At 46.4% G+C, this 144179-nt stretch overlaps 1 protein-coding gene across 2 annotated transcripts; it reads left to right on the plus strand.

Moving 5' to 3' along the window:
* The first annotated feature begins 16184 nt into the window (after positions 1 to 16184).
* On the plus strand, positions 16185 to 59552 carry LOC141265026 (mycolipanoate synthase-like). Of its 2 annotated transcripts, XM_073677565.1 has the most exons (7): positions 16185 to 16320; positions 17704 to 17776; positions 38674 to 38827; positions 39921 to 40081; positions 41869 to 42072; positions 51011 to 51192; positions 52843 to 59552. In XM_073677565.1, the coding sequence occupies exons 2-7, from the start codon at positions 17719 to 17721 to the stop codon at positions 58294 to 58296; spliced, it is 6213 nt and encodes a 2070-aa protein (XP_073533666.1). In that variant the 5' UTR covers positions 16185 to 16320; positions 17704 to 17718; the 3' UTR covers positions 58297 to 59552. The 2 variants fall into 2 exon arrangements, with proteins under 2 accessions (XP_073533666.1, XP_073533667.1); XM_073677566.1 differs by lacking the exons at positions 16185 to 16320; positions 17704 to 17776 and having other exon boundaries at positions 38695 to 38827; positions 39871 to 40081.
* Positions 59553 to 144179: the final 84627 nt, after the last annotated feature.

The following is a 144179-nucleotide window of genomic DNA, read 5'->3' on the forward strand; positions in this document are numbered from 1 at the left end:
GACACATTTGGCTATGGACTTTATAACTGACCTTCCCCTCTCTGAGGGTTTTACTGTCATCTGGGTGGTCGTGGACCGTTTTAGCAAGATGTGTCACTTGGTTCCCTTCGTCAAACTGCCCTGCGCTAAAACTCTCGCTAAGGCCTTTGTCAAGGAAATTGTCAGACTTCATGGCGTTCCTACTGACATTGTTTCTGATAGGGGACCTCAGTTCGTGGCTCGTTTTTGGCGTGCCTTTTGTGACAGGTTGGGAGTTCATTTGTCGTTCTCGTCCGGATATCATCCTGAATCTAATGGCCAGACAGAAAGGAAAAACCAGGATGTTGAGCAGTTCTTGCGTTGTTTTGTGGCAGACAATCAAGAGGGGTGGTCTGAGTTTCTGCCACTTGCTGAATTTGCTCTGAACAATCATACATCTTCTTCTGCTGGTTGTTCGCCTTTTTTTTGTTGTTCTGGGAGACATCCGTCGTTTGGGTCGTTCTCCAAGTTGCGATCTGCCGTGCCTGAGGAGGAGAATTTTTCCAGTGATTTGGAGAGAGTTTGGACGGATGTGCGTGGTAATCTTCAGGAGGCCAACAGAAAATCTAAAGACTACTTTGATAGGAAACGACAGGAGGTTTTGTTCGCTGTTGGTGACATGGTTTGGTTGTCCTCTAGGAATCTGCGGTTGAGGATTCCTTCTAAGAAATTGGGTCCCAAGTTTGTAGGGCCCTTTAAGGTGCTTCAGGTTGTCAACCAATCTGCTGTTAGGTTGGAGGTTCCTACCTCCTGGAGAATTAATCCGGTATTTCATGTCTCTCTGTTGAAAAAAGCTGTTGTATCGGATTGTGACGCCTTTGCCTCTGTTCCCCCGGTGGTGGAGGACGGGGAATATGAAATTTCTCGCATCCTTAACTCTAGACGGTATAGAGGTAGTTTGCAGTATCTTGTGGCCTGGAAAGGTTTCGGACCCGAGGATAACTCTTGGGTGAGGTCGGATGATGTTTCCGCGTCCAGACTTATCAGAGCGTTTCACAGGAGATTTCCTGATAAGCCTGGTCCTAGGGGATCCGGAGGATCCTCTTAAAAGGGGGGCTACTGTTAGAACCTTGCTCTTAGGTTTTTTCCTTTGCTGGTCACATGACCTTGTTGGCCTATTTGATCCTGCTCCGCCCTTCTGGCTTTGCTGGACTTCATTGTATATCTACTTTCTAGCTAGCCTGTGCTCTGTATCTAACTCTGTTAGTTTGCTTGGTCTACCGACCTCTATGTTCTATATATTTTGTTTGTTCGTCTGTCTGCTACTATTTCTGTTAGGAGGTGTCCCATTTTCCTCCCAGTCCTTAGTACTTGTAGGGATTCCTTCCCCACATCTATAGGTCTCCGTACAGACTAGCTTAGGACTTTAGCAGGTCTGATCGCAGGATCAGGTCCCCTGTTACATCGTAGGGATTAAGCTGAGTTCTATCGTAGGGACAGATCTCCTCTCTTTCCTTAGCTCTGGTAGCAGGACATAACAGCAGGAGAAATGAAGTGTGATGAGCATGGACACCTGTATGTAATGTAATGTATGTGTATGTATGTAATGTACTGTAATGTATGTGTCTGTGTGTCGTGTGTGTACTGTCTGTGTCTATGTGTCGTGTGTGTGTGAGTGTCCCCCTTGCAGTGTATGTACAGACAGCTTCTGGCTGCAGTACATACACTGCTAAGAAAAAACCTATGGATACTCACCTATCCGATGGATGGGAGAGGAGTCCGGTCCCGCGGTTTCCAGCATCTGCCGTGTAGCGATCAGCTGACTGTCAGCTGACCGGCCGGTTACAAGCCGGTTAGCTAACAGCTGATCGCTTCACCGGCAGATGCTGGAAGCGCGGGACCGGACCGGACGCCTCTCCCATCCATCGGATAGGTGAGTATCCATAGTTTGTCCTGCGCCTCCGTAAAAAAGCACTGGAATTACGCAGTGTGTGAACACCGCTGCGTAATTCCAGCGCTTATATTGGGCACAATAGTGAGAAAGCGCAGGATGCAGCTGCGTAAAGAATTGACATGTCAATTCTTTACGCAGCTGCGCTTTCGCGCTGCGTAGAATCACACAGTGTCTGAACTAGTGTTGAGCCACCCCTGTAGTGTTCGAGTTCGGTTCGGTTCGTCGAACACCCGTGTGTTCGCCGAACTGTTCGTCGAACACCGTTAAAACCAATGGCAAGCAAACAAAAACACATAGAAACACATAGAAAACACCTTCAAAGGTGTCCAAAAGCTGACAAACTGCTCAGAAGACACAACTAACACATGGAAAAGTGACAAGTACATATAGTCATGAGAAAAGAAAAGAGGTGGAGGAGTAAAAGGAGGGGGAGACACAGATATAGGCATGTCATGCCCTTCTAAAATCCAAAAAGTGAGAAGCCGACACGTTCAGTCCGCTCCTGCCCGTGCCACCTCCGTGTCGCCGGGTTTGTGCCAGAGCCGCGGTGAACCCTGACGGCCAGCCCCCCTCTCCCAATACTGGTGCCTGTCCGCTGGTGGGTCGAGCGAGCCCCCCTGTGGTGGAGGCAGCTCTAAGCTTTTTAATTTAAATTGCCTCTCTAATTTGAATGAATACACTTTAAATCCATTTACAAGGATCTATTGGAGGGCAAGTCTCATGCCAGCAGCCGCGTAATTCCAGCTCCAGTAGCGTCCACTAAAGCTGCTGCAGTTAAAAAGCTTTTATAAGGATCGAGCTCGGCTGTCCACCGCAAGGCATCCTACTGCCAGTCCCAGCCCCTGTGCCATGGGGTGCCTCCTGATGCTCTTCACTGAGTATCCCGTGGTCCCGAAGCACTTCCTTTGAAAAAATTAAGTGTCCAAACTACAGGTGGTGTAGCTTGCTTAACAGCCGGGATAATCCGCTGACTAGAAGACACTGCTACTAGGCACAAAGTATTTCCTGGGCTAGATGCAGTTAAAAATTTGTAATTAGATACTCTCGTTGGATGCTGAGAAAGCATTCCATAGAGTCTCCTGGCACGCCATATATGATTCTCTTAAAAAGCTTGGGGTAGGGGTCTAGGGGACCCTTTTATAGCCAAAATCACGGCCCTGTATCGCAATACATCACCTAGGCTGAAGATAAATGGAACTGTAGCACCCTGAGGGCTCGGTTGCTACAGAGGTATTGCACCTCACCCAGAGGTGTGATATCTCACTCTCAGGTAAAGATGGAGTGTGGATCAGGACCCGACACCTGCATGCATTACACCACATTGCCGTGGGGCAGGGCGACCAATATGCCTCTGAGATTGGCACGACAGTCCCTGTCCCTGGCTGGAGTGGGGGGAGGGAACACTGAGGAAGGGGAACCCTGTAGTGCAGGAGCAGGGAGGAAGCAGTTCCTGGGTGCATTGAGAAGTAAGTATAAAAGGTGGGCACCATCTTAGTTCAGTGCAAAGAAGTATGAGCAGAAGTGGCAGGGAGCAGGGGCTCTGCATGAGCTCTGCTCCGGAGGCGGGCCTAGTAACAGAGGCCCAGGCCTGGAAGAGGGAGAAGGAAGGAAGAGGAGCGGAGAAGGCTCCAGGAACGAGGAACTAAGGGATCCCAGGGGTGCGGACGGGCGAGTCGCCACCGCACGCCCGAATCCACCTGCGTGGAGGGGTCAGGCCAAAGGGGGAGACCGGTCCCCGAAACTAGTGGAGGCAGGAAACGACCCTCAGCTAGAAACCGGAGGCTGTGACATTTTATGTGGCGCAGCCCCTCGCTACACCCGCTAGGAGGGCAGCACATAGGGTCAGGGAAACTGGAGCCAAGTTTACCAAGAGGAGGCCCGAGGCAGCCGGACAGAAGGGTTGGCAAGAAAGGCCAGACAAAGGACACACAAAGGGGGTCCTGTGAAGCGCTCCAAAGTTATCTGGGAGTTGTCTGAGCCCCTCACCTGGTGAGCACAGTACGACGTGGGCAGCCATTACCTGCAGACGTGGTCTGGATAATAAGAACTGTGAGTAAAGGCCCTGGACTGCATCACTGACTCCTTGTCGTTACTGCTGCTGCCCTGCACCATCACCCCCATCCTCCGCATACACTGCCCTGAGGCTATACTTATGCTACGCTCTGCTGCACCCACAACACCAGCCTCAGCGGTCTGCCCTGCAGCGGCGGTTCACTCTGACCGCAATCCACGGGTGGCGTAGTCGGACATTTAAACATCAAAACCACATAAATAGTTCCGCCACTGGTTTGACCACCCTGAGCCACGGAACCGGGTCGCCGCCACGAAGACTACAACCACCAGCATCCACCAAAAAGGGTCCGGCTCCGGGTGTCCCAAGGCCCAGGGGGTGCATCAGAACATTTTCATCACCTTTCACAATCGCCAATGGGACAAGGCAGGGATGTCCTCTGTCCCCTCTCTTATACATCCTAGTGACGGAGCACCTGCTCTCATCAATTCGCCATAACCAAAATATTAGGTGGATTGAGGCGGGAGGCACAGAGTACAAGTGCTCTCTATTTGCTGATGATGTCCTAGTATATATCACTCAATCACATATATCACTGCTGTTATGGCTGAAATAGATCACTTTGTTACATGGTCAAATTTTAAAATCAATGCAGCGAAGTCTGAGGCCCTCGATGTCTCCCTCCCCAAATCCATATAGGATTCCATCCAGTCCAACTTTCCCTTTGCCTGGCCCTCACAGGGTATCAAATACTTAGGAATTCCTATTCATAGAGACCTCTCCCATCTATGTTATCTTAATTTTGGGCCCTTTATTGAACAACTCCATACAGACCACGGTTGGCAAGTTAGAACTGTAAGATTCACTACGTGAACCACTGGTGTTTTGTGGAAAAGCACATGTACACTGTGTTCCAAATTATTATGCAAAAAGTGTTTAGGAGTGATAAGGGAAGAATTTGTTTGTTTGTCAGTTAAACTCATTGATGGTGATGTGTGTCAGGGCTCTTTATATCACTGTAAGCAATTGCAGACACCTGTGCTAATTAGTTTGGCAGGTGTGTCCAATGAAAGGCAAGACTACTTAAGAAGGCTGTCTCACATTATTAAGCAGCCTACATTTTCTGCCAAAATGGGAAAGAAAAAGGATGTGTCGGCTGCTGAGAAGCAACAAATTGTGGAGTGTTTAGGTCAAGGCATGACTACAAACAACATTGTGCGATGATCAGGATGAAGTGTCTTGGCAATCAAGAAGTATGTAGCTGATTCACAGTACACACGTGTGCGTGCTGATAAGGGCAAATTGAGGACTCTTTCCTACAGGCAATTACGTCAGGTTAAAAGAGCAGCGGCAAAAAAGCCTTGTCATAGCAGCAGACAAGTTTTTGAAGCTGCTGGTGCTTCCAACGTCCCCCGAACAACAAGATGCAGGGTCCTTCAGAGGTTTGCAGCTGTGCATACGCCATCCTGTCGACCTCCTCTATCCACTTCACACAAGCAGAAACGGCTCCAGTGGGCTAAACATTACATGAAGACTGATTTCAAAACTGTTTTGTTCACGGATGATTGCCGTGCAACGCTCGATGGTCCAGATGGATGGAGTGGAGGATGGCTGGTTGATGGACACCCCACGCAAACACGGCTACAGCGCCAACAAGGAGGAGGTGGAGTAATGTTTTGGGCTGGAATCATGGGGAGAGAGATTGTCGGCCCCTTTAGGATCCCTGAAGGTGCTAAAGATGAACTCCATAATGTATGTGGATTTTCTCAAACAGCACTTCCTGTCATGGTTCAAGAAGAAGAACCGTGTATTTCACAGCAAGATCATTTTTTTGCATGATAATGCACCATCTCATGCTGCACATAAAACATCTGCATCTCTGGCTGATATGGGCATAAAAGGGGACAAACTTATGGTGTGACCCCCATGCTCCCCTGACCTCTACCCCATTCAGAACCTCTGGAGCATCATCAAAAGGAGTGTCTATGATGGCGGGAGGCAGTTCACATCTAAACAGCTCTGGGAGGGTATTCTGTCCTCATGCAAAACAATTGAAGCAGAAACCATCCAAAACCTGACAAATTCAATGGACGAGAGAGTTCAGAAGCTCCTTTCGAACAAGGGGTCCTATGTGAAAATGTAACATCACCTAGAATAAAGTTTTGAGTTGAAAACTGTTTGATTTCAGTTTCTAATAACCTGCTAATGCTTATAATTTCAAAAATGACAATTTTTATGGTCTTTATTAAAATGAAAAGGTTGATCGAAAAGTTTGGGGGATCTAAGAGTGTGGCAACCCAGTAGTCATGATTACTTCGAATTCTGACAATATGAGGGTCATGTTGCAGGTAGTGCAGCAAGAAGGCACTTATGTGTCTTGCGCATCTCGGAGCCCCAAAATTATTTTCCGGGCTAGATGCAGCTAAAAATTATTATTAATTTTAAATCTGGTGGAGCTTAGTATAGATGGCCTAATAGGATCAGTGCTGCACACTGCTACAAAGCCCAAATTATTTTCCAGCCAAGATACAGATAAACATGATTAGTAATTTGAAAGCTTAAAACGGTTGGTAGGGTGATTTTAACCAATCATCAAGCTTTTACTCTCCCCAGGATGACACAGGGGTAGAAAAGTCGTTTCGGATCCATGATTTGTTCATCTTTATGAACGTGAGTCTGTCTACATTATCAGTGGAGAGCCGCGTGCGCTTATCTGTCAGCACACCACCAGCAGCACTGAACACACGTTCAGACAGAATGCTGGCTGCGGGGCATGAAAAGATCTCCAAGGCGTAAGTGGCTAGCTCCGGCCATTTATCCAGATTGGAAGCCCAAAAAGAGCAAGGGTCCAGTGACACAGTCATGGCTTCAATGTTTACTTGGAGATACTCCTGTACCATCGTCTCTAGGCGTTGACTATGTGTCAGACTTCTTGTCTCCTGTGGCCTTGCAAAGGATGGGCTAAAAAAGTGGTGAAATGATTCCGCAAAATTGATGTTACCAGCAGATACTGTGGTTCTGTTACGGTTTGAGTGCTGAACACTTGACGGTCCCACGATTGGCAAATTGGAACTGTGAGATTCACTACGTGCACCACTGGTGTTTTGTGGAAAAGCACATGCAGAATCTTACAACAGTCTCTGCTGATACTCCTGCATGCGTGCATCCCTTTCTATGGCAGGAATAATTTCGGCAAATTTACTTTTGTACCGGGGATCTAACAGTGTGGCAACCCAGTAGTCAGGATTATTTCTAATTCTCACAATTCGAGGGTCATGTTGCAGGTAGTGCAGCAAGAAGGCACTCATGTGTGTTGCGCATCCAGGAGCACCAAGTCCCTGTTGTGTTGGTGGCGAGGTAACAATCATGCTTCCTTCCTCTGTCCTCTCCCCCCAACCTCACACAACAGAAATGTGATCAAGGTCTCCCTCATCTGATGAGTTTTCCATCAGTTCGTCCTCCACTTCTTCCTGGGCTCCTGCACCTTCCTCACTAGTTTGGCTGCTAACATGCGCCCTGGTAAAACGATCTCCCCCACCCTCACATGCCTGCCGCCTTGGTGCTGCCGACCGTCTGGACCTTGCAGATGTTAGCCCTTCCGCATACAACTCCTCCTCCTCTACTTCCTCCACCTCCTCTTGTGCCACCACGTGACTCCGAATTCTGTTTAACATGTGCTCCAGCATGTAAATCACCGGAATAGTCATGCTGATAATGGCATCGTCAGCACTAAACATCTTCGTCGCCATTTCAAAACTGTGCAGAAGGGTGCATAGGTCCCTGATCTGAGACCACTCCTCCAGCGTGATTTGCCCCACCTCTGGATCTCGTTGGCCCAGGCTATACGTCAGAACGTATTGCACCAGGGCTTGTCGGTGCTGCCACAGTCGCTGCAACATGTGCAGAGTTGAATTCCACCGGGTAGGCACATCGCATTTTAGCCGGTGAAGTGGCAGGCCCAACGACTTCTGTAGAGATGTAAGTCGCTGAGCTGCGGGATGCGAATGGCGGAAGTGAGCACACAGCGACCGTGCCCTCTGCAGAAGGCCATCTAGTCTGGGATAGTGGGCTAAAAATTGCTGGACAACCAGGTTCAACACGTGAGCCATACAAGGCACGTGTGTGACATTGCCCCGGCGAAGGGCCGCACCCAGGTTTGCAGCATTGTCGCACACGGCCTTCCCTGGTTTCAGGTCCAGTGGAGACAACCATTCATGAAATTGGTTCTCCAGAGCTGACCACAACTCCTCAGCTGTGTGACTCACATTTCCCAGACATTTCAATGTAAAAACCGCCTGATGACGTTGAGCCCTACTGCCAGCATAGTAAGGAGGTGTGCAGGATCCCTTCTGCGCAGTTAGAAAGCTTGTGGCATGACTAGACAGGCTTTGGGTGCAGGTGGAAGACCGAGAGGAGGTTGAGGAGGCAGAAGCAGTGGAGGAACTTTGACATAAAGAGGATTGACGCACAACTCGTGGGGACGGCAAGACTTGGACAGCAGCCCCTTGTCCTGCTGTCACCATAGTTACCCAGTGCCCAGTCAGCGACATGTAACGCCCCTGTCCATGCCTACTCATCCAAGTGTCTGTGGTGAAATGCACCCTGTCACACACAGAGTTTCTCAAAGAAGCGGTGATGTTGTGTGCGACATGCTGGTGGAGCGCAGGCACACCTTTCTTTGAGAAGTAGTGCCGACTGGGCATCTGGTACTGGGGCACTGCGACGGACATAAGGTCTCGAAAATCCTCTGTGACCACCAGGTGGAAAGGCAGCATTTCTGTAGCCAAGAGCTTGCAGATGGTGAAATTCAACCTCTTAGCTTTCTCATGGCTAGGAGGAAATGGTCTTTTACTTGTCCACATCTGAGGGACCGAGGGCTGGCTCTTGTGCTTAGACGGGGTTGATAAGGGTGTCCCCGGCAAACTGCCGGTCTGTGAGGAAGATGCAGGCGGACATGTTAGGTTGCCTTGATCCAAAGGTGGTGCTATCGATGTCGGACAGCGCTCAACACCAGCTGGTGTTACCACCTCCAAAGAAAATGATGACCTGCCAATCACGCTGGCTGTTGCGGGTAAAGAGGTGGCAGGTCTGCGCCCCAAAACAGGTGTGACTGCTGTCCCCCCAGTCACAGAGGATGAAGAGGCCGCGGATGCACAAGATATGGCAGACGGTGGTTGGCCCGGCCGGCTAGGCCGCATTGTAGCACACTGAGCTTCCCACTGCAACTTATGCTTCATGTCCATGTGCCGGTTCATGCATGAAGTACTCAAACTATGTATTTTTTGGCCTCTACTTAGCTTTTGCTGACAAATGTTACAGATAACACGAGTTGGGTCATCTTTATCGATCTGAAAAAATGCCCAGGCTATGCAAGGCTTAGCACCCATGCGACCTGAAGAGCCACCACGACTTGTGGTGAGAGGCAGAGTTGTGTTTGAGGATGCAGTTGTTGACGTGCTTCCAGTACTACGTCTCTGTCCAGGAAGGCGCAACCTGACCTCGTCGTCACTAGCATTTTCCTCCACCTCCTCTGCTGACCTCATCTCTTGGCTGACTGTGGGTTGACAGTAAGTGGGATCTCCAACCTCATCATCATCACCCTGTGCGTTATCACACCCGTCGTCCTCAGAGCCAACCTGTTCCTGCCCTGACAAAAAACTAAAGTTGTCGCTGCAATCATGAGTCTCATCATCGTCTTCCTCGTTGTCTCCACCAACAGGAGTTACAGTTTGGGAATGAGGGTCTACATTATGGTCAGAACCTTCTGCGTCTGGTCCTGGATCCGATTCATAAAGATTCTGGGCATCAGTGCAGATCATTTCCTCGTCTGGATTCACAGAAGCGCTGGAGTCGACCTCTGATTCCCAGGCTATAGTATGAGTAAACAGCTCTGCAGACTCAACCATCTGTTCTACCTCATACTCAGACGGGCAGCTGGAGATTTTGGAGCTGTGAGGAAGCAAGTGCGATTGGGGTGACACCTTTGAGGACTGGAGTATTTGTGATGTTGAAGTTGATGTGGAGGAGAGCCCACTTAAAGAAGCACTTGATATCCGTTGAAGCACCTGCTGTTTTTGTGCCTCATCTGGAATTTGTAGCGATTGGCGTGGCCGTAAGAAAGGGATCTTATCACATTGTCCGCTAAAAGAAGTAGACATTTTAGTTTGGCTGGAAGATGGTCTTTCTACTGCAGATGTTACTGTTGCTTTAACACCTACCCCACAGACACAGCCTTTTTTCCCCTTCCCAACACACCTATTCCCCTTTCCACCAGCAGCAGGCCTTTTTCCACTCATTTTGGTGGTTAACTAATTCACAACTCTGGAGTTGTTTGCACAAAAAAACAATGGATGGGAACCGAGCAGAGCTGAGTGGCCAAACTGTGGTATTAGGCCAAAACTATTGGCTGGGTTAGATGCAGAAAAAAATTATATTCAATTTGCAACCTGATGGAGGTCAGTATAGATGGACTAATAGAGAAAGTCCCACACACTGCTAGAAGGCCAAATATTTTTTCAGAGCTAGATGCAGAAAAAAATTATATTCAGTTTGCAACCTGATGGAGGTCAGTATAGATGGACTAATAGACCAAGTCCCACACACTGCTAGAAGGCCAAATATTTTTTCAGAGCTAGATGCAGAAAAAAATTATATTCAATTTGCAACCTGATGGAGGTCAGTATAGATGGACTAATAGAATGATGCTATGCCCAAAAGATTTTACTTCACTAGGTGCAGTAAAAAAATTGGTATTCTATACACAGGTGGTATATCTTGCAACACAGATAGGCTACTCCACTGACTAACACACTCTGCTATAGGCCAATAAGGATTAGCTTTGCTAGATTCAGCCAAATGCTGTGAAAAAAACTTGCACAGCACTGGCACAGACCTGCCTGGCAAAAACTGATTGGAACTGATGTAACCTAGTCCTGAAAAGGACTGCAATTACAATTAGTCTTTACTCCCACAATCTATCTATTTAAGAGCACAGACCTGCCTGATAAAAGTCGTAGGAAATGCTGTAACCTAGTCCTTAAAAGGACTGCAATCACAACTATTCCCTACTCCCAAGCTATCTGTAGATTTGTGCGAAAATTGGCTTGAAATTAACAAGGTATAGCGCACACAGCAACAGCGGTGCCGTCTAACACGCAGCTGCAGCAGGGGGAAAATGGCTGGGTCTTATAGGGCAAGGACATGTGACATACACTGCCAATGACACATGCCCTTGCTTGTGTGAAAAAAAGCACTTCGCTCCGTGTGTGCGCTGCTGAGAGGCTGACAGATTGCACCTCCCCACTGTAAATGCAGGAAAGAGAAAAAAAATGGAGATCTTCATTATTCCTGCAGAGATCCATCCCCTGCCCCTCCCCCCGCCCCGCTGTACACTCAAACTGCGTATTAACATTAATTTTCATCATTACTGAGAAAAAATCCAGTTATGATTTTGGTGCACGAACAGTTATCGAACATAACCTCGAACAGCCGAATTTTTCTCAAATCGTTCGTGTTCGCCGAACGGCTCGAACACCGCCCAAAACAGCTTTGAGATTGACGAACAATTCGAGTCGAACAACGCTCATCTCTAGTCTGAACGGCTAAGTGAATTTCCCATTCACTTTGCTGGCAGACAGAAGGCACATTCGTATTTTGAAAAAGTGCGCGCAAAAAAGCACGCGAAAATACGCAATGTGTGAATGCAGCCAAAGTGTGCATGTTGATTGTCAAGAAATCACCAGCCCAGGAGGTCACGCAGATCCACCTGTAGTGATTTTTTTTTGTCATGAACAGCTCTCTGCAGCAACCTATTGTTCTGACAATTACGTGATTGATCGACGATTAATGGAGGAGGCCGCATGCTGTTTCCGTTAATAAGCCCGTTATTGGGAAACTAGCAGTGAACGTATGGTATATACACCTCCAACGCATGGATATATGTATATACTCCTGGTATGGTCACTGCGAACTCCACGATAACCCAAGACTACTCCCAAGTCATTTATAAAGGCTGACTGGATGCCTGATTTCTGGAAGTGTATGGCTTCGAAGTGCAGTTTGCAGAACTAAAGGACTTGAACTATTACATTTTATATTTAAAAACAATACAACATATACAATTGCATAAAATAAAAAGGAATAATGAAAGAAACTTACAAAGCCGATCACAGAGATGATTCAGCTTGTGAAGGAGAGCACTTCGATTGGTGATGTTCAGTGAACGGGGTTCATGCATACACTCATGTGCATCTCTCTAAAGGAACACAGATCATAATGTGGCTTGACCTTTTATCAGCATCTAAATTATACTCACACACTCCCTCCTTTATGACCTCATATGGCCTGTATTATGTGATGTTCTCAGCCCTTCAGGATTTTATGAAATTCCCAACTTATGAGATCTCTTCCCTCCTGACGACCGCAGAAGTTTGAGATCGCTGCCATACTTTTTTATCAGAATTTTACCTTTCTGTAGAGACCAAACATGACATAACTGTTGTTAGCGATCTGGTTACTATGGATTTGGGGCTTATAGGCAAGTGTCACAATTCTGAAAAAATATGTATATTCTTCCCCTATTAGACCTGAAGCTGAAAATGTATGTCCCATCACTATCGGATCTATACACACCCTTATATGTCCCATCACTATCAGATCTATATGCACCCTGATATTCCTAACTTTTCATTGGTGCCGGCTTGACTGGCTGCATATGTAATATTTCTCTTAATGGGACAAAAGTGTCATTTCAAGTGAGGATGTATTTCTTGTGGACAAAAGCAGCTTCTCCCACTTCTTTATCTATGTGTAAACACATGTCCCTAGTGTTATTCGACCCTCTGAAAAGACACTGGAGTCAGTGTTCTTCTCAGTCTACCTCTTCCGTCGTCAGAACTCTTAATATTGTACATAGCGAAATTTCTGATTTATCATTGATACCTTTCCATTTTGCTTATAGTCCCCTAAACCACAGCATCTTGGCGAATTAGGAGGATATTTCACCAGAAAAACGTCTTCCAGTTGTTTTTTTTAGAAGAGATGAAAAGTCAGCCTTTGATCACAGAAGACATGATGTCAGAGAAGATGGAGAACTCCATTCTAATCCCAAGCTGTGTTACAGTCTCTGCAAGTCATGGTGGTAGGGACATTGTTAGTGGTAAAAATAGAGTCCAGCTCACTCGCATGCACTGTTTCAAGATCTGGAGCAGAGGAAGCATCTGTGCCTTGGATGTGAATGATTGCAAATAAAGAAAAATCCAGATCCACGAATATCCAAAAGACTCTTCTTTATTTGTGTGAATGGAAAACCCTCCAGTCGGTGAATTTAAAATGCCATGGTAGTAGATAAAACAATTGTATGGTAACATGAGTCAGGGTTTCACAACCTGAAACTATTTGTTTTATGTACTACCATATCATTTTAAATTCACCAACTGGAGTGTTTTCCAATCACACCAATAAAGAAGAGTTTTTTGGACATTGTCAGTGGGAGTAGCAATCTGAGCTAGGGCAAATATTGGGGTGAGGGCAAGGAGTGCTGGACATTTCATACAAGGATCAATCAAGGATGATAATATAAATGATTATTATTCTGTGTTGGACAAAACTTGGGCACCAGACAGGTGTGAGATGGAGGTGAGGTGAACAGAAGAGGGTGTTGCTGGCATTAGCGATACTTAGCACAGGCGCTGTGCATCATGTGCATTGAAAAGATCCTCTGAGGCCAAATCTGCTATTTCTACAATTTTTTCTGGAGCAGGAGATACCACATGTGCTGTTAGTGACTTTACAGTGACTGAAAGGTCTGGTCGCTTTAGTGGTGAGTCATACGATCGGGCTTCTCTTGTGTGGAAGTTCCTATGCTTGTTATAAAGAGAACATTTTTCAGTCTTAGCTGAGAAACAATACCTTTTTCACGTTCAAAAGAGTGCAACTGTTTAATCTCCTGAAAAAAAGGAAGTAACTTTTGGACTATTTGATAAAAAGTTTTTGTAATTGCCTAATCAATTTGTGATTGATAAATCTCTTGAAGATCCCCAAAAAGGGACATTTTTCACTCCTAGTTGAGAAGTCATTACTTCCTCATGTTCAAAACAGTACACCTGTTTTATCTCCTTAATTAAAGGTATAATTTTTGAATGACTTGTGAAAGCTATTGCTTCCTTATTTAGCAAAGTTCTTAGCTCTTAATACTCCCTAAACAGGGATAATTTTTGCACCCACCTGTGTGAAAATGCCACAGCTTCTTCTGTTTGCACCTCCTGTCTAAAAACAACAGTTAGGCTGCGTTCACACATTGCGTATTTTCGCGTGCTTTTTTGCGCACGCTTTTTCAAAATACGCAATGTGCCTTGTGTCTGCCAGCAAAGTGAATGGGAAATTCACTTTGCCATTCAGACACTGTGTGATTTTACGCAGCGCGAAAGCGCAGCTGCGTAAAGAATTGACATGTCAATTCTTTACGCAGCTGCGTAAAGAATTGACATGTCAATTCTTTACGCAGCTGCGTCCCGCGCTTTCTCCTATTGTGCCCATTATATGCGATGGAATTACGCAGCGGTGTTCACACACTGCGTAATTCCAGCACTTTTTTATGGAGGCGCAGGAGAAACTATGGATACTCACCTATCCGATGGATGGGAGAGGCGTTCGGTCTGGTCCCGCGCTTCCAGCATCTGCCGTGAAGCGATCAGCTGAATGTCACGTGACCGGCTTCTAAATCAGCTGACCGGAAGCCGGTAAGCTACCGTTACCTGATTGCTTCACCGGCAGATGCTGGAAGCGGCGGGACTGGACCGGACGGCTCTCCCATCCATCGGATAGGTGAGTATCCATAGTTTCTCTTGCTACTCTATAAAAAAGCGCTGGAATTACGCAGTGTGTGAACACCGCTGCGTAATTTCATCGCTTATAATGGGCACAATAGTGAGAAAGCGCAGGACGCTTGTCAATTCTTTACGCAGCTGCGCTTTCGAGCTGCGTAAAATCACACAGTGTCTGAACGGCAAAGTGAATTTCCCATTCACTTTGCTGGCAGACACAAGGCACATTGCGTATTTTGATAAAGCACGCGCAAAAAAGCACGCGAAAATACACAATGTGTGAACGCAGCCTTAGGCAGGCAACTGATCCTAGAAAGAGATAGTTTTTAAACTGTTTATACAACCTATGAGTAACCTAAAAAGTCTGAAATTCAAGTTTTTGGTTAAATAGGCTGCTGTTTACCAATGGTTCCCATCCTCTATCTGACTCTGGTCTTCTTCACTTTTTAGTCTTGAGATTTCTTTAGTCTTTGGCTCCTCTGGCAGTGGTTATGCCTCTTGTGATGTCCCTACATGCGTCACTTGAGGTCTAGTCAGCACCGGAGATGAAAAAAAGTTAAGATGGAAGAGAAGACAGTAGCCAGGAGTTGTGGAACCAGTACAGGATAGAGACAAAATGGGTATTAAGATTTTTTGTATTCTTTTTTCAACATTTTTATGACCCTAAAAAAATCATACAAAAAAGCATGACAATATTTGTTTTGTTTAAACCAGTAAAGCCAGAATATTTGGTGAAATAACTAAATAAATTTAATGTGACCTTAATTGATTTGCTCACCACTAGTGCTTGGAAAATCTATAATGGGTGTTGTTTTTTGGGATATGATTTTTAGCATATGTTTGAGTTTGTCCACACTTTTCTCTGCATAAGCTCCTGCTGCCAATCCAGCCAGATTTGATATCAGAAATATAAAACTACTCTTCCCATCAAAATGTTGGATACCACACCTAAATGCAGTAGGTTGGCATCAGTCGTATGATGGAATGGACACTGTATTGTGGCTTCTGTCAGAAACAGAAGCAATGACCAGATGTGAACACAGCCTTAGAATGTCGCCATATCCTAAAGAGCGACAAATCTGAATAACTTTTCACTTTATACAATATATAATTTTAGGATGAACTGCAAAAATGGAAGCTCTTAGGTACTTGTCCAAATGAAAGACTGTAAAAAGGTAAGCTGCTATTTGTGATAATTCTATTTGAAAATATGAAAATGCTGTGTATACCAACTTAAAAAGAAGGATTAGTGTAAATGTTATGAAATTCAAGACTGTGGTGATGGAACGAAATTAAAGTCCAGGAATCAGTTTTTAATCCAATAAGGAAGTTAGAATCACTAAATGAAATATTTGCATACTCGTAGACAAGTCAGCTACAAAGTTGTGCTCATCCATACCTGACACGTTACATTTATAGTTTAAGTCATATAAAGCTATCTCTTAACACTTTGAAATGCTTATCTCAGCCAGTTATTGAGTTGGCTCAATTATTAAAGGATGGGCCAGTGGACTGCAAGTACAAAATGAGAGAATCCCACTAGATTCTTACCACTCACTCCATATCCCAGGCATGTAAGTATTGAGGGCACTGATTTTGCAACTGAAGTCTCGTTAATTTCTATCTCGACCGTGCCATTGTTTACTTTATTTTCTATGGTGATTAGAAAACTTGATTTGGAAATTTCTATGAACATAATAAAAGTGTACCACCTTAACTCTTTTTGTTTAGTTTCAGCAAAGACAATATTTACTGGAAAGTAACATTGTCTATTTTGCTTTTTAGAGTTTTTTACAATTTTACTAAAAGTAAATTGCATTAAAATTTAAATGTGTTATTTTTCTGCTAAAACAAAGACATTTTCTTATGTTGTGTAAATATATATATATTAATCATTGCATAACGAAAGTAGTTATCTTTCTTATGCACTTTGTTTACTAACCCCGTCGGGACCAGACATTTTGTTTTTATTTTCTTTTTTCATTTTTGCACCTTTTCTTTTTCCTCCCGTATCTTTTAGTTTCATTTTTCCATTGATATAGCCATATGAGGGCTGTTTATTTTTGTGTTACCAGTTCTAGTTTTGAATGCCAACATTCATTTTACCATATAATGTACTGAAAATAATGAAAAAATAATCCTAGTGGGTTGAAATTGTTAAAAAACTGAAATTCAGTTATGGTTGTTTGGGTTTTATTTTTCCAGAGTTCACTGAGCAATAAAAATGACCAGGCAACATGATTCTCCAGTAATTAATTGACTACTGCCAAAAGCCCCGATTCCTCCAGAAATACAATATAAGTAAAGTACCAAACAAATTACTGGAGAAAGCATGATTTCAAGAACTAATAAACAGTTAAGTGGGGATTTCTTGGTGTCCCCCGGACACCAAGCCTGTGGAAAACAGAGGGGATAAAAACACTTTTCTCTGCAATCAGACCTCTACTATGGGCCATACAAGTATGTATAGATTTACTTCTCTATCACCTGTATGCCCATAGTAGAGGCCTGATGACTCCCAGGGGTGACAGATTTCCTTTAAGTTTTAATATGGTATTTAATTTCCACTTATTTACTAGGTTATACCTTATACCGTTTTTTTTTTTTTACTTGTCTCACGCTCTCAGATTAAATAGCAAAACCAAGCTGACAGATTCCCACTTAGATATGGTATAAATACACATTAGTATTTGAGCGCTCTTATGTCCAACAATAACTATGAGCCTTTGATGCAAGGACAATATAAATTGCAGAAAATATTTTGCAGTTATACCTGTTGACAGCAGGGTCTAGAATACTGCAAAATGATAGAATAGCAGCAAAGATTATTTTTTCTAATAATTTCTGGAAATAAATAGGAATGAATAAACTGCCTTAGTTTTTATCAACCAAAATACAAAAAAATTGCTTTCCATCATACGGCCAGTAAGTTCATCTGTTGACCTATAATTTTTCAGAACCAGAGGATCAGAATGGAGGAGGCAGAAGATCACATAGCAGTTGTTGGCATAGGATGCAATTTCCCTGGTGGTGAGTGTTATGAACTGTAGTTCACTAGGGGTATTCCCAAAACATAATTTATAGCTTTGTGGGTGTCATATACAAATTGAAATATAAATAATTAATATGGTTACTCTAAATACAATGGATATTGCTCAGTTTGTGAAATATAAGTCAACTCCAAATATGGGCCTTTAAACACAAAGACCACTGTTTTCACTGTCTGATTCCAGGATCCGGAAAATCCACAAAAGGAAGAAAAACTAATCATGTATATTGTTCCGAAAAAACTACAAAAGCACTCTGGAACAATCTTGGGAGACACTGTGATAACACTATGATGTATAAATAATCCACAGTCACCAAAACTGCATGAACCACAATTCCTGATAGTCTTCATTCATATGTGGCGCCCGTGTATGTAGCGCCACAAAATGCCTGCATGTGTAATATAATTTATATGTATTGCTAGTTATGGTGAGGGTAAGTTCTCTGCTGGTTTCATTACATACACATATTGTTACCCGATCCCTTACTGGAGGATTGTGCACTTGTGCCAAACCAGGAAGTTGTGCATGATCCCTCAGAGAGGGGAGGAGGTGCTTCAGTAGTTGTAGCTGAAGTGTGAGAAAGAAGGAGAATCATGAAGTAGTTCCTTGTGCAATGGAGAGAAGTGTACTCTCTGCAAAGGCAAGCTACACAAGGCAGGGTCCAGTCCCTAGAGCACCGAGACTTAAAGAGTCTGTGCTAAACTATGAATCCGCTTGGTCTTCATATAACGAGCGGTGAAATGTTTTCCCGGGAGCTCAGCAACTGCATGGAGTCAAAGACACTGCTGCAAGGGAAAGTGAGTGTTCTGACAGGATTCATGTTACCTGCTCGCTGGAAGGGATCACAGATAGTGTTGAGCCACCCCCGTAGTGTTCGGGTTCGGTTCGGTTCGTCGAACACCGGGATGTTCGAAGAACTGTTCGTCGAACTGTTCGTCGAACGCCTTAGAACACCGTCGAACACCGTTAAAACCAATGGCAGGCAAACAAAAACACATAGAAACACATAGAAAACACCTGCAAAGGTGTCCAAAAGCTGACAAACTGCTCAGAAGACACTCTCTTTAAAAAAGCCGGCCGGCAAATTCAGCAGCGGCATACACCGGTACCCGACAATTTAGACAAGAAGGAATAGAGCATCACACATAGATTAGATAGATAGAAACATGTCAGTCACACATATAAGAAGCACAGTGACAGTGTTGGTTACTGCACTTGTCATTTAGTGTAAAGGATTTATTAAAAAAAATATTAGTGTTTTCATGCACCGTCTCTTTAAAAAAGCCGGCCGGCAATTCAGCATCTGTACCCGACAATTTAGAACAGAAAGAATAGAGCTTCACACATAGATTAGATAGATAGAAACATGTCAGTCACATATATAATAAGTACAGTGATAGTGTTGCTTACTGTACTTGTCATTTAGTGTAAAGGATTTATTTAAAAAAATAATAGTGTTTTCATGCACTGTCTCTTTAAAAAAGCCGGCCGGCAATTCAGCAGCGGTACCCGACAATTTATAACAGACAGAATAGAGCTTCACACATAGATTAGATAGATAGAAACATGTCAGTCACATATATATGAAGTACAGTGATAGTGTTGGTTACTGTACTTGTCATTTAGTATTAAAATAAAGGATTTATTATTAAAAAAATTGGCGTGGGGTTCCCCTTAATTTTAGGCTCTAGCGGAGGTTAAGCAGACGGCTGGGGCAGATGTTTGAAGCCTGGGAAGGGGGTAATACCCACGGAGCTTCCCAGGCTACTAATATCAGCCCTCAGCTGAATACATAGCCTTTACTAGCTATTAAAATGGGGGACCCCCCAAAAAAAATGACGTGGGGTCCCCCCTAATTTAATAGCTAGCAAAGGCTAGGCAGACAGCTGGGGGCTGATATTAATAGCCCAGGAAGGGAGCCATGAATATTGGCCCCCTCCCAGGCTAGAAACACCAGCCGTCAGCCGCCCCAGAAATGGCGCATTCATAGGATGCGCCAATTCTGGCACTTAGCCTCGCTCTTCCACGCTGCCCTGGTGCGGTGGCAGGGGGTAATAGGGTTGGGGTTGATGTCAGCTTATAATGCCAGCTGACATCAAGCCCAGGTTAGTAATGGAGAGGCGTCTATAAGACACCCCCATTACTAACCCCATAGTCAAAGTTAAAAAAAACACAAACACCCAGAATAAAGTCCTTTAATTGAAATAAAGACACAATCCTTTATTGTTCTAAATTAAACCATACTTACCATCACGCCCATTCCAGCTGAAGCCAACGATCTCCTGCAATAAAAGAAAAATAATAAAGCAACCTCATCCTTACCTTTCCATGGTTCCCACGACAGCTTCAGCTCTGCTACATCGAGATGACAGGCTGGACCGCAGCAGAACGCTGCCATCCAGCCTCTCATCCCGCAGACACTGAGAAGCGCAGGCTTGCTTGCGCTGCTCAGCGTCTCTCTGTGACGACATCCAGATGAGCCGAGTTCATGTCCAATGAACTCGGCTCACCTCATGCACGTCACTGACAGCGTGGGAAAATTCTCACGCTGAAGCGGTGAGTGCAGGAGAATTCTCCCACGCTGTCAGTGACGTGCATGAGGTGAGCTCATGTCCAATGAACTCAGCTCACCTCCTGCACGTCACTGACAGCGTGGGAGAATTCTCCTGCACTCAGCGCTTCAGCGTGAGAATTCTCCCACGCTGAAGCGCTGAGTGCAGGAGAATTTTCCCACGCTGTCAGTGACGTGCATAAGGTGAGCTCATGTCCAATGAACTCAGCTCACCTCCTGCACGTCACTGACAGCGTGGGAGAATTCTCCTGCACTCAGCGCTTCAGTGTGAGAATTCTCCCACGCTGAAGCGCTGAGTGCAGGAGAATTTTCCCACGCTGTCAGTGACGTGCAGGAGGTGAGCTGAGTTCATTGGACATGAGCTCACCTCATGCACATCACTGACAGCGTGGGAGAATTCTCCTGCACTCAGCACTTCAGCGTGAGAATTTTCCCACGCTGTCAGTGACGTGCATGAGGTGAGCCGAGTTCATTGGACATGACCTCAGCTCATCTGGATGCCGTCACAGCGAGACAGTGAGGAGCGCAAGCATGCCTGCGCTTCTCAGTGTCTGCGGGATGACAGACTGGATGGCAGCGTTCTGCTGCGGTCCAGCCAGTCATCTCGATGTAGCAGAGCTGAAGCTGTCGTGGGAACCATGGAAAGGTAGGGATGAGGTTGGTTTATTATTTTTCTTTTATTGCAGGAGATCGTTGGCTTCAGCTGGAATGGGTGTGATGGTAAGTATGGTTTAATTTAGAACAATAAAGAATTGTGTCTTTATTTCAATTAAAGGACTTTATTCTGGGTGTTGTGTTTTTTTTAAATACTTTACTAGAAATTCATGGCGGTCATGTCTAATACTGGCGTGACCCCATGAATTTTGGGCTTGGGGCCAGCTGATAATACCAAGCTGGCCCTAACCCCTTTATTACCCAGTGAGCCACCGCACCAGGGCCCTGGATGAGTTGGGTACAGCGCCAGAAGATGGCGCTTCTATGAACGCGCCATTTTCCGGGGTGGCTGCGGACTGCAATTTGTAGCGGGGGGGGCCCAGAAAGCTTGGGCCTCCCTGCGCTGCAGATTCCAGCCCCCAGCTGCCTAGTTGTACCTGGCTGGACACAAAAATAGGGCGAAGCCCCACGTACTTTTTTTTTTATTATTTCATGAAATTCATGAAATAATTAAGAAAAAAAGGCCTTCCCTATATTGTTGTGTCCGGCCAGGTACAAATAGGCAGCTGGTGGTTGGGGGCAGCCCGTTCCCGCCTGCTGTACCTGGCTGGACACAAATATAGTGCGAAGCCCCACTTCAATTTTTTTTAATTATTTCATGAAATTCATGAAATAATTAAGAAAAAAAGGGCTTCCCTATATTGTTGTGTCCGGCCAGGTACAAATAGGCAGCTGGTGGATGGGGGCAGCCCGTTCCTGCCTGCTGTACCTGGCTGGACACTAATATAGTGCGAAGCCCCACTTCAATTTTTTTAAATTATTTCAGGAAATTCATGAAATAATTTAAAAAAAATTGACGTGGGGCTTCGCACTATATTTGTGTCCAGCCAGGTACAGCAGGCAGGAACGGGCTGCCCCCAACCACCAGCTGCCTATTTGTACCTGGCCGGACACAACAATATAGGGAAGCCCTTTTTTTCTTAATTATTTCATGAAATAATTTAAAGAAAATTGACGTGGGGCTTCGCCCTGTTTTTGTGTCCAGCCAGGTACAACTAGGCAGCTGGGGGCTGGAATCCGCAGCGCAGGGAGGCCCAAGCTTTCTGGGCCACCCCTGCTGCAAATTGCAGTCCGCAGCCACCCCGGAAAATGGCGCGTTCATAGAAGCGCCATCTTCTGGCGCTGTACCCAACTCATCCAGGGCCCTGATGCGGTGGCTCACTGGGTAATAAAGGGGTTAGGGCCAGCTTGGCATTATCAGCTGGCCCTAAGCCCGAAATTCATGGGGTCACGCCAATATTAGACATGACCACCATGAATTTCTAGTAAAGTATTTAAAAAAAACACAACACCCAGAAAAAAGTCCTTTAATTGAAATAAACACACAATTCTTTATTGTTCTAAATTAAACCATACTTACCATCACGCCCATTCCAGCTGAAGCCAACGATCTCCTGAAATAAAAGAAAAATAATAAAGCAACATCATCCTTACCTTTCCATGGTTCCCATGACAGCTTCAGCTCTGCTACATCGAGATGACAGGCTGGACCGCAGCAGAACGCTGCCATCCAGCCTGTCATCCCGCAGACACTGAGAAGCGCAGGCTTGCTTGCGCTCCACAGTGTCTCTCTGTGAGGGCATCCAGATGAGCCGAGTTATTGTCCAATGAACTCGGCTCACCTCATGCACGTCACTGACAGCGTGGGAAAATTCTCCTGCACTCAGCGCTTCAGCGTGGGAGAATTCTCACACTGAAGCGCTGAGTGCAGGAGAATTCTCCCACGCTGTCAGTGACGTGCAGGAGGTGAGCTGAGTTCATTGGACATGAGCTCACCTTATGCACGTCACTGACAGCGTGGGAAAATTCTCCTGCACTCAGCGCTTCAGCGTGGGAGAATTCTCACGCTGAAGCGCTGAGTGCAGGAGAATTCTCCCACGCTGTCAGTGACGTGCAGGAGGTGAGCTTAGTTCATTGGACATGAGCTCACCTTATGCACGTCACTGACAGCGTGGGAGAATTCTCCTGCACTCACCGCTTCAGCGTGAGAATTTTCCCACGCTGTCAGTGACGTGCATGAGGTGAGCCGAGTTCATTGGACATGAACTCGGCTCATCTGGATGTCGTCACAGAGAGACGCTGAGCAGCGCAAGCAAGCCTGCGCTTCTCAGTGTCTGCGGGATGAGAGGCTGGATGGCAGCGTTCTGCTGCGGTCCAGCCTGTCATCTCGATGTAGCAGAGCTGAAGCTGTCGTGGGAACCATGGAAAGGTAAGGATGAGGTTGCTTTATTATTTTTCTTTTATTGCAGGAGATCGTTGGCTTCAGCTGGAATGGGCGTGATGGTAAGTATGGTTTAATTTAGAACAATAAAGGATTGTGTCTTTATTTCAATTAAAGGACTTTATTCTGGGTGTTTGTGTTTTTTTTAACTTTGACTATGGGGTTAGTAATGGGGGTGTCTTATAGACGCCTCTCCATTACTAACCTGGGCTTGATGTCAGCTGGCATTATAAGCTGACATCAACCCCAACCCTATTACCCCCTGCCACCGCACCAGGGCAGCGTGGAAGAGCGAGGCTAAGTGCCAGAATTGGCGCATCCTATGAATGCGCCATTTCTGGGGCGGCTGACGGCTGGTGTTTCTAGCCTGGGAGGGGGCCAATATTCATGGCTCCCTTCCTGGGCTATTAATATCAGCCCCCAGCTGTCTGCCTAGCCTTTGCTAGCTATTAAATTAGGGGGGACCCCACGTCATTTTTTTTGGGGGGTCCCCCATTTTAATAGCTAGTAAAGGCTATGTATTCAGCTGGGGGCTGATATTAGTAGCCTGGGAAGCTCCGTGGGTATTACCCCCTTCCCAGGCTTCAAACATCTGCCCCAGCCGTCTGCTTAACCTCCGCTAGAGCCTAAAATTAAGGGGAACCCCACGCCAATTTTTTTAATAATAAATCCTTTATTTTAATACTAAATGACAAGTACAGTAACCAACACTATCACTGTACTTTATATATATGTGACTGACATGTTTCTATCTATCTAATCTATGTGTGAAGCTCTATTCTGTCTGTTATAAATTGTCGGGTACCGCTGCTGAATTGCCGGCCGGCTTTTTTAAAGAGACGGTGCATGAAAACACTATTATTTTTTTTGATAAATCCTTTACGCTAAATGACAAGTACAGTAAGCAGCACTGTCACTGTACTTCATATATATGTGACTGACATGTTTCTATCTATCTAATCTATGTGTGATTCTCTATTCTTTCTATTCTAAATTGTCGGGTACAGATGCTGAATTGCCAGCCGGCTTTTTTAAAGAGACGGTGCATGAAAACACTATTATTTTTTTTGATAAATCCTTTACGCTAAATGACAAGTACAGTAAGCAGCACTTTCACTGTACTTCGTATATATGTGGCTGACATGTTTATATCTATCTAATCTATGTGTGAAGCTCTATTCTTTCGGTTCTAAATTGTCGGGTACAGGTGTATGCCGCTGCTGAATTGCCGGCTTTTCATGTTTCACTGTTGGCACTGTTCCCATCGATTTGGGCAATCACTGTAATGCCACAACCACCATGGCTGTGGCATTACAGTGAGTGGCAGACAATCCCTGCATGATTGGTGCTCTAAATAGCGCCAGACATGCAGGACACGCTTTTGGTGCACGAACAGTTATCGAACATAACCTCGAACAGCCGAATTTTTTGCAAATCGTTCGGGTTCGTCGAACAACTCGAACACCGCCCAAAACAGCTCGAATTTGAGATTGGCGAACAGTTCTAGTCGAACACCGCTCATCTCTAATCACAGATCCAGTACCTGTTTACCTTGAACCCCTGGGGATCCAATGAATCGTCTACCAGAGGTATAATTAACAGCAGGAAGGCTACACAACCTCACAGCAGAGAATCTGAATAGTGTTGAGCGAGCACTAAAATGCTCGGGTGCTAGAAGCTCGGGCAAAGCTCGCCGTGATACTCGGGTGCTCGACCCGAGCAACGAGCCCAATGTTAGTCTATGGGAGACCCGAGCATTTTTGCAGCGGCACCCCCGGCAGTCTTTTAAAAGCCTAACAAGTGCCCAAAACAATAGTGACAGTGCTCAAATGACATGGGGACAGCATGGGGATCGCCCCAGGAAGCATTTCTGACCCCCAGGTCACTGTTGTCAACAACGTGGTCAGAGGTATTAAGCCACTTATTGGCTCATAATAAAACGTTCAAAAACGAAAGTGAAACTTTTTCCTGTGAAATTTGTTAAGGAATTTTTTTTCCAGGGTAAAGACTTGTGTATAAGGTAAAATAAATATGCGTTTTTGCACTTTTGTATTGCTTTCAACTGTGACAAATGCATTCACCGGGAAATGTCATTTTAACCTTTTACAACCTTATCTGGCCATGTGCTGTGTGACACATGCATACAGTGCTGAAAAGACATGGGGACAGCATGGGGAAGACCCCTGGAAGCATCTCTGACTCCCAGGTCACTGCCTAAAAGTGTGCCCATCAGAAGTGATCCTTGCCGCATCAGAAGATGCAGACTTGCAACTATCCCCGTGCAAGTCCTTGTCCCAGGGCAGTGTTCAATTGTACCTCCCCTATTCCTTGCAATGCAAGCGCAAATATGCAGCCAACCACCCACCCACCCGCAGGCTGCAATACCATACTGCTAGCTTGCACTTGAAATGGGGCCTTTTAGTTTTGAGGAGGCCGAAGCTGGCCACTACCTCATGGCTGCTTCGGCAGCGAGGTATCCATACTCAGTCCGCAGCCGCCCGGTGGCCGGGTGTCCATGCTCGATCCCCAGCCACCAGGGGGCAGCCGGGTGTCCATACTCGGTCCCTAGCCGCCTGGGGGCAGCCGGGTGTCCATAAACGGTCCCCAGCCGCCCCGATTTCTCCGCGGAACATCCCCACAGACTTTTCTTAGCCCAGCCTACTTTAGGGCAGCATTGGACGAGCCCACCAGAGAACCATACTCCTCCGGTGGGCCCTGGCTTCTCCAACAGGGCAGTTGAGAGTGCCAAGGTGAGAAGCATGATGATGATGATAGAAGTTAGCATCTGCTTTGTTTTGTTGGAATGCAAGCGTAAGTGTGCAACCTGACACCCACCCACCCCCAGGCTGCAATACCATACTGCTAGCTTGCTTGCACTTTAAATTGGGCCTTTTAGGGATATGGAGGCAGATGCCGGCCACCATGTCATGGCTGTGCTGGCAGCCCTTTTATTCATACTCAGTCCCCAGCCGTCCGGCGGCCGGGTGTCCACGCTCGGTCCCCAGCCGCCAGGGGGCGGCCGGGTGTCCACACTCGGTCCCCAGCCACCCCACGGCCGGGGGTCCACACACGGTCCCCAGCCGCCTGGGAGCAGCCGGGTGTCCATAAATGGGCCCCAGCCGCCCCGATTTCTCCTGTTACCGACCCACACACTTTTCTTAGACTGGCCTGCTTTAGGGCAGCATTGCACGAGCCCACCAGAGAACCAGACTCCTCCGGTGGGCCCTGGCTTCTCCATCAGGGGAGTTGAGAGTGCCAAGGTGAGGAGCATGATGATGATAGAAGTTAGCATCTCTTTTGTTTTCTTGGAATGCAAGCACATGTATGTAGTAGCGGCTAGGCCTTAGGTGGTCAGTGTTTTGGCGCATATCCTATCTCCTACGAGGATTGCTGGATGTTTTCCTGCTACTATCCCAGTTCTATGACTCCTGTTAAAACAAAGCTTCAGGTGATAAATGATGGATGAGGTGGTGGCAAAGGAGAAAGAGCAGGAGGAACAGGGACCATTCACATCAATATCAGGCCAGTCAACCACACATGTCTTGTAGGATATGTTTCTGTAACAAAAGGAGCGGTTCTGCTACACAGTTATAAGGCATACAGAGAGTGCAATGCCTTCCAAACATTTCGAGGCACTCCAATGCCCCTTGGAAGTGACATGGAGGTCAGAGGGCCTTAACTAAACCGTTTTTTCCATTTATAGCAACTGGGTCTTCTGTACACTGTTGGCCTAAGCAGTGAATGGAAGGCTTTCCAAAAATTATGAGGAACTGCAATGCCCCTTGAAACAGACGTGGATTACAGCGTACTAAAAACCTTCTACCCATTATTGGAGAGTGGGTCTCCATTAGTTTTCGCCTTTGCATTGAAAAGCAATAGCTGACTAAAATTAGGAGGAAATGCAATGCCCGTTGGAAGAGTCGTGGAGGTTAGAGGTAATTAAAAACAACATTTCAATGCCTCTCGGAAGAGACGTGGAGGTCACAGTAGCTTAACAAGATGGTTTTAATGCCCCTTGAAAAAGTGGTGGAGGTCACAGTAGCTTAAAAAGATGCTTTTAATGCCCCTTGGAAGAGACATGGAGGTCGCAGTAGCATAACAAGACACTTTTAATGCCCCTTGGAAAAGTGGTGGAGGTCATAGTAGCTTAACAAGACGGTTTTAATGCCCCTCAGAAGAGACGTGGAGGTCAGAGTGGTATAGCAAGACGGTTTTAATGCCCCTTGGAAGAGACGTGGAGGTCAGAGTGGTATAGCAAGACGGTTTTAATGCCCCTTGGAAGAGACGTGGAGGTCAGAGTGGTATAACAACACGCTTTTAATGCCCCTTTGAAGAGACGTGGAGGTCCCAGTAGCTTAACAAGACGCTTTTAATGCCCCTCAGAAGAGACGTGGAGGTCGCAGAAGCTTAGCAAGACGGTTTTATTGCCCCTTACAAGAGCCATACAGTACAATATATTACAAACATTATTCCCATTATTGGGAAGTTGGTCCCCCATAGTCTTTGCTTATGCCTTCCAAGCAAAAGGTGCCAAAAATTAGGACGTAGGAACTTGCAATACCCTTACAAGAGCCATGCAGTACAGCATATTACAAACATTATTCCCATTATTGGGAAGTGGGTCTCCCATGGTCTTTGCTTATGCCTTCAAAGCAAAAGCTGCCAAAAATTAGGACGGACGAACTTGCAATGCCCCTTACAAGAGCCATACAGTACAGCATCTTAAAAATATTATTCCCATTATTGGGAGTGGGTCTCCCACAGTCTTTGCTTATGCCTTCCAAGCAAAAGCTGCCAAAAATTAGGACGTAGGAACTTGCAATACCCTTACAAGAGCCATGCAGTACAGCATATTACAAACAGTATTCCCATTATTGGGGAGTGGGTCTCCCATAGTATTTGCTTATGCCTTCCAAGCAAAAGCTGCCAAAAATTAGGAGGAAATGCAATGCCCGTTCGAAGAGTCTTGGAGGTCCCAGTAGCTTAACAAGACCGTTTTAATGCCCCTCAGAAGAGACGTGGAGGTCAGAGTGGTATAACAAGATGCTTTTAATGCCCCTCAGAAGAGACGTGGAGGTCAGAGTGGTATAACAAGATGGTTTTAATGCCCCTCAGAAGAGACGTGGAGGTCGCAGTAGCTTAACAAGATGCTTTTAATGCCCCTCAGAAGAGACGTGGAGGTCAGAGTGGTATAACAAGATGCTTTTAATGCCCCTCAGAAGAGACGTGGAGGTCCCAGTAGCTTAACAAGACGCTTTTAATGCCCCTTACAAGAGCCATACAGTACAGCATATTACAAACATTATTCCCATTATTGGGGAGTGGGTCTCCCATAGTATTTGCTTATGCCTTCCAAGCAAAAGCTGCCAAAAATTAGGACGGAGGAACTTGCAATGCCCCTTTCAAGAGCCATGCAGTACAGCATATTACAAACATTATTCCCATAACTGGGGAGTGGGTCTCCCATGGTATTTGCTTATGCCTTCCAAGCAAAAGCTGCCAAAAATTAGGATGGAGAAACTTGCAATGCCCCTTACAAGAGCCATACAGTACAGCATCTTAAAAATATTATTCTCATTATTTGGGAGTGGGTCTCCCACAGTCTTTGCATATGCCTTCCAAGCAAAAGCTGACAAAAATAAGGACAGAGGAACTTTCAATAATGGCAACACGGACCACGGTCACCCTGGTTGTATAGTGGTGATGGAGGCTGAGGATAAGGAGAAGAACATAAAACAGCCGAAATGAGGAAGCGTATACCCATGTGTGGATGTGAAGCGGTGCATGTGAATACACCTCCCAAAAAAACACAGTGGATGTGAGTTTGTTACTCTGCTGTCATTTGGTGGTGATGAGAAGTCTGGCCCAATCCAGCCCTTGTTCATTTTGATACGGGTCAGCTTGTCAGCATTGTCTGTTGACAGGCGAGTGCGCTCATCAGTTATAATTCCCCTAGGGGCACTAAAAACACGCTCCGATAACACGCTAGCGGCAGGGCAGGCCAGGACCTCCAAGGCGTACAGAGCGAGTTCATTCCAAGTGTCCAGCTTGGATACCCAATAATTAATAGGCACAGAGGAATCAAGGAGGACGCTGGTATGGTCGGCAAAGTACTCCCTCACCATCTTTTGAAACTTTCCACTCCTTGTGAAAGTACCCCACGCCTCAGGGCCTGTAAGCTGGGCTGGTCTCAGAAAACTGTCTCAGAACGTTGACAGTATTCCCCTGCCTCTGCTGGATTGGAGTTGCCTCTCTCTCGCTTGTACGCCTTGGTTGGTCAATGAACTGTGACCTCTGCCGCTAGCGTGTTCAGATGGGAATTTTTTTAACAGTTCTGCAGCAAGGGCCTTCTGGTACTGCCACATTTTTTAGACCTCTCCACTTCAGGAATAAGAGAGTGAAAGTTCTCCTTGTAGAGGGGGTCTAAAAGTGTCACCAACCAGTAATGACTGTCACCCAATATTTTGACAACGCGAGGGTCACGGTTAAGGCAGCGTAACATAAAGTCAGCCATGCGTGCCAGACTGGTAACGGGCAAGACTTCTGTGTCCTCACCAAGATGACGACTGACCATGCTCTCCTCCTCCTCCTCCTCCCCCCTGTCCTCAGGCCACCCACGCTGAACCGACGGTATGACAGTTGTACAGGTACTACCGTCCAGAGCGCATGACACAAGCTCCTCTTCTCCCTCCTCCTCCTCCTCCTCCTCTCCCTCATTGTCCCCCAATGCACGTTGGGATGAGATGAGGCTGGGCTGTGTGTGATCGACCGCTACGGCTTCTTGATCCATCTCATCATACTCTGGCTGCAATGCCTCCTCTTTAATTCTCTGCAGAGCGCGTTGCAAAAGACAGACAAGTGGAATTCTGACTCTAATGATGGCATCATCGTCACTCACCATCTGGGTGGACTCCTCAAGGTTTGTCGAGATGGTACAGATGTCAGGCATCCAGATCCACTCCTGAGGTCTTATGTGTGGAGTCTGACCTGAATATCGACGGCCTTGTTTCAGCTGCTACTCCACAACTGCTCTCTTCTGCTCACAAATCCTTTGCAACATGTGGAGGGTAGAGTTCCAACGTGTGGGGACATCTCACACCAGTCGGTGTGACGGAAGCTGCAAACGCTGCTGCGACACAGCAAGGGCGGCGGATGCTATAGCCGACTTGCGAAAATGAGCTGACAGGCGGCGTACTTTGACGAGCAGATCTGGCAACTCGGGGTACGATTTAAGAATCCGCTGAACCACGAGGTTAAGGACATGAGCCAGGCATGGTACGTGTGTGATCTCGTCTCGCCTCAGAGCCGCCACCAGGTTACGGCCATTGTCACAGACGACCATGCCTGGATGTAGGTTCAGCAGTCTCAGCCACAGTTCTGCCTGCTCTTTCACAGCTGTCCACAACTCACAAGCAGTGTGAGGTTTCTCACCTAAGCTTATGAGTTTCAGCACAGCCTGTTGCCGCTTGGCTGAGGCAGTACTGCAGTGCTTCCAGCTTGTAACTGATGTGTTGATATCTGAGATGGAGGCTGAACATGAGGAGGAGGAGGATGATGCGCAGGAGCTGTACACTGTGGGGGCAACTCTGACAGACATAGGGCCCGCAGTCCTCGGTGTGGGGAGGATGTGTTCCGTCCCAAGGTCCGACTGGGTCCCGGCTTCCACTATGTTTACCCAGTGTGCCGTCAGGGAGATGTACCGTCCCTGGCCACAAGCACTTGTCCACGTGTCCGTTGTCAGGTGGACTCTCCCAGTAACTGCGTTGTTAAGGGCACGGCAGATGTTTTGGGACAGGTGCTTGTGTAGTGCGGGAATGGTACACCGGGCAAAATAGTGTCGGCTGGGGACCGAGTACCGAGGGACGGCCACCGCCATAAGGTTGCGGAAGGATTCCGTCTCCACCAGCCTAAAAGGCAGCATTTCCAATGCAAGCAGTCGTGAAATGTGCGAATTTAGGACTGTGGCCTGTGGGGCGTTAGCTGCGAATTTTCGCTTTCATTCAAAGGTCTGGGATATGGACAATTGAATGCTGCGGTGGGACGTGGACGTGGACGTTGATGCTGTTTCTTGAGAAACTGCCATAACAAGTGAAGACTGAGAGGAGGGGGCATCTTTGCATGCAGTATGGACAGGGGATTGCCTTGCACACACAACAGGGGGTTCTATTGCATGCACAACAGCAGAAGAAGCAGTGGTGACACCCGCTGACACTGGTCGTGGACCCTGGGGTTCGCCCCACAAAGTCGGGTGCTTTGCTGCCATGTGCCTGATCATGCTGGTGGTGGTCAGGCTGGTAGTTTTGTCACCCCTGCTGATGCTGGCATGGCAGATGGTACAAATGGCCTTTTTGGGGTTATCAGCAGAGTCTTTAAAAAAATTCCAGACTCTGGAAGACCTACCGCTTGTACTGGCAACGTCCCTCGTGTTGGTGTTATGGGGAATGGTTGCCCGCCTTCTCTCTGCGGCCACCACACTGCTTCTTCCTGCCTGTTGGGGTACTCTGCCTCCCTCCCCCTGTGTGCTGCTGGCCTCACTCTGCATGTCCTCCTGCCACGTTGGGTCAGTTACTAGATCATCCACCACCTCCTCCTCCTTCACTTGCGCACCACGATCCTCTTCCTCACTTCCTGGCAATTGTGCCTCGTCATCATCCACCTCTTGTGACAAATTACCAGCGTCGACTTCCTGTGGCCGTGGCTGTTCAAATATTTGTGCATCGCTACATGGGATCTCCTCTTCCACCACTTCAAGCGGAGCAGGCGAGAGGCACAAATCTGGAAATGGACCAGTGAACAGCTCTTCAGAGTGTCCAAGTGTGGGATCAGTTGCTGTCTAACGACACTCGGCATGGTGGGAGGAAGGAGTATCAGGGTGAGGAGGAGTATGCGGTCGAGACTCACGGCTACTAAGAGTCGACCGTGTGGAAGACATACCGGAGGTGGTGGTGCCCAGGTAACTGGTAGTATTATCTGCTATCCAATTAATAACCTGTTCTCACTGATCAGTTTGCAATACTGGTGTTGTTCTGTGCTTCCCTACTAATTCGGTCAAGAAGTAGGAGCGAGAAGATGTGGCTGTTGGTTGTGGCACATTTTCACCTTGGCCACGGCCCCGTCTTCTGCACACACCATCACCAGAATGTCCAATTCCACGTCCCTTGCCATGCGCCTTGCCCATTGTAAAGGAAGTAAAATAGCTTACACTCGCACTATCAATGGAAAAAGGGTAATAAAAAGTAGTTAGAACCGTGGAAGAGGAAAACCACAGTTCTATTTCTCTGGCCTACACACAACTCTTTTAAACAATCTGAACAATCAGGGAGAAAATATTACTGATTTTCTTTACGGAAAAAATACCAAAAGCTGAATAATAGAGATTTTTTACTGTGGAACAGCAAAACCACAGTTATAATTTACTGGTGTATGTATACCAGACTTTTTAAAATATATATATATTTGCGGCTGAACAGTGAGCAACACACTCAAACTGTTTTTTTTAGATACAAATGGCCCAAAAGTGGATAATACAGAGGTTTGAACCGTGGAACTGCAAAACCACACTTGTATTTCTCGGGCCTACACCAGACTATTTTCAACAGATATATTTGTGTCTGAACAATCAGGAGACACTATTATTTATTTTTTATGGCAAAAAATGCCAAAAGCAGGATAATAGAGATGTTTTACAGTGGAACAGCAAAACCACAGTTAAAATTTACTGCTGTATACCAGACTATTTTCAACAGATATATTTGTGTCTGAACAATCATGAGACACTATTATTTATTTTTTACGGCAAAAAATTCCAAAAGCAGGATAATAGAGATTTTTTACCGTGGAACAGCAAAACCACAGTTATAATTTACTGCTGTATATCAGACTATTTTCAACAGATATATTTGTGTCTGAACAATCAGGAGACACTATTTATTTTTTACAGCAAAAAATGCCAAAAGCAGGATAATAGAGATTTTTTACCGTGGAACAGCAAAACCACAGTTATAATTTACTGATGTATACCAGACTATTTTCAACAGATATATTTGTGTCTGAACAATCAGGAGACACTATTTATTTTTTACAGCAAAAAATGCCAAAAGCAGGATAATAGAGATTTTTTACCATGGAACAGCAAAACCACAGTTATAATTTACTGGTGTATACCAGACTTTTTAAAATATATATATATATATTTGCGGCTGAACAGTGAGCGACACACTCAAACTGGTTTTTTTTAGATACAAAAGGCACAAAACTGGATAATACAGAGATTTCACCCATGGAACTGCAAAACCACACTTCTGTTTCTGTGGCCTATACCAGACTCTTTTCAACAGATATATTTGTGTCACCCTGGCCTGGATGCCACAACTGTAATTAAAGCTGTGTCTGAGAGCAAGGGGGAGGTTCTCTAGTCAGGGGAACATTAGCATGCAATGCCTTCTGTCTCAGGCCAGTAGGGGGAGCTGGCTGCCCCTATAAAAGCTGGTACTGGGGGCAGGGTTAGAGCAGAACCAGATGACCTGTCTCAGGACTGAGACATGTCTCAGCAGAGCAGAGACAGAAAGTTGCATTGTAACCTAAGAGGAAGTGTGGCAGGAGGAGAGCCACAAGCCAGAGACAAGAGGCGAAGAGAGCCTGTCTTGGCAGAGAAAAGACTTAATTTTACCAGACTTTGGTGTCTGAGGCTGGAAGGATTCCACATCCCCCAGCAGAGAACCAGTCCGCAAGGGACTGTATATTCCTTGGCCTAAGAAGCCTGGAGGCCCTGCCACAACCGAAGGGACCAGTAAAGCCATACAAGGCTGGGAGCAGAAAGGAACCCACGTCGCAGGCCATACAGGCGAGAATACACTGAAAGCTCGGAAACGTGGGCTGTTACCCTATAACGAGGAGATAGCCGGAAGGAGCGCAGAAAGCACGGTAGGCCTACACCCTCACCCTGACCAGGGCCAATTTCCCCGTTGCTCTCAGACATCCAGGTCCCCTCCTAGCCGGGACTGTTTGTGGGTCAGTTTACCTGTTCTAGTAAAGACCCTGGACTGCAACCTGTTGTCTGTGTGCTCCTTGCTCCTCCAGCACTACCAGCACTGGGACTCTCACTACCATCACTCCCAACATCCATTATACTGCCCTGGGGCCGCACTCTTCCCGTGGGGAGTCACACTACCCTAGCTGCACACCTCATCAGCCCCAGCGGTCTGCATGCAGCGGCGGTTCCTAATAACCGCAATCCACGGGTGCCGTAGTCGGACATAAACATCAGCACATAACGGACTACCACTGGCCTGACCACCCTGAGCCACGGAACCGGGTTGCCACTACTACCCCCATCATTCCCCTACTGCCCGGATCCGAGTGCCCCACGGCCCAGGGGGCGAGTCAGCTTTGTGTCTGAAAAATCAGAGAGACACTTTTTTGGGGGGGGGGGGGCACCAATAGGTTAATGAGACGGGTATTTGTACAGTGTGAAGGTGGAAAAAAAAAGAGGATTTAGATGAAAAAAAAAGGATTTTTCCTGGCCCCCGAGACCTGGAGCTAAGTCCAGCAATTTCAGAAACAGGAGCACACAGCGTTTGCTGGTATAACCCCACTGCGTCTCCTATACAGCCTGCCTGTCTGCCTGATATCTGGGATGGATATTAGTCCTGAGAAGGACTGTTTGTTTGATCTGGCAGCCTTTACAGACCCTACACTAACTATTTTACAGGATAAATCCCTCCCTAGTTCAGCAGCGCTGTCCCTACACTGTCTAATCCCAATCACTGTAATGCCCACAAACAACATGGCTGCGGCATTACAGTGACTGGCTGGCAATTCCTGCATGTTCATTGACTCTGTAAAGAGTGCCAAACATGCAGGGCGGAGACCCGAGCTACCGCCTGGGTAACCCGGAAATGCTCGGTGCTCGCCGAACATCCCAAGTAGCGTGATGCCCGGGCGAGTACCGAGCAGTGTCGAGCATGCTCGCTCAACACTAAATCTGAACCCTCCCCATGCAGGTCTGACCAAAACTCTGTATGTGAATTGTACAGAAACTTCTGGGACTGTTTGCAGAATTCAACTAAAAGGTACAAACTGGTTATCACCCTGTCTAAAGCTAATTATTTTCCGGCTGTGCCATTACTGCTCCAACTCCCCTGGGAGCCAGCCCTGGTTGGGAAAGGTTAATCATCTGGCACTGCTCATCACCACCTAACTCCCAGGGTCCCTCATCAGTGCCCGGCCATACCCGGCTGAACATCCCACCGGGCGTCACAAACCTTTTTTATTATTTTATTATTAATGCCCACAATTGATAAAGACTGGCACGCGCCCCCGGTCGGACCATACCAGCTCTCGGACCACCATGCATCAGTACTGTGACTGCAGCGGCCCGGCCAGGGTGGCACATATTCATCTGTGTTTACGCACGCACGTGAAAAATGGTAACCGGGTCCTGTGCCAAGGGCCCACCAGTAACCAACTCCAGGGTCCAATTTTAGCTACATGCAAATGTGACATTATCCTCAATCACAAATTTGTATAACATTGAACTGGGTAGATTGTTAGATTTTTATTATTTATTATAGTGCCATTTATTCCACTGCGCTTCACATATGAAAAGGCGTATACATAATAGAAAACAAGTATAGTAATCTTGGACAAAATAAATCACCGACTGGTACAAGAGGAGAGAGGACTCTTCCCATGAGGGCTCACAATCTATAAGGGATGGGTGAGGATACAGTAGGTGAGGATAGAGCTGGTCGTGCAGCGGTATGTTAGAGCGGTCGTTATTGCAGGTTGTAGGCTTGTTGGAAGAGGTGGGTCTTCAGGTTCCTTTTGAAGATTTCCATGGTAGGTGACAGTCTGATATGTTGGGGTAGAGTTCCAGAGTAGGAGGGATGCATGGCAAAAATCTTAAATTAATAAGATGCTGCCATTGTCTATACATAGTGATTCAAGTATACACTGTGTGCCGAATTATTAGGCAAATGAGTATTTTGATCACATGATACTTTTTATACATGTTGTTCTACTCCAAGCTGCATAGGCTTGAGAGCTAACAACCAATTAAGTAAATCTGGTGATGTGCATCTCTGTAATGAGGAGGGGTGTTGACTAATGACATCAACACCCTATATAAGGTGTGCTTAATTATTAGGCAACTTCCTTTCCTTTGGCAAAATGGGTCAGAAGAGAGATTTGACGGGCTCTGAAAAGTCCAAAATTGTGAGATGTCTTGCAGAGGGATGCAGCAGTCTTGAAATTTCCAAACTTTTGAAGCGTGATCACCGAACAATCAAGCATTTCATGGCAAATAGCCAACAGGGTCGCAAGAAGTGTGTTGGCCAAAATAGGCGCAAAATAACTGCCCACAAATTGAGGAAAATCAAGCGTGAAGCTGCCAAGATGCCATTCGCCACCAGTTTTGCCATATTTCAGAGCTGCAACATTACTGAAGTATCAAAAAGCACAAGGTGTGCGATACTCAGGGACATGGCCAAGGTAAGGAAGGCTGAAAAACGACCACCTTTGAACAAGAAACACAAGATAAAACGTCAAGAAATATCTTAAGACTGATTTTTCAAAGGTTTTATGGACTGATGAAATGAGAATGACTCTTGATGGGCCAGATGAATGGGCCAGAGGCTGGATCAGTAAAGGGCAGAGAGCTCCACTCCGACTCAGACACCAGCAAGGTGGAGGTGGGGTACTGGTATGGGCTGGTATCATCAAAGATGAACTTGTGGAACCTTTTCGGGTTGAGGATGGAGTGAAGCTCAACTCCCAGACCTACTGCCAGTTTCTGGAAGACAACTTCTTCAAGCAGTGGTACAGGAAGAAGTCGGTATCGTTCAAGAAAAACATGATTTTCATGCAGGACAATGCTCCATCACATGCATCCAACTACTCCACAGCGTGGCTGGCCAGTGAGGTCTAAAATAAGAAAAAATAATGACACGGCCCCCTTGTTCACCTAATCTGAACCCCATAGAGAACCTGTGGTCCATCATAAAATGTGAGATCTACAGGGAGGGAAAACAGTACACCTCTCGGAACAGTGTCTGGGATGCTGTGATGGCTGCTACACACAATGTTGATCGAAAACAGATCAAGCAACTGACAGAATCTATGGATGGAAGGCTGTTGAGTATTATCATAAAGAAAGGTGGCTATATTGATCACTAATATTTTGGGTTTTGTTTTTGCATGTCAGAAATGTTTATCTCTAAAGTTTGTGCACTGATGTTGGTTTACCTGGTGAAAATAAATACGTGAGATGGAATTATATTTGGTTTTTATTAAGTTGCCTAATAATTCGGCACAGTAATAGTTACCTGCACAAACAGATATCCTCCTAAGATAGCCAATTCTAAAAAAAAAAACACTCCAACTTCCAAAAATATTAAGCCTGGATATTTATGAGTCTTTTGGGTTGATTGAGAACATAGATGCTGATCAATAATAAAAACAATCCTCTAAAATACAACTTGCCTAATAATTCTGCACACAGTGAATAGTGCCACGTACTGCTCATATAAGAGGGTGGTGGCCCACTCTTGCACAGGGGCCCACTGGAGGATTCACTTGTTGGCCAGTCCAAGCCTGCCAGTGTCATCAGTGCTTTGGATCAGTGTGTCATCAGTGTTTAGTCTGTGTGTCTGTTTTTACCAGTAGTGTCACATCAGAGTTTTTCATGGATGGATAAATAAATTACAAAGCTTTTCCTATTCTTTGCAATGTTAAATACATACAGCACCCGGACAGAAGCCATCTGTGTACTGTACATGTTTTTCACAAACTCATATACTTGTATTGGCCCTTTTCATCCATGATACCAGAAAAAAATGAACGTCTCTTTGAGTTCTGCATGGACACGCATAGATTATAATGGGTATGTGTTGTATCCATGAAAAAAACGGATACAACACGTATGTGCAACACAGACGTCTGAATGAGGAACTCATAAACGTTATTCACACTGAAATGTATTGCATAAATACAGAATGAGCCATAAATGCCTGATATGAATGGATTCCACATCTGGTTAACTTTTGTTATTCAAAGGAATTTAATATATATTAAAAATAAAAATTAAATATACTATATATATTAAAAGGAAAATAAAAAAGAAGATAATATTGATCATTTATTTTTTTTTCTTTTTAGTTTCATTTCTTTTTTCCTTCAGTGCACAACTATTGATTTATTTTCTGCCAAAACTATAGTGGTACAGTTCTCTTGTATTATATTAGAAAAACCAAATAACAATAGTGGAATAACAGCTGTAAGTGTAATGGTTCCAGAGATTTTTTTTTTTAAAGTACAGATTGTTTTGGTTTCATATCAATTTTTCATGTATATAAAATGCTAATTTTACCAGGTGAAGGTCTTGAAAATTTCTGGAAAGTCATTTTAAATGGGATAAATTGCACAACAGAAATACCAGAAGAAAGATTTGACCTAAAAAAATGGTATGATGCTGAACAAACCAAACCAGGCAAAACATATACCAATCGAGCAGCTTTTGTAAATGGGTAAGTACAGTGGGGACAATTTATCCTTTGCTTTACAACTGATTTTTGGCATATTGCGTGTAATTTTTACCTTTTAGGCCATGGTTATATGTTCAGTATTTGGTCAGTATTTTACATCATCGTCTGTTATTATAATTTTGAGCTTTTTACAAGATGCAGATTTCCAGCCTTTTCCCTGCTTTAGGCATGTTTATAACTTGTGACTTTTTTTTAAATGTTACACAAAAAGTCGTAAATTTACTCCAGTAGGCGATTGCATAAAAAGTGAAGTAACATTTGTAGATAGAAGTGTAATATCTTAAAGGGTTTGTCCAGGACTTTTATTTTTTTTACTATGGACCAAAAAGCTAACAGGCAGCTGGCTGCTATCTAGTTGCCTGTTGTGCCCATCACAGATAGCTCCTGATTCAGCAGCTTCCACTGAGATCATGTAGACAGAGCAGCGACTTCTCTTCCGCTCTGCTCTGTTGACGTGGCGTGGCTGCCGATGATGTCATGCTGATTCACAGCCGGCTCCCCTGTGCATAACTCTGGGGAGCTTGCTGTCAATCAGTAGGATAATGGCAGTCATTCCCCATCCACAAAGCAGAGCGGAAGATTAGTTGCTACTTTGTTGACTTGAGCAGCTGAATTGCAAACAGGAGCGGTCAATGACCACTCTGTGCCAGCACCGGGTAGAACAGATAGGCAGGTAGCAACTATCTGCCTGTTAGTTATACCCGTAGTAAAAGAAAACAGTTCTGGATAAACCCTTTAAGATGGGCCAAGCTTTATAAAGTAGCATGAAACACTTTAGATAAATTTGGCGCAAATGCCCACAATGCAGCAAGAAGAAAAACTAACTTCAAAAATACCTCTCATATAACCCCTCCCCATTACTATTGTATATTAAGTGAAATAGCTCATTCTTTTGGAATTAACTAAATATTAGCCAGTTAAAGAACTAAAACAGAATTACTCTATATAAAAATAGAGAGCGACATTTTTCGATAAAATAACTGATATTTTTATATCATATTACATTACATATCTAAACTTCAAAGAAGACATAAGTCTAAAAAGGTTAAAAAAATGACCTTTTTTATTTATTAAGAATTGATGAGTTTGACAACAAAGTATTTGGACTTAATAAATCGGAAACCGAAAATATGGACCCACAACAAAAGTTACTGCTTGAATGCACATACAGAGCTCTGGAAGATGCAGGCTATGCCTCTGAAACTATACATGGAAGTAACATTGGAGTGTTTATAGGTAAGAAAATTGTTATAATTATTTTCCTAAAATGTACAGTGCAAAAAAAGTTTTCAAAAGATAAGTAATTTGCATAGACAACCTTCTATGGTGCTATAAATGGTCCAAAGTTGGACTTCACTTGTCTAGAGAGATGCATCACAGTCCCTATATTTTGATCTACTTTCAAGCTACAGACTAATATATTTAAGTGAAATTGAATTCTACTTGAATTTTACAAAAATCCATTCATCAAAATGTGGACTTTTTTGTGATTTGCTACCACGCGTATTGAGAAAAATGGCAGCCGCTATCAGCCATTTTTTGAACTGTAAAGGGTCAACAAAAGTTCAAAAACTAAAAAAATCCTTATACTCACCTTACCATTCACCTCTCCGGCTCCTCTGCTCCTCATTGACACCCGTTCAGTCCTTACCGCATATTCTGATCATCACTGCTGGCACTGAAATCTCATGTTAGGCCTGGACCCCAGCTCTGTGACAGTTCTGAGCATGCCTGTGTAAGGTCACGGTGCATGTCATTACCTCGCGGTCTTCCGTGCACTTGCACAGAACCATGGGATTTCATTGTGGGCATGGCGATGATCAGAAGATGCTACGAGGAACAAACGGGTCATGGTGAGGATCAGAGGGGCTTAGAGCTTAGAAGGATTCAGCTAGTCCATTTTTAATCATGTGATGTCATAGACCTAATGGAAAAGAGAAAAATTAACTGGGTAGAAGGGTAAAATGAACAATTGTAAGTACACAGTGCTATTGTCACGCAATGTGGGGCAAAGACTAAGTGCATAATGATGGGAAGAGGGGGAGGAAGCCCAAACACTAGGGAGAGGGGGAGTGGAGACACCTAGGCAGATCTGACAGTCACCCTGACTCCCCTATTGTTCCGCACCTATCGCCGAGCAGGAAACTTAATTCCTGACTGCCCCTAGTGATAGGCCTTAGGTAGGGAGTGGACGGAGTGAGCACTAGTCAGCCCCCACTGCAACTAAAGATAAACAGGTAGACAGACAAGGGAAACACTTAGCGTGAGAAGACCAGAGAGCTCACACCAACTATCCTCCAAGGGAACTCCAAGAAGACACTAGCTGACTACTAGTACTTCAAGCCTGCACAGAGGAAAATAGAACTATCACCGGCGACTCTCTGGAGAGACTAAAGGTATTTAAACATCCAGCAAAAGTGTGTCAATTAGCAGCAGAAGGTGGAGGTCACTGCTAGGTCCTAGAGAGAGAAGGATATCACTACACTACAGAGATGAAAGGGTCAAGAAGGTGACTGCAGAGCCAAGCACAATGACCTTCTACAGCTGGATCCAGAACGACTGTCTGTCACACCTAACACACCCGTGACAACTATTTAATATGACTGCAATATATTAAGAGAATAACAACTTTGATGGGAGTGCTCATATACTTATTCCAATCTAAGGCTGGGATTACATAGCGTGAGCCAGTATGGTCAGTGGCTCCATAGAGGCTTATGTCCGAACAGGATTTGGATGTATGCACCGATAGGACCATTTACTATAATGATGCAGACAAAGTCACAGTGTGCTCTTTCATGCAGCATTTTTGGATTTTTTTGTGCATGCCTCTAAGGACTCTCTAATATTTGTTATAACTTATAATGATGTTTTGCATTTTACGTTTCTGCGATATTTTTTATAAATGTTGCAGTAATGTTCTCATTACACTATCATTAATCCACTATGTAGAGAATAATAAGAAAATAAAGGATGATGATGTCACCTGAGAATAATGTGCTATTGTATTTTATACATTATAGGTCTCATGAATAGAGATGCCGAAAGTGTCTTTAATAATTCTCCAGATAACATTAATCATTTTAATGGCACTGGAACATCAACGAGCATCGCAGCTAACAGGGTATCATACTGCTTTAATCTGACGGGACCATCCTTATCAATTGACACTGCCTGCTCTTCATCCTTAGTTGCTTTACATTATGCATGCCAAGCCATCAGACAAGGTAAAAACAATTATAAAGACAGAGACTCGATAAATATAGCTTTATTTGCCCTCTATGTAACATGTATTCCATATGAGCAATGGAATAATGAAGAATTCTCTAGCCTTACAGCTTCCTTTGTTGTGAGCAGTTTTGATAATGCTAATAACATAATGATCTAATACATGAGCAGCCACTCAATAGTGACCCAATGGCTAGAGATGAGAGAATCAGTTTGAGGAAAGTCAAATTCACTCATTTTACAAAAATATGTTGCATTTGCCCTAATTATCAGAGTTCAGAAAAAAAGATACTCACTAGTCCCACAATTGTCCAGTTGGGCAGCATTTCTTTGAGTATCTTCTTTGATTCAGTGCAGTCTCTTCTTAAATCTGGAGTGGTGCCTTCCCCTGGCTCTAGGCATATTTGGCACTGACTAGGCCCTTTGGCATATTTTTCATTGGTTAGGATCTGATTCTTTATGACGTCTCGATGCCCATTATGACAATGTGACACACGTCATAGAGGGAGAGGAAAGAGATTTTTTTCCTTTCAAAGTTTGGGCATCCAATATTTTCAATCGGGTTCAGGTTCTGGTTGAATTTTGGATACTCTTCTGGTACCCAAACCGAACTATTACATAAAGGTTCGGTCGGGTATAAGAACCCAAACTTCCAGTGGTCCGCCCATCACTAATGATTAGCATGTTTATGAAACAATTATGGCTAACACTTGTGTAGCCATATTGGTTGGCATATTTACATGTGCGTAAAAGCTAGAAACTAGAGGAGAATGTATCTTTTGAAATTCAAATTCGCCAGCTTCACAAAATTTTACCAAGAAATTAGATTTGCGGTAAATACATTTAGGTGAATCACAGTTAAAAAGCCTGTAATTAATTGCCTGCAAAATATGTATAAAACACTGAGTTCTCCTTTGAGCCAATTGAACATGTTTATAATGCTGCAATGCAACCACAGCCTTTTTAATGTCCAAATTACATCAACCTAGCCTAATTCATGTGAAACTTTGCCTTAAAAAAATATTTAAAAAAAAAAAACACTCTATGGAGGTTATTGCTAGTTCCAATCATAGAGACTCTCCTACTTCTCCTGTTATCCACACTGTTTTAAAATTAAAATCATCCTTTAATTCAATACAGGAATATTCAGAAGCTTTCAACAGCTTCCAGAATTTAGTTGTTAGAGATATATGGAGAGTAAAAAGTGTTAAACGACAAAATAATTTAACAAAAGGAGAACAGTTAATCATCTAAAAATTACAGGATAATAATATAACAATATGTCCCACTGATAAAGGAGGGAGTATTGTTATACTCGACGCAGAGGCATATCATACAGAATCTCTAAGACTATTAAGTGATGAAAAAACATATAAAAAACTATCATTTGATCTGACAGAGCAATATAAAAGGAAATTGAAATCTCTGGTGGACGCAGGAAAAAGGCTGGGAATTCTATCTGTACAACAATATAAATACATCAACAACCAAAACCTTTCTATAGCGATGTTCTATCAAATTCCAAAGATACATAAAGATGTAAAACATCCTCCAGGATGTCCAATCATTTCTGGCATTAATTGCCTTACGTCCAATTTGTCAGAATATTTGGACTGTACACTCCAAAAATATGTACCTCTATTACCCGCCTATATCAGGGACCCAAAAGATTTTTTACATATTTTGAATACTATCCAGTGGAAATCTAATTTTATTATGGGTACATTAGACATTACGTCATTATATACAGTTATAGATAATAAAAAAGACGAAGAGGCAGTACAATTATTTTTACAGAAAGAGACAAATACATATAGGATTTCACAAACACAAATTGATTTTATAAAAAAATCTATTAATTTTATCACCACTCATAATTATTTTAAATATGAAGAAATGATTTTATTTACAGACATGGGGGACCACGATGGGGACCAGATTCGCACCGGTTTTCACTAGTCTATACGTGGGCAGGTGGGAGAAATTGTTCCCCCCACCAGGAGCCCGGTGGGGGTCTGGTCCTTTGGAAATGGTTCATAGATGATGTATTTTTTATATGGCATGGGGGCAGTTGTAGTTTAGAATTTTTTTTAAAAGACATCAATAAAATTGATTTTAATCTAAATTTTACTGCAGTCACCAATGCACTCAATTTTCTTGATATTACGGTATATGTGGAGAACGGAAAATTGGCCACAAAAAGTTACAGTAAACCGACTGATAGTAATAGCTATATCAGTAGGAATATCTGTCATCTTCCTATCTGGTTAAAAAATATCCCTAAGGGACAATTTGTGCGAATTAAGCGCAATTGTACTAAAAATGAGGACTTCTTGCAAGAGTCAGATAAAATGATTGAGAAATTCACTCAAAAAAGGGATATAGCCTTCCGGATTTGGAAATAACAAAAGGACAAGTGGAAAAAATTCCCAGAGACGAATTACTAACTATACAGAAAACCAGGGGTTTGGATGAGAAAAAACTGTGCCCTTTTAAAATCCCCATTATTATGCAGTACAATCAGGAGAGCGGCAAATTAAGGAAGATAGCGAAAAAATATTGGCCGCTATTAATGGAGATAAAACCATGGGAGAACATATCCTCCCCAATCCCAGTTTCATATATAGAAGAGCTAATAATTTGCCTAGTAAAATCGCCCCAACAGTTGTGGGTAAAGATAATGGGGGGAAAAATGATAATAGGATTAAAGTTTTTTCCCATGTAAAGCATGCATTATGTGTGATAAAACTAAGATGAAAAAACCTATAACTTCTTTTAAAATCGAAGAGGAAGAAGTAAACATCAATACACATATATCTTGTTATTCAAAGGGAAAAATGTATTGTATCCGATGCCCTTGCCATAAACATTATATAGGTAGAACAAAAAGAGAATTGAGAACTAGAATGAAAGAGCATGCCAATAATATTAGGAAACAATACACTGGCCACCCACTGTCATTGCACTATAAACAGGCACATAGTGGAAAACTGACAGGAACAATTTCTGGGGGTATTGAAAGTGTTAAAAAACATTGGAGAGGTGGGGATTATATCAAATCCATGTCAAAAGCAGAAACAAAATGGATTTTTAGAATGAACTCTTTAAAACCCCATGGTCTTAATAGTGAGATAGAGCTTTTTGTTTTTCTATAATACCCTATTTGAGCTCCTGACCAATCAGAAGGAGTGTCCACCTATAAATACAAGGACGTTTATGGTATCTGCAATCCCTGATAAAGGAGGCCGTAGCCTCGGAAACATGTTGGATTAGCGCTGGGTGAACCTCCCTCCAGAGCAAACCCACAGCCTTTATGACGTCACACTGATACAGAGCACACACATCCTTGTTCTTGTTGGCCACACAGGTGTGACTAGCCGCCACACCTCACTGGCTTTAGGTGGATACCTTCATCCCCTTGTGCAGATTCCTGGTCAGACACTGGGCGACACACCTTGTCTTCATCTGCCTTGAACTACACACCTACCATTCAGCTATTTCAGGAACATTGTGGCTTCTCCATTCTGGACTTCCTAGCTCCACCAGCCTAACCAGCACACAGCAAGAATCTGAACTTTATTGCCACATTAGCCTGACCGGCTCACAGCAAATCCTGCTTCATCACCCCTGGACATCCACGCACCATCCAGCATCCAGATCTCTTGTCGGCACCCTAAATACTACTGCTATCCACTGCAGTATCGTCTGCGTGCTCACAGTCCTGAGTGGCTATCCAGGTGGATAGTGCACTGACAGGTCGTGTCTAGCATTGTGCTGCACTCTCCTGCTGTCTGGAGCATTTACTACAGAAATTTTGGTTTCTCAACCAGCAGTGAGAAGTTTTCTATTTTTTATGGCGTCTGCAAACTTGTTTGCTAATCAATGACAAAGACTTTTTATCAAGCTTTCCAAAAATTATCTCCTTTTCTTTCTGGAGAAAATAGAGGAGTACAGCTTTGAACTTGAAGAAGTTATAGCTTGTAGTCACTAAGACTTTTCAAAAAATGTGCCCTTTTTTGAGAACTGTTTCTTGAGAGTACAAAAACATGATAGTGCGTATTCTAGCAGCAGTGCAGTCTAGCAAGATGAAACACAGTGGGCAGCCAGGAGGTGTGTGGCTGGTGTGGCTATGCAGTGGCTGCTGCAGAAACAGCATAGTAGACGGTTAAGACAAGGCAGGCAAGGAGATGCTTCACAGTTTTGGGTCAGAAGCAGCAGGCCCAGCAGCAGCGGTACAGTCTAGCACTATAAAACAGTGAGTAACAAGGAGTTGTGTGCCTGTGGCAGGAATATCTATTATTGCAGTCGTTTAATCTCAATTTTAACATTTTATTCACCTGAGTGTTCACTACTAGGATTACAATATATCATGGGGAAGGTGAAAGAGGGAGATGAGTAGTGTGAATAAAATATAACTTTTATTAATAATATCTAAAATATATTGGCTAAATATTTATAAAATAAAATTCTGAAATACCCAGTAAATTATTGAGTATATATTGCATCACTGTTGCATTCTAGAGAATTTGTATGCTGTGCAAACTGTGAGCAACTAAAGTCCCTAAGTGCAGTTTACAGGGAATTAATATATTACACTCTAGGAAATGTCCCTCAGTTTATTAAATTGGCAAGAGGTAGGGGGTCTATTTATAACTGATTGTCAGCTTGAATGGTGAGCAAAGCAGATTGCTATAACAGTTTATAAGATTGTGCTGGTGATCATGGTTGTGCACTATGATACTGAAACCATCTGTTCATTATATCCATGCGCCAATTGGTACCAGTGATGGTATCTGCAGTTGTAGGATTGGCACTCTGTGCTCTATCTTGCAAGTGAGTAGCTGTCAGCAGTGTCAAATTGCTGTCTAAATTGTAGTGCGCATTGCAGAATTTCGCTCAGGTAGGTGTAGCACCCTGAGGATTCGGCTGCTACAGGGGTATTACACCTCAAGCCAGAGGTGTGGTATTCCACTCCCGGGTAAGGATGGAGTGTGGAACTGAGCTCAGTAGGCTGCATGCACTACATACATCCCATTTCCGGGGGACAGACCAATGGTACTCCCACTAGAGAAATGTGCAGGTACGACAGCGTCTGTCCCTGGCTGGAGTGGGAGGGGGGTGGAACATCCCAGTAGTGTAGGGGCAGATAGGGGGAGCAGTCTGGGTAATGCTAGGAGCTCATTGGGTGCTGGTCACCTGAGCTCACACATAGAGGGAGTATATAAGGTGGGAACCATCTTAGAACAGGGTCTTTTGTAGAGGTTTGGTCAGACAAGCAGAGCAGCTCAGCCAGCTCCAAGGCCAAGAGAGTGAGAGAGAGGAGAAAAGAAGGACCCAGAGGGGGAGAAGAGGGAACTCCAAGAACCTAAAATTAGACCAGAGGGTGAAGAGTTGGCACAAGGGTACCGGATCCCAAGCTGGTGGAGGGCACTAATCCTTAGCCAGAGACCGGAGGTCGTGGGCAGGATCTGCCACGACCACCCACTAAATCCACCCGGAAGGCAAACCAAGAATAGGGTCAGGGAACCCAGAGACAAGGGTTTTACCAACAAGAGGCCCGAGGGAGCCGGACTTAGGTGGATCCCTGGTGGGGAAGGCCAGAGAGAAGGACAAGTCAGAAAGGGAGCTCAGGAACACGCTCCAGAATCACCTGGGGGTTGGCCGAGTCCAGGACCTGGTGGACGCAGCACGGCTCGGGCGGTCACTCAAGGCCGGAGTGACCAACACAAAAGCAGTAAGTAAAAACCCTGAACTGCACAGCCCGACTCTGAGTTTCATTACCATCCTCACTGCACCTCCACAACCACCATCCTCTGCAACTGACCCCCTGAGGCTATACACCTCCCGTTGGGGGTTATACTACCAGAAGCTGCACACACACCACCAGCCTCAGTGGACCCTGCTGCAGCGGCGGCCGTAGTGACCGCAAATCAACGGGTGGCGTAGTCGACACTAAAGAACATCCAGTAACATCTGTAGGACTGCCACACACTGAGCTTGACACCCTGGGCACGGACCGGGTCACCGCCACTCGGAGACTACAACCCCCATCTGATCCGGCTCCGGGTATCCCCCAAACAACACTGGCCCAGGGGGCGCGTCATAGGCATTAGGCAGAGTTCCCACAGGTGTGCAGTTTCTTTGTCCAATCAAGTAAATTTTTTAAAGCTCATAAATCTTTTCCAGCAAAATAGATAAACGGCGGTTCGGCATAAGGCAAAATAAAATAGTACTTACAGTTGTACTGTGCTCATCCTTTCACAATATCGTCCAGATACTCACCGCGTACTCTGACCAGAAGTAGGAAGTCTCTCCTAGGGAAAAGGGAGGGGGGAATGTAGAATGCCTCAATGGAGTGTGGTGCACGGAGACTCCAGACCAGCTTTTGGGTAGCAGCGCAATGAAAATGGAAAAAATCCAGTATCTGCAATGTGGGATTTAGCTAATGTAAAAAATCCGACAAGGTTGTTAGTCGAGCCAGTTGGCGACACTGCTTTCCACCACATATTCCAAAACACAGGAAAGTCACATCCCACAACTTTCAAATGCAAAAAGTTTTTTGCCACTCACACTTTTTGGGACATAGATTCACAATTTGTGCTTATGTCGACCTGGGCCACAGGAAGGTTTTTGACGTCTCCGTGGATACACCTAATGTCCACCACCTTCCCGGGGACTGGCACATGTGGGAGGGTGGCCCTTACCAGGGTCACCAAACTTCCAGAGTCTAGTCACTTGCACCCCATACACAGTTACCTGGCACACTTGGGGCCCCTTGCCAGGATGAGGAATAGGCGAAGTAGGAGCAGCGCCAGCCTGCGCAGCAGACCATTGGCTCCCGAGGTCAGTTGGCTGATATGTGCCCTGGGCATGATACCTCCAACAGATAATCTTATGAGATGTACCCCTTGAACCCGGCTCTGACCCCTCTCAGGATCTTGGGTGACCCTCAGAGGTGATCTTGGACAGTTTTTTTTGGGTTTTCCTGACAAGTAAACTCAGACTCCCTTGATGACTCAGAAAGTTCTTCGCAACCAAGTATCTCTCTATCAGGCCCACCAGGTCATCTGCATTCTGGAGATCTCCCTGGGCAACCCAGATTTGTACCTGCAATTCATCACCACCCTCTCCATCATCTATGCTTGGGAACAAGTCTGAGGCTACAGACATTTTTGGACCAGGTGCAGGAAGTCAAACATCTGGGATCATGGAGACTTGTCCTTTTGGTAGCACCAGAGGTGCACCCATTGTGCCTGGGCATCCAGGGTTATGCCCAAATGTGCCAGAATCTCCACCTTCAGCTTATAGTACTCCTTCGCATGATGAAGGGCAAGGTCATAATATGTCTTCTGTGGTTCCCCAGTAAGATATATCACCAGCCCACTGCCCACTGCTCCGGGGACAGTTTCTCCCTGTCTGGTACCCTCTCAAATACAGTCAGGAAAGCCTCTTCATCATCCTACAGAGTCCTTTTCTGCAAGGCGTACTGTTCGCTTCACACGAATACCGTCCCTTTGGCTGGCAGAAAGTGCAATCTCCCTGCCCCGAACAGTTTCCGCCAAGAGAGACATTTGCTGCTGATGCATCTTCTGTATGTGCTGCTGATGCTGCTGCATCTTCTGTTGTTGCTGCACCTGGCCTAATTGTTTTGCAAGATCATCAATACTTTCTGACGTGTTTGCAATGCTAATGCTGCCTTCACGCAGGACCTACAGACTTTATCCAGCAATGACCTGTGCTTCTTGGGATTCAATGCCTGCATCCACCACGAATTGTAGGGGTTTGCTCAGGTAGACGTTAGGCAGCATTCACGCAGGTATGCAGTTTCTTTGTCGAATCAGGTAGATTTATTAAAGTTCATAAGTCTTTTTCAGGCTCACCCCTTCACAATATCTTCCAAATTCTCACCGCATAGTCTGACCAAAAGTAGGAGGTCTCTCCAACTCCCAGAGAGAACAGATCTCAAAGATGTCTCCACCTCTACACATAGACAGTTATGAGCAGGTCAGCTTCCCTTTTAACCAAGCTGCACCTGATGGATTGGAGGATGGGAATTACCAGTCCCACCCATCACTTACCAGTCATTCCTAACACCTTAACTCTTTGATGCTCCACTAAGTAAAACCTCTCAGCACTCTATCAGTGCTGGAGCCTTTGCAGGTGTCATGTCAATGATGCCAGGTAGCTTGTCGACACATCACTCCATCTCCGACTTGGTGGCAGCAGACACCACCTTGCTACCTATCTACAGCAAGCTATTAAGGATTCATAAGACTGTAGTCACATAGGGTGACTGCATATTTTTATCAGAAGACTGGACAACTGATTTAAGGCAATTATTCACATTAGACAAAAGTCTGCTGATAATGCCAATATCGGTGGGATCGGCTGGCAGTCTGATGAGTATAGGTGCCCTTGACTCTTTTCTTGACAGATGAATTTGGGGAGAGAACAATTCAACTTGTTGGATTTCCAATGGCAGATCCTTCTAGAGGTGTATGGCAGTGGCTCTCTCATAAGGAACATGAAAAAACTATTGTTGGGACAAGAGATAGTTGTATTTATTAGGGTAAAAAATGACTACAATAAGAGTAGGAGATCCTGCTATGAGTGTTGAAGGAAAGGGGTAATGCAGTGCAATGAAGAGAATGTCTTGCTTGGGAACAGGATTCCTGCATTATCTTCAATGTAGGCTTAAAGTTCTGAAACTACCCAGAATCACAGTGATAGTTTAATCTAAATACAAACTCCATATGGAACAGTGATGAATTTTGATAGGAATATCAGGGCTGAGAAATTGGCTTTAAAACTAATTTTGGATGTCATAAAACACCTCTAGTCTCTCAAAAGGCAGTGTTCAATACAAACAGTATTGTACACATATGTATGCTTCTGTTTAATGTGTTAAAATTGTAAATTTATTTCTGTATATTTAAGGTGATTGTGAGATGGCGATATGTGGCGGAGTCAGCTGCATCCTCGAACCTCGCATCTTTGTTGCCCTTTGCAAAGCAAAAATGCTTTCTGTAGATGGTATAAGTAAACCTTTCTCCAATCAAGCTGATGGATATGGAAGAGGAGAAGGATGTGGCATTGTTCTTCTAAAACCTTTAAAAAAGGTATGAAATGTTTACATTCTTATTATTTTCTACCATCACTCATGAACATCCTATTGTTTTCATTAGAGTGAGCAAAATGAGTCACAGTAGTCATTTCTGACCCACTCCTCTGTTGCAACTGGACTACGCTTCTGTGGCCAGCATTTTCAGCATCTGGGTACCTCTGTCTATTCCTAAGCCTCTCAACATCATGACATTGAATGAGGCCATGTAACTAGGCCTCAAATGATGGCATAACAGGTCTTGAACCATGTCATCATAACAAGACAAGGCTTAGGAAGTGAGAAAGGCACCAGTAGAGGCATTGCAGAGGATGCCGGTCAAAGAGGACTGGACTAGAGGTCATAACTGAGTGAAAATGAATCTTTAGGCTTATCTCTAGGGATCATCCACTTTTTTGTTTTTAATTCTCACATAAATCACAATGTTATGGCGGTATCTCGCATGCGTTCACCACTCTGCTTGTCCTCATGTCTGGCCACCACACTGAATTCATGCAGCCCTTCCAACTCTGCTGCAAATTCCTGTTGTCTCCACATGGCTATAGGGAGCATGGCCAGATCATGCAGTAATTTAACCCTGCAGTGGTCTGCAGGGTTTAGTTTCCCCGGCCAATCACCAACCAGCAGGTTCTATAACATGCAGCACCACCCTTCAGACCTTGCCTAAGCTTAGGTTCCAGTTTGCTGATAGGATCTAGTTCCCAGCCAAGGTGTTTTGTGGGCTTTCTACTCACTTGGGTACATCGGGAGGCAAACAGGAAGTGTTTTCTTTTAAATGTCAATGTCGGTTTATTGATTCATAAACCGGCCAAAAGCAAAGGGAAAACAAACAGCCTTTAGTGCATGCAAAACAAAGGAAACAGTCCTTTAGGCAAAGTCTCAGGCTAGCCAAACAGGCTGGATAGCATCTAGTTCACTGGCTCAGTCTGTAGACAACACCACACACAGGAGGCCTTCTCACTCCAAACGCAGACCATGTGCCAAACAGTGACCTCCATTTTAACTTGTGTACCACACCCAGAGATGAGGTATGTGGGTAGTCAGACAAGTCCATCTCTCCGGCTACCCGTAAAAGCTGGCCCGGAGCACCAAACAATCCTCTTAGGGCTTAGATGCACTAAGCAACATTGCAGGATTACATCACAGATGACAACCATCTCGGTGATACATACCTCCCATCAACTATGTGTCAGTGAGCTATCTTACAGTATCCTGAACCTGTGCTGCCTGACCTAACCTCGGACCATCTGACTGAGCTTCTGTCTAGCCCCTCTGTACCTCGCATACCTGCTCTGGCCTGTGAGTCAGCTGCTGCAATTCCAGGGACAGCCCTTGAGTGGTACCTGGTGTCTACCAGCAGCCCAGCCTATCCTCACCATCAGAGGCCCTAGTCAAGACCTGGTACAGTAGATACTTTGTCACTCCACTCCAGGATAAGCCCGTCCTGTGTTGCAGTTGGTCCACACCCTCCAGTGTTACTGACAATCTTACACTTGCTCATTGCCTACCTTTCATCAACTGCCCACTTTCTCCAAAGTGACCATTACATTCATTGAAGCTTAGGTGTGAAGGTTGTTATTCTTCTCACCTCTTCCATTATCATTTTACTGTTGGCATTCTGTTTAACATTTTTAAACATTTCTTTCAGGCTAAAGAAGAATACTGCAAAATCTGGGGGATTATAACTGCAAGTGCAGTAAACCAAGATGGACACTCTGTATCACCAATCACACGACCATCTCAACATCAGCAGGAACATTTATTGCAGCATATTTATAGTAAGACAGATCCAAGTTCTGTGCAGTATGTTGAGGCTCATGGCACTGGGACACCAACTGGTGACCCAATAGAAGCTGCCAGCTTAGGAAATAACATTGGAAAAAAACGCTGTAAAGTGAAGGCTCTGAAGATTGGATCAGTTAAAGGAAATATCGGTCACACTGAATCTGCTGCTGGGGCTGCTGGGTTGATTAAAGTTCTTCTCATGATGCATCATGAAATTATTCCTCCATCTTTACATTATTCTATAGAAAATGGAATCAAAATGATCGAGGAATCCAATCTAGAAATTCCAACCAGTCCTGAAAAATGGCAAGAGGACATCAAATTTGGAAGAATGGCAGGAATAAATTGTTTTGGGTTTGGAGGAACTAATGTTCATGTTGTTGTCAAGCAATATAATCAAGAATACCCTAAGTATCATTCAAAAAGATCAGCTGAATTATTTCTATTATCGGCAGCTTCTAGCAAGTCCCTTCACCTCTGTATTGAAGACACAAAACAAGTGTTAAGCAACACAAAATCATTATCCCTGGAGAACCTGGTCTACACAGCAGCTTGCAGGAGAAGTCACCTAAATTACAAATACAGAACAGCATTTCTCGCCTCTTCTGTAACTCATTTACACCAACAGCTACAAACTGTGAGCAACTTGGCTTCTATGGTTAAACCCAGCCATCATATTGTGTTTATATTCTGTGGGAATGGAGTCCTTTATAAAGGAATGTGTAAGATGCTACTTGAACATGAGCCAGTATTTAGAGCTAAAAGTGTAGCAATCGATAGGTTAATCCAAGCTTATACCTCCATTTCTGTGCTGCAGTTGTTAGAGATGGAGTTTGATGATTTCTCAAGGCCGGATGTGGCCCAGTTGCTGCTCTTTACAATTCAGGCGTCATTAGTGGCTCTTCTGACACATTGGGGGGTGAGGCCAGATGGAATTGTTGGACACTCAGTTGGAGAAGTTGCAGCAGCTCATTGTTCTGGACTTCTTTCACTTGAAGATGCTGTAAAAGTCATTTATTACAGAAGCATGCTGCAATGCAAAGCTACTGGGGGCAGTATGTTGGTAGTTGGCAATATACCAGTGTCTGAAGTATCAAATATAATTCAGTCATACAAAGAAAAAGTATGTATTGCTGCTTACAACAGTCCTACTTCTTGCACATTGTCGGGAGATACTTATTCAATAGAACTCCTTCATGGGGAGCTGACCAAAAATTACAGTGAAAAGAATATATTTCTCGTAAAGCTAAATGTTCCTGCAGCATACCACAGCCCAATGATGGACCCTATATTAAATGAGGTAAAAGAGATGCTGCATGATTTGCAAGAAAAAAACATGGAAGTTGATATTTTCTCTACAGTGACGGGTAAACTAGCTTCCAAAGAAGATTTCACCACTAGTGATTACTGGGCTAAAAATATTCGTGAACCAGTTGCCTTTCAACAAGCTGTACAAGCTTCAGCAAGAGATAAAGAAAACCCATTGATCATTGAAATAGGTCCCCGGAGAGCACTACAAAGGAACATCATTGAAACTTTAGGAGCGAAAACAACAGTATTACCTGCTATACAGCCCCAAAAAGAATATGAAACTGTATTTTCCATGCTGATGTCACTTTTTACTCAAGGATACAATCCTGACTGGAATAATGTATTTCATGCATATAAATCTTCACCATCAACAGTTCCCAGATATCAATTTGATTGCATCAAGCAAGATATTAAATATGAAAAACTTAGACAAGGGAACCAAACATCATCAAGTCCCAACCATCCATTAATCCATAGCATGAGTGAAGATTTGTCTGACTTCCACTGCAAGGTTTCTAAAGTCAATACACCATATGTCTATGAGCATAAAAATGGAGGATCTGCCCTTATTCCAGGTGCATTCTACGTAGAACTTGGATTGGCAGCTGCGGCTACCAGCTTTAAACCTAAATTACCTTTAAGTTCTTTGGAAATCAGTGCAACATTTTCCAGTCCCTGTGTTCTCCACCAGGACTCCGTGGACCTAAAAATAAAGCTACTGCAAGAAGACAAAGTACAGCTTTTTGAAGTTCTAACATCACATGTTTTTGCACGTGGGAAAATACAAAAACATAACTGTAAACTAAACAAAGACAAAAAAATCTCAGCTGAACATATCTTTAAGAGATGTACTTCGATTTTCAAATCAGAAAATGTGTATGAGCAACTCTTCTCATTAGGATTTGAGTATGGGAAGGCTTACAAACAGCTGGGCGATGTTCATTATGGGAAAGATCTTAATGAAGGAATTGCCAGAATAACAGTGAGTGAAGAAGTAAGGGAAACAATGTACGAGTACCATATACATCCAGTCATTTTAGACTGCTTCCTTCAAATGTCAATTTGTCTTGGAACAGGTACGAAAGATGCAGCTATCTTCCCATCATCCATAGGAAGTTTAATGATGCTACAGCCTCTTCAAGAAGAAATGATTGTCTACATGAAGATGATAAAAACAACAGAGAAGTACATTGAAGTATGTGGATGTTTTGCAGATATCAATGGCTCCATTTTAGTAGAAATACAAAGTGCTCAATTGACATTTGTAAAACAAACTGCAAATGAAGCAAAAAACACATTTTTCCAAGTAAACTGGACACAGAGTTTACAATCCAGTCAGAGATCAAAAAATGAGCCAAAGCTCTTGATTTATTCTGACAAAGTTGGAATAGGTGAAAAGTTATCAAACTACATTCAGAAAGACGTGAACTACATTCCTTTCAACAGTTGGAATTCAGATATTCAAGCACATAAGCTTCTTAATAGTGAATGTGAAGATGTTGTGTTTATGTGGGGAATCCAAGAATTGACTGAAGATATTCCAAATAATCTTACACAATATCTAGGAAAATGCTGTGAAGTCTATCAACAGCTGATTTTAACAATGCGAAAAAAGACCCCCAAGCCTTCAATCCGGATAGTGACATTTAGAACTGTGGACAATACTGTGGATCGCATTAACCCTGGATTTGCTTTTGTCGGAATGACAAGAGCATGTATGACAGAAATACCTGACATAACATTTCAGCTGATCGATATTAGCTCCTCAAGTTCCCAAGATATTGCGGCATTAGCCCAGGTTCTTCTTCATTATAATCCAGAGGTGCATTCAGAGATCTGGATTAAGGAGGGTTCTATTTATACAGGTGAAATTACTCCCACCATCACTGAATGGAGAACACAGGTAATAAAATCTGATAGTTTTACCCTTTATACTTCAGTGCCTTATACGGTAACGCAAATTTCTGCTGAACAAACTAATTTCAATGTTTCTATGCTTAAAAGCCAAGACTTAGAAGTTCGCGTTGATCAAATTTGCGCCCACACAAATGATTATTTTCCTGTTAGTCTTTCAAGCTGGAAATATGGGAATACTCTGTACTGGAACTCTTTGGCAAGTGATAAACATGAGCTCGTTGCTCTGGATTTTTCTGGTGTTGTGACTGTTGTTGGCAAAGCTGTTAAGAAAATTCATGTAGGTGATAGAGTTGTGGCATGCTATCCGATAGCTGCAACCTCTAAGGTCATCCTTCCAGAAAATGTTTGCTACTTAGTCAGAAAAGCACCACTGATAAAAAATGCACCTTGTATCTCATTCTTTATCTTGGCCTGGGAAATTCTGCACAATCAACTACCACGTGCAAAGAATAAGCCTAAACTTGCTATTCTAACATCTGATGCAAAGTCAGTTTTATGCACAGTTTTGTCCAAGACAGCAAAGGAATCTGGATGGGAAACAGTGATAACTGATGGAAGTAGTGTGGTTGATAAGCAATGCACTTCAATGGTTATTCTTCCAACAGCTACAGCTGTCACTATAGAAATGCTGAATACATTACCACTTCTTAAAGATTTGGTCTTTTTATCTGATCATAAAAATGTTAAAAACTGGCACAATCTAATTTTTATCAGCAATCAAGACATTCACATTCACTTACTTGATATTTCTGCTCCTTTCCAGAAGGCATATTTACATCAGAATGCCAAAGAACTGCACAAGTGGCTTTATTCTATATCTCCAGAAACCAACATTATTATTCCAAAAGTTTTGTTTCAACATGAATCTGGCTTGGATAGTAAAGAAACCAGCTACTTTGTAACTCAGTCATTACCTGTAATTGAGCTAACCAGTACTATCTCAAAGATACCAATGTCAGCACCTGATCCAGTGCTTTTCAAAGATAACGCGGTTTACGTTGTCACAGGTGGTCTGACTGGTCTTGGACTTGAAACGGTGAAATTCATTGTGAACAATGGTGGTAGCCATATAGCAATTTTATCTAGAAGAAAGCCAACCCCAGAAATGGAACAACAATTAAATGCGGTTCAGAATCTAAAGGAAGTTGCCAAGATAGTTTCCATACAATGTAACATTTCCTTCTACCCTGAAGTAAAAAAAGCCATGGAATTAATGAAAAAAATATTTCCAAATATCCCAGTGAAAGGTGTTTTTCATAGTGCTGTGGTTTTTCATGATGCAGTTCTGCAGAACCTAAATTTGCTCCACTTTGAGAAAGTTCTCAGCCCAAAAGTAGATGGAGCAGTGAATCTCCACCTTGCCACGTCAGACATGAAACTTGACTACTTTGTGTGCTTTTCATCTGTTGCTTCATTTGTTGGAAATGCAGGACAAGCAAATTATGCAGCTGCCAACTCCTTTCTAGACAAGTTTTGCTTATACAGAAGAAATAAGGGTCTTTGTGGACAATCGATCTGTTGGGGTGGCCTCAACCTTGGAGTTTTACTCAATCAGCACCAAATTCATAAACTCTTAGAAGCAAAAGGAATACTCCTTTTAAATGCTGTGGAAATTCACGAGTATCTGAAGAAATGTCTTCAAATAAATAATTCAGTTCAGGCCATTGTCAGGTTTAACTTCAAAAACATGTATGAAGGCATGTTGTCAAATATTCCAGGACTGAAGAACAGGTTCAAAAATGTGGTAATGGAAGAGATGAAAAGTTGGGAGCAAACACCTAAAGAAAAACAACATTCTGATGGCAATAGAGAAACCAGTGGCAATTACATTTTGTTAGTAGTTATGGAGCTCACAGGAGTCAGCTCAAGTGACATCAGTAGCAGTACTCTTCTCAGTTCTCTGGGGATTGACTCAATGTCGGCCATGACATTGCAAAGTCGTATCTTTAAAGAGAAGAATGTAAACATACCTCTGGTGAAACTACTGGATCCCAGCACACAAGTCTCCAGTTTGGTGTCACTGATTAAAGAAACAACTTCTGATGAAAAAGAGCAAAGTAGTGAAATAATAGAGGAAACTTATCTGTGATATGGAAACGAGTTGGCAACAACTGAACTAAAAGGGAACACGTTAGATGAAAAAACGCTATTAACCTGCAGATATGGGGTTAATCTTCAGGTTAGTATTTTCTGAACCTGCCCGGCCCCCACACTTATACCCCCCACAGCCCTGAGAAAATTAACTTTATTGCTCTTGGTAGTGTTCCTGTTTTAGTCAAAGGGGGCTACGCTGGCGTGGGTTCAGTCACCGATCTGTGTGTAGAGAGCAGCGGCTGTAACAGTGCCTCTGACACTGATTGACAGCCGCCTCTAATTAATGTTGAGCTTCTGTCAGTCAGTGCGGGGGGGCGCAGCTACAGCCACCACGTTCTATACACAGAGTGGTGACTGAACCCATATTGTCACCACCCCTATGACTGGAACCGGTACGTTACTATAAGGAATAAAGTTAATTTCCTCTGGCAGCGGGGAACGTCCAGCTGAACCCTATATCTGCAGGATAATAGAATTTTTTTCACATCACAGGTTTCCTTAAACTAACTGAAGTACTTTACAGCATTTTGTGCAGTTTTATTAATATATAGTAATACATTGTGATTTTACGATAAATTATCAAGGCAACTTTTTAATTATGTTCTAATAATTTTGTGAACATCTCAGTATATTTTACATATTAATACTCAGTCCTTTAAACATGTAAAAAAAATTATAATCTGCATTTATAGCCTCAAAATTTAAAAACTAACTCCCCAATACACTTGTCTTCCTTATTCCGGGCCATTGCTAACCCTGGAGCCACATTCTGTCCATAGTAATGTTACTATGATACTGTGGTTGTCACATCTGGGAAGCGCACACGAAAGATCAGAGCAGTCAGTAATATTGATTAATTCTTATTTTTCAGTTTTAAACCTGTAGGCACTGATTTTTTTTAATCAATTATTAAATTATGATGTTTTGGTGTACTATATATAGTTGTCTAAATATGACTAAATGTGTGTATAATGTTCAATTTTCCATCTTTGACATGTGTCTGTATAATTCTATATGAAAAGCACTGCAAGTCTGATTTTTCTTGATATATAAGCAATATGCAGAAATGTTTTTTTCTTATTTAGATAAGTGTTTTGAGATATAATTTAGAATGTGTAAGCAACATGGATACCTACAGTTAGATTTAAATATGTATATTATTTTTATACCATGATATTTATTAATATTTGAAATGATTTACAAGCGCTGTATTTATAATCTGTTTAATAAAACTACCTCTGCTTAAACTTTTACAGTCACATTGTGTGATAACATTAATTAACAATAGATTTACTTTTTATTCATTTATTTACAATACTGAATAAAAAAGTCTTTGTTATCAGCAGGAAAATAAATTATTTCTATTTGATCTACAACCCCATCTTCAAAAAAAGTTGGGATGCTATGAGAAATGGAAAGAAAAGAAGAATGCAAAGATAAATCTCTAATAGGCATATTATTTTCACAACAGAACAAAGAACACAGATCAAAAGATGAACATTAGCCATTTTTCCATTTCATTTAAAAAAAAAAATTAACTAATTTAGAAATTGATGGCAGCTCAAAAAAGTTGGGACAGGCTTATTAAAATGCTGGAAAAGTAAGTAGTGCCATTGAAAAACAGCTGCATGGTCAATTTTCAGCTAAGTCACGTGATTATTAAAAGAGCAAAGATGGTCAGAGGTTCACCAATCTGTGAAAAATTACATCTAAAAAAATGAAAAGTTTGTGGTCTGTATCCACACTGCTAGCTGTTGAAGAAAATTTCAAATGCCAGAAGAAATATAAAATAAAGTTTTTTTATTTTTCCACGTGTTTCGAAGTGTAACCCACTGCTTCTTGAGCCTTAATTATAAATGTGACCAGGGATAATGTCTCTCCAAGTGATCCAGGTAATGCGCTGCAGAGGGTGGGATCTGCAAAACTGAAGGGTCTACCTGCAAATTTTTAGGCGGGATCATGGGTGCGGACAATTTATTCATGTCTGCTGATCTGAGAGGACATAAAGGTGTGTAGGGCTTCAATAGATGTTTAGAGTATCTGGGGCCTAAGTTGCTTATGGCTTTAACCCGTAAAGGATGAAGCCAATTTTCCTTTTTAAGTTTTCACTTTTTCCTCCCCTTTTACAAATAGCAATAAGTTTTATATTTTCCCTATGACATAGACACGTGAGGGGTGAATTGTAGGTTTGAATAACACCATTCACTTTGCCATATAGAGTAAGGGAAAATGGCAAAAAAATTCCAAGTGTGGTGAAATGATGACAAAAAAATGCAGTTTGGGTTTATTTGTACAGAATTAATTGTGCAGTAAAAATAACCTGGCAACATGATTCTCCAAGTCAGCATGATTGCTGTGATACCAAACATATGTACAAAAATTATCCCTTTTTAAGGCAAGATACATGACTTGCTTGTGTTCATACATGAGGTGAAAACTGAATAAGTCATATCTTTTTCACATGGGGTAAAATGATCCCTGTTTAGAGAGTATGAAGAGCTTCAATTGCTAAATGAAGACATGATAGGTTTTTCATAAGCTATCCAAAAATTTTCCTTTTATATGTGGCACAAGAACAAGTTATCTCTTTTCAAAGTAAAGAAGCAATGAAGCAAGTCATCCAAAATATTAGCCCTATTTTTAGAGCGGTTTCTTTTTCTTTTCTTCTACTGTTTGGACACACAGCATGGCTCAGAAGGGAAGGAGCACCATTTGACTTTTGAAGTGCAAAATTGGCTGGAATAGATAACGGACAACATATCGCATTTGAAGAGCCCCTAATGTGCCTAAACAGTGGAAACCCCCCTTAGGTGAACCCATTTTGGATACTACATCCCTCAAGAAATTTATTTACAGGTGTGCTGAGCACCTTGAACCCACAGGTGCTTCACAGAATTTTGTAACGTTGAGACATGAAAATGAAAAAATAGATTTTTCCCACAAAAATGTTCCTTTTGCCCCAAATTTTTCATTTTCACAAGGGTAACAGGAGAAAATGGTCACCAAAATTTGTTGTGTAATATCTCCTGAATACACCGATACCCCATAAATGGTGGAAAACTGCTGTTTGGCTGCATGGCACAATCTCAGAAGGGAAGGAGCATCATTTGTCTTTTGAAGAGCAAAATTGGCTGGAATAGATAGCGGATACCATGTCGCGTTTGCAAAGTCCCTGATGTGCCTAAACAGTAGAAACCCCCCATTTTTCATTTTCACAATTGTAACAGGAGAAAATGGACCCCAAAATTTGTTGTGCAATATCTCCTGAGTACACTGATACCCCATATGTGGTGGAAATCTAATGTTTCGGCACACTGAAGAATACCAAAAGGAAGGATTGCCATTTTGGAGCACATACCGGTACTTTGATGGAATTGTGTACAGGTCCCATATTGCATTTGCAATAAACCCCACAAAAGTGACCCTCTATTGGAAGCGATCTAGGGATGAATTGAGATGTAGTTTTTAACTTTTTAGTGATGAGCAAGCACTAAAATGCTTGGGTGCTCATTGCTCGGGTCGAGCAAATCGGAATGCTCAGTTGCTCGACCCGAGCAATGAGCCCAATGTACTGTAAGTCTATGAGAAACTAGAGCTTTTTTCTGGCCTCAGTAAAAAAAAATGTTCCCATTATAAAAGAGCGGGTCTCCTATACTGTTATTGCGTATGCAGTGACTGCAAGGGCTGCCAAAAATTAGGACGCACTTCAATGCCACTTTGAAGAGACGTAGAGGAGGTCCTCATTAAAAAAATTGTTACCGTTGTTAAGGAATTGGTCTCCAATACTGGTAATGCCCATGCAGTAACTGCAAGGGCTGGCTAAAAATTGGAGGCTCTCTAATACCCCTTTGAAGAGACGTAGAGGAGGTCCTCATTAAAAAAAATTGTTACCTTTGTTAAGGAATGGATCTCCTATTCTTGTAATGCCCATGCACTAAGGGCATGGGCTAAAAAACATTTACCCCTGGGGAGTATACATGAACATACTGTATATCATACAGAATGTTAGAGGTAGACATCTAAAAAAAATTCCTACGGGCACCATAAACACCCTTAAAAAATCATATGGGTGTTGCCATCATGGTCACCCTGGTGATATGGTGGTGGAGGATGAGGAGAAGGCGGAGGACAAGAGAAAATAGCCAAAATCAGGAAATGTACACCCATGTCTGGGTGTGAAGAGGTTCATGGGAATAGACCTCCCAAAAAAGCCACTGGATTTGACTTTATGTTCTGCTGCTATCATCCGGTGGCGTTGAGAAGTCTGGCCCAATTCATTTTTATAAGAGTCAGCCTGTCAGCATTTTCAGTTGACAGGCAGATGCGCATATCAGTTATAATGCCCGCTCTGACAAAACGGTAGCGGCAGGGCAGGCCAGGACCTCCAAGGCATAAAGAGACAGTTCTTGCCATGTGTCCAGCTTGGATATCCAATAATTATAAGGCACAGAGGAATCACGGAGGACATTGGTATGGTCGGCAAGGTACTCCTTCAGCATGTTCCCAAGCTCTTCAATCCTTGTCAGAATACCCCGAGAATCAGGACTAGAGATGAGCGTTGTTCTACTCGAACTGTTCGCCAATCTCAAATTCGAGCTGTTTTGGGCGGTGTTCGAGCCGTTCGGCGAACACGAACGATTTGAGAAAAATTCGGCTGTTCGAGGTTATGTTCGATAACTGTTCGTGCACCAAAATCATAACTGGATTTTTTCTCAGTAATACATAGTAACATAGTTTTTAAGGTTGAAGGAAGACTAAGTCCATCTAGTTCAACCCATAGCCTAACTTGTTGATCCAGAGGAAGGCAAAAAAAACCCCATGTGGCAAACACTAAGTTCCACATTGGGAAAAAAATTCCTTCCCGACTCCATACGACAATCAGACTAGTTCCCTGGATCAACGCCCTATCAAGGAATCTAGTATTTATATCCTGTAATATTATACTTTTCAAGAAAGGCATCCATGCCCTTCTTAAATTTTAACAGTGAATCACTCATTACAATATCATGCGGCAGAGAGTTCCATAGTCTCACTGCTCTTACAGTAAAGAATCCCCGTCTGTGATTATGATTAAACCTTCTTTCCTCCAGACGTAGAAGATGCCCCCTTGTCCCCGTCTCAGGCCTCAGAGTAAAAAGATCAGTAGAAAGGTCTCTGTACTGTCCCCTCATATACTTGTACATAGTAATAAGATCACCCCTAAGCCTTCTTTTTTCCACAGTAAATAACCCCAAGTGTAATAACCTGTCTTGGTATTGCAGACCCCCCAGTCCTTTAATAACCTTGGTCGCTCTTCTCTGCACCCGCTCTAGTTCAGCTATGTCTTTCTTATACACCGGAGACCAGAACTGTACACAGTATTCTAAGTGTGGTCGCACTAATGACTTGTATAGAGGTAAAATTATGTTCTCCTCATGAGCATCTATGCCTCTTTTAATGCATCCCATTATTTTATTTGCCTTTGCAGCAGCAGCCTGACATTGGCCACTAAACGTGAGCTTGTCGTCCACCAATACACCCAGGTCTTTTTCAGTTACAGTTTTGCCCAGTGTTTTACAATTAAGCATATAATTATACATTTTATTTCCTCTGCCCAAGTGCATTACCTTACATTTATCCCCATTAAAGCTCATTTGCCATTTATCAGCCCAAGCTTCTAGTTTACGTAGATCCTCCTGTAATATAAAATTGTCCTCCTCTGTATTGATTACCCTGCAGAGTTTAGTGTCATCTGCAAATATTGAAATATTACTCTGTATGCCCCCTACAAGGTCATTAATAAATATGTTAAAAAGAAGGGGGCCCAATACTGACCCCTGTGGTACCCCACTGTTGACTGAGACCCAGTCTGAGTGTTTTCCGTTAATAACCACCCTTTGTTTCCTATCACTGAGCCAATTCTTAACCCACATACATATATTTTCCCCTATCCCCATTGTTCTCATTTTATGTATCAACCTTTTGTGTGGAACCGTATCAAAAGCTTTTGAAAAGTCCATATACACAGCATCCACCGCATTTCCTTGGTCCAGTCCAGAAATTGCCTCCTCATAAAAACTGATCAGATTAGTTTGACAGGAACGGTCCCTCGTAAACCCATGTTGATATTGGGTCATGAGTAGAGATGAGCGTTGTTCTACTCGAACTGTTCGCCAATCTCAAATTCGAGCTGTTTTGAGCGGTGTTCGAGCCGGTCGGCGAACACGAACAATTTGAGAAAAATTCGGCTGTTCGAGGTTATGTTCGATAACTGTTCGTGCACCAAAATCATAACTGGATTTTTTCTCAGTAATGATGAAAATTAATGTTAATACGCAGTTTGAGTGTACAGCGGGGCGGGGGGAGGGGCAGGGGATGGATCTCTGCAGGAACAATGAAGATCTCCATTTTTTTTTCTCTTTCCCGCATTTACAGTGGGGAGGTGCAATCTGTCAGCCTATCAGCAGCGCATACACGGAGCGAAGTGCTTTTTTTCACACAAGCAAGGGCATGTGTGATTGGCAGTGTATGTCACATGTCCTTGCCCTATAAGACCAAGCCATTTTCCCCGTCGCCACCATTTTCTCACTGCTGCAGCTGCGTGTTAGACGGCACCGCTGTTGCTGTGTGCGCTATACCTTGTTAATTTCAAGCCAATTTTCGCACAAATATACAGATAGCTTGGGAGTAGGGAATAGTTGTGATTGCAGTCCTTTTAAGGACTAGGTTACAGCATTTCCTACGACTTTTATCAAGCAGGTCTGTGCTCTTAAATAGATAGATTGTGGGAGTAAAGACTAATTGTAATTGGAGTCCTTTTCAGGACTAGGTTACATCAGTTCCTATCAGTTTTTGCCAGGCAGGTCTGTGTCAGTGCTGTGCAAGTTTTTTTCACAGCATTTGGCTGAATCTAGCAAAGCTAATCCTTTTTGGCCTATTGCAGAGTGTGTTAGTCAGTGGAGTAGCCTATCTGTGTTGCAAGATATACCACCTGTGTATAGAATACCAATTTTTTTACTGCACCTAGTGAAGTAAAATCTTTTGGGCATAGCATCATTCTATTAGTCCATCTATACTGACCTCCATCAGGTTGCAAATTAAAAATATTTTTTTTCTGCATCTAGCTCTGAAAAAATATTTGGGCTTCTAGCAGTGTGTGGGACTTGGTCTATTAGTCCATCTATACTGACCTCCATCAGGTTGCAAATTAAAAATAATTTTTTTCTTCATTTATCTCTGAAAAAATATTTGGGCTTCTAGCAGCATGTGGGACTTGTTCTATTAGTCCATCTATACTGACCTCCATCAGGTTGCAAATTAAAAATAATTTTTTTCTGCATCTAGCTCTGAAAAAATATTTGGGCTTCTAGCAGTGTGTGGGACTTGGTCTATTAGTCCATCTATACTGACCTCCATCAGGTTGCAAATTAAAAATAATTTTTTTCTGCATCTAGCTGTGAAAAAATATTTGGGCTTCTAGCAGTGTGTGGGACTTGGTCTATTAGTCCATCTATACTGACCTCCATCAGGTTGCAAATTGAATAAAAAAAATTTCTGCATCTAGCTCTGAAAAAATATTTGGGCTTCTAGCGGTGTGTGGGACTTGGTCTATTAGTCCATCTATACTGACCTCCATCAGGTTGCAAATTAAAAATAATTTTTTTCTGCATCTAGCTCTGAAAAAATATTTGGGCTTCTAGCAGTGTGTGGGACTTGGTCTATTAGTCCATCTATACTGACCTCCATCAGGTTGCAAATTAAAAATAATTTTTTTCTTCATTTAGCTCTGAAAAAATATTTGGGCTTCTAGCAGTGTGTGGGACTTGTTCTATTAGTCCTTCTATACTGACCTCCAGCAGGTTGCAAATTGAATATAATTTTTTTCTGCATCTAGCTCTGAAAAAATATTTGGGCTTCTAGCAGTGTGTGGGACTTGGTCTATTAGTCCATCTATACTGACCTCCATCAGGTTGCAAATTGAATAAAAAAAATTTCTGCATCTAGCTCTGAAAAAATATTTGGGCTTCTAGCGGTGTGTGGGACTTGGTCTATTAGTCCATCTATACTGACCTCCATCAGGTTGCAAATTAAAAATAATTTTTTTCTGCATCTAACCCAGCCAATAGTTTTGGCCTAATACCACAGTTTGGCCACTCAGCTCTGCTCGGTTACCATCCATTGTTTTTTTGTGCAAACAACTCCAGAGTTGTGAATTAGTTAACCACCAAAATGAGTGGAAAAAGGCCTGCTGCTGGTGGAAAGGGGAATAGGCGTGTTGGGAAGGGGAAAAAAGGTTGTGTCCGTGGGGTAGGTGCAGAAGAAAGACCATCTTCCAGCCAAACTAAAATGTCTACTTCTTTTAGCGGACAATGTGATAAGATCCCTTTCTTACGGCCACGCCAATCGCTACAAATTCCAGATGAGGCACAAAAACAGCAGGTGCTTCAACGGATATCAAGTGCTCCTTTAAGTGGGCTCTCCTCCACATCAACTTCAACATCACAAATACTCCAGTCCTCAAAGGTGTCACCCAAATCGCACTTGCTTCCTCACAGCTCCCAAATCTCCAGCTGCCCGTCTGAGTATGAGGTAGAACAGATGGTTGAGTCTGCAGAGCTGTTTACTCATACTATAGCCTGGGAATCAGAGGTCGACTCCAGCGCTTCTGTGAATCCAGACGAGGAAATGATCTGCACTGATGCCCAGAATCTTTATGAGTCGGATCCAGGACCAGACGCAGAAGGTTCTGACCATAATGTAGACCCTCATTCCCAAACTGTAACTCCTGTTGGTGGAGACAATGAGGAAGACGATGATAAGACTCAAATACCTGATTGGAGCGACAACTTTAGTTTTTTGTCAGGGCAGGAACAGGTTGGCTCTGAGGACGACGGGTGTGATAACGCACAGGGTGATGATGATGAGGTCGGAGATCCCACTTACTGTCAACCCACAGTCAGCCAAGAGATGAGGTCAGCAGAGGAGGTGGAGGAAGATGCTAGTGACGACGAGGTCAGGTTGCGCCTTCCTGGACAGAGACGTAGTACTGGAAGCACGTCAACAACTGCATCCTCAAACACAACTCTGCCTCTCACCACAAGTCGTGGTGGCTCTTCAGGTCGCATGGGTGCTAAGCCTTGCATAGCCTGGGCATTTTTTCAGATCGATAAAGATGACCCAACTCGTGTTATCTGTAACATTTGTCAGCAAAAGCTAAGTAGAGGCCAAAAAATACATAGTTTGAGTACTTCATGCATGAACCGGCACATGGACATGAAGCATAAGTTGCAGTGGGAAGCTCAGTGTGCTACAATGCGGCCTAGCCGGCCGGGCCAACCACCGTCTGCCATATCTTGTGCATCCGCAGCCTCTTCATCCTCTGTGACTGGGGGGACAGCAGTCACACCTGTTTTGGGGCGCAGACCTGCCACCTCTTTACCCGCAACAGCCAGCGTGATTGGCAGGTCATCATTTCCTTTGGAGGTGGTAACACCAGCTGGTCTTGAGCGCTGTCCGACATCGATAGCACCACCTTTGGATCAAGGCAACCTAACATGTCCGCCTGCATCTTCCTCACAGACCGGCAGTTTGCCGGGAACACCCTTATCAACCCCGTCTAAGCACAATAGCCAGCCCTCGGTCCCTCAGATGTGGACAAGTAAAAGACCATTTCCTCCTAGCCATGAGAAAGCTAAGAGGTTGAATTTCACCATCTGCAAGCTCTTGGCTACAGAAATGCTGCCTTTCCGCCTGGTGGACACAGAGGATTTTCGAGACCTTATGTCCGTCGCAGTGCCCCAGTACCAGATGCCCAGTCGGCACTACTTCTCAAAGAAAGGTGTGCCTGCGCTCCACCAGCATGTCGCACACAACATCACCGCTTCTTTGAGAAACTCTGTGTGTGACAGGGTGCATTTCACCACAGACACTTGGACGAGTAGGCATGGACAGGGGCGTTACATGTCGCTGACTGGGCACTGGGTAACTATGGTGACAGCAGGACAAGGGGCTGCTGTCCAAGTCTTGCCGTCCCCACGAGTTGTGCGTCAATCCTCTTTATGTCAAAGTTCCTCCACTGCTTCTGCCTCCTCAACCTCCTCTCGGTCTTCCACCTGCACCCAAAGCCTGTCTGGTCATGCCACAAGCTTTCTAACTGCGCAGAAGGGATCCTGCACACCTCCTTACTATGCTGGCAGAAGGGCTCAACGTCATCAGGCGGTTTTTACATTGAAATGTCTGGGAAATGTGAGTCACACAGCTGAGGAGTTGTGGTCAGCTCTGGAGAACCAATTTCATGAATGGTTGTCTCCACTGGACCTGAAACCAGGGAAGGCCGTGTGCGACAATGCTGCAAACCTGGGTGCGGCCCTTCGCCGGGGCAATGTCACACACGTGCCTTGTATGGCTCACGTGTTGAACCTGGTTGTCCAGCAATTTTTAGCCCACTATCCCAGACTAGATGGCCTTCTGCAGAGGGCACGGTCGCTGTGTGCTCACTTCCGCCGTTCGCATCCCGCAGCTCAGCGACTTACATCTCTACAGAAGTCGTTGGGCCTGCCACTTCACCGGCTAAAATGCGATGTGCCTACCCGGTGGAATTCAACTCTGCACATGTTGCAGCGACTGTGGCAGCACCGACAAGCCCTGGTGCAATACGTTCTGACGTATAGCCTGGGCCAACGAGATTCAGAGGTGGGGCAAATCACACTGGAGGAGTGGTCTCAGATCAGGGACCTATGCACCCTTCTGCACAGTTTTGAAATGGCGACGAAGATGTTTAGTGCTGACGATGCCATTATCAGCATGACTATTCCGGTGATTTACATGCTGGAGCACATGTTAAACAGAATTCGGAGTCAGGTGGTGGCACAAGAGGAGGTGGAGGAAGTAGAGGAGGAGGAGTTGTATGCGGAAGGGCTAACATTTGCAAGGTCCAGACGGTCGGCAGCACCAAGGCGGCAGGCATGTGAGGGTGGGGGAGATGATTTTACCAGGGCGCATGGTAGCAGCCAAACTAGTGAGGAAGGTGCAGGAGCCCAGGAAGAAGTGGAGGACGAACTGATGGAAGACTCATCAGATGAGGGAGACCTTGATCACATTTCTGTTGTGCGAGGTTGGGGGGAGAGGACAGAGGAAGGAAGCATGATTGTTACCTCGCCACCAACACAACAGGGACTTGGTGCTCCTGGATGCGCAACACACATGAGTGCCTTCTTGCTGCACTACCTGCAACATGACCCTCGAATTGTGAGAATTAGAAATAATCCTGACTACTGGGTTGCCACACTGTTAGATCCCCGGTACAAAAGTAAATTTGCAGAAATTATTCCTGCCATAGAAAGGGATGCACGCATGCAGGAGTATCAGCAGAGACTGTTGCAGAATCTTACATGTGCTTTTCCACAAAATACCAGTGGTGCACGTAGTGAATCCCACAGTTCCAACTTGCCAACCGTGGGACCGTCAAGTGTTCAGCACTCAAACCGTAACAGAACCACAGTATCTGCTGGTAACATCAATTTTGCGGAATCATTTCACCACTTTTTTAGCCCATCCTTTGCAAGGCCACAGGAGACAAGAAGTCTGACACATAGTCAACGCCTAGAGACGATGGTACAGGAGTATCTCCAAGTAAACATTGAAGCCACGACTGTGTCACTGGACCCTTGCTCTTTTTGGGCTTCCAATCTGGATAAATGGCCGGAGCTAGCCACTTACGCCTTGGAGATCTTGTCATGCCCCGCAGCCAGCGTTCTGTCTGAACGTGTGTTCAGCGCTGCTGGTGGTGTGCTGACAGATAAGCGCACGCGGCTCTCCACTGATAATGTAGACAGACTCACGTTCATAAAGATGAACAAATCATGGATCCGAAACGACTGTTCTACCCCTGTGTCATCCTGGGGAGAGTAAAAGCTTGATGATTGGTTAAAATCACCCTACCAACCGTTTTAAGCTTTCAAATTACTAATCATGTTTATCTGTATCTTGACTGGAAAATAATTTGGGCTTTGTAGCAGTGTGCAGCACTGATCCTATTAGGCCATCTATAATAAGCTTCACCAGATTTAAAATTAAAAATAATTTTTAGCTGCATCTAGCCCGGAAAATAATTTTGGGGCTCCGAGATGCGCAAGACACATAAGTGCCTTCTTGCTGCACTACCTGCAGCATGACCCTCATATTGTCAGAATTCGAAGTAATCATGACTACTGGGTTGCCACACTCTTAGATCCCCCAAACTTTTCGATCAACCTTTTCATTTTAATAAAGACCAAAAAAATGGTCATTTTTGAAATTATAAGCATTAGCAGGTTGTTAGAAACTGAAATCAAACAGTTTTCAACTCAAAACTTTATTCTAGGTGATGTTACATTTTCACATAGGACCCCTTGTTCGAAAGGAGCTTCTGAACTCTCGTCCATTGAATTTGTCAGGTTTTGGATGGTTTCTGCTTCAATTGTTTTGCATGAGGACAGAATACCCTCCCAGAGCTGTTGCTTAGATGTGAACTGCCTCCCGCCATCATAGACACTCCTTTTAATGATGCTCCAAAGGTTCTGAATGGGGTAGAGGTCAGGGGAGCATGGGGGTCACACCATAAGTTTGTCCCCTTTTATGCCCATATCAGCCAGAGATGCAGATGTTTTATGTGCAGCATGAGATGGTGCATTATCATGCAGAAAAATGATCTTGCTGTGAAATACACGGTTCTTCTTCTTGAACCATGGCAGGAAGTGCTGTTTGAGAAAATCCACATACATTATGGAGTTCATCTTTAGCGCCTTCAGGGATCCTAAAGGGGCCGACAATCTCTCTCCCCATGATTCCAGCCCAAAACATTACTCCACCTCCTCCTTGTTGGCGCTGTAGCCGTGTTTGCGTGGGGTGTCCATCAACCAGCCATCCTCCACTCCATTCATCTGGACCATCGAGCGCTGCACGGCACTCATCCGTGAACAAAACAGTTTTGAAATCAGTCTTCATGTAATGTTTGGCCCACTGGAGCCGTTTCTGCTTGTGTGAAGTGGATAGAGGAGGTCGACAGGATGGCGTATGCACAGCTGCAAACCTCTGAAGGACCCTGCATCTTGTTGTTCGGGGGACGTTGGAGGCACAAGCAGCTTCAAAAACTTGTCTGCTGCTATGACAAGGCTTTTTTGCCGCTGCTCTTTCAACCTGACGTAATTGCCTGTAGGAAAGAGTCCTCAATTTGCCCTTATCAGCACGCACACGTGTGTACTGTGAATCAGCTACATACTTCTTGATTGCCAAGACACTTCATCCTGATCATCGCACAATGTTGATTGTAGTCATGCCTTGACCTAAACACTCCACAATTTGTTGCTTCTCAGCAGCCGACACATCCTTTTTCTTTCCCATTTTGGCAGAAAATGTAGGCTGCTTAATAATGTGAGAGAGCCTTCTTAAGTAGTCTTGCCTTTCATTGGACACACCTGCCAAACTAATTAGCACAGGTGTCTGCAATTGCTTACAGTGATATAAAGAGCCCTGACACACATCACCATCAATGAGTTTAACTGACAAACAAACAAATTCTTCCCTTATCACTCCTAAACACTTTTTGCATAATAATTTGGAACGCGGTGTACATGTGCTTTTCCACAAAACACCAGTGGTTCACGTAGTGAATCTTACAGTTCTAACTTGCCAACCGTGGTCTGTATGGAATTGTTCAATAAAGGGCCCAAAATTAAGATAACATAGATGGGAGAGGTCTCTATGAATAGGAATTCCTAAGTATTTGATACCCTGTGAGGGCCAGGCAAAGGGAAAGTTGGACTGGATGGAATCCTATATGGATTTAGGGAGGGAGACATCGAGGGCCTCAGACTTCGCTGCATTGATTTTAAAATTTTACCATGTAACAAAGTGATCTATTTCAGCCATAACAGCAGGGATGGATATATGTGATTGAGTGATATATACTAGGACATCATCAGCAAATAGAGAGCACTTGTACTCGGTGCCTCCCACCTCAATCCACCTAATATTGGGGTTATGGCGAATTGATGAGAGCAGGTGCTCCGTCACTAGGATGTATAAGAGAGGGGACAGAGGACATCCCTGCCTTGTCCCATTGGTGATTGTGAAAGGTGATGAAAATGTTCTGACGCACCCCCTGGGCCTTGGGACACCCGGAGCCGGACCCTTTTTGGTGGATGCTGGTGGTTGTAGTCTTCGTGGCGGCGATCCGGTTCCGTGGCTCAGGGCGGTCAAACCAGTGGCGGAACTATTTATGTGGTTTTGATGTTTAAATGTCCGACTACGCCACCCGTGGATTGCGGTCAGAGTGAACCGCCGCTACAGGGCAGACCGCTAAGGCTGGTGTTGTGGGTGCAGCAGAGCGTAGCATAACTCCCCACGGGAGGAGTATAGCCTCAGGGCAGTGTATGCGGAGGATGGGGGTGATGGTGCAGGGCAGCAGCAGTAACGACACGGAGTCAGTGATGCAGTTCAGGGCCTTTACTCACAGTTCTTATTATCCAGACCACGTCTGCAGGTAACGGCTGCCCACGTCGTACTGTGCTCACCAGGTGAGGGGCTCAGACAACTCCCAGATAACTTTGGAGCGCTTCACAGGACCCCGTTTGTGTGTCCTTTGTCTGGCCTTTCTTACCAACACTTCTGTCCGGCTGCCTCGGGCCTCCTCTTGGTAAACTTGGCGCCAGTTTCCCTGACCCTATGTGGTGCCTTCCTAGCGGGTGGAGCAAGGGGCTGCGCCACATAAAATGTCAGAGCCTCCGGTTTCTAGCTGAGGGTCGTTTCCTGCCTCCACTAGTTCGGGGACCGGTCTCCCCCTTTGGCCTGACCCCTCCACGCAGGTGGATTCGGGCGTGCGGTGGCGACTAGCCCGTCCGCACCCCTGGGATCCCTTCATTCCTTGTTCCTGGAGCCTTCTCCGCTCCTCTTCCTTCCTTCTCCCTCTTGCAGGCCTGGGCCTCTGTTACTAGGCCCGCCTCCGGAGCAGAGCTCATGCAGAGCCCCTGCTCCCTGCCACTTCTGCTCAGACTTCTCTGCACTGAACTAAGATGGTGCCCACCTTTTATACTCCCTTCTCAATGCACCCAGGAACTGCTTCCTCCCTGCTCCTGCACTGCAGGGTTCCCCTTCCTCAGTGTTCCCTCCCCCCACTCCAGCCAGGGACAGGGACTGTCGTGCCCATCTCAGGGGCATATTGGTCGCCCTGCCCCACGGCAATGTGGTGTAATGCATGCAGGTGTCGGGTCCTGATCCACACTCCATCCTTATCTGAGAGTGAGATATCACACCTCTGGGTGAGGTGCAATACGTCTGTAGCAACCGAGCCCTCGGTGCTACAGTTCCATTTATCTTCAGCCTAGGTGACGTATTGTGATACAGGGCCGTGATTTTGGCTATAAAAGGGTCCCCTAGACCCCTACCCCAAGCTTTTTAAGAGAATCATATATGGCGTGCCAGGAGACTCTATGGAATGCTTTCTCAGCATCCAACGAGAGTATCTACTTACAAATTTTTAACTGCATCTAGCCCAGGAAATACTTTGTGCCTAGTAGCAGTGTCTGCTAGTCAGCGGATTATCCCAGCTGTTAAGCAAGCTACACCACCTGTAGTTTGGACACTTAATTTTTTCAAAGGAAATGCTTCGGGACCACGGGATACTTAGTGAAGAGCATCAGGAGGCACCCCAAGGCATAGGGGCTGGGACTGGCACTAGGATGCCTTGCGGTGGACAGCCGAGCTCGATCCTTATAAAAGCTTTTTAACTGCAGCAGCTTTAGTGGACGCTACTGGAGCTGGAATTACGCGGCTGCTGGCATGAGACTTGCCCTCCAATAGATCCTTGTAAATGGATTTAAAGTGTATTCATTCAAATTAGAGGGACAATTTAAATTAAAAAGTTAGAGCTGCCTCCACCACAGGGGGGCTCTCTCGACCCACCAGCGGACAGGCACCAGTATTGGGAGAGGGGGGCTGGCCGTCAGGGTTCACCGCGGCTCTGGCACAAACCCGGCGACACGGAGGTGGCACGGGCAGGAGCGGACTGGCCGTCTCGGCTTCTCACTTTTTGGATTTTAGAAGGGCATGACATGCCTATATCTGTGTCTCCCCCTCCTTTTACTCCTCCACCTCTTTTCTTTTCGCATGACTATATGTACTTGTCACTTTTCCATGTGTTAGTTGTGTCTTCTGAGCAGTTTGTCAGCTTTTGGACACCTTTGAAGGTGTTTTCTATGTGTTTCTATGTGTTTTTGTTTGCCTGCCATTGGTTTTAACGGTGTTCGAAGGTGTTCGACGAACAGTTCGACGAACAGTTCGGCGAACACACGGGTGTTCGACGAACCGAACCGAACTCGAACACTACGGGGGTGGCTCAACACTAGTCATGAGGTTATTCTTCTTCAGATACTCTAGTATAGCATCTCTTAGGAAACCCACGAGGATTTTACCCACAGTAGAGGTTAAGCTTACCGGCCTATAATTTCCAAGTTCAGTTTTTGTCCCCTTTTTGAATATTGGCACCACATTTGCTATACGCCAGTCCTGTGGTACAGACCCTGTTATTAAGGAGTCTTTAAAGATTTAAAATAATGGTCTATCTATGACATTACTTAATTCCTGCAGTACTCGCGGGTGTATCCCATCCGGGCCCGGGGATTTGTCAACTTTAGTGATTTTTAGACGCCGCCGTACTTCCTGCTGGGTTAAGCAAGTGACATTTAATGATGAAAATTAATGTTAATACGCAGTTTGAGTGTACAGCGGGGTGGGGGGAGGGGCAGGGGATGGATCTCTGCAGGAATAATGAAGATCTCCATTTTTTTTTCTCTTTCCCGCATTTACAGTGGGGAGGTGCAATCTGTCAGCCTATCAGCAGCGCACACACGGAGCGAAGTGCTTTTTTCACACAAGCAAGGGCATGTGTCATTGGCAGTGTATGTCACATGTCCTTGCCCTATAAGACCAAGCCATTTTCCCCGTCGCCACCATTTTCTCACTGCTGCAGCTGCGTGTTAGACGGCACCGCTGTTGCTGTGTGCGCTATACCTTGTTAATTTCAAGCCAATTTTCGCACAAATCTACAGATAGCTTGGGAGTAGGGAATAGTTGTGATTGCAGTCCTTTTAAGGACTAGGTTACAGCATTTCCTACGACTTTTATCAGGCAGGTCTGTGCTCTTAAATAGATAGATTGTGAGAGTAAAGACTAATTGTAATTGCAGTCCTTTTCAGGACTAGGTTAAATCAGTTCCTATCAGGGTTTGCCAGGCAGGTCTGTGCCAGTGCTGTGCAAGTTTTTTTCACAGCATTTGGCTGAATCTAGCAAAGCTAATCCTTTTTGGCCTATTGCAGAGTGTGTTAGTCAGTGGAGTAGCCTATCTGTGTTGCAAGATATACCACCTGTGTATAGAATACCAATTTTTTTACTGCACCTAGTGAAGTAAAATCTTTTGGGCATAGCATCATTCTATTAGTCCATCTATACTGACCTCCATCAGGTTGCAAATTGAATATAATTTTTTTCTGCATCTAGCCCTGAAAAAATATTTGGGCTTCTAGCAGTGTGTGGGACTTGTTCTATTAGTCCATCTATACAGACCTCCATCAGGTTGCAAACTGAATATAATTTTTTTCTGCATCTACCTCTGAAAAAATATTTGGACTTCTAGCTGTGTGTGGGACTTGTTCTATTAGTCCATCTATACTGACCTCCATCAGGTTGCAAACTGAAAATAATTTTTATCTGCATCTAGCTCTGAAAAAATATTTGGCCTTCTAGCAGTGTGTGGGACTTTCTCTATTAGTCCATCTATACGGACCTCCATCAGGTTGCAAATTAAAAATAATTTTTATCTGCATCTACCTCTGAAAAAATATTTGGGCTTCTAGCTGTGTGTGGGACTTGTTCTATTAGTCCATCTATACTGACCTCCATCAGGTTGCAAACTGAATATAATTTTTTTCTGCATCTAGCTCTGAAAAAATATTTGGCCTTCTAGCAGTGTGTGGGACTTTCTCTATTAGTCCATCTATACTGACCTCCATCAGGTTGCAAATTAAAAATAATTTTTATCTGCATCCAGCTCTGAAAAAATATTTGGCCTTCTAGCAGTGTGTGGGACTTTCTCTATTAGTCCATCTATACTGACCTCCATCAGGTTGCAAACTGAATATAATTTTTTTCTGCATCTACCTCTGAAAAAATATTTGGGCTTCTAGCTGTGTGTGGGACTTGTTCTATTAGTCCATCTATACTGACCTCCATCAGGTTGCAAACTGAATATAATTTTTTTCTGCATCTAGCTCTGAAAAAATATTTGGCCTTCTAGCAGTGTGTGGGACTTGTTCTATTAATCCATCTATACAGACCTGCATCAGGTTGCAAACTGAATATAATTTTTTTCTGCATCTAGCTCTGAAAAAATATTTGGCCTTCTAGCAGTGTGTGGGACTTGGTCTATTAGTCAATCTATACTGACCTCCATCAGGTTGCAAATTAAAAATAATTTTTATCTGCATCCAGCTCTGAAAAAATATTTGGCCTTCTAGCAGTGTGTGGGACTTTCTCTATTAGTCCATCTATACTGACCTCCATCAGGTTGCAAATTAAAAATAATTTTTATCTGCATCTACCTCTGAAAAAATATTTGGGCTTCTAGCTGTGTGTGGGACTTGTTCTATTGGTCCATCTATACTGACCTCCATCAGGTTGCAAACTGAATATAATTTTTTTCTGCATCTAGCTCTGAAAAAATATTTGGGCTTCTAGCTGTGTGTGGGACATGTTCTATTAGTCCATCTATACTGACCTCCATCAGGTTGCAAACTGAAAATAATTTTTATCTGCATCTAGCTCTGAAAAAATATTTGGCCTTCTAGCAGTGTGTGGGACTTTCTCTATTAGTCCATCTATACTGACCTCCATCAGGTTGCAAATTAAAAATAATTTTTATCTGCATCTACCTCTGAAAAAATATTTGGGCTTCTAGCTGTGTGTGGGACTTGTTCTATTAGTGCATCTATACTGACCTCCATCAGGTTGCAAACTGAATATATTTTTTTTCTGCATCTAGCTCTGAAAAAATATTTGGCCTTCTAGCAGTGTGTGGGACTTTCTCTATTAGCCCATCTATACTGACCTCCATCAGGTTGCAAATTAAAAATAATTTTTATCTGCATCCAGCTCTGAAAAAATATTTGGCCTTCTAGCAGTGTGTGGGACTTTCTCTATTAGTCCATCTATACTGACCTCCATCAGGTTGCAAATTAAAAATAATTTTTTGTCTGCATCTAGCTCTGAAAAAATATTTGGCCTTCTAGCAGTGTGTGGGACTTTCTCTATTAGTCCATCTATACTGACCTCCATCAGGTTGCAAGCTGAATATATTTTTTTTCTGCATCTACCTCTGAAAAAATATTGGGCTTCTAGCTGTGTGTGGGACTTGTTCTATTAATCCATCTATACAGACCTCCATCAGGTTGCAAACTGAATATAATTTTTTTCTGCATCTAGCTCTGAAAAAATATTTGGCCTTCTAGCAGTGTGTGGGACTTTCTCTATTAGTCCATCTATACTGACCTCCATCAGGTTGCAAATTAAAAATAATTTTTATCTGCATCCAGCTCTGAAAAAATATTTGGCCTTCTAGCAGTGTGTGGGACTTTCTCTATTAGTCCATCTATACTGACCTCCATCAGGTTGCAAATTAAAAATAATTTTTTGTCTGCATCTAGCTCTGAAAAAATATTTGGCCTTCTAGCAGTGTGTGGGACTTTCTCTATTAGTCCATCTATACTGACCTCCATCAGGTTGCAAATTAAAAATATTTGTTATCTGCATCTAGCTCTGAAAAAATATTTGGGCTTCTAGCAGTGAGTGGGACTTGTTCTATTAGTCCATCTATACTGACCTCCATCAGGTTGCAAATTGAATATAATTTTTTTCTGCATCTAGCTCTGAAAAAATATTTGGGCTTCTAGCAGTGTGTGGGACTGCGTCTCTTAGTTCATCTATACTGACCTCCATCAGGTTGCAAATTAAAAATAATTTTTATCTGCATCTAGCTCTGAAAAAATATTTGGGCTTCTAACAGTGTGTGGGACTCATTGTATTAGGCCATCTATACCAAGCTCCACCAGCTTTGAAATTAATAATAATTTTTAGCTGCATCTAGCCCTGAAAATAATTTTTCCCAATGGTGGTAGCAATAGAAATATGGGGCGCGCGCCTGGCTAACAAAAATATACGCTTCATAACACAAAACACCAGCCTAGCGCACTGCATTAATAAGATGGCATCATCGTCTCTCCCAGTGCTAGGCCTACTACGCAGGCTAGCATTCCTGTGCCTAAAACACAATGTATGGGTCCGCGCTAGCCACTATGCTGAGGGGTATAAAGCTGCTGCTAACGCTTTATAACAATTCAATTGGCAGATTTTCACAGAGCTCTTCCACAACGCCCACCCATCGGGCAACAGTTGCCCACCCTCCCTATGGGATCTAGTGGCGAATAGTTGATGCCATTAATCAGAGCGTCAGTTGCCCCGTCAACGTGGCAAGCATACGGTAAGGCATGGGAAGAGTGGACACGACTAGTAGCAGGCAGACGGGTTGACCAATGTGAACAAGCCAGATCACAAGTCACCATAGAATTTCTCCACCAGCTAATGATGAGGGGCATATCAGGGGCGTCAGCGCAGCGGTGTCTGACCTGAGTAGCATTTCACTTCCAACTACTGAATTGGGGAGATGTGACAAAGATTCATCATCAGACAATCCATAAAAGGGTGGAAAAGGGGTCAGCCAAGTCAGGAATGTAGACGTCCCGTCCCGTGTCACTAAAACTGATTTCTCACATCTTATCCCTAACACCATTAACATGACACTCACAATTTGAAGCAACACTAATGTCTACTGCATTTGTGATCGCCTTCTTCGGGGCGCTATGTATAAGCGAATTAGTCCCTCAATCCAAAATTACCACCAGTGGAGACTTATTACACCAGGACGTAGTCATAGCCAATAATGCAATACGTCTACGCATACACCAATCGAAAACGGTTCCAGCGGGCAGGGGTACTTGGGTACTTCTACAACCCACAAACGGTACACTGAGTCGGGTAACAATAGTAAAAACATATCTAACCATCAGATCACAAAGTAATTTCTTCCTATCACACATTGATGGAACGCCATTATCAAGATACCTGTTCCAAGCTATATTTAATAAATGCATAACATCGGCAGGGAACCACCCCAAAGATTACGGGACACACTCATTCCGCATAGGTGCGGCCACGGAAGCAGCAAGAGCAGGACTGTCAGAAACGGAAGTTCAGAGGATAGGGAGATGGCGATCCACGTGTTTGGCGAGATACATAAGATCGGACTTGTTATCCTAACGTGGTTTGTTTCTTTTACAGGTGATGCTAAGCCAACAGTGTGAGTGATAGGCCACTCGTATATATATTGGGCACAAAAAAGGGCGAAAGTCCGCCCAGGCGGGAGGAAATTAGAGTTTCATAACACATATTTCAACTGGAGAGGTATTAGAGGCCTGCTATGGCCACAGGTACTAATGGAGGTAATCAAGGTAGGGAGAGAGGCAAGAGGTCCGGTCATCTTAGTTATACAGGCCGGGGGAAACAACCTAGGTCATCACAAGAGCGCATAACTAATGGCAATAATGAGACTAGACACTGAGCGCTTCAGAGAATTTTTTCACAAAATTAGCTATAGTATGGTCAGAGATTGTGCCGATAGCGGTATGGCAAGGTGCGCGAGACATCACGGCCATCGAACGGACAAGGCGGGTAATAAAAATTCGGATGGCAAAATTTAGAAGAGACAGAGGCGGTGTAGTGATACGACACCGACAACTGGAAGGAGATAAAGCAGGTCTCATACGGCCCGACGGTGTTCACTTAATGGATATTGGACTGGACATATTCCTGTCAGGACTCCAGGACGGAGTGGAACAAGCGTTAAGAGTGATGGGTGGGGGTCAGAGTCCTGCATACGAGTACGCTGGATCCTCCGTGGCCTGGAAATAGAAAGGACATGTTGGAGAGTTACACTTGTTGGCCAACTTGCCGGAGTGGGGACCCAGGGCATGCTGCAACAAGCTGAATTATTTTAGAAATAAAATGCCTTTCTAATGGAATGATTATAAAGAGTTAATAAAGCTGTGACCGATCCTCACCCATCCAGTTGTAAGAGTTACATTATTGTATTGTCCATGAAAGGGGGGCGGTAGGGGAGCTGAGCGTCTGGGTTTGGTTGGGGGTCCCCACAGTCTGCCTAGGCTAGATTCATTTAAAAATTCTTATTAGATACACAGGCGGTGCAGCTTGCTTCGCAGCTGGGCTACTACGCCCAAAGTATTGCCTAGGCTAGAAGCAGTTAAAAATTCTACGCTGACTAGCAGACACTGAAGATTTGGAGCAGACCTCTGAGTAAACAGCTCTTCAGACTCAACCATCTGTGTTACCCCAAGCCATAGTGAATGTAGTTTCTTACAGTTAAAAGGGGGGGGGGTGCGACCCAACCCACCTGGAATTGACGATGCCAACGTCACGTAAGACACAGCAAGGTGACTCCCAAAATTGTGGCACAGACACCACTTAACCCTAGAACGCATACCTGTGGCCTTGCAGACCCGCCCAGTTAATTGTTTTCTATTTTCTGCAAGATTACTTTAGTTAGAATTTTGAAACTCTAGGTATTCTTCATGTATATAGTTGTTTGTCATTTGAGTTTGAGTTATTCCATGTTATTTGCACACGGGCCTAATGGGCCCCAGGTATGTGAAAGTGTAGATTTTTATGGTCATGCGTTCTAGGGTTAAGTGGCATCAATTACCCCACTGTTGCTTAAAACGGTTGGTGAGGTGATTTTACCAAATCCCCAAGCTTTTAGTCTCCCAAGGATGACACAGGGGTAGAAATGTCCTTGCGAATCCATGATTTGTTCATCTTTATGAACGTGAGTCTGTCTACATTCTCAGTGGACAGCCGCGTGCGCTTATCTGTCAGCACACCACCAGCAGCGCTGAACACACGTTCAGAGAGAACGCTGGCTGCATGGCATGACAAGATCTCCAAGGCGTGAGTGGCGAGCTTCGGCGATTTTTCCAGATTGGAATACCAAAATGAGCAAGGGTCCAGTGACACAGTCATGGCTTCGATGTTCACTTGGAGATTCTCCTGTACCATCCTCTCTAGGCATTGACTATGTGTCAGACTTCTTGTCTCCTGTGGCCTTGCAAAGGATGGTCTAAAAAAGTGGTGAAACGATTCCACAAAATTGCTGTTACCAGCAGATACTGTGTTACTGTTACTGTTTGAGTGATGAAGACTCGACAGTCCCACCGTTGGCAAGTTAGAACTGTGAGATTCACTACGTGCACCACTGGTGTTTTGTGGAAAAGCACATGTAAGATTCTGCAACAGCATCTGCAGATACTCCTGCATTCGTCAATACCTTTTTATGGCAGGAATTATTTCGGCAAATATACTTTTGTACCGGGGATCTAAGAGTGTGGCAACCCAGTAGTCGGGATTACTTCGAATTCTGACAATCCGGGGGTCATGTTGCAGGTAGTGCAGCAAGAAGGCACTCATGTGTCTTGCGCATCCAGAAGGACCAAGTCCTTGTTGTGTTGGTAGCGAGGTAAGAATCATGCTTCCTTCCTCTGCCCTCTCCCTCCAACCTCGCACAACAGAAATGTGATCAAGGTCTCCCTCATCTGATGAGTCTTCCATGCCCATCGCCAGTTCGTCCTCCACTTCTTCCTCGGCTCCTGCACCTTCCTCAACAGTTTGGCTGCTACCATGTGCCCTGGTTAATCCCTCTCCCCCACCCTCCCATGCCTGCCGCCTTGGTGCTGCCAACCGTCTGCACCTTGTAGATGTTATCCCTTCCGCATACGACTCCTCTTCTACTTCCTCCACCTCCTCTTGTCCCACCACCTGACTCTGAATTCTGTTTAATGTGTGCTCCAGCATGTAAATCACCGGAATAGTCATGCTGATAATGGCATCGTCGTCAGCACTAAACATCTTCGTCGCCATTTCAAAACTGTGCAGAAGGGTGTGTGGCGCCCCTGAGGGTTCAGTCACCACAGAGTTACTGCATCTCACCCAGAGGTGTGGTATCTCACCCTCAGGTAAGGAAGGCGTATGGCTCGGGACCCTAACTCCTGCATCCAACACATACCTGCAGTGGGGGTAGGGCGAGATTGCTCCTAAGGGAGAGCACAGTCCCAGGTCCCTAGCTGGTTTGAGGGTCCTATGTAGTGGGTGCTTAGGGGAGCAGCTTAGGGGAGCACATGACAAGGAGAGTATAAATAGGAAGCCATCTTAGAAAGAGCAAGCCAGACAGAGGAGGAAAAGTGACAGGAGCAGAGACTAGGCATGAGCTCTGCTCCGGAGGCGGGCCTAGCCTGGGAGGTCCAGGACTGAAGGAGTGAAGAGAGGAGTGGAAGCTGGAAGGCTCCAGGAACCGAAGGGACCCTACGGCTATGGGTGGGGCAGAAGGCCACCCGTACTCCCGCTGCTACCAGGAGGTAGAGGGGTCAGGCCAGATAAGGGAAACCGGTCCCTCAACTAGCGGAGAAACAGCAAGGCTCAACTAGAAACCGGAGGCTGCTGCATTTCATGTACTGCAGGCCAAAGTCCACACCAGTCTCACTAAGAAGGTAGCCACATAGGACCCAGGGGACGGAACACACGTCACCCGCCAAGGCCCGAGGATACCGGATAGAAGTGTCACTGGGTGTGAGGTGCAGGGAGAAGGCCAGAGAAAGGACACACAGAAGGGGGTCCTGCTAAGTACTCCGGAGCTATCTGGGGGTGGACTGAGCCCCTCACTGAGTATGCACAGCACGACGGGGGAGATTGCTCTGGTACCTGTAATCTGGACTACAACAACTGTGAGTAATATCTTGAGACGGCATCACACGGACTCTGTGTTCATTACTGACTCCCTGCACTACAACCACCATCATCCACCCACACTGCCCTGAAGCTACACTCTTCCTGTGGTGAGTAATAATACCGTTGCTGCAAAACCACCAGCTTCAGAGGACTGTTCCGCAGCGGCGGCCCCTTTGGCCGCACTCCACAGGTGGCGTAGTCAGACATTATAAAATCCATATATACAAATTACCCTTGGATTGACCGCCCTGGGTCACGGACTGGGTCACTGCCACAGTGACTACAACCCCCAGCGTCTACCGGCCCGGCTCAGGGTACCCCATGGCCCAGGGGGCGCGTCAACTTCATAGGTCCCTGATCTGAGACCACTCTTGCAGCGTGATTTGCCCCACCTCTGGATCTCGTTGGCCCAGGCTATACGTCAGAACGTATTGCACCAGGGCTTGTCGGTGCTGCCACAGTCGCTGCAACATGTGCAGAGTTGAATTCCACCGTGTCGGCACATCGCATTTCAGCCGGTGAACTGGCAGGCCCAACGACTTCTGTAGAGATGTAAGTCGTTGAACTGCGGGATGCGAACGGCCGAAGTGAGCACACAGCGACCGTGCCCTCTGCAGAAGGCCATCTAGTCCGGATAGTGGGCTAAAAATTGCTGGACAACCAGGTTCAACACGTGAGCCATACAAGGCACGTGTGTGACATTGCCCCGGCGAAATGCCGCACCCAGGTTTGCAGCATTGTCGCACATGGCCTTCCCTGGTTGCAGGTCCAGTGGAGACAACCTTTCATGAAACTGGGTCTCCAGAGCTGACCACAACTCCTCAGCTGTGTGACTCACATTTCCCAGACATTTCAAAGTAAACACTGATGCCGTTGAGCCCTGCTGCCAGCATAGTAAGGAGGTGTGCAGGACTCCTTCTGCGCAGTTAGAAAGCAGGTGGCATTACCAGACAGGCTTTGGGTGCAGGTGGAGGACCGAGAGGAGGTTGAGGGGGCAGAAGCAGTGGAGGAACTTCGAGATAAAGAGGATTGACGCACAACTCGTGGGGACGGTAAGACTTGGACAGCAGCCCCTTGTCCTGCTGTCACCATAGTTACCCAGTGCCCAGTCAGCGACATGTAACGCCCCTGTCCATGCCTTCTCGTCCAAGTGTCTGTGGTGAAGTGCACCCTGTCACACACAGAGTTTCTCAAAGAAGCGGTGATGTTGTGTGCGACATGCTAGTGGAGCGCAGGCACACCTTTCTTTGAGAAGTAGTGCCGACTGGGCATCTGGTACTGGGGCACTGTGACGGACATAAGGTCTTGAAAATCCTCTGTGTCCTCCAGGTGGAAAGGCAGCATTTCTGTAGCCAACAGCTTGCAGATGGTGAAATTCAACCTCTTAGCTTTCTCATGGCTAGGAGGAAATGGTCTTTTACTTTTCCACATCTGAGGGACCGAGGGCTGGCTGTTGTGCTTAGACGGTGTTGAGTAGGGTGTCCCCGGCAAACTGCCGGTCTGTGAGGAAGATGCAGACGGACATGTTAGGTTGCCTTGATCCAAAGGTGGTGCTCTCGATGTCGGAGAGCGCTCAACACTAGCAGGTGTTTCCACTTCCCAATGAACTGACGACCTGCCAATCACACTGGCTGTTGCGGGTAAAGAGGTGGCAGGTCTGCGTCCAAAAACATGTGTGACTGCTGTCCCCCCAGTCACAAAGGATGAAGAGGCTGCGGATGCACAAGATGGGGCAGACGGTGGTTGGCCCAGCCGGCTAGGCCGCATTGTAGCACAGTGAGCTTCCCACTGCAACTTATGCTTCATATCCATGTGACGGTACATGCATGAAGTACTCAAACTATGGATTTTTTGGCCTCTACTTAGCTTTTGCTGACAAATATTACAGATAACACGAGTTGGTCATCCTTATCGATCTGAATAAATGCCCAGGCTATGCAAGGCTTAGAGCCCATGTGACCTGAAGAGCCACTATGACTTGTGGTCAGAGGCAGAGTTGTGGTTGAGGATGCAGTTGTTGACGTGCTTCCAGTACTCCGTCTCTGTTCAGGAAGGCGCAACCTAACCTCGTCGTCAATAGCATCTGTGATGCCCCGCTGCGCTTGGTATCACAGATCCTAGAAGACTGCATTGATGGAATCCTCCACAAGAGGCCCCCATAAACATTCACACATCTCCACCTTCCACCTCAGACCAGCAGAGGGAGCCCGTTAGGGATATAAATAGGGAAGGTGGAGCTAGGCAGTTCAGTTCCTCTAAAGAGTTCCTGCAGTAGAGAAGCCTAAGAGAGGTCAGTCTGCAGTGGAGCTCAGTCTAGTCTAGAGAACGCAGTTAATAGTTCAGCAGTGGAGCACGAGGCTCCTGCTTGCTAGATTCAGGGAGCCCAGATAGAGCTTAAGGTGTTCCGGTGCCGTAAGATCAGTGAAGCGCGGCAAGCTGCCGTTAGTGTGTATAGCCTAGTGAGGGCCCGAGTAGGCCGAAGGCGAGTGGCGAGTTAGTACATAAGGGGCAGAGGGGCTTAACCAGCTCACTCCGAAGCATTTACCGGACACAGGATCTGAGCTTACCGGTATCTCTATGACCCAGTAAGGCATAACTGGAATCCCTGGAGAACTACAAGTCCCAGGATCGCTAAGGTGCTGATATGTAGCAGAGCCAGGAGACGCTTAGGTCCCGCATACTGGGAGCGTGAACTCCAAGAGAAGGCCCTACCACAAGGTCAGCCAGCGCAGGACAGAGACAAAGTTAGGCCTAGCTCCAGGCAGGTCAGAAACTTACTACGCAGAGGCAAGAAACAGGAGGCCCTACACCCGCTCATTGGGGAGGATCCTGATATGCACCCTTCACCCTACAGTGCTCCGGGATGTGCCTGAATTTCCACCAGTAAAAGGTACTGAAGTGACTACCGTGTCTGTTCCCGTTCTTGCTCTGACCCAGCTGGGTCTCGCCTGTCCTGCATTCCCCCTGCATACGCTGCCCTGAGACCTAGCTCCACCTGTGGGGAGCTATACCATCGAGCTGCCTTATCACCGGCCTCAGTGGACTGCTGCAGCGCTGGTGCTTGTCACCAGATACCACAGGTGGCGTCATGAACTCTTATAAAATTAACAATTATCCACCCTTTTAAAGAGAGACCCCAGGGTACGGGCCAGGGAGCCGACCACCGCGACATCCCCAAGGCCAGGCAAATGCCCGGGTACCGAGTCATCCCCATCCCCAGGGCTAGTCACATCCTCCTCCACCTCCTCTGCTGACCTCATCGACTGGCTGACTGTGGGTTGACAGTAAGTGGGATCTCCAACCTCGTCAACATCACCCTGTGTGTTATCACACCCGTCGTCCTCAGAGCCAACCTTTTCCTGCCCTGACCGAAAAGTCAAGTTGTCGCTCCAATCAGGTATTTGAGTCTCATCATCGTCTTCATCATTGTCTCCACCAACAGGAGTTACAGTTTGGGAACAAGGGTCTACATTATGCTCAGAACCTTCTTCATCTGGTCCTGGATCCGACTTATAAAGATTCTGGGCATCAGATCAGATCATTTCCTCATCTGGATTAACAGAAGCTCTGGAGCAGACCTCCGTTTCCCAGGCTATAGTATGAGTAAACAGCTGTGCAGACTCAACCATCTGTGTTACCCTATACTCAGACGGGCAGCTGGAGACTTGGGAGCTTGTCACGGGTGTGTCGCCACGAAGATCGTCACGATTACACAGCCTGACTTCTCGCAGCTGACTTTTTGGTGCTTTGTGTTTTCGGCAGTGAGGGAGTTTATTCTCTTTCTCTCTGTGCTAGACGAGGTCCAGCCTCGCCCAGCTGCAATCAATGCTGCTGTAGTGAGTCTCCTTCAAATGCCTGCTGGTCTGTTTGGGAAGTGTCGGTGAAAGCTTTTCATACAGACTTACAGAGCGGATCGTGGTATTTGGAGTTTCTGAGATAAGTGTATTTGGAGTGTATTTTCCCTTCCTCGCTTTATCATTTATCTCCTTTCCCGATTCCTATCCTTCAGGAGGGGGTGGTGGTTTCGGCAGTATGCTCTGAGCTGGAGGAGGAGGTATTGGAGGCTCAGGGGGACGCCCCTGTTGGACCTCCGGGGAGACTGTTTGTTCCAGATCAGTTGCGACAAAAGGTGATCGAGGCACACCATAACTCAGTTTTGGCAGGACACCCGGGGAGTAAAGCAACTGTGGATCTTCTCTCGCGTCGGTTTTGGTGGCCTAACTTACATAAGGAGGTGGTAACTTTTGTCGCGTCCTGTGGGGTTTGTGCGCGCTCTAAGACCTCACATACCCGTCCGTCTGGGGCCCTCTTACCTTTGAAGATCCCGGAGCGTCCTTGGACTCATCTGTCTATGGACTTTATTACGGACCTCCCCCCTACGTTTAAAATTCACAACGTGTTCCACAGATCGTTGCTTAAGAGGTATGTGGCGCCGGTGGTACCGTCACCTTTACCTCCCCCTCCAGTGGTGGTCAATGGTAACTTGGAGTTCCAGGTATCAAGGGTCATCGATTCACGTTTTAATCGCCGGTCCCTTCAGTACCTGGTTCATTGGAAAGGGTATGGTCCTGAGGAGAGGATGTGGGTTCCTGCGTCGGATATTAACGCAGACCGATTAGTTCGGGCCTTCCACACGACTCACCCGGATAAACCTGGCCCTGAGGGACCGGAGGCCCCTCGTAGAAGGGGGGGTACTGTCACGGGTGTGTCGCCACGAAGATCGTCACGATTACACAGCCTGACTTCTCGCAGCTGACTTTTTGGTGCTTTGTGTTTTCGGCAGTGAGGGAGTTTATTCTCTTTCTCTCTGTGCTAGACGAGGTCCAGCCTCGCCCAGCTGCAATCAATGCTGCTGTAGTGAGTCTCCTTCAAATGCCTGCTGGTCTGTTTGGGAAGTGTCGGTGAAAGCTTTTCATACAGACTTACAGAGCGGATCGTGGTATTTGGAGTTTCTGAGATAAGTGTATTTGGAGGGTATTTTCCCTTCCTCGCTTTATCATTTATCTCCTTTCCCGTTCGTGTTCCCTCTGTTGTAGTAGTGTAGTCTTTGTATGCAAGGTGGTTTTGGTTTTTCCCTTGTACTGTCTCGTTCGTCTAAGTACTGTGTGTGGGCATATTATTACTTGTCCTCTTTTGTTGTGATCGGGGTCCTTCTCAGGACTAGATTACTTAGGTGCAGGGATCCTCAGGAGGTAGGGGTTACGCTGGCGGCCTGGACCTCTGTACCTTTAACAGTACCTCCAGGTTGAGGGATTAGTCAGGGCCCCAGCTTAGGGTCAGCTTAGGCCCCTACCTCCAGTATACAGAGACAGTGTGACAGAGCTGTGAGGAAGCAAGTGCGATTGGGGTGGCACCTCTGAGGACTGGAGTATTTGTGATGTTGAAATTGAGGTGATGGAGAGCCCACTTGAAGGAGCACTTGATATCCGTTGAAGCACCTGCTGTTTTTGTGCCTCATCTAGAATTTGTAGCGATGGGCGTGTCCGTAAGAATGGGATCGTATCACATTGTCCACAAAAAGAAGTCGACATCTTAGTTTGGCTGGAAGATGGTCTTTCTTCTGCAGATGTTACTTTCCCCCCACCGTGGGGGGCCTCGACCCACCGACGGACAGGCACCAGTATTGAGATAGGGGGGCTGGCCGTCAGGGTCCACCGCGGCTTTGGCACAAACCCGGCGACACAGAGGTGGCACGGGCAGGAACGGACTGGCCGTGTCGGCTTCTCACTTTTTGTATTTTAGAAGGACATGACATGCCTATATCTGTGTCTCCCCCTCCTTTTACTCCTCCACCTCTTTTCTTTTCGCATGACTATATGTACTTGTCACTTTTCCATGTGTTAGTTGTGTCTTCTGAGCAGTTTGTCAGCTTTTGGACACCTTTGAAGGTGTTTTCTATGTGTTTCTATGTGTTTTTGTTTGCCTGCCATTGGTTTTAACGGTGTTCGAACGTGTTCGACGAACAGTTCGACGAACAGTTCGGCGAACACACTGGTGTTCGACGAACCGAACCGAACTCGAACACTACGGGGGTGGCTCAACACTAATCAGGACCTGGGCACTGGGAGGGTTTGAGAAAACTGCCCCACACCTTTGACAGTGTTCCCCTGCCTCTGCTGCGTCATATTTGTGTCTCTCTTACCTGTACTCCTTAGTTGTCCAACGATCTGTGACCACTGCCGCCAGCATTTTCAGATGGGAATTTTTTAATAATTCTGCAACAAGGGCCTTCTGGAACTGCAACATTTTACTAGACCTCGCTGCCACTGAAATGAGAGATATAAAGTTCTCCTTGTAGCGTGGGTCTAGAAGTGTGACCAACCAGTAATTACTGTCGGCTAAAATTCCTACAACGCGAGGGTCACGGGAAAGGCAGCGGAACATAAAGTCAGCCATGTGTGCCAGACTGCCAACAGCCAAGTATTCCCTGTTCTGAACAAGAGGATGACTGTCCATTCCCTCCTCCTCAACCTCCTCCTCCTCATTCTCCCTTTCCTCAGGCCATCCATGCTGAACAGACGGTATGAATGTGGTGTGGGTAGTACCGTCTGTAGCACAGGAAACCAACTCCTGTTTCTCCTCATCCTCTTCCTTCTCCTCCCCATTAGCACCCATTAGCACCCAATCTACTGTATGTTGGGATGAGATGAGGCTGGGCTGTGCGGCATCACCGTGTATGGTTCCTTGGTCAATCTCATCGTCCTGTGCCTGCAATGCCTCCTCTTTAATTGTGAGCAGCGAGCGTTTCAGAAGACAGAGAAGCGGGATGATGACGCTAATTATGGCATCATCACCGCTCACCATCTTGGTGGAGTCCTCAAAGTTTTGGAGGATGACACAGATGTCTGACATCCATGCCCACTCCTCTGTTCTTATATGCGGAGGCTGACTTGAATGCCGATGGGCATGTTGAAGCTGGCACTCAACAACTGCCCTCTGCTGCTCACAAATCCTTCGCAACATCTGCAACGTTGAGTTCCAACACGTGGTGACATCGCACACCAGTCAGTGATCTGGAATCTGAACCACTGAACCACTAGGTTGAGTACCTGGGCCAGGCATGGTACGTGTGTGAGGTTGCCTAGCTACAGAGCCGCCACCAGGTTCCGGCCATTGTCACACAAGACCATATCTGGCTGTACGCTCAGTGTTGACAGCCACAGATCTGCCTGCTCTCTTACAACTGTCAAAAACTCTTCAGAGGTGTGCGGTTTGTCACCTAAGCATATTAGCTTCAGCAGTGCCTGTTGCCACTTGGCCAAGGCAGTGCTGCAGTGCTTCCAGCTTCCAACTGATGTGGTAATTTCAGAGCTGGAGGCTGAAGAGGAGGAGAAGGTGCAGGAGCAATAGAATGTGGGTGCAACCTTGACTGACCCAGTGCCCGCAATCTGCAGCGTCGGGAGGACGTGTTCCGTCCCAAGGTCCGACTGGGTCCCGGCTTCCACTATATTAACCGAGTGCTCCATCAGCAAAATGTACCATCCCTGCCCACAACCACTTGTCCACGTGTCCGTGTTTAGGTGGACGGACCCAGTAACTGCATTGTTCAGGGCACGGCCAATGTTCTGGGACACGTGCTTGTGTAATGCGGGGATGGCACACCGGGAGAAATAGTGGTGGCTGGGGACTGAGTACCAAGGCACTGCCGCCACCATCAGGTTGTGGAAAGCTTCCATCTCCATGAGCTTAAAAGGCAACATTTCCAGTGCAAGCATTCGAGAAATGTTTGAGTTTAGTAGTGTGGCCTGTGGGCGTTGGTCATGTATTTGTGTTTGCGTTCCAAGTACTGGGGTAGGGACAACTGAACGCTGCGCTGGAACAAAGACACAGACGTGGTTGCTGATGGTGGTAGTTGCGAGTGTGCAACAGCAGGTGCAGGGTGGGAGCCATCTTCACATGCGCCATGGACAGGGGATTGATGTGCTCCCACAACAGCAGAACAAGCAGTGGTGTCACCCACAGACACTGTTTCTGGACCCTAGCGTTCAGCCCACCTAGTCGGGTGCTCTGCTGTCAAGTGCCTGAGCATGTTGGTTGTGGTCAGGTTAGTAATTTTGTTGCACCTGATGATACTGGCCTGGCAGATGTTGCAAATGACAATTTTGGGGTTATCTTTAAAAAACAACCAGACTCTGGAAGACCTAACCTTTTTACTGGCAACTTCCGTTGTATTGGTGTTATGGGCAATAGTTTCCCGACTTGTTTCTGTGGCCACCACACTGCTTGTTCCTGCCTGTTGGGGTGCTACACCTCCCTCCCTCGTGTGCTGCTGTCCTCACTCTGCATGTCACCTTGCTAGGTTGGGTCAGTGACTTCACCGTCCACTTCCGCACCCTGCTCCTCCTCCTGACTTTCTGGCAATTGTGTCTCATCATCATCCACCTCTTGCGACAGTAATTGCACTTTCCCACCGTCAACTTCATGTGACTATGGTTGCTTAAATATTTGGGCATCGCTACATGCGATCTCCTGTTACCCCGCTTGAAGCTGGCTGGATGAGAGGCCCGAATCTATAAATGGAAAAATGAACAGCTCTTCAGACTGTCCAAGTGTGGGATCAGTTGCCTCCGGGCACTCGGCATGGTGGGAGGAAGGAGGATCAGGGTGAGGAATATGCGGTTCAGACTCATGGCTACTGAGACTTAATTGTGTGGAAGACAGGGTGGTGATGGCGGCAAAGTGACTGGAAACATTATCTGCTGTCCAACCAACAACCTTTTCACACTGCTCTGGCTTCAAGAGTGGTGTCCACGGCCCCCTAGTAATTGGGACAGGAAGGTAGTTCAACATGATGTGGGTGTTTGTTGTGCTCCATCAATAGGCACAGTTTCATCATGCCCACGGCCTAAGGCTCTGCATTCACCATCACCATGACGTCCACTTCCCTGTCCCTTGCCACATGCCTTTACTATTTTAAATGGAGTGTAATATTTGGCACGCTCCATAAAATGTCTGAATTATTACCGCAGTAATATGTGATGAGATGTGACAACCAGGGTTTTAAGCTGTGGCCTTGTAGTATAGTAGTGGTCAGCGATCATGTGGTAATAGGTTCAATAAAACACAGATGGCTAACTTTAAATAGAGTGGAATATTTGGCACACTCCAGAAAATGTCTGAATTATTACCGCAGAAATATATGATGACGTGTGGCGACCACGGTTTTAGGCTGTGGCCTTGTAGTATAGTACTGGTCAGCGACCAAGTGTAAATAAGTTCAATAAAGCACAGATGGCTAACTTTAAAAGGAGTGGAATATTTGACACACTCAAAAAGTCACGATTATTACCGCATGTGAATAAAATAAAAAAAATCTGCCTGTATTCTGCTAACAAGCAATTTGAGCAGTAAAATGGAGTACTGTATTGTATTTTAAGCAAATAATCAGGATTAATAGCAAAAAAATAAATAAATATGTAACGACAGCAGCAGACAGAAAGTGCGGAGAACGTGCAATGGACCCTATTGTGATGTATACACTCCCACAAACCCTGCCTAACTCCTGCTATCACCAGTAATATATGCAGCTGGATTAGTCCTCAGAACAGGACTGCTAGTTCAGATGGATATATGAATATATATATATACAGTTATATGAAAACGTTTGGGCGCCCCTATTAATCTTAAGCTTAATGTTTTATAAAAATTGGTGTTTTTGCAACAGCTATTTCAGTTTGATATATGTAATAACTGTTGTACACAGTAATGTTTCTGCCTTGAAATTAGGTTTATTGTACTAACAGAAAATGTGCAATCTGCATTCAAACAAAATTTGACAGGTGCATAAGTATGGGCACCCTTATCATTTTCTTGTTTTAAATACTCCTCCCTACTTTTTACTGACTTACTAAAGCACTTTTTTTGGTTTTGTAACCTCATTGAGCTTTGAACTTCATAGCCAGGTGTATGCAATCATGAGAAAAGCTACTTAAAGTGGCCACTTGCAAGTTGTTCTCCTGTTTGAATCTCCTCTGAAGAGTGGCATCATGGGCTCCTCAAAACAACTGTCAAATGATCTGAAAACAAAGATTATTCAACATAGTTATTCAGGGGAAGGATACAAAAAGCTGTCTCAGAGATTTAACCTGTCAGTTTACACTGTGAGGAACATAGTAAGGAAATGGAAGGACACAGGGACAATTCTTGTTAAGGCCAGAAGTGGCAGGCCAAGAAAAACATTAGAAAGGCAGAGAAGAAGAATGGTGAGATCAGTCAAGGACAATCCTCAGACCACCTCCAGAGAGCTGCAGCATCAACTTGCTGCAGATGGTGTCACTGTGCATCGGTCAACTATACAACACACTTTGCACAAGGAGAAGCTGTACGTGAGATTGATGCAAAAGAAGCCGTTTCTGCAAGCATGCCACAAACAGAGTTGGCTGAGGTATGCAAAAGCACATTTGGAGAAGCCAAACTTTTTCATATAACTGTATATATATATACAGGTTGGGCCATTTATATGGATACACCTAAATAAAATGGGAATGCTTGGTGATATCAACTTCCTGTTTGTGGCATATTAGTATATGGGAGGGGGAAACTTTTCCAGATGGGTGGAGACCATGGTGGCCATTTTGATGTCGGCCATTTTGGATCCAACTTTATTTTTTTCAATGGGAAGAGGGTCATGTGACACATCAAACTTATTGAGAATTTCACAAGAAAAACAATGGTGTCCTTGGTTTTAACGTAACTTTATTCTCTCATGAGTTTTTTACAAGTTTATGACCACTTATAAAATGTGCTCAAAGTGCTGCCCCTTGTGTTGGATTGTCAATGCAACCCTCTCCTCCCACTCTGGACACACTGATAGCAACACCGCAGAAGAAATGCTAGCACAGGCTTCCAGTATCCGTTGTTTCAAACATGAATTCCATCTGCTTCTAAAATCCTCATCACTATTGAATGTGTGAGGTTTGGGAAATAGAACATGGCTATCTACAAAGGTTTTTTTTAAATGTGGTAATAATTGGTGTGGTACATGTAGATATGCAATGAATACTAAACAATTTCAATAGCGAAACCGGAAATGTTTAAAATTCAGAATTTTATCCACTGCAGTAGCTCATATGTCATTGATATAATTACCTGCAATGTCTGTAATCTCTCATACATAGGCTGTACTACGAGGAAATTGCGACAGCATATTAATGAACATCTTCGTGATTCAGTGAACGGTGAAGCCTCTAATCCATCCAATGTTTCCAAGCATTTTTTTCAAGTACATGGAGGAGATCTGAGGGGTTTCCAATTCTTTGGGGTAGACAGAGTCAACAAACCTAGGAGAGGTGGGGCTTGGAGACAGAAACTCCTGAGACGGGAAACCCACTGGATCCTGATGATGGAGACCGCCCACCCCACCGGCCTGAATAAACGGTCGGATTTGATTCTATTCTATTAGAACTGTTCACGAATCCCATTTATAGCACCTTGTTACAATATTGTAATTTGTTTTTAAACTTGTATATGTGTTTTGTATTGACATTTTAAAATGTGTTTGATACAGAGGTTTTGTAAGTCATGCGACAAGGGAGGCGGGACATGTTTGCCCGGCTAGTTTAAAATCCCCATGCCTCAGCCATACAGCTAAGTTATGATTAAGGGGCACATATAGCCCTGAAACATGTAAACCAGTGTCCTGGGACCTTGCTGGATTAAGCCCTCCACCTCCAAAAAATGTTGGCCTGTGTTTTTTATACCTAAGAACTTTTTGGAATAAAGCTTTGGAACATATTGCTTTGGTGCCGGATTTCTTCATATTTCTATTAGAGTAGGGAGAGCTGCTGCTGGGTGAGGGAGAGATTTGCTTGTTTATTAGTTAGTATAGGTATTACACAACATATATACACTGTGTTCCAAATTATTATGCAAATAATATTTTCTCAGATTTTCCCAAATTACCTATATGAATTGCAGTCATTGTAATTTTCCAGTCAAATAACTATTAGAGTACAATTGAAAGGTTTTTGTACAAACTGCCTATGATAACAGTATATTTTTAAAAAAATAAAAAACTCAAACTGCACTCAAAATGCATGCTCCAAATTATTATGCACAGCAGAGTTTTCAATCTTTTCATGTTAATAAAGAACAAAAAATGGTCATTTTTGAAATTATAAACATTAGCAGGTTATTACAAACTGAAATCAAACAGTTTTCACCTCAAAACTTTATTCTAGGTGATGTTACATTTGCACATAGGACCCCTTGTTCGAAAGGAGCTTCTGAACTCTCTCGTCCATTGAATTTGTCAGGTTTTGGATGGTTTCTGCTTCAATTGTTTTGCATGAGGACAGAATACCCCCCCAGAGCTGTTGCTTAGATGTGAACTGCCTCCCGCCATCATAGACACTCCTTTTGATGATGCTCCAGAGGTTCTCAATGGGGTTGAGGTCAGGGGAGCATGGGTGCCACACCATATGTTTGTATCCTTTTATGCCCATATCAGCCAGAGATGCAGATGTGTTATGTGCAGCATGAGATGGTGCATTATCATGCATGGACAAGCTGAAATTGTGCCACAACAAAGACCCACATCTTCTCGCTCGACCTTCCTGTCCCAATTAATAGGGGACCGCAGAACACCACTACTGAACACAGAGCAGTGTGAAAAGCTTATTGGTTGGATAGCAGATAATGCTTCCAGTCCCTCAGCCACCACCACCCTGTCTTCCACATGGTCAAGTCTCAGTAGCTGTGAGTCAGGACCGCATATTCCTCACCCTGAACCTCCTTCCTCCCACCATGCCGAGGGCCCAGAGACAACTGATCCCACACTTGGACACTCCAAAGAGCTGCTCACTTTTCCATTTATAGATTCGGGCCTCTTGCCTGGTCCACTTGAAGCGGGGTCAGAGGAGATCGCATGTAGTGATGCCCAAATATTTGAGCAGCCACGATCACACGAAGGCAATGGTGGGAAAGTGTCACGACAGGTGGACGATGATGAGACACAATTGCCAGAAAGTCAGGAGGAGGATCAGAGTGCGGAAGTGGAAGACGAGGTGGTGGATGATATAGTAACTGATCCAACCTGGCAGGAGGACATGCAGCGCGAGGACAGCAGCACACAGGGGGAGGGAGGCAGAGCACCCCAACAGGCAGGAAGAAGCAGTGTGGTGGCCACAGACAGAAGGCAGGTAACCCTTCCCCGTAACACCAACATGAAGGAAGTTGCCAGTACAACTGTTAGGTCTTCCTGTGTCTGGTTGTTTTTTAAAGACTCTGCCAATAACCCCAAAAAGGCCATTTCACCACCTGCCAGGCCAGCATGAGCAGGGGTGGCAAAACGACCAGCCTGACCACCACCAGCATGATCAGGCACATGGCAGCAAAGCACCCGAATTTGTGGGCCAAACCCCAGGGTACAGGAACAGTGTCTGTGGGTGGCACCACTGCTTCTTCCACTGTTGTGCATGCAAGCCAATCCCCTGTCCATGGTGCATGCGAAGATGCCTCCTGCCCTGCACCTGTCATTGCACACTCTCAAGTAGCAGCATCAGGAAGCGTCCATGTCATTGTCCCAGCGCAGCATTCAGTTGTCCATACCCCAGTCATTGGAATGCAATCGCAAATACGCAGCCAATGCCCTACAGGCCACACTACTAAATTCCCACATTTCGCGACTGCTTGCGCTCGAAATGTTGCCTTTTAGGCTCGTGGAGACGGAAGCATTCCGCAACCAGATGGCATTGGCCATTCCTCGGTACTCGGTGCCCAGCCGCCACTATTTCTCCCGGTGTGCTGTCCCCGCATTACACAAGCACGTGTCTCAAAACATTAGCCGTGCCCTCAACAACGCAGTTACATGGAAAGTCCACCTAAGCACGGACACGTGGACAAGTGCTTGTGGGCAGGGACGGTACATCTCGCTGACGGCACACTGGGTTAACATAGTGGAAGACGGGACCCAGTCGGACCTTGGGATGGAACACGTCTTCCCGACGCCAAGGATTGCAGGCCCTAGGTCAATCAGAGCTGCCCCCACAGTCTACAGCTCCTGCACCTCATCCTCCTCAGCCTCCCCATCCTCTTCAGCCTCCATCTCCAAAATGACCACATCAGTCACAAGCTGGAAGCACTGCAGCACTGCCTCGGCCAAGCGGCACCAGGCTGTGTTGAAGCTAATATGCTTAGGTGACAAACCGCACAATGCTGAAGAGTTGTGGACAGCTCTGAAAGAGCAGGCAGATCTCTGGCTCACACTGCTGAATCTACAGCCAGGCATGGTCATGTGTGACAATAGCCGGAACATGATGGTGGCTCTGAGGCGAGGCGAGCTCACACACATACTATGCCTGGCCCATGTGCTGAACGTCGTGGTTGAGCGATTTCTCAAATCCTACCTGGAGCTGCTGGATCTGCTTGTTAAAGTACGCCGCCTGTGTGCCCATTTTAGAAAGTCACCTTCAGCTTCCACCGCCCTTGTCTTGTTTCAGCAGCGTTTGCAGGTTCCGGCTCACAGACTGGTGTGTAATGTCCCCACGCGTTGGAACTCTACACTGCAGATGTTGGGAAGGATTTGTGAGCAGAAGAGGGCAATTGTTGAATACCAGCATCAACAAGGCTGTCGGTATTCAGTTCAGGCTCCACACATAAGACCTCACAAGTGGACATGAATGTCAGACATATCTACCATCCTCCAAAACTTTGAGGACTCCACCAAGATGGTGATCGGTGATGACGCCATAATTAGAGTCACCATCCCGCTTCTCTGTCTTCTGAAACGCTCTCTGCTCACAATCAATCAAAGAGGATGCATTGCAGGCGAAGCACGATGAGATGGAGCAAGGAACCATACAGAGAGATTACATACAGCCCAGCCTCATCTCATTCTAATGTAGATTGAGTTGTGACGCCCTGCTCCGCACAGGTGCCACAGAACCCAGTAGGGCGCATGGATGGACTTCTCCACAAGAGGCCCTCACATATTCACACACCTCCACCCTACCACCTCAGACCTTCAGAGGTAGCCCGTTAGGGATATATATATGGAGGGTGGAGCCAGGCAGCTCAGTCAGTGTTTAGAGTTTAATGAGCTCAGAGAGAGAGCAGCACGCAGGCTGCTGGTTGAGGCAAGTTTAGGCCTACAGCACGCACTGAAGCCTAGTGAGGGCCCTGAGTGTGGCCAAAGGTGAGAGGAAAGGAGAGAGGAGTTGAGGGGGCAGAGGAGCATACCAGGCTCACCCCGAAATATACACCGGACACCGGGTCCGCGCCTACCAGGTCCCTTTATACTCAGTAGGGACCACCGGACACCTGAAGGACTACAAGTCCCTGATCGACCAAGGCTGACTACAGTACCAGGGCTAGGAGTCATGGAGGCCCCAGCGTCCAGGGAGAGTGATCTCCAAGAGAAAGCCCTACCACCAGGTCAGCAGGTGCAAGAGAGAGAGACAGTAATTAAGCCAGGCCTAGCTCCAGGCAGGTCAGAAGCTTAGCAAGTGGAAGCAACGGATCAGGAGGCCCTATACCCACTCACTGAGAGAGTCCAGAAGTGCACCCTGCCTACTGAGTACCATGGACCATACCTGCATCAACACCAGTAAAGGTACCGAAGCGAAACCCCGTGTGAGTGTCCGTCATTTCTTCCTGAACTGTCCTGGCCATCTCTCCCCTGTACCACCATCCATTATCCCATGCAGCCCTGAGGCCCGCTCCACCTGTGGTGAGCCGTTCCACCATAAGCTGCTCTAACATCTGTCTCAGAGGACTGCTCCACAGCGGCGGCTCCCTTTAGCCGCACTCCACAGGTGGCATCACGAACACTTTACAAATCCCCTATAAATAATTCCCCTTTTTGGTGACCACCCTGGGCCACGGACCGTGCCAGCCACCGTGATATCCCCCACCGGCATCCAGAGGCCCAGCTGCCATGTACTACACGGCCCTGGGGTCGCGTCAGAGTGACAATGAGGAAGAGGAGGAGGAGGAGGAAGAACAGGAGCTAGTTTCATGAGCTATAGACGGTACTACCTGCACAACTATCATACCGTCTGTTCAACGTGGATGGCCTGAAGATAGAGAGGAGGAGGAGGAGAGCATGGTCAGTCATCCTCTTGGTGAGGACACAGAAGTCTGGCCTGTTAGCAGTCTGGCACGCATGGCTGAGTTTATGTTACACTGCCTTTCCCATGACCCTCATGTTCTCAAAATTTTGGGTGGCAGTCATTACTGGTTGGTGACACTTCTAGACCCACACTACATGGAGAACTTTCTATCTCTTATTCCTGAGGCGGACAGGTCTACAAAATTGGGGCAGTACCAGAAGGCCCTTGTTGCGGAACCATTAAAAAAATTCACATCTGAAAACGCTGGCGACAGAGTTCATAGTTCGTTGGACAACCAAAGAGTAGAGGCGAGAGAGACACAACTCCAATCCAGCAGAGGCAGGGGAACACTGTCAAAGTTCTGGGAGAGTTTTCTCAGCCCCTCCCATCGCACAGGCCCTGGGCGCGGGGTACTCTCACAAGGAGTGCAATATTTGGGACGATGCTGAGGGAGTACCTTGCCGACCATACCAACATCCTCCGTGATTCCTCTGTGCCTTATAATTATTGGGTATTTGCTTCTTTTTGCTAGTGTGAACATGCTCCTATTTCTTGCATGTGTACCATCTTAGACCTCAGTTCACATTGCTTGGTTTTTGTCTAGTTTGCATTCTGTGCAAATTAAGGGTGTGGCATCCCCCTTGTTGAGCTGGTTAGTATATATGTAGCTTACCACGGGCCTAGGTGGTCTGATATTGGGACCCGGTTCTATTTGTCTCCCCTTTTATATGCATTACTTCAACTTTGATATACAGTAAGGTTTTTAATATAGACAGTGTAGGTACCGTCCCAATTTAGGGTCACCTTGTCGCTGGTGGGACGGCTTGTATACTTTTTTTGATCAAAAATAGTTCACTAAGTACCCTTTATGTCATATGCAACTTTGCTTTACATTTATATATAATGATGGTAGGGTATGAGATATATTTTTTGTCTTTTGTAGGTTTTGCTTCTTTTTGCTAGTGTGAGCATGCTCCTAATTCTTGCATGTGTACCATCTTAGACCTCAGTTCACATTGCTTGGTTTTTTATACCCTATAACTGTATAGCACACCCGCTCCTTTGTAATGGAACATGTCATTACTGTGGCCCTGCTCTATGTGTCATTAAATTGTTAGTGGGGTTTTTCCCAAATTTTGGCAGCCCTTGCAGTCACAGCATGTGCATTACCACTATAGGAGACCCGCTCCTTTATAATGGGAAGATTTTTTTTTACTGAGACCCTCCTCTACGTCTCTTCAAAGGGGTATTGGATTGCATCCGAATTTTTGGCAGGCGTTGCAGTCACTGCATTCACAATAACACTATAGGAGACTCAATCGTTAATAATGGGAACAACAAAGCATAGCCAGCAGATGGCTCTCTAACAATAGCGAGGGCCGACTGCTGGACTTTTAAGAATAGTAAGGGCTGCCTGATGGCCCTATAAAAATAGACTTTGTGACTTTCAGAGTCCCTGCATCATAAATGAAACAGGATGTGTCTGATGATATGTCACACACCACATGGCCAGATAAGGTTGTAAAATGTTAAAATGACATTTCCCGGTGAATGCATTTGTCTTAAAAAATAACGTAAAAAAACCCCAAAACAGTAGGATCTTTCTTTAGTATAAAAAACAGAGTCGCCAATGTAACCTCAATGTAATCACATTGTTCAGCTCTTGCACCTCCTCCTCCATCTCCGAAATGACCACATCAGTCACAAGTTGAAAGCAACAAAGAGCTGCCATGGCCAAGCAGAAACAGGCTGTGCTGAAGATAACATGCTTAATGCTTAGGTGACAAACCACCCAGCGCTGCAGAGTTGTTGAAAGCTGTAACACAGCAGCCTGATCTGTGGCTCTCACCACTGAACATACAGCCAGTCATGGTCGTGTGTGACAATGTGCGGAACCTGGTGATGGAGAAATGACAGCCGGAGTAGATACGGTTTCCCTCTATGCCAGTCCTTTCACTGAGCTAAAGAATATGGCTGTGGTGAAATACAACTCCCACTGAGAAGCTGTTTCAGATTGAAAAACATTGGGCCCACCAATAGCGCAAGTTCCAGGTGTTCCAGGTACCGCCCCTGATGTTACTGTTCCACTAAACGCAGTGGACCCTCCATCGAGCTTGGCAGGTACTGGTTTGCGGAGATCGGAGAGGAGCAGAGCTGGGGTTTCCCTGAAACGATATAATCCTGAGGAGTATGTGTTACATATGAGTGGTATGGAACCATTTGTCAGGACCCCAAATTGTAAGTGGGGTGGAGTTTAACATGTTGACATGTCTTTCTAGTAATGAGTTCATATTACTGACAGTATAAATTTCTCCTGTAATGACTTAGTCCGGCCATTAAGGGTCAGCAAGAAACAAGTAAAGAAAAAGCCCGGGGATCTGTAAAAAAGCCCAGGAAACAGAGAACCAGGAAGTCATCTGAGGAGACGAGACGTGTCTGATGCCCAGGGACGTTTGGGAGCTTGTACAGACTGCAGCCGGACGGTGTGTCCAAGAAGAAGCTGTGCCTTGTGAGTAACTGAGATATGTGACTGGTCACCAACTGTGTAGTCAGTTAGGAAAGGCTAGTTAATGATTCCAGTAGTTCTGAGAACTGCTTGGTGTATATCACTGCTGATGGACTGATCAGGCTTGATCCATAGATTGTGAAGGATCTGGTATACTAAGACTCTGTGTACATAGATACTACAAAGGAGCCCTGTTGTGAACTACACTTTGAGACTGACATTGATTCTAATTCCTGCTTACACCTGGATGTGCTGAAGAGCTTGGTGAGAAGGAGAAGCTGATCAAACCCTGTGGCCAGAGATCAGGGTCTAATAAAAGGTTTAGTTTGTTAACTGTTTGTATATGTATTAAGTCTGAGAGATTTCTCTTTGCTCTTGTAAGAAGAGAAACTGTACACTGTATAGGTAACACGTTGGCTAAATATATATATGAGTGTTCACTAAGGGGAAAACAAGGGTACCCAGATCCCATTGTATTAGTGTGGGAGGGGGGTGTAAGGTTATATTCATGGGAGGACCACGTGCCACGTCCGAGGTATCATCCTGGGTAGGCCCTGTACTGAATAAGGGTGGTAGCGGCATAGCCCAGGGGTAGTTTGGCTCATTCCCGCGAGATTGGCACTTGGGCTCTCTCGGGCTGCATAACTTGTATTTTGTGTTAGTGGCTGTTGTGGCCCATATTTTGTAGAATCGTTTAACCCGGTCATTTGTGTGACCAGTATAAAAAAAGTTATTTGCCACTATACGAGGTCGGAGTCATTCATAGCAGCGCCGTATCCCTCATACACATTCGACCGGCGTTCTGGTCGTTACATCTTGGCATAGTCGGCAGGATGCAGTGCTCGCCATGAATGGTGACAGTAGCGCGGAAGGTGCTGCCGCTCCTGCTGTAGTGATACACCCCCCTCCTCCCATTCTGACTAGTGTTGAGCCACCCCCGTAGTGTTCGAGTTCGGTTCGGTTCGTCGAACACCCGTGTGTTAGCCTAACTGTTCGTCGAACTGTTCGTCGAACACCTTCGAACACCGTTAAAACCAATGGCAGGCAAACAAAAACACATAGAAACACATTGAAAACACCTTCAAAGGTGTCCAAAAGCTGACAAACTGCTCAGAAGACACAACTAACACATGGAAAAGTGACAAGTACATATAGTCATGCGAAAAGAAAAGAGGTGGAGGAGTAAAAGGAGGGGGAGACACAGATATAGGCATGTCATGCCCTTCTAAAATCCAAAAAGTGAGAAGCCGACACGTTCAGTCCGCTCCTGCCCGTGCCACCTCCGTGTCGCCGGGTTTGTGCCAGAGCCGTGGTGAACCCTGACGACCAGCCCCCCTCTCCCAATACTGGTGCCTGTCCGCTGGTGGGTCGAGCGAGCCCCCCTGTGGTGGAGGCAGCTCTAAGCTTTTTAATTTAAATTGTCTCTCTAATTTGAATGAATACACTTTAAATCCATTTACAAGGATCTATTGGAGGGCAAGTCTCATGCCAGCAGCCGCGTAATTCCAGCTCCAGTAGCGTCCACTAAAGCTGCTGCAGTTAAAAAGCTTTTATAAGGATCGAGCTCGGCTGTCCACCGCAAGGCATCCTACTGCCAGTCCCAGCCCCTATGCCTTGGGGTGCCTCCTGATGCTCTTCACTGAGTATCCCGTGGTCCCGAAGCATTTCCTTTGAAAAAATTAAGTGTCCAAACTACAGGTGGTGTAGCTTGCTTAACAGCCGGGATAATCCGCTGACTAGCAGACACTGCTACTAGGCACAAAGTATTTCCTGGGCTAGATGCAGTTAAAAATTTGTAATTAGATACTCTCGTTGGATGCTGAGAAAGCATTCCATAGAGTCTCCTAGCACGCCATATATGATTCTCTTAAAAAGCTTGGGGTAGGGGTCTAGGGGACCCTTTTATAGCCCAAATCACGGCCCTGTATCGCAATACGTCACCTAGGCTGAAGATAAATGGAACTGTAGCACCCTGAGGGCTCGGTTGCTACAGAGGTATTGCACCTCACCCAGTGGTGTGATATCTCACTCTCAGGTAAGGATGGAGTGTGGATCAGGACCCGACACCTGCATGCATTACACCACATTGCCGTGGGGCAGGGCGACCAATATGCCCCTGAGATGGGCACGACAGTCCCTGTCCCTGGCTGGAGTGGGGGGAGGGAACACTGAGGAAGGGGAACCCTGTAGTGCAGGAGCAGGGAGGAAGCAGTTCCTGGGTGCATTGAGAAGGGAGTATAAAAGGTGGGCACCATCTTAGTTCAGTGCAGAGAAGTCTGAGCAGAAGTGGCAGGGAGCAGGGGCTCTGCATGAGCTCTGCTCCGGAGGCGGGCCTAGTAACAGAGGCCCAGGCCTGGAAGAGGGAGAAGGAAGGAAGAGGAGCGGAGAAGGCTCCAGGAACGAGGAACGAAGGGATCCCAGGGGTGCGGACGGGCGAGTCGCCACCGCACGCCCGAATCCACCTGCGTGGAGGGGTCAGGCCAAAGGGGGAGACCGGTCCCCGAAACTAGTGGAGGCAGGAAACGACCCTCAGCTAGAAACCGGAGGCTGTGACATTTTATGTGGCGCAGCCCCTCGCTACACCCGCTAGGAAGGCACCACATAGGGTCAGGGAAACTGGCGCCAAGTTTACCAAGAGGAGGCCCGAGGCAGCCGGACAGAAGTGTTGGTAAGAAAGGCCAGACAAAGGACACACAAAGGGGGTCCTGTGAAGCGCTCCAAAGTTATCTGGGAGTTGTCTGAGCCCCTCACCTGGTGAGCACAGTACGACGTGGACAGCTGTTACCTGCAGACGTGGTCTGGATAATAAGAACTGTGAGTAAAGGCCCTGGACTGCATCACTGACTCTGTGTCATTACTGCAGCTGCCCTGCACCATCACCCCCATCCTCCGCATACACTGCCCTGAGGCTATACTCCTCCCGTGGGGAGTTATGCTACGCTCTGCTGCACCCACAACACCAGCCTCAGCGGTCTGCCCTGCAGCGGCGGTTCACTCTGACCGCAATCCACGGGTGGCGTAGTCGGACATTTAAACATCAAAACCACATAAATAGTTCCGCCACTGGTTTGACCGCCCTGAGCCACGGAACCGGGTCGCCGCCACGGAGACTACAACCACCAGCATCCACCAAAAAGGGTCCGGCTCCGGGTGTCCCAAGGCCCAGGGGGTGCATCAGAACATTTTCATCACCTTTCACAATCACCAATGGGACAAGGCAGTGATGTCCTCTGTCCCCTCTCTTATACATCCTAGTGACGGAGCATCTGCTCTCATCAATTCGCCATAACCCCAATATTAGGTGGATTGAGGTGGGAGTCACCAAGTACAAGTGCTCTCTATTTGCTGATGATGTCCTAGTATATATCACTCAATCACATATATCCATCCATGCTGTTATGGCTGAAATAGATCACTTTGTTACATGGTCAAATTTTAAAATCAATGCAGCGAAGTCTGAGGCCCTCGATGTCTCCCTCCCCAAATCCATACAGGATTCCATCCAGTCCAACTTTCCCTTTGCCTGGCCCTCACAGGGTATCAAATACTTAGGAATTCCTATTCATAGAGACCTCTCCCATCTATGTTATCTTAATTTTGGGCCCTTTATTGAACAACTCCATACAGACCACGGTTGGCAAGTTAGAACTGTAAGATTCACTACGTGAACCACTGGTGTTTTGTGGAAAAGCACATGTACACTGTGTTCCAAATTATTATGCAAAAAGTGTTTAGGAGTGATAAGGGAAGAATTTGTTTGTTTGTCAGTTAAACTCATTGATGGTGATGTGTGTCAGGGCTCTTTATATCACTGTAAGCAATTGCAGACACCTGTGCTAATTAGTTTGGCAGGTGTGTCCAATGAAAGGCAAGACTACTTAAGAAGGCTGTCCCACATTATTAAGCAGCCTACATTTTCTGCCAAAATGGGAAAGCAAAAGGATGTGTCGGCTGCTGAGAAGCAAAAAATTGTGGAGTGTTTAGGTCAAGGCATGACTACAATCAACATTGTGCGATGATCAGGATGAAGTGTCTTGGCAATCAAGAAGTATGTAGCTGTTCACAGTACACACGTGTGCGTGCTGATAAGGGCAAATTGAGGACTCTTTCCTACAGGCAATTACGTCAGGTTAAAAGAGCAGCGGCAAAAAAGCCTTGTCATAGCAGCAGACAAGTTTTTGAAGCTGCTGGTGCCTCCAACGTCCCCCGAACAACAAGATGCAGGGTCCTTCAGAGGTTTGCAGCTGTGCATACGCCATCCTGTCGACCTCCTCTATCCACTTCACACAAGCAGAAATGGATCCAGTGGGCCAAACATTACATGAAGACTGATTTCAAAACTGTTTTGTTCACGGATGAGTTCCGTGCAGCGCTCGATGGTCCAGATGGATGGAGTGGAGGATGGCTGGTTGATGGACACCCCATGCAAACACGGCTACAGCGCCAACAAGGAGGAGGTGGAGTAATGTTTTAGGCTGGAATCATGGGGAGAGAGATTGTCGGCCCCTTTAGGATCCCTGAAGGCGCTAAAGATGAACTCCATAATGTATGTGGATTTTCTCAAACAGCACTTCCTGCCATGGTTCAAGAAGAAGAACCATGTATTCCACAGCAAGATCATTTTTCTGCATGATAATGCACCATTTCATGCTGCACATAAAACATCTGCATCTCTGGCTGATATGGGCATAAAAGGGGACAAACTTATGGTGTGACCCCCATGCTCCCCTGACCTCTACCCCATTCAGAACCTCTGGAGCATCATCAAAAGGAGTGTCTATGATGGCGGGAGGCAGTTCACATCTAAGCAACAGCTCTGGGAGGGTATTCTGTCCTCATGCAAAACAATTGAAGCAGAAACCATCCAAAACCTGACAAATTCAATGGACGAGAGAGTTCAGAAGCTCCTTTCGAACAAGGGGTCCTATGTGAAAATTTAACATCACCTAGAATAAAGTTTTGAGTTGAAAACTGTTTGATTTCAGTTTGTAATAACCTGCTAATGCTTATAATTTCAAAAATGACCATTTTTTTGGTCTTTATTAAAATGAAAAGGTTGATCGAAAAGTTTGGGGGATCTAAGAGTGTGGCAACCCAGTAGACATGATTACTTCGAATTCTGACAATATGAGGGTCATGTTGCAGGTAGTGCAGCAAGAAGGCACTTACGTGTCTTGCGCATCTCGGAGCCCCAAAATTATTTTCCGGGCTAGATGCAGCTAAAAATTATTATTAATTTTAAATCTGGTGGAGCTTAGTATAGATGGCCTAATAGGATCAGTGCTGCACACTGCTACAAAGCCCAAATTATTTTCCAGCCAAGATACAGATAAACATGATTAGTAATTTTAAATCTGGTGGAGCTTATTATAGATGGCCTAATAGAATCAGTGCTGCACACTGCTACAAAGCCCAAATTATTTTCCAGCCAAGATACAGATAAACATGATTAGTAATTTGAAAGCTTAAAACGGTTGGTGAGGTGATTTTAACCAATCATCAAGCTTTTACTCTCCCCAGGATGACACAGGGGTAGAAAAGTCGTTTTGGATCCATGATTTGTTCATCTTTATGAACGTGAGTCTGTCTACATTATCAGTGGAGAGCCGCGTGCGCTTATCTGTCAGCACACCACCAGCAGCGCTGAACACACGTTCAGACAGAACGCTGGCTGCGGGGCATGACAAGATCTCCAAGGCGTAAGTGGCTAGCTCCGGCCATTTATCCAGATTGGAAGCCCAAAAAGAGCAAGGGTCCAGTGACACAGTCATGGCTTCAATGTTTACTTGGAGATACTCCTGTACCATCGTCTCTAGGCGTTGACTATGTGTCAGACTTCTTGTCTCCTGTGGCCTTGCAAAGGATGGGCTAAAAAAGTGGTGAAATGATTCCGCAAAATTGATGTTACCAGCAGATACTGTGGTTCTGTTACGGTTTGAGTGCTGAACACTCGACGGTCCCACGGTTGGCAAGTTGGAACTGTGAGATTCACTACGTGCACCACTGGTGTTTTGTGGAAAAGCACATGTAAGATTCTGCAACAGTCTCTGCTGATACTCCTGCATGCGTGCATCCCTTTCTATGGCAGGAATAATTTCTGCAAATTTACTTTTGTACCGGGGATCTAACAGTGTGGCAACCCAGTAGTCAGGATTATTTCTAATTCTCACAATTCGAGGGTCATGTTGCAGGTAGTGCAGCAAGAAGGCACTCATGTGTGTTGCGCATCCAGGAGCACCAAGTCCCTGTTGTGTTGGTGGCAAGGTAACAATCATGCTTCCTTCCTCTGTCCTCTCCCCCCAACCTCGCACAACAGAAATGTGATCAAGGTCTCCCTCATCTGATGAGTCTTCCATCAGTTCGTCCTCCACTTCTTCCTGGGCTCCTGCACCTTCCTCACTAGTTTGGCTGCTACCATGCGCCCTGGTAAAACCATCTCCCCCACCCTCACATGCCTGCCGCCTTGGTGCTGCCGACCGTCTGGACCTTGCAGATGTTAGCCCTTCCGCATACAACTCCTTCTCCTCTACTTCCTCCACCTCCTCTTGTGCCACCACCTGACTCCGAATTCTGTTTAACATGTGCTCCAGCATGTAAATCACTGGAATAGTCATGCTGATAATGGCATCGTCAGCACTAAACATCTTCGTCGCCATTTCAAAACTGTGCAGAAGGGTGCATAGGTCCCTGATCTGAGACCACTCCTCCAGCGTGATTTGCCCCACCTCTGGATCTCGTTGGCCCAGGCTATACGTCAGAACGTATTGCACCAGGGCTTGTCGGTGCTGTCACAGTCACTGCAACATGTGCAGAGTTGAATTCCACCGGGTAGGCACATCGCATTTTAGCCGGTGAAGTGGCAGGCCCAACGACTTCTGTAGAGATGTAAGTCGCTGAGCTGCGGGATGCGAACGGCGGAAGTGAGCACACAGCGACCGTGCCCTCTGTAGAAGTCCATCTAGTCCGGGATAGTGGGCTAAAAATTGCTGGACCACCAGGTTCAACACGTGAGCCATACAAGGCACGTGTGTGACATTGCCCCGGCGAAGGGCCGCACCCAGGTTTGCAGCATTGTCGCACACGGCCTTCCCTGGTTTCAGGTCCAGTGGAGACAACCATTCATGAAATTGGTTCTCCAGAGCTGACCACAACTCCTCAGCTGTGTGACTCACATTTCCCGGACATTTCAAAATAAAAACCGCCTGATGACGTTGAGCCCTACTGCCAGCATAGTAAGGAGGTGTGCAGGATCCCTTCTGCGCAGTTAGAAAGCTTGTGGCATGACCAGACAGGCTTTGGGTGCAGGTGGAGGACCGAGAGGAGGTTGAGGAGGCAGAAGCAGTGGAGGAACTTTGACATAAAGAGGATTGACGCACAACTCGTGGGGACGGCAAGACTTGGACAGCAGCCCCTTGTCCTGCTGTCACCATAGTTACCCAGTGCCCAGTCAGCGACATGTAACGCCCCTGTCCATGCCTACTCGTCCAAGTGTCTGTGGTGAAATGCACCCTGTCACACACAGAGTTTCTCAAAGAAGCGGTGATGTTGTGTGCGACATGCTGGTGGAGCGCAGGCACACCTTTCTTTGAGAAGTAGTGCCGACTGGGCATCTGGTACTGGGGCACTGCGACGGACATAAGGTCTCGAAAATCCTCTGTGTCCACCAGGCAGAAAGGCAGCATTTCTGTAGCCAAGAGCTTGCAGATGGTGAAATTCAACCTCTTAGCTTTCTCATGGCTAGCAGGAAATGGTCTTTTACTTGTCCACATCTGAGGGACCGAGGGCTGGCTATTGTGCTTAGACGGGGTTGATAAGGGTGTCCCCGGCAAACTGCCGGTCTGTGAGGAAGATGCAGGCGGACATGTTAGGTTGCCTTGATCCAAAGGTGGTGTTATCGATGTCGGACAGCGCTCAACACCAGCTGGTGTTACCACCTCCAAAGAAAATGATGACCTGCCAATCACGCTGGCTGTTGCGGGTAAAGAGGTGGCAGGTCTGCGCCCCAAAACAGGTGTGACTGCTGTCCCCCCAGTCACAGAGGATGAAGAGGCCGCGGATGCACAAGATATGGCAGACAGTGGTTGGCCCGGCCGGCTAGGCCGCATTGTAGCACAGTGAGCTTCCCACTGCAACTTATGCTTCATGTCCATGTGCCGGTTCATGCATGAAGTACTCAAACTATGTATTTTTTGGCCTCTACTTAGCTTTTGCTGACAAATGTTACAGATAACACGAGTTGGGTCATCTTTAACGATCTGAAAAAATGCCCAGGCTATGCAAGGCTTAGCACCCATGCGACCTGAAGAGCCACCACGACTTGTGGTGAGAGGCAGAGTTGTGTTTGAGGATGCAGTTGTTGACGTGCTTCCAGTACTACGTCTCTGTCCAGGAAGGCGCAACCTGACCTCATCGTCACTAGCATCCTCCTCCACCTCCTCTGCTGACCTCATCTCTTGGCTGACTGTGGGTTGACAGTAAGTGGGATCTCCAACCTCATCATCATCACCCTGTGCGTTATCACACCCGTCGTCCTCAGAGCCAACCTGTTCCTGCCCTGACAAAAAACTAAAGTTGTCGCTCCAATCAGGTATTTGAGTCTCATCATCGTCTTCCTCATTGTCTCCACCAACAGGAGTCACAGTTTGGGAATGAGGGTCTACATTATGATCAGAACCTTCTGCATCTGGTCCTGGATCCGACTCATAAAGATTCTGGGCATCAGTGCAGATCATTTCCTCGTCTGGATTCACAGAAGCACTGGAGCCGACCTCTGATTCCCAGGCTATAGTATGAGTAAACAACTCTGCAGACTCAACCATCTGTTCTACCTCATACTCAGACGGGCAGCTGGAGATTTGGGAGCTGTGAGGAAGCAAATGCGATTGGGGTGACACCTTTGAGGACTGGAGTATTTGTGATGTTGAAGTTGATGTGGGGGAGAGCCCACTTAAAGGAGCACTTGATATCCATTGAAGCACCTGCTGTTTTTGTGCCTCATCGGGAATTTGTAGCGATTGGCGTGGCCGTAAGAAAGGGATCTTATCACATTGTCCGCTAAAAGAAGTAGACATTTTAGTTTGGCTGGAAGATGGTCTTTCTTCTGCAGATGTTACTATTGCTTTAACACCTACCCCACGGACACAACCTTTTTTCCCCTTCCCAACACGCCTATTCCCCTTTCCACCAGCAGCAGGCCTTTTTCCACTCATTTTGGTGGTTAACTAATTCACAACTCTGGAGTTGTTTGCACAAAAAAACAATGGATGGGAACCGAGCAGAGCTGAGTGGCCAAACTGTGGTATTAGGCCAAAACTATTGGCTGGGTTAGATGTAGAAAAAAATTATATTCAATTTGCAACCTGATGGAGGTCAGTATAGATGGACTAATAGAACAAGTCCCACACACAGCTAGAAGCCCAAATATTTGTTCAGAGGTAGATGCAGAAAAAAATTGTATTCAGTTTGCAACCTGATGGAGGTCAGTATAGATGGACTAATAGAACAAGTCCCACACACAGCTAGAAGCCCAAATATTTTTTCAGAGGTAGATGCAGAAAAAAAATATATTCAGTTTGCAACCTGATGGAGGTCAGTATAGATGGACTAATAGAGAAAGTCCCACACACTGCTAGAAGGCCAAATATTTTTTCAGAGCTAGATGCAGACAAAAAAATATTTTTAATTTGCAACCTGATGGAGGTCAGTATAGCTGGACTAATAGAGAAAGTCCCATACACTGCTAGAAGGCCAAATATTTTTTCAGAGCTAGATGCAGATAAAAATTATTTTTAATTTGCAACCTGATGGAGGTCAGTATAGATGGACTAATAGAGAAAGTCCCACACACTGCTAGAAGGCCAAATATTTTTTCAGAGCTAGATGCAGATAAAAATTATTTTTAATTTGCAACCTGATGGAGGTCAGTATAGATGGACTAATAGAGAAAGTCCCACACACTGCTAGAAGGCCAAATATTTTTTCAGAGCTAGATGCAGAAAAAAATTATATTCAGTTTGCAACCTGATGGAGGTCAGTATAGATGGACTAATAGAACAAGTCCCACACACAGCTAGAAGCCCAAATATTTTTTCAGAGGTAGATGCAGATAAAAATTATTTTTAATTTGCAACCTGATGGAGGTCAGTATAGATGGACTAATAGAGAAAGTCCCACACACTGCTAGAAGGCCAAATATTTTTTCAGAGCTAGATGCAGAAAAAAATTATATTCAGTTTGCAACCTGATGGAGGTCAGTATAGATGGACTAATAGAACAAGTCCCACACACAGCTAGAAGCCCAAATATTTTTTCAGAGGTAGAAGCAGATAAAAATTATTTTTAATTTGCAACCTGATGGAGGTCAGTATAGATGGACTAATAGAGAAAGTCCCACACACTGCTAGAAGGCCAAATATTTTTTAAGAGCTAGATGCAGACAAAAAATTATTTTGAATTTGCAACGTGATGGAGGTCAGTATAGATGGACTAATAGAACAAGTCAAACACACTGCTAGAATGCCAAATATTTTTTCCGAGCTAGATGCATAAAAAAATTATATTCAGTTTGCAACCTGATGGAGGTCAGTATAGATGGACTAATAGAACAAGTCCCACACACTGCTAGAAGCCCAAATATTTTTTCAGAGCTAGATGCAGAAAAAAATTATATTCAATTTGCAACCTGTTGGAGGTCAGTATAGATGGACTAATAGAATGATGCTATGCCCAAAAGATTTTACTTCACTAGGTGCAGTAAAAAAATTGGTATTCTATACACAGGTGGTATATCTTGCAACACAGATAGGCTACTCCACTGACTAACACACTCTGCAATAGGCCAAAAAGGATTAGCTTTGCTAGATTCAGCCAAATGCTGTGAAAAAAACTTGCACAGCACTGGCACAGACCTGCCTGGCAAAAACTGATAGGAACTGATATAACCTAGTCCTGAAAAGGACTGCAATTACAATTAGTTTTACTCCCACAATCTATCTATTTAAGAGCACAGACCTGCCTGATAAAAGTCGTAGGAAATGCTGTAACCTAGTCCTTAAAAGGACTGCAATCACAACTATTCCCCACTCCCAAGCTATCTGTAGATTTGTGCGAAAATTGGCTTGAAATTAACAAGGTATAGCGCACACAGCAACAGCGGTGCCGTCTAACACGCAGCTGCAGCAGTGAGAAAATGGTGGCGACGGGGAAAATGGCTTGGTCTTATAGGGCAAGGACATGTGACATACACTGCCAATGACACATGCCCTTGCTTGTGTGAAAAAAAGCACTTCGCTCCGTGTGTGCGCTGCTGATAGGCTGACAGATTGCACCTCCCCTCTGTAAATGCGGGAAAGAGAAAAAAAAATGGAGATCTTCATTATTCCTGCAGAGATCCATCCCCTGCCTCTCCCCCCACTCCGCTGTACACTCAAACTGTGTATTAACATTAATTTTCATCATTACTGAGAAAAAATCCAGTTATGATTTTGGTGCACGAACAGTTATCGAACATAACCTCGAACAGCCGAATTTTTCTCAAATCGTTCGTGTTCCCCGAACGGCTCGAACACCGCCCAAAACAGCTCGAATTTGAGATTGGCGAACAGTTCGAGTCTAACAACGCTCATCTCTAATTGTGACCAGTAGAGACAGGTTAGTTGGTTGCTCTGCAACGGGCGCACTACTTAACCACCTGGCCAAGTTTGATGAGTATAACTTGCTGTTAAGTGATTGGGTAGGCAGGTTGAAGAATGCCATTGCCTTGCACGGTGTCAACTCTCAGCTGCAACCGGATGTCACGCTGAATGCTCTGGAGGAGGATGCCCACAAAGTTGTCTTGTTAAAATCCAAGGATAGGCGAAAGACGGTCGACGACATCATCCTTATACTAGAGAAAGCATTCGATCACGTGGCGGCAGCAGGGCAACTACGAGTACAGTTTTTCGCCTGGACCCAGAGAGACGGAGAAAGCCTGATCCAGTATGATATAGCCCTGGAGGAACTGCATCAGGAGATTAAAAAGAAGTCGCCTGTAACCATGGGTACTGAGGTCGATGTCTACAGCATTCTTCGGGATCAGTTCATCGAGGGGATACAGAGCGAGGTGCTAAGGAGCGAATTGTTGCTTAAGAATACCCCTGGTGTCACCTTTGCCAAAATACAGGAAGAGGAGGTAGCATGGACTTTGGAAGTGAAGCCTGCTTTGCAGTGGAGTAGCATGCAAGTGGCTAACACAAGAGAGCCGAGCCCAGACCCTGTTCAGGCACAGCTGGCGGCTTTGCAGAAAACCGTGGAAAACCTGACGGAACAGAAACAACAGATGCAAGTTCGGGAGACGCCTCCGATATGCTCGGCCTTGATGAACCCCCTCTATTCCCCTTTATGGTCAACCCCTATACCTCAGGAAGGACGCTGACTGCTCCTAGACCTGAGGCATCTGGAGGTAGGGCAAGAAGACCGGTTCAATGTTGGCGATGCCGAGAACTGGGGCATATGCAACGGTACCGGCCGAGGAACCTGCCGGCTGAAGTCCTGACATCGCTAAAAGAGAGGCCCTCGCTGCAGTTAGGCATACGGCGAGGCAGGAACGAAAATCAATGCTCAACGTCTGTTCCAAAGATCTGATTGCAGAGAGTCCCACGTTGGAGGTGCAGTTTGCAGGAAAGAAGTTGGCATGCTTGGTGGATACCGGATCGGAGGTGACGACCATGCCGATGGAATTTTTCAAGACGCACTTCGAAAAGACTGTCAAAACGGAGTCGGGACACCTGCTAAGGCTGAAAGCCGCTAATAATGAAGAAATTCCAGTGGCAGGCATCGCCTGAATGAGAGTACAGCTGTGCGACCAGGAGTTGGGAATGTGTGTGGTGAAGGAGTCATCCCCAAAAGTGAGTTCACACTGAGGGCAGACTGCCGGAACGCCTGGACCCTGTCGATGCAGACGGCAGCTGAAGAATCCCTCATGCCCGAGTGGAATGGCAGAAAGATTATGGAAATCATGGGAGTGGATGAGTCCCACTTGACTCCCGAAAAGGCTCGCAGACTGGAGGCTGCGCTGTGGGAATATCAGGCTGCCTTCTCCAGTGGAGATGAAGACTTTAGTTGCACCAAGGCTGTGTAGCACAAGATACCCACGGGAAACACCCCCCCGATTCGGGAGAGATATCGTCAGATCCCACCGAGTCTTTATCAGGAGGTCAAAGTAATGCTGGCGCAGATGCTGGATAATGGGGTGATCCGGCCGAGTCAAAGTCCTTGGGTCGCACCGGTCATGCTGGTCCGGAAAAAGGATGGAACCTTACGGTTTTGTGTTCATTACCGTAAGCTGAATGCGCACACAGTAGGTGACTCCTACCCGTTGCGCCAGATCGAGGAATCCCTGTCTGCCCTGGGAAAGGCAAAGTACTTCTCCACTCTTGACCTGGCCAGCGGTTACTGGCAGGTGCCCGCGGCAGCTCTAGATCAGCAGAAGACAGCATTCATCTTGCCAATGGGACTGTACGAATTTAATCGCATGCCCTTCGGACTGACTAATGCTCCAGGAACGTTTCAGCAGTTAATGGAATACTGCTTGGGCGATTACAATTTCGAGTCCGTGTTGATCTGTTTGGATGATGTGATTATATTTGGAGATTCATTCGACGACCGCCTGAAGAAGCTCCGGCAAGTTAGCCCAAGAACAAGATGGGTGTGAGAGGGTCATCGCGTATGCTAGCCGATCTCTACAGGACACCAAGCGAAATCCGGGCAATTACAGCTCGTTTAACCTGGAGATGTTGGCCCTGGTGTGGTCCATGACTGAGAAGTTTGCAGAGTATCTGGCTGGTTCTGAGATTCTCGTGATGACGGACAATAATCCGCTTGCACACTTGGAAAATGCTAAGCTGGGAGCCCTGGAGCAGAGATGGGTGGCGCGGATGTCCAAGTTTAATTACAGGATTCAGTTCCGTTCGGGTAAAGAGAACTCCAATGCTGACGCATTATCACGAGTGACCCCACGTGCACCCGAGAATGGGGTGGATGAAGACCTCGAGGATACTGAGATCCCCAATTTGAGGCGGTTGCCTCTGTTCGTGGACGTGTCACGTTCAAGTGGGGTGGCGACACGGGCAAGACTCGTCAAGAGTGGGCTGAGTTACAGGACGCAGACTCCAAACTGTCACGAGTAAAGAAATGGCTGAATCAAAAGTCCTGGCCCGACGGGAGAGCAAGAGCCCGGCTGGGTGCAGAAGAACAAAAGCTGCTAAGGCAGTGGGATCGATTGGCCATAGTGGAGGGGATACTGTATCGCTAGATCTACATAGCAGCGGAGCTGGGGTACCGTTGGCAGGTAGTAATTCCAGCTTCAGTGGCTCTGGACATTGCCCAGGAAGCTCATACGCGGGGGGCACATTTCGGGCCTGAGAAGATTTATCGCTGGCTGCACCGGTACATGTACACGCCTGGCTTAGAAGAAGTTGTGAGAGAGGTATTTGGTAGGTGCCGGGCAAGTGAGCTGAATAAGTCCCTGGAGCAGAGTGCTCCTGTCCAGACAATTGTGACGTCTGCCCCACTGGAAGTGCTAATGGTGGATTATTTGTCAATTGGGTACACCAAAAGTGGTCATCATTCATGTCTGGTCATGACTGATCACTTTACTAAGTTTGCCGTCGTTGTCCCTACCAAGGATCAGACTGCTAATTCCGCAGCGTTGGCAATTTGTAAGCATTTCATCCAGGTTTATGGGTGTCCTCAAAGGATACATTCAGATCAAGGTGCTTGCTTCCAAGGTCATAACGGAGTTGCTACAAGTCTATGGGATTCAGCAATCCTGGACAACGCCCTATCATCCGCAGGGAAATAGGGCCTGTGAACGGTTCAACCGAACCTTGCTCCAGATGCTGAGAACGCTTGAACAGAGGCAGCAGGAGCGATGGACTGAGTTCCTCCCAGAACTTATGTGGGCCTATAACAATCGGGTCCATAGCACCACAGGATTCACTCCTTACGCGATGATGTTTGGTCGGCCTGAAATCGAAGAACTGAGTCTCACTGTAGTCGATGAACCAGAATATAGTACAGCCAGTGAGTGGGTCCAGGATCATCGCTGAAGGTTGCGGGAAATCCACCGGATTGTAAAAGACCGTGTGCAGGATCATCCCCACCGAGATCGGGGGCCAGTGCACCTAGATGAGTTCCGGGTGGGTGATAAGGTGCTAGTGCGAGTCACGAGTCCGGGAGGGAAGTTGAGCAACAGGTGGGAGGATACGCCCTACACAGTAGTGGAAAGGGTATTCCCAGGGGGAAGTGTGTACACAGTGGTTCCCGAAGGGGTGCATTGGACCCCGTCGCACAATGCACCGGAACTGGCTAAAGAGGTGTATGTCCGACACACCTGCCTGTCACCCTGAGTCACCTGTGCCACCTACAGCGGTTGCACCGAGCAATGTTGAATGCGACTGTTGGGATGACTTCGGGGTGAGACCCTCGGACATGCAGAGTCCAATAGCACAAGTTCCAGGTGTTCCAGACACCGCCCCTGATGTTACTGTTCCACTAGATGCTGTGGACCCTCCATCGAGCTCGGCAGGTACTGGTTTGCGGAGATTGGAGAGGAGCACAGCTGGTGTTCCCCCGATACGATATAATCCTGAGGAGTATGTGTTACATATGAGTGGTATGAAACCCTTTGTCGGGATGCCAAATTGTAAGTGGGGTGGAGTGTAACATGTTGACATGTCTTTCTAGTAATGAGTTCATATTACTGACAGTATAAATTTCTCCTGCAATGACTTAGTCCAGCCATTAGGGGTCAGCAAGAAATAAGTAAAGAAAAAGCCCGGGGATCTGTAAAAAAGCTCAGGAAACAGAGAACCAGGAAGTCCTCTGAGGAGACGAGACGTGTCTGATGCCCAGGGACGTTTGGGAGCTTGTACAGACTGCAGCCGGACGGTGTGTCCAAGAAGAAGCTGTGCCTTGTGAGTAACTGAGATATGTGACCGGTCACCAACTGTGTAGTCAGTTAGGGAAAGCTAGTTAGTGATTCCAGTAGTGCTGAGAACTGCCTGGTGTATATCACTGCTGATGGACTGATCAGGCTTGATCCATTGATTGTGAAGGATCTGGTATACTAAGACTCTGTGTACGTAGATACTACAAAGGAGCCCTGTTGTGAACTACACTTTGAGACTGACATTGATTCTAATTCCTGCTTACACCTGGATGTGCTGAAGAGCTTGGTGAGAAGGAGAAGCTGATCAAACCCTGTGGCCAGAGATCAGGGTCTAATAAAAGGTTTAGTTTGTTAACTGTTTGTATATGTATTAAGTCTGAGAGATTTCTCTTTGCTCTTGTGAGAAGATAAACTGTACACTTTATAGGCAACGCATTGGATAAATATATATATGATTGTTCTCTAAGCGGAAAACAAGGGTACCCAGATCCCATTGTATTAGTATGGGAGGGGGGTGTAAGGTTATATTCCTGGGACGACCACGTGCCACATCCGTGGTAACATCCTGGGTAGGCCCTGTACTGAATAAGGGTAGGAGAGGTGTAGCCCAGGGGTAGTTTGGCTCATTCTCGCGAGATTGGCACTTGGGCTCTCTCGGGCTGCATAACTTGTATTTTGTGTTAGTGGCTGTTGTGGCCCATATTTTGTACAATCGTTTAACCCGGTCATTTGTGTGACCAGTATAAAGAAAGTTATTTGCCACTATACGAGATCGGAGTCATTCACAGCAGCGCCGTATCCCTCATACACATTCGATCGGCGTTCCAGTCATTACACCAGCGCTGCAAGTCTTTAGTGCTAACCACTGATCTAATGTGCTGCCTTTCTCCCTCTGTTATCTAACAGGCTGGAGAAACTTGCACCTACTGCCACTCTATCTTCAGCTCCTTTGTGAGAAACTAATGTGTTTGGGCAACCACTCAATCTACCAAATAAAATTCCTGAGAAGTAAATTGGGGATGGCTTCGCTACTGGTACTGGGGGCAGTGCTAATACGATTGCATCGTACCATAGTTTACTGGAAATATTCCAGGCTGGTAGGAGGCAAGCAGATTCCCACAGAAAAGCACCAGCAGTAATGTTTGGTGGTGGCTGGGGGCCGAGTATGGACATCTGGCCGCCGCCGCCATGAGGTTTTGGACAGCTTACTCCACCATGAGCCTAAAAGGCCACATTTCAAGTGCAAGCAGATGCCCAGAAATTTGGCAGTTTAGTTTTGCGGCCTGTGGGTGGGTGGCTGGCTGCATACTTGCGCTTGCATTCCAAGTAACAGAAAACTAAGCAGATCGTGGCCTCTATCATCATCATGGCCTCACCTCGGCACAATGAATTCTCCTGAAGGAGAAGCCAGGGCCCACCGGAGGACTCTACGGTACTCTGGTGGGCCTGTCCAACCCTGTTGAGAAGCAGCCCTGGCAAAGAAAAGTGTGTGGGAAGGTTCCCGGACACTCTATGGCTGCTTTTTTAATGTGGATTGGACGTGCTTATGCATGTTATTTCTCAAATCGCATTGCAGAACAGGCCATTGCCCAACTCTGTAGTCATAAAATTAAAGGCGAAAGAAAGATGTTTGTGTGTCCAAGCACCACCGACAAGTGCGAGCTGATTTTGGATGGGCTGCCATTGCTTCTGCAACAAGCTGCATTAGAGGACTCTTCCTGGGAGAAATGACACCCAGAGTAGATACGGTTTCCCTCTATGCCAGTCCTTTCACCAAGCTAAAGAATATGGCTGTGGTGAAATACAACTCTCACTGAGAAGCAGTATCAGACTGAAAAACATTGGGCCCAGCAGAGGATTTGATTCTGAGGGCCCACCTTTCTCCCCCGCTCAAGAGCCCCATAGCAGCTGCAAAGTTTGCGCCTATCATGAACTCTCTTGATGGAGAAGCCAGGGCCCACCCGAGGATTCTCTAGTGGGCCCTTCCAACCCTGCCGAGAAACAGCCCTAGCTAAGAAAAGTGTGTGGGAAGGTTCCCGGACACTCTATGGCTGCATTTTTAATGTGGACTGGCTCCGTACCATCCCTGGCCACATTCACCTGTCCACGTGTTTGTGGTTAGGTGGTCCTTCCCAGTAAGTGGACTGGGGAGGGCACAGGTAATGTTGTGGGACCAGTGCTTGTGGAAGGCAATCCCGGGAGAAATAGTGGCGGCTGGGGACCGAGTATGGACACCCGGCCGCCGCCGGCATGAGGTTGTGAAAAGCTTCCGCCTCCACAAGCCTAAAAGGCCACATTTCAAGTGCAAGCATCTTGTGGCAGCAGAACGACGTAATGACCCCTCTACATGATGCGCCCCCAGAGCCCTGGGGTACTCGGCAGCCGGGCGTATGGATGCCGGTGGGGGATATCACGGTGGCTGGCCCGGTCAGTGGCCCAGGGCGGTCAACAAAAAGGGGAATTATTTATATGGGGTTTTGGAATAGTTTGTGACGCCACCTGTTGTGCTTGATAAGGACTACCAGCGCTGCGACAGTCCTCTGCGGCAGATGTTAGGGCAGCTTATGATGGAACGGCTCCCCACAGGTGAAGCGGGCCTCAGGGCAGCGTGGGGAAAAGGATGGTGGTACAGGTGAGAGACGGCCAGAACGGTTGAGGGAGAAATGACAGACACTCACACGGGGGTTCGCTTCGGTACCTTTACTGGTGTAATTGCAGGTATGGTCCAAGGTACTCGGTACGAAGGGTGCACTTCTGGACTCTCCCCAGTGAGCGGGTATAGGGCCTCCTGATCTGTTGCTTTCACTTGCTAAACTTCTGACCTGCCTGGAGCTAGGCCAGGCTTAATTACTGTCTCTCTCTCTTTCACCTGCTGACCTGGTGGTAGGGCCTTCTCTTGGAGATCACTCTCCCTGGATGCTGGGGCATCCGTGACTCCTAGCCCTGGTACGGTAGTCAGTGTTGGTCGACCTGGGACTTGCAGTCCTCCAGGTATCCGGTGGTCCCTACTGGGTATAAAGGGACCCCGTAGGCGCGGACCCGGTGTCCGGTGTAAAGTTCGGGGTGAGCCTGGTACGCTCCTCTGCCCCCTCAACTCCTCTCTCCTCTCCTCTTTGCCATTGGCCACGCTGGGGGACCCTCACTACTCAGCAGCAGACGAGCTGCATCTTCGCTGCTCTCAGCGTCAGCACGCTCTCAGACTCTCTCTCAGTCTGACTAACAACTCACTGAGCTGCCTGGCTCCACCCTCTATATACAGTTATATGAAAAAGTTTGGGCACCCCTTTTAATCTTAAGCTTAATGTTTTATAAAAATTGGTGTTTTTGCAACAGCTATTTCAGTTTCATATATGTAATAACTGTTGTACACAGTAATGTTTCTGCCTTGAAATTAGGTTCATTGTACTAACAGAAAATGTGCAATCTGCATTCAAACAAAATTTGACAGGTGCATAAGTATGGGCACCCTTATCATTTTCTTGTTTTAAATACTCCTCCCTACTTTTTACTGACTTACTAAACCACTTTTTTTGGTTTTGTAACCTCATTGAGCTTTGAACTTCATAGCCAGGTGTATGCAATCATGAGAAAAGCTACTTAAAGTGGCCACTTGCAAGTTGTTCTCCTGTTTGAATCTCCTCTGAAGAGTGGCATCATGGGCTCCTCAAAACAACTGTCAAATGATCTGAAAACAAAGATTATTCAACATAGTTATTCAGGGGAAGGATACAAAAAGCTGTCTCAGAGATTTAACCTGTCAGTTTCCACTGTGAGGAACATAGTAAGGAAATGGAAGAACACAGGGACAGTTCTTGTTAAGGCCAGAAGTGGCAGGCCAAGAAAAACATTAGAAAGGCAGAGAAGAAGAATGGTGAGATCAGTCAAGGACAATCCTCAGACCACCTCCAGAGAGCTGCAGCATCAACTTGCTGCAGATGGTGTCACTGTGCATCGGTAAACTATACAACGCACTTTGCACAAGGAGAAGCTATATGTGAGAGTGATGCGAAAGAAGCCGTTTCTGCAAGCACGCCACAAACAGAGTCGGCTGAGGTATGCAAAAGCACATTTGGAGAAGCCAATTTCTTTTTGGAAGAAGGTCCTGTGGACTGATGAAACCAAGATTGCGTTGTTTGGTCATACAAAAAGGCGTTATGCATGGCGGCAAAAAAACACAGCATTCCAAGAAAAACACTTGCTACCCACAGTAAAATTTGGTGGAGGTTCCATCATGCTTTGGGGCTGTGTGGCCAATGCCGGCACCGGGAATCTTGTTAAAGCTGAGGGACGCATGGATTCCACTCAGTATCAGCAGATTCTTGACAGTAATATTCAAGAATCAGTGACAAAGTTGAAGTTACGCAAGGGATGGATCTTTCAGCAAGACAATGATCCAAAACACCGCTCCAAGTCTACTCAGGCATTCATGCAGAGGAGCAATTACAATGTTCTGGAATGGCCATCCCAGTCCCCAGACCTGAATATCACTGAACATCTGTGGGATCATTTGAAGAGGGCTGTCCATGCTCGGCGACCATCAAACTTAACTGAACTGGAATTGTTTTGTAAAGAGGAATGGTCAAAAATACCTTCATCCAGGATCCAGGAAATCATTAAAAGCTACAGGAAGCGACTAGAGGCTGTTATTTTTGCAAAAGGAGGATCTACTAAATATTAATGTCACTTTTCTGGTGAGGTGCCCATACTTATGCACCTGTCAAATTTTGTTTGAATGCAGATTGCACATTTTCTGTTAGTACAATAAACCTCATTTCAAGGCAGAAACATTACTGTGTCCAACAGTTAATACATATCAAACTGAAATAGCTGTTGCATTTCACCGATGAAGATGAGCAGCATGAGGGACCCGTCCGAAAACCCTCAACGTAGGCCCTGGGCGTGGCTGCAGGGCATAAGTGATCCAGGTGCTGGACCACGTCTTCGGCCATGCCAAACGGGTTTTGTTCCGTGATCACTTAAGGGGGCACTCCAGGGAGTGCAAAAATGTATAGGAACAGTTTTTGGGCTGCTCACTGTCCTCAGCCTACAAGTCTCTGTATACCCTTACAGGTAACTAAATGCACATTTAATTGCAGTTTGCATAATAAATAATAGTAGGCAACACCCAACTGGGTAACTATTTACACTGCAGGTATTTCTAACTTATTCCTTATACCTGGCAGGGATCTGGCCTTTTGTACTGCGTGTTGACCTACGTAGTACTGGGGTGTTGTTGATGTCCGTGTTTGCACTGTCTGCTACCCTGTCAGATCTACGTGTGGGCAAATTGTAGAACTGTCTTAACCTCTCGATGGGACTGGCAAGTACACTGTTTACTGCGCCTGCTGGCTCTGCTTCTATCGGTGATCCTTCTTCCAGGGATTCTTTCTGAGCAGGCTCTTCTGGGGCGCTTACAGGTCTTACTTGCAGTGGAGGGTCTTCTGGCTGTTGGTAGAAGTGCATCACAGGTATTATTACAGCTCCATCCAGTTGAGGCCAATCTGCCGGGAAATCTCCTAAGACAATATGGAGTACATCTTTTTTGGGTTATTCAGTCACTATAAGAGGTACTTCTTCCTGTGGCTTCAATAGACCTGGGCACAACTTCAGATGGTCTCTTGAGACTGCTGCAGTTGTCTTACCTCCATCTTTACTGATCAGACAGGTTTTTCGATTGTCGAACCTGGAATCCAACACAGTGTAAGGCTCTCTTTCCCACTGGTCGTCAAGCTTATGGTTTCTTGTATTTCGCTTTAGCACAACTCCCCCAGGTGTTAAGGGTTCTGCTGGTGCACTCTTGTTGTACTGTGCTTCCTGCTTATCTCTCACCCTATTTAGACTGTGTTCGACACAGGCTTGTACTCTTTTGTACTGCTCCTGTCGAGTCGTATCCCAGTCTTCAGTGGACATATCTTCTTCTGGCTCTACCACTCCAAGCTCCAGGTCCATGGGCAACTTTACGGGTCTTGCTCTCATGAGGTACACTGGAGTACAATTGGTGGAACTCACAGGTATGTGATTGTACAGATCTACCAGGTCAGGTATTTTGTCTGGCCACTGATTCCTTTCTTTTATAGGTAAGGTCTTCAGCAGGTCTATGACGATATTGTTCATCTTTTCACATAGACCATTGGTTTGAGGGTGGTACTGCGTAGTCCGAATCTTCTTACACCCGTACAGATGGCAAAACTCTTTGAACAGCTCGGCTTCAAAGGCAGGGCCTTGATCCGTCAGCACCTTATTCGGGTATCCATGGGGCCTGCAGAAGTATGCTTGAAATGTCCTTGCTGCAGTTTCTGCCATCATATCCTTGACGGGGGCTACCACCAGGAACCAGGAGTAGTGATCCACCATGGTCAGGGCATAGGAGTAGCCTGACCTGCTGGGTGACAGCTTGATGTGATCCAGAGCGATGATCTCCAGGGGCTGGGTTGTCTTGATGGACTGCAAGGGTGCTTTCTGGCTGCTGTAGTCTTTTCTTCTGAGGCTACAGGGTCCACAATCCTGGCAGAACCTCTCTATGGAACTCCGCATTCCAACCCAATAAAACCGACTCTTCAGGAGGGCTACCAGCTTCTTCCAGCCAAAGTGCCCTGCTTGATCGTGGTAGGCCTCCAACATGATCTGGATGTCTGTCCTGGGCACTACGATCTGCCATACCATCTCATGGGTCCTAGGGTTGACATACCTTCGGCATAGCTTCTCTCTATAGATGAACAGCCGGCTTCTCTCATTCCACAGTTGCTTGGCTTGTGGAGGAGCGTCCTTCTCCAGGGAGGAACCTTCCTGGGTTATCAGTTCTTTGATATGGCTGACAACCGGGTCACTGTCCTGGGTCTCCTTCCAACTGTGATGAGGTAAAGGGTTTAGTGTCTTACCACGATACCTCCTTGAGGTGCGCTGCTCGTGGACCATCCCATTTCTGTGGAAGGCAGGTAGCTCAATCTCCTCCAGGTCATCCACTTCTTCAGTGTCCGACTGGTGTGGCATTCTGGATAGGGCATCGGCGTTGGCGTTCTTGTGGCCTGCCCGGTACTTGATGGTGAACTGATAGTTTGACAGTTGGGCCATCCAACGCTGTTCCATGGCTCCCAACTTGGCTGTCTCTAGATGTGTCAAGGGGTTGTTGTCAGTATAGGCCGTGAACTTAGTGGAGGCTAGGTAGTGCTTGAATCTTTCAATGATGGCCCAGACCAAGGCCAGGAGCTCTAACTTGAAGGAGCTATAGTTTTCTGGATTCCTCTCGGTAGGACCAAGCTTCCTGCTTGCATAGGCAATCACCTTCTCTTTGCCATACTGCTTCTGACTTAACACAGCTCCTAGTCCCTCGTTGCTGGCATCAGTGTACAGCAGGAAAGGTTGGCTGTAGTCAGGGTAGGCCAGGATTTCTTCGCCAGTCAGGATCTCTTTCATCACTGCAAAGGACTCAGCCTGCTCTTTACCCATCTGGAAGGGGGGGGGGGTTTGCCTCTGTTGGACTGTCCTAGCAGGAGATTTTGCAAAGGCGCTGCCTTCTTGGTGTAGTCCTTTACAAATCTCAGGTAATACCCGACCAGTCCCAGGAACTGACGAACCTCCTTGAGATTCTTCAGTTCCGGCCATTTCTGGATGGCAGTGACCTTCTCCGGGTCTGGTGCTACTCCTTCTGGACTGACGATGTGCCCCAGGTACTGAACCTTCTGTTTGAGCAGGTGGCATTTGGAAGGCTTCAATTTCATCCCATACCGGGTCAACGATTCAAATACCTCTGCCAGGTTCTTCAAATGGTCCTCATACGTCTTGGAGTACACTATCACATCATCCAGGTATAGCACCACGGTCTCGAAGTTACGGTGTCCCAAACAGCACTCCATCAATCTCTGGAATGTTCCAGGGGCGTTGCAGAGTCCGAACGGCATACTGTTGAACTCGCAGAGTCCCATCGGGGTAGTGAAGGTCGTCTTCTCCTGGTCCTCCTCAGCAACTGCTACTTGCCAGTACCCACTAGTGAGGTCAAGGGTAGAGAAGTAATTTGCAGACTTTAGTGCAGCCAGGGATTCCTCTATACGGGGCAAAGGGTATGCATCTTTATGTGTTATGCGGTTTACCTGTCTATAATCTACACACATCCTCATGCTTCCATCCTTTTTCCTGACCAGGACCAGGGGAGCTGCCCAGGGCTACAGCTATCTCTTATTACCCCTTCTTTCTTCATGTCATGCAACATTTCCTTTGCTTTCTGGTAGTGTGATGGTGGTATGGGCCTGTAATGTTCTTTGATGGGTGAATGGTCACCTGTGGGTATATGGTGTTGCACCTCTTTAATCCTCCCAAAATCAAGTGGGTGTTTGCTGAATACCTGTTCGTATTCCTGGACCACCCTGTGTACACCTTGTTTTTGATGGACAGGAGTGGCGTCAGTCCCAACATGGAGCTGTTGACACCAATCCTCCAGCTGAGCTTCGGCGTCATTGTCCTCCACTGTATCTAGTGGGGTCAAGGATTCCACTGTGTGTATGGCATCATTATTTACAGTATACAATCTGGCAACAGTGGCGTATCTTGGTAATTTAACGTCCTCCTCCCCACAATTTAGGAGACGTATGGGTACCCTCTCATTGCGTACATCAACTACCCCTCTAGCAGTTAAGAGTGTAGGTCTGTGCTCTGAGCTAATGTGCTCCACTACCGCCTGGTAGTCCTGTCCCTTCAGATCTATTGCTGCCCTACATCAAATCTGCATCTCACTCATTGGGGGAATCACAATGGGTATCGGGTCTGTCACCCGTACATTACCAATCTCACCACCTGTCCTTGGTCCTTTAGTTCCACTCTCCCCACCTTCACTGTCACATCCTTAACCCCTACTAGGTTAAGAGGAAGGCCGTTAGAGGCATACACAGAGAGGTTCGGGGCTGGCGGGTGGAGTTCATCTATGGACCAGTACCTTTTGTAGAGGACATCAGGTATGATGGTTACCTGTGAGCTGGTGTCCAGTAATGCAGGTGTTGCTATGCCGTCCAGCACGATGGACAGGAAAGGCCTTCCTCCTACGAACCGGTGGTACCAGCTTTATGGGCCTGGTTGATTTACTCCTGGGTGCTGGCCCTCGGCCCCAGTATTTGCTCATTTAAAGGACAGTCCCGCGCTGTGTGGCCTGCCTTGTGGCAACTGTAGCAGATGAAGTCTCCTGGAGGGCGACGTTGGTCGTTTGTCCTCCAACGGGGTGGCGTTGTCCTCCTCCGGGGTGGCGTTGTCCTCCTACGGGGTGGCGTTGTCCTCCTTCTTCTACTCATCCAGGGGACATCCTCAGGACTGTCGGCAAGTAGGATCTTTCCTTTCGGCTTGGGCTCCGTCTGTAGCTGCAGGGTGCTCAGGACAGTGGCCAGGGTTTTACTCAGCTGACGCACTTCAGAGCGCAGGTTGTCCAGCTCGCTAGGGGGCACTGTTTGCATTTTTGTTTCAGCCGTTAATGAAGGAGCAGTGGGTGCTGCGGCCACTGGGGTGGTCCCACCCTGGTATCGCTGGATAGCAGTCCCTGATGTTTCCAGGGGCTGTAGACCCTTAATAGCCATGTCCTTCAGGGTGTCAAAGGTGGCGTCTGGATGATCTAAAGCCCACCACCGTACAGTTCTACTCTCCTCCTGGGACCTCAACCCCCGGATGAATTGTTCCGTCAGCATTTTATTCTCATCTTGTATGCTGGCTGGACTAACCTGTTTCAGGGCCCGCAGGGCTTCCTGTAAGCGCCAGGCGTAGTCCCGGATACTGTCCTCAGGTTTCTGGACACAGTGGTAGAACCTCATCCGGAGATCTGTCTCAGTGCGGTTTTCAAACACAGTTTGCAGTCTCTTAAAGATAGTGGATACTGATTCCTGGTCTGCGGCTGGCCAGGTTTCAACTTCCCGCTCTGCGGCACCAGTCAATTGTCCCAGTACAACAGTGGCTCTCTGCTTACCAGTCATAGAATACATGTCCAGTACACCGCATATTTTCCTTTTGAATCCAGACAGGGTGTCTGGTTTGCCATCATACTGGGGAAGCCATTTCGCTCCAGGGATATACGGCAGGGCCATAGGTATCAATGGAGTCATGACCCCTGCTGGTGGGGCGGTCGCTCCGGCCTGTGCAGCGCCGGGTATAAGTTGGGCATCAGGAGCGTTAACCGGTGCTCTGGCAGCATGCTGGTCGTCGGCCATGGTTGCGCCCCCCTAGTAAACCATAGCCTACCTTCTTCACTTTTTATCAGGTAGGCCGCAGCTCCGCGGGCGACAGTCTTCTTCCAGGACCTTGCGTCGCTCGCATCTGACGTCAGAGTGTCCTCTGGACTCCTTCCAGGACCTGACGCTTCCTAGTTCGACGTCAAGGGTGGGGCGTGTCCTGGGCTTCGTGCGCTTTCACAGTCACGCCTCTCGAGTTCCCGCGGTTACGCCCCTCTTCTTCCCGTGCGGTGACAGGAAAATGGTGGATAATGGCGGGAAACCTCGGAAATGGCGGGAAATCTTCACCACAGTAAGTGTTACAGTCTTTTAAGGCACACAGTACCCGGTAGCAACTGGCACGGAATCTTGTTTGTGACGCCAGAAGTTGATGCGCCCCCAGAGCCATAGGGTACTCGGCAGCCGGGCCTATGGATGCTGGTGGGGGATATCATGGTGGCTGGCCTGGTCCGTGGTCCAGGGCGGTCAACAAAAAGGGGAATTATTTTTATGGGGTTTTGGAATAGTTCGTGACACCACCTGTGGTGCCTGGTAAGGACTACCAGCGCTGCGACAGTCCTTTGAGGCAGATGTTAGGGCAGCTTATGATGGAACGGCTCCCCACAGGTGGAGCCGGCCTAAGGGCAGCATGGGAAATGGATGGTGGTACAGGTGAGAGACGGCCAGGACGGTTGAGGGAGAAATGACAGACACTCACACGGGGGTTCGCTTCGGTACCTTTTCTAGTGTAGATGTAGGTATGGTCCAGGGTACTCGGTACGAAGGGTGCACTTCTGGTCTCTCCCCAGTGAGCGTGTATAGGGCCTCCTGATCCGTTACTTTCACTTGCTAAGCTTCTGACCTGCCTGGAGCTAGGCCTGGCTTAATTACGGTCTCTCTCTCTTTCACCTGCTGACCTGGTGGTAGGGCCTTCTCTTGCAGATCACTCTCCCTGGACGCTGGGGCCTCCGTGACTCCTAGCCCTGGTACGGTAGTCAGCGTTGGTCGACCTGGGACTTGCAGTCCTCCAGGTATCCGGTGGTCCCTACTGGTTATAAAGGGACCCCTGTAGGCGCGGACCCGGTGTCCGGTGTAAAGTTCGGGGTGAGCCTGGTACACTTCTCTGCCCCCTCAACTCCTCTCTCCTCTTCTCTTTGCCGTCGGCCACACTTGGGGCCCTCACTACTCAGCAGCAGACGAGCTGCGTCTTCACTGCTCTCAGCGTCAGCACGCTCTCAGACTCTCAGTCTGACTAACAACTCACTGAGCTCCCTGGCTCCACCCTCCATATTTATATCCCTCACGGGCTCCCTCTGGTGGTGTGAGGTGGTAGGGTGGAGGTGTATGAATGTGTGATGGCCTCTTGTGGAGAAGTCCATCCATGCACCCTACTGGGTTCTGTGGCACCTGTGCGGAGCAGGGCGCCAAATACACACGTCTTCAAACTAATATGAGGTGGTGCAGAGTGGTCATTGAGAGGTCAGACTGCCCTTACTCACTGATTGGTGCGATTGGACGTCATCGTCTGATCACACCAATCAGCGCTGGGGCTGCTGACGCTGCCATATCCTAGGACCATTCTACAATCAGTGTGGTTATAGCACTGATCATAGCTGGACATCAATATTTCAGGCACTTTTATTTGCTGAAATATTGAAATTGCAGAATTGAAAAGCCAATCACAGTGATTGTAGTTGCGGCAGGCTTCAAAACCCACTGTGGCGATGAATACAGGTGCTCTGCTGTGAGCAGGCACTTTAATTCGATCACTGTGTCTTCAGATACAGTGCCCACATGATAGCCATGACGTGACTGTATGACATTGGATGGGAACCCCTTCCAGACCATAATGTATAGGTATGCCAAAGGTTATGAAGGGGTTAACAAGCATTTTGGACATAGGCATAATGTTAAATTATATATACTGTATTTGTATCACCTGCAGCTGAATAGTATTCTCATTCCATCAAAAAACTGCAAAATATACACTGTATAGTTGGATTTTTGGTGCATGCTATATAGTTGTTGTGATGTCACTCAGCAATCTATAGGTCTATTTTTTAAAAGGACGATATTTGTGGAAGGTGCTACTGGCCGGGGCACCAGTCACATACAGTACATTCCGTGGACTTATACGGCGGATTACAAACTTTGAATACCATCAACAACCATAGTACCTTACTGGACACTTATTGGCTGTGAACAGGTTGGATAATCCTTGGTTCTGTGTGGTTATTAACCTTATGTGCATAACATTTTATTAGCCAGCATTGGCATTTTAAAAAAGTCTTTAAGGTTAAATTAGTTTCCATTTTTTTTTACCACACTTCGCCAAATCTGGAAAAATATGGAATCAACTGAAAATGCTAGGCAGGGTTAATGTGATGCCCAAAAAGGCTAAGGTGACAATAGCCTGCTTATAATATCAATATGGCGTTTATGTGTCTACCTTTTTGACAATTTAAACAGCTGTGCTGAATTAGACCTGCAAGTTAATTGTCTTAAATTACTATAATAATTTGTTTGCAAATCTTGGATAAAAGCAGATTAATGCCTTAAAGAGGACCACATAACAACAAATGCCAGGTGGAAGACACTAATGTACTTGACACATCTTCCATTCAAAGATCCATGAAATTAAGACATTTACCAGCCTAAAAACATTTCTTTCTGGAGAGTCTGTGCTGATCCCTGAATATCATTCCAGTGGACGCCTGGACTGTTCTGTGGAGCACAAGCCGTGGTAGGGAGGTGGTCCTTGACTGCATAGGCCCATAGGCCTCCTTGTCATTCTGCTGGGTCCTCTCCTCCTGCTTTCTTCAAAGGGGTTACATTCTGAGCTTGTTCAAATATGAGAGGTGAAAGGGGGCTCATGCCGTATATTCATCTTCTCCCAGTGGCAAATATGCAGATGGTTGTTCAGAAGGGCCCTCCCCCTTTCAACCTCTCTCACCGCAGTTTTATTAGTTAGCACCTGGGGTATAAAAGTTTTGCCCGGGCTTTTTTGCCCCTCTTCACCCGCAACAGCTGCATGAGCATCCCTCCCTCTACTTTATATGTTTTTGATACTATGTGAAGTGTTTTACTTATATGTTTTTCTATATTTTAGTCCTATGAAGTCACAGCTGGCGGTGAATTTATTAAAAAATAGAGTAGATGGAGATGAAGACAGAGACTTGTTCACCTGGAGTACGGTGGGGCATACCGTTTCGGATGTTGGTGTTACAGAGTTTAATGGCTAAAACATTTTGGGTTATGCTAAGAGAAATAATAATAAAGAAAAGCTGTGGCGGACCACGTCCATCAAAAGAGCAATGTGTCAGTGATTTATTAAAGCGTCCCAACAAAGGAGGTTATTTGCATTGGTCGGGTGTTTGGTTTATGATCTATGCAGTCCTGTGAGTTCAACACCATCTCAACAAGTACAGCTCTCCACTGCCTCCTTCTGCTTTATACAGCTAATTGGGGAACATCAGTCTGTCTTGTGTATTATAGCCCTCTACGATGGATTTATGAGCTCTATGCTCAAGCCTGCCGACAGCAAAATCAGGCTAAATCAGTTATATAACCGGCTCATATGGGGAAACGAACAGCTTCAAAGAAGCCTCTTCCTGGCAGCCATCTGTCACCATCTCCCAAACCCTTACAAGCTTTCTCATCCAACAAAAATTAATTTAGCCCTCAGCACATTTAGAGACCCATCACTCATCACTCCAACAAAGATCTCGGACGCAAGAACATAGTGCACCTCCAGTTACATCTTCGCCAATCTCTCCTTCCCGCTCACAAGGTGCTTATGACTCTAACTTAGCACCTGTGTAAGTCTCTGTGTATTGTGACAATGCCATCTCAGCTCTCTAACGCTGCAGCACAATTTTCTCCTGCATTACACAGCTCCAACAATCAAACAAAACAAAAGCAAGGTCCTGCAATAGCCTGCTATATTCAGATGGCTCTTACGGACCTAATATTGGACTATTTCAACAATGAAATACACAAAAAAATCTAGAATATTTTTTACAAGAGAGAGACCATAAGAGTTTACACTCTACAGGAGAGAGAGAGAGGACCCTGCTGACCATAAGAGCTTACACTCTACAGGAGAGAGTTGACCTCACTGACTATAAGAGCTTACACTCTACACGAGAGATAGAGAGAGGACCCTGCTGACCATAAGAGCTTACACTCTACAGGACAGAGAGAGGACCCCGCTGACCATAAGAGCTTACACTCTACAGGAGAGAGAGAGGACACCACTGATCATAAGAGCTTACACTCTACAGGAGAGAGAGAGAGGACCCCGTTGACCAGAAGAGCTTACACTCTACATGAGAGATAGAGAAAGGACCCTGCTGACCATAAGAGCTTACACTCTACAGGACAGAGAGAGGACCCTACTGACCATAATAGCTTATGTGGCACCCTGCTACCACAGGTACCACAGGACCCAAAAGGGTGCATGGATGGTGTGGCGCCCTGCTGCGCATTGGTGCCACAGATCCCAGAGGGATGCATGGACGGATTCCTCCACAAGAGGCCCTCATTGCATTCACACACCTCCACCTTCCACCTCAGAGCAGCAGAGGGAGCCCGTTAGGGATATAAAAAGGGAAGGTGGGGCCAGGCAGGGTAGTCTACAGTCTGCTGCAGCCAGAGAGGTTGTCAGGTCAGTTCAGACTCAGTGAGCTCAGATTAGTGAGCTTAGGGCGTGCCGACGCCAAAAGAGCGGCGAAGCACAGTGTGCCTGCTGCAGTGTGAAGCCTAGTGAGGGCCCCGAGCGTGGCCGAAGGCGAGTGGAAAGAGAGAAACATAGGGGGGCAGAGGAGCTTAACCAGCTCACCCCAAAACCATTTACCGGACACCGGGTCTGTGCCTACAGGGGGCCTTTATCCCCAGCAGGAATAACCGAACCCCTGGTGAACTATATGTCCCAGGAACACCAAAAAGCTGACTGTTATACCAGGGTCAGGAGTCACGGAGGCCCAAGAGACCAGGGAGTGTGATCTCCAACAGAAGGCCCTACCACCAGGTCAGCAGGAGCAAGACAGAGACCAAGTTAGGCATATCTCTAGGCAGGTCAGAAACTTATCAAAGAAAGGCAAGAAACAGGAGGCCCCACACCTGCTCACTGGGGAGAGTCCTGATATGCACCCTTCACCCTGAAGTACCCTGGACCGTGCCAGAAACACCACCAGTAAAGGTACTGAAGTGAACTGTCGTGTGTGTGCTTATTCTTCCTCTGACCCGACTGGGTCCCCTCTGTCCTGCATCCCTTCACTTACGCTGCCCTGAGGTCCCGCTCCACCTGTGGGTACCTGCACCAACTAAGCTGCCTGAACACCGGCCTCAGAGGACTGTTGCAGCGCTGGTGATCCTCACCAGACACCACAGGTGGCGTCACGAACTTTCCCTGTCCTATATAATTTCACCCTTCCTTTTTAAGAGTGACTCCAGGGTATGGGCCCGGGAGCCGACCATCGAGACATCTCCCAAGGTCAGGCAACAACAAGGCCCGGGCGCCGAGTCGTCCCCATCACCTGGACGCGCATCAATGGACTTCTCCACAGGAAACCCTCACTACAAACAGACACCTCCACCCTTCCACCTCAGACCACCAGAGGGAGCCCTGTTAGGGATATATAAACTGGAGGGTGGAGTCAGTCAGTTAGAGAGTAGTCGTCAGTTAGTCAGTCAGAGAGTGTGCTGAAACTGAGAGCAGTGAAAACGCAGTATGTCTGCTGCTGTACTGAGGGCCCCGAGTGTGGTTGGGGGAAGGAGAGAGAAGAGAGGAATTAAAGGGGCAGAGGAGCGTCTGAAGCTCACCCCAATACACAAACCGGACACCGGGTCCGCGCCTACAGGGTCCTCTACACCCAGTAGGGACTACCGGCATACCAGGAGACTTCCAGACCCCTGGTCATCCTGAAGCTGCTATCAATTATGGGACTAGGAACCACGAAGGCCCAGGCATCCAGGGATAGTGGTTGCCAGAAAAAGTCCTACTACCAAGCAGTCAGGTGAGAGAGCAAAACAATATAGAAGCTAGGCCAAGTTCCAGGCTGGCCAGAAGCTTAGAGAGAGGAAGACACGGACCAGGAGGCCTACAACCCGCTCAGTGGGGAGAGTTCTGAAGTGCACCCTTCCTATTAAGTACCCTGGACCCTACCTGCTATTACACCAGTAAAGGTACTGAACTGAATCCCCTGTGTGCGTGTCCGTCATTCCCCTGACCCGACCGAGTCACCTCTCACCTGCCTCCCTTCCATCAACCCTGCCCCGGGGGCCCGCTCCATCTGTGGGGAGGAGAAACATCCCAGCTGCCATCCCATCACCCCCCGGAGGTCTGCAGCAGCGTCGGTACTCATTACCGAGAACCACAGGTGGCGTCATAAGACAAACTGTTAACAAAACCCCCCTTTTTAAAGAGTGACCCCAGAGGACGGGCCCAGGAGCCGACTGCCGTGACACCCTACAAAGAAGGTAAAGGCCCGGGTACCGAGTCTCCCTCCATATTCCCCCTGGGCGAGTCATACTCTTCCTGGCGTCACAAACAGGATTTCATGCCCGTTGCCACCGGGTACTGTGTGCCGTATTTGAACTGTGTTTTAACTGTGGTGAACATCGCCGCCATTACTGCGTCGCCGCGCGGGAAGAAGAGGGGCGTAACTGCGGGAACCAGAGAGGCGTGACCGTTGGTAGCGCGCGAAGCTCAAGCCCCGCCTCGTGCTCTGATGCAGCACCAGGAAGCGTCAGGTCCTGGAAGGAGACCATCGTCTCTGGAGCTGTGGCCTACCCGAAATAGAAAGAGAAGGTAGGCTACGGTTTACTGGGGGGGCCGCAACCATGGCCAACGACCAGCAAGACGCCGAAGCCCCAGTTAACGCTTTCGATGTTCAACTCGCGCCCGGCGCTGCTCAGGCCGGAGCGGCTGCCCCACCAGCAGGTTTCGTGACTCCATTGATACCCATGGCCCTGCCGTATATCCCCGGAGCGAAATGGCTACCCCAGTATTACGGCAAGCCAGACACCCTGTCTGGATTCAAAAGGAAAAGATGCAGTGTATTGGACATGTACTCAATGACTGGTAAACAGAGAGCCGCTGTTATGCTGGGACAATTGACTGGTGCCGCAGAGCGGGAAGTTGAAACCTGGCCAGCCGCAGACCAGGAATCAGTATCCATTATATTATATGAGATAGATCTTCGGATGAGGTTCTACCACTGTACCCAGAAACCTGAGGACAGTATCCGGGACTATGCCTGGCGTTTACAAGCGGCACTGCGGGCCCTGAAACAGGTTAGTCCGGCCAGCATACATGATGAGAACAAAATGCTGACGGAACAATTCATCCGGGGGTTGAGGTCCCAGGAGGAGAGCAGAACTGTACGGTGGTGGGCCTTAGATCAGTGTCCGTCATTCCCCTGACCCGACCGGGTCACCTCTCACCTGCCTCCCTTCCATCAACCCTGCCCCGGGGGCCCACTCCGCCTGTGGGGAGCAGAAACATCCCAGCTGCCATCCCATCACCCCCCAGAGGTCTGCAGCAGCGCCTGTACTCATTACCGGGAACCACAGGTGGCATCACGAGACTAACTGTTAACAAAACCCCCCTTTTCAAAGAGTGACCCCAGAGGACGGGCCCGGGAGCCAACTGCCGTGACTCCCTACAAAGAAGGTAAAGGCCCGGGTACCGAGTCTCCCCCCATATTCCCCCTGGGCGAGTCACTTACACTCTACAGGAGAGAGAGATGACCTCATTTACTATAAGAGCTTACTCTCTACAGTACAGATAGAGAGAGGACCCCGTTGACCAGAAGAGCTTACACTCTACAGGAGAGAGAGAGGACCCTGCTGACGATAAGAGCTTACACTCAACTTAAGAAAGAGAGATAGAACCCTCTTTAATACAAGAGCTTACACTACAGGAGTAGTGACTTAACCTATGACTTTGGAAATGGAAAACGACTGTCATACAAACTTTGCTCCACTGGGAACTGCTGATCTTTGATGGCCCTGGTACTGACCCCCTTATACAGGGAATAAAAGCTGTAACATGTCATGGCTGCAGGACATTATGGGGAGGCCCGCATGGCAACATAAAATTACATCAGCCTGCTCTTTAATGCTTTAGTAGTGTGGTAAATGGTGCCGGGCAAGTTTTTTGCATTTTTTGCGACCCCCAAATGAAATCTTAAAATGTTTGAATTCACGTAAAACCACAAATTTCAGGCAATTCAACTCGAACTTGATTCTCCCCGAGTCAAGTAGACTGTTGTATTTAAATTTTTGAATTATGGAAAATTTTATTTTGTCTTGAAAAGAAAATTAACATTATGTTGGGTCTATCTCACAATCTAGGAAGCAAACTTTATGTCACACAAAAACTTTGGTTTTAGTTTTGTTTTCAATGTTTTATTTATTGAGAATCAAGATACTTATAATGACAAACAAGTAATAACTTTTTTTTACAAAAATTCTTTGAAGGTATATAACAAGTTCAACATGAATGTGAGATACTTATAAACTCAGGCAAATTATTCTTGTTTCATCAAAGGTGTTGGAGTGGTTTGTCATATAGAAACACTGAGAGTTAAGTAAATGATTCCAAAAAGTTTTTTTTTAAACAAATAAACTAGAACTATAAAGTAGAAAATAAACTGTACTGTCTCAAGTATAGGTCAAGACAGAAAGGAAGAAAGTGGGGGAAAGGAGGGGTTAGATATACTTTGGTAGAGGGGAAGGAAATAGGAAGGTGGGGGGTCCAGTATATTTTTCGTTAGATCTTTAAATTATTAATAAAGCATTAAATGGTTGAGGACAGAAAATTAGTAGAATTTCTGTAGATCAGCCAAGGATTCCAGACACATTGAAAGGGAATGGGGTTTTGTAATGAGAGTGCAGCCAGTTCTTCAGTGTAGTATAATTGATCAATTTTGAGGATCAATTGTTTCTTGTTTGGTATATTTGAAGTGCGCCATAGTGGAGGTATAAGAAGTTTGCTGATTGCTAACACAAAGGAGGCCAATTTAGATAAAAACTTTTTATCTGGATCAATTGGGAAATTTAAAAAAATATGTTCGGGGATTAGGACTATGTTAGTGTGATGCAATTCAGATAAAGTTTGGGATACAATTTTCCAAAATTCTTGTATAATCTGACATGACCACCATAAATGTAGGTAGGAACCCGTATTTTTTTCAAATCTCCAGCATAGGTTTGGGGTGGTAGGAAACCATTTGTGGGTCTGGAGCGGAGTGGTGTATCAATGGGTAATTATTTTGTATGAATTTTCTTGGGCTTTGACACACTGTGAGGGGCCATGTAAAAATTTGTATATGTGTTTGATTTGGGGATCAGTGAAGAAGCGATCAAGATCCTTTTCCCATTTTAGTAGGAAAGCTCTTTTCGGCGGGATGTCTCTTGAAAGTAAGATGTTGTAAAGAGATGAGAGTATTTTTCTCAGAGGTCTTTTCTGTGAACAAATGGTTTCATAAGGGGTAAGTGGTCTAGTGAGGTCAACCTTAATCATGATTTGGTGTAATGTCTTCTTCAAAGACTTGTAGTGGATGTAGGTATAGTTGGACATTGTGGGCAATGTCTTCATTTCTTGGAAGGAGACAAAGATGCCTTCATTGAATAATTGGTCTATAAGGGGAGAAGCGTCTATGTTCCCTTTTGTGCGATCTGATATTAATTTTTAAAAATTTAGTGATATAAAATCTGATACTCGAGCTAATGGAGAAGGAGGTGGGGATAGAAAGTCTGCTACTGATTTCCAACATTTAACCGCCGTACAAGTGAGGAGGTTGTGAAATGTGTTTTCATGGATTAAAGCAGGGGATGAAAGAATGATTGAGCGTAGAGGTAAGAGGGATATGTGTTCCTCTATAGAGAGCCAAGGTTTCTCTTTTGGTTTCCTGATCCACTCGATATTTCTCTAAAGTACGGCTGCTATGTAATAGTTATGGACATTGGGGGCTCCCATGCCGCCTAGACTCTTGGGCAGCGGTAGGGTGTGCGAATTAAGTCTCGGATGGTGTTTATTCCAGATATAGCTAAAGAAGGAGGAATTAATTTTAGTTAGGAATGTTTTTGAAAGCGTAATGGGTAGCATTTGGAATATATAGATGAATTTGTGTAGGAGAATGCTTTTAATTAAGTTTTTCCTGCCTATCCAGGAGAGATAAGGGGCTTTCCATTTTTTGCTATGATCTGCAATTAATGTGAGAAGTAGTGATGAGCGAGCATGCTCGCCACTGCTCGGTACTCGCCCGAGCATCTCAGTACTCGAGATGCTCGGAGCTCGCCGAGTACTTGCGCGATGCTCGGGTGGGAGCTCGGGTCCCCGTCCTGCATGTTTGGCGCTATTTAGAGCACCAATCATGCAGGGATTGTCTGCCACTCACTGTAATGTCACAGCCATGGTGGTTGTGTCATTACAGTGATTGCCCAAATCGATGGGAACAGTGCTCACAGTGAAACATGAAAAGCCGGCAATTCATCAGCAGCATACAACGGTACCCGACAATTTAGAACAGAAAGAATAGAGCATCACATATAGATTAGATAGACAGAAACATGTCAGTCACATGTATAATAAGTACAGTGACAGTGTTGGTTACTGTACTTGTCATTTAGTGTTAAAATAAAGGATTTATTTAAAAAAAATATTAGTGTTTTCATGCACCCGTCTCTTTAAAAAAGCCAGCCGGCAATTCAGCAGCGGCATACATCAGTACCCGACAATTTAAAACAGAAAGAATAGAGCATCACACATAGATTAGATAGATAGAAACATGTCAGTCACATGCAAAATAAGTAGAGTGACAGTGTTGGGTACTGTACTTGTCATTTAGTGTTAAAATAAAGGATTTATTTAAAAAAAAATTGGCGTGGGGTTCCCCGTAATTTTAGTCTTTAGCGGAGGTTAAGCAGACGGCTGGGGCAGATGTTTAACCGGTTCCCGACCGCCCACTGTAGATAAACGTCCGCGCTGCCTGGGCTCTGTGCAGCGCCGACGTTTAAAAACGGTGGGTGGTCTCGCAGTGCTCAGGACCCCCAGGGTCCTGCAAGCACTGCGATTCCAGTGCAGAACGTTAGCTCTGACAGGGAACATCATCGGGACCTGATTAGATCAGGTCCCAGTGATGTTAACCCTTTGCTGTCTTCTATATGCTGCGATCTATAGTGATCGCGGCATATAGGAGACAACAGGAGGAGAGGGGGTCGTCTTACTTACCTCTGAAGACCTCCGTTTCGTTTGAGGACCTGGGGTTGCTATGGCAGCTGGAGGTCACATGACCGCCTCCAGCTCTGCCATATATGGTGTCCTGTGTGGCTCAGCCTGCAAGCTGAGCCAGACAGGAGACTGACTGAAACAGTCAGTGAAGATCTCATGTAATGTAATATATGTCTATTACATTACATGAGATCAGTGATCAGAAAAATAAAAATTAATGTCCCATACAGGGACTAAGTAAAAATGTAAAAAAAAGTAAAAAAAAAGTTTTTAACCCCTTAACAACATCTGACGTACTAATATGCGTCTGTGCCCCTGGACTTAAGACCCAGACCCGTATTAGTACGTCAGCGCGATCGCGCGCGCACACAGGCTGTGCGGGCGCGATCGCCGCCGGGTGTCAGCTGATTGTCACAGCTGACACCCGGCACTATGTGCAGGGAGCGGTCCTGCACCGCTCCCAGCACATTAACCCCCGCTATGCTGCGATCGAAGTCGATCGAAATCGATCGCGGCATTGATCGCGGGGGCAAGGGGAGGTGATCGGCGATACTCACCTTCTCTTCCGGCTTCCAGCGCAGTCTGCAAAGGCTTCCCGGGTGTTGCTGACGCGCCCCCTGGGCCATATTCTTTAGGGGGAATATCCGGAGCCGGATCAGATGGGAGTTGTAGTCTTCCGAGTGGCTGTGACCCGGTCCGTGCCCAGGGTGTCAAGCTCAGAGTATGTGGCAGTCCTACAGATGTTATAAAGTTCTTAATGTCGACTACGCCACCCGTTGTATTGCGGTCACTATGGCCGCCGCTGCAGCAGGGTCCGCTGAGGCTGATGGTGTAGGTGCAGCGTTTGATGGTATAACCCCCAACGGGTGGGGTATAGCCTCAGGGGGTCAGGTGCAGAGGATGGGGGTTGTGGTGGTGCAGCGTAGATGTTAAGTGAAGACAGAGTCGGGTTGTGCAGTTTAGGGTATTTACTCACTGCTGATGTTCCGGTCACTCCAGCTTCAAGTGACCACCCGAGCCGTGCTGCGTCCACCAGGTCCTGGATTCAGCAAACCCCCAAACAAGTCCGGAGCGTGACCCTGAGCTCTCCTTCTGTCCTTTCCTCTGGCCGTCCCCACTAGTGATCCACCTAGGTCCAGCTCCCTCGGGCCTTCTGTTGGGAGACCCTTGGCCTTGGGTTCCCTGACCCTCCACGTGGTTTGCCTTCGGGGTGGATGTGGTGGGTGGCCGTGGCAGACACTGCCCACGGCCTCTGGTCTCTGGCTAGGGTGTGCTTTTGCCCCCACCAGCTTGGGATCCGGTACCCTATTGCCGACTCTTCACCCGGGGATTGAATTTGGGTTCTCAGAGTCCTCTCTTTGTCTCCTCTGGGTCTTTCCTTCTCTGCTCCACTCTCTCTCTCTCTCTCTCTCTGGGGCTTCTCTGCTCCTCTTCCTCCTCTGACTTCTCTCTGCAAAAGGCTGGCAGACTGACCCTGTTCTCTGATGGTGCCCACCTTATATACACCCTCTGTGTGTGAGCTCAGGCGACCAGCACCCAATGAGCTCCTATCTTTACCCAGGCTGCTCCCCCTATCTGCCCCTACACTACTTGGGATGTTCCACCCCCCTCCCACTCCAGCCAGGAACAGACTCGGTCGTACCTGCACATTTCTAAGTGGGAGTACCGTCGGTCTGCTCCTCGGAAATGGGATGTGTGTAGTGCATGCAGCCTACCGAGCTCAGTTCCACACTCCATCCTTACCCGAGAGTGGAATATCACACCTCTGGGTTGAGGTGCAATACCCCTGTAGCAGCCGAATCCTCAGGGTGCTACATTCCCCCCTGGTAAATCACAGCACGTCCTCGGGCTGTAAGACATAAACAACACCAAAACATACAATTTTTTTTTCATAAACAACATAATACAAACATATAAAATACCATATATATATCAGCATCATCATAAAACTTTTCATATTAATAACATTCTCGTCGCCTCTGGCTCCTCCTCCGGTCACTGTGCAACGTGTGACCGGGTACAGTGCGACAGTCTTTTCTTGAAAAAAATGGTTTTCCTATAAAACCGGTAGGGGCGCTTTAGGACGCGCAACTATTTACAGGGGATATGGCCGCTCTCAGTCCTCGGCCAGGTATTAGGGAGGAATGACCGCTCTCAGTCCTCGGTCAGTGGGATTTAAGGGATAAACGGATAAACAGTTCACACTTGCTGGTCCCAACGGGGACTATATTATCAGCAGTTCACTGTGCCCCGACGGGCAACTATATACAGCTTGTACTCTGCTGTACTTAACGACGGCGTCCTCCTGCTCTTTCTTTATGGTTACCTTTGGCTTCAGACCCGTTCGGGCACGTATGCTGGGCAAACAGATCTTCTCCCAGATGCGGCACTCTTGGTTTTATGGGCGCGGTGGTGGTGGCGCCCGGGTTGCCCAGGCCTTGCGGCCAGGCCTGGGGCACCTGGAAAGTGAAGGGCACCGTAAGGACGGCGGCGCCCTGGGCTACTTGGCCCTGCGACCAGACCGGGGGCTCCGCGGAGGTAGGGGGCGCTGTTGGTATTGCGGCGCCCGGGGGTACTAGGCCTTGCGACCAGGCTGGTGGTACTTCCTGCTTGGTCACGCTCAGGGTCGAGGCGTGTGACGTCACAGGGGTCGCGGCTCCCGTTTGAGGCCTAGTCTGCGGCGGTGACGTTGCAGCGACGGGCACGGCAGGATAGACTTCGGGCTCTGCGACGGGGAGCTGGGGCAGGTACGCGGTTTCCCGGTTTGGGGTATAGACGTCCCCTTTACCTGCCTCCACTCGTTCGGCTCCCTTCTCGGCGCCGTCTCCGGCCTTCAGTCCTCCCGCGCCATCCTCAGAGGCGGTCTGTCTCCTCGTCTTGGGTGGCGTGCTCCGCTGACAGGTCTCGGTCTGCTGGGCCATCTCACGGCTCCACTCCGCCAACGTCTCTCGCTGCACCCGGGCCATCCTCCTTGCGAGGCCCTCCAGAGCGGTCTGTGCACACTCCCGGTCTCGGGGGAGCTGTGCTAGGACCTCCACTAGGCCTAGTGGGGTCGTTGTTTCCAGCAGGCTCCTGACCAACGGGTCGGTGCTGCTCTGCTCTCCTTCTGTTGTCTCCAGCAGGCTCCTGGCCAGCGGGCCGGTGCTGCTCTGCTCTCCCTCCTCTGTTTCTAGCAGGCTCCTGGCCAACGGGCCGGTGCTGCTCTGCTTTCTCGCCATCTCCGGGTAAGCTCCTCCGATACTCTTCTCCAGGCTTCTTGCCTCCGGGTGCGCTCGCTCCAGACTGCTCCAAGCGACACCCATCTTTGTTCTCTCCTTTCGTCTCCTCCCACCTCGAGGGCGGTCCCGGGGCCACTTGGTGACTGTCAGCTCCAGGGGCAGTTCTTTCACGCTGACAGACACCTCTAGCATCACAGTCTCTGTTGGTGGGGGCGGTTTCCACTTTTGGCGCCATTTTCGGTCCTGGCCCACGATGGGAGGTGGCCTCTCGCCACCCTCTGGCACGCCCATAATGGCGTCCGCTCTGGCAAGGCGGGAAATCTTCGGAAATGGCGGGAATCGCTTCCCAGTGGCGGGAAACTCTGCAGATGGCGGGAAAAAGCTGTTAATGGCGGACAACCGGCGGGAATCGACCTGTGATGGAGTCCGATGGCGGGGACCCTCCGGAACCGGCAGGAGACTTCTTTTTGAGGTAAACTCGTTCTTTTCTTCAGGCACGCAGTACCCGGTTGTTGTGGGCACGTAATCCTGCCGACTACGCCAAAGTTGACGCGCCCCCTGGGCCATATTCTTTAGGGGGAATATCCGGAGCCGGATCAGATGGGAGTTGTAGTCTTCCGAGTGGCTGTGACCCGGTCCGTGCCCAGGGTGTCAAACTCAGTTGTATGTGGCAGTCCTACAGATGTTATAAAGTTCTTAATGTCGACTACGCCACCCGTTGTATTGCGGTCACTATGGCCGCCGCTGCAGCAGGGTCCGCTGAGGCTGATGGTGTAGGTGCAGCGTTTGATGGTATAACCCCCAACGGGTGGGGTATAGCCTCAGGGGGTCAGGTGCAGAGGATGGGGGTTGTGGTGGTGCAGCGTAGATGTTAAGTGAAGACAGAGTCAGGTTGTGCAGTTTAGGGTATTTACTCACTGCTGATGTTCCGGTCACTCCAGCTTCAAGTGACCACCCGAGCCGTGCTGCGTCCACCAGGTCCTGGATTCAGCAAACCCCCAAACAAGTCCGGAGCGTGACCCTGAGCTCTCCTTCTGTCCTTTCCTCTGGCCGTCCCCACTAGTGATCCACCTAGGTCCAGCTCCCTCGGGCCTTCTGTTGGGAGACCCTTGGCCTTGGGTTCCCTGACCCTCCACGTGGTTTGCCTTCGGGGTGGATGTGGTGGGTGGCCGTGGCAGACGCTGCCCACGGCCTCTGGTCTCTGGCTAGGGTGTGCTTTTGCCCCCACCAGCTTGGGATCCGGTACCCTATTGCCGACTCTTCACCCGGGGATTGAATTTGGGTTCTCAGAGTCCTCTCTTTGTCTCCTCTGGGTCTTTCCTTCTCTGCTCCAATCTCTCTCTCTCTCTCTCTGGGGCTTCTCTGCTCCTCTTCCTCCTCTGACTTCTCTCTGCAAAAGGCTGGCAGACTGACCCTGTTCTCTGATGGTGCCCACCTTATATACACCCTCTATGTGTGAGCTCAGGCGACCAGCACCCAATGAGCTCCTATCTTTACCCAGGCTGCTCCCCCTATCTGCCCCTACACTACTTGGGATGTTCCACCCCCCCCCACTCCAGCCAGGAACAGACTCGGTCGTACCTGCACATTTCTAAGTGGGAGTACCGTCGGTCTGCTCCTCGGAAATGGGATGTGTGTAGTGCATGCAGCCTACCGAGCTCAGTTCCACACTCCATCCTTACCCGAGAGTGGAATATCACACCTCTGGGTTGAGGTGCAATACCCCTGTAGCAGCCGAATCCTCAGGGTGCTACATTGCCATGACGACCCGATGTCGTCATGACAACATCCGGGTCACCAGAGAGCAGGAAGATCGCTTGGACATGCGCAGTGCATCTCCAAGCA

This window comes from Phyllobates terribilis, unplaced genomic scaffold (genome assembly GCF_046119375.1).
Source record: "Phyllobates terribilis strain yellow unplaced genomic scaffold, ASM4611937v1 Scaffold_4__5_contigs__length_816908805, whole genome shotgun sequence".
NCBI lineage: Eukaryota > Metazoa > Chordata > Amphibia > Anura > Dendrobatidae > Phyllobates > Phyllobates terribilis.

What these genes read in the sequence shown, in the direction of transcription:
- LOC141265026 (XM_073677565.1), top strand. Translation starts at nt 17,719, where the DNA reads ATGGAGGAGGCAGAAGATCACATAGCAGTTGTTGGCATAGGATGCAAT. An exon ending in TAACATTGGAGTGTTTATAG is followed by an intron (nt 40,082 to 41,868) that starts GTAAGAAAATTG and finishes TATACATTATAG; the next exon opens with GTCTCATGAATAGAGATGCC. An exon ending in ATGCCAAGCCATCAGACAAG is followed by an intron (nt 42,073 to 51,010) that starts GTAAAAACAATT and finishes TGTATATTTAAG; the next exon opens with GTGATTGTGAGATGGCGATA.